The 135,573-nt window shown below is 40.7% G+C and overlaps 5 protein-coding genes across 18 annotated transcripts; 4 read left to right on the top strand and 1 right to left on the bottom strand.

Annotated features, from left to right (window-relative positions):
- The first annotated feature begins 32,234 nt into the window (after positions 1-32,234).
- TEX30 (testis expressed 30) lies at positions 32,235-40,569 on the top strand. 2 transcript variants are annotated; one of them, XM_054082756.1, is made up of 5 exons: positions 32,235-32,298; positions 33,862-34,092; positions 35,559-35,610; positions 36,805-37,010; positions 38,091-40,569. In XM_054082756.1, exons 1-5 carry the CDS (start codon positions 32,281-32,283, stop codon positions 38,256-38,258), a joined length of 675 nt encoding a protein of 224 aa, XP_053938731.1. In that variant the 5' UTR covers positions 32,235-32,280; the 3' UTR covers positions 38,259-40,569. The 2 variants fall into 2 exon arrangements, with proteins under 2 accessions (XP_053938731.1, XP_053938722.1); XM_054082747.1 differs by lacking the exon at positions 32,235-32,298 and adding an exon at positions 32,722-32,885.
- A 139-nt stretch (positions 40,570-40,708) lies between these two features.
- POGLUT2 (protein O-glucosyltransferase 2) lies at positions 40,709-55,274 on the bottom strand. The gene is made up of 10 exons (XM_054082736.1): positions 54,975-55,274; positions 50,150-50,355; positions 49,594-49,799; positions 48,808-48,885; positions 44,211-44,383; positions 42,988-43,225; positions 42,220-42,429; positions 41,781-41,870; positions 41,134-41,238; positions 40,709-40,954 (listed from the first exon to the last, which is right to left on the bottom strand). Exons 1-10 carry the CDS (start codon positions 55,133-55,135, stop codon positions 40,937-40,939), a joined length of 1,485 nt encoding a protein of 494 aa, XP_053938711.1. The 5' UTR covers positions 55,136-55,274; the 3' UTR covers positions 40,709-40,936.
- Positions 55,275-62,204: 6,930 nt separating this feature from the next.
- On the top strand, positions 62,205-78,545 carry BIVM (basic, immunoglobulin-like variable motif containing). Of its 5 annotated transcripts, none has more exons than XM_054056953.1 (11): positions 62,205-62,342; positions 64,801-65,405; positions 66,864-66,990; positions 67,741-67,836; positions 67,920-68,024; positions 69,540-69,634; positions 70,902-71,034; positions 73,240-73,311; positions 74,174-74,257; positions 76,044-76,140; positions 77,060-78,544. In XM_054056953.1, the coding sequence occupies exons 2-11, from the start codon at positions 64,916-64,918 to the stop codon at positions 77,348-77,350; spliced, it is 1,590 nt and encodes a 529-aa protein (XP_053912928.1). In that variant the 5' UTR covers positions 62,205-62,342; positions 64,801-64,915; the 3' UTR covers positions 77,351-78,544. The 5 variants fall into 5 exon arrangements, with proteins under 5 accessions (XP_053912928.1, XP_053912925.1, XP_053912929.1 ...); XM_054056950.1 differs by having other exon boundaries at positions 62,327-62,461; XM_054056952.1 differs by lacking the exon at positions 62,205-62,342 and adding an exon at positions 62,543-62,652.
- A 1,917-nt stretch (positions 78,546-80,462) lies between these two features.
- ERCC5 (ERCC excision repair 5, endonuclease) lies at positions 80,463-95,289 on the top strand. Its single transcript, XM_054056949.1, has 16 exons — positions 80,463-80,533; positions 80,907-81,015; positions 81,653-81,828; positions 82,334-82,449; positions 82,552-82,641; positions 83,468-83,528; positions 84,887-85,030; positions 85,976-86,183; positions 86,456-87,409; positions 87,825-88,057; positions 88,435-88,554; positions 89,267-89,480; positions 91,165-91,309; positions 92,127-92,329; positions 93,222-93,304; positions 94,598-95,289. Exons 2-16 carry the CDS (start codon positions 80,928-80,930, stop codon positions 95,147-95,149), a joined length of 3,387 nt encoding a protein of 1,128 aa, XP_053912924.1. The 5' UTR covers positions 80,463-80,533; positions 80,907-80,927; the 3' UTR covers positions 95,150-95,289.
- Positions 95,290-97,242: 1,953 nt separating this feature from the next.
- LOC104062974 (protein-lysine methyltransferase METTL21E) lies at positions 97,243-118,310 on the top strand. 9 transcript variants are annotated; one of them, XM_054056957.1, is made up of 8 exons: positions 97,243-97,423; positions 97,839-97,883; positions 99,090-99,174; positions 102,928-103,019; positions 103,813-103,871; positions 111,084-111,238; positions 113,727-113,844; positions 114,715-118,310. In XM_054056957.1, the coding sequence occupies exons 4-8, from the start codon at positions 102,952-102,954 to the stop codon at positions 115,137-115,139; spliced, it is 825 nt and encodes a 274-aa protein (XP_053912932.1). In that variant the 5' UTR covers positions 97,243-97,423; positions 97,839-97,883; positions 99,090-99,174; positions 102,928-102,951; the 3' UTR covers positions 115,140-118,310. The 9 variants fall into 9 exon arrangements, with proteins under 9 accessions (XP_053912932.1, XP_053912931.1, XP_053912937.1 ...); XM_054056956.1 differs by having other exon boundaries at positions 97,245-97,423; positions 111,081-111,238; XM_054056962.1 differs by lacking the exons at positions 102,928-103,019; positions 103,813-103,871 and adding an exon at positions 108,207-108,325 and having other exon boundaries at positions 97,267-97,423; positions 111,081-111,238.
- The last annotated feature ends 17,263 nt before the right edge of the window (positions 118,311-135,573 follow it).

Below are 135,573 nucleotides of genomic sequence, written 5' to 3'. Positions count from 1 at the left end.
CTTCTGCCATCTGTGCGTACGTGAAATATGAAATGGTGTCCAAAACAACAGGACAAGAAGTTGTCATTTCACCTTCAATTTATTTGAAGTTGCATGTTAAGTTAATCAGGCTTAACCTTATTTGCACATACAATGAGATGACACACATCTGCCTTCCCTGGCAGTGCAAGTGCTGCAGCTTTGTAGCAAGACTGTGGGGGAAAACAGTGCTGCATCACTTGGGCTCACTGCAAGAACCAAGATGGTGAGGAATGGGACTAAATTGAGTGTTTATTTCCATCACCAAACCATCCTTTGTGATTTGGGCTGTTCTGGATTAGGCTAAAGAGCAGCATTTATGTGAGAGCAGATGTGTTCTATACTTCATGTGTCCATGTGTGTGATCTGTGGAGGAAGCGCTCTTCCTGCCTTACAGGAAAAGCAAGAAGAAAAGTAAGTCTAATTTCAGCTTTGGGTGGTATGAGTAGGACCTCCCTTCACTTGTTTTTAAGTGAAGGGTCCTGAAGTTTTGTTTAAACACACACTCTGTAATAACAGAAGTAATAGTTTCTTCCTGCCTTGTCCCTAGTAATTTCCTTGTTGTTGAGGGGTTTTTGCAGTTGTTTTGACTCCTGTTTTATTATAAAGCCACACGCTTTTGCTCTCCTGAGCGATGAGTCTTGGGGATGTCTCCAAGCCTCCTGTAGTTTAATTTTTCAAAACCTGAAGCTATTTGCCTTCAAGGGATTGTTTTAGTTGGAATTTCCTTGCTAATCTTAGTTCTACTCTGTATTTGGGCGGGCAGCGCTATTCTTAATAGAAACCGTTTATTCACTTGGTGCCACCTCTTTTTCGTCTGCTTATTCACTGTTTGGAGATCCACTGCTCCCTGGGGAAAAAAAGTTATTAAAGCTGAACTCTCTCAAAGCTTGGGAAGAGTTTTACCTCTTTGCTAAGGAGCCCTCTGTCCTGCCACAGGGTGTTGTCTTACCTCCCATGTTCCCTCTGTCATTTCTCAATCCGTTGCTCAGCGAAGGACTCAATGCCATCTTCTATTTTTTCCTAATGGCAAGGAAAGAGATCTTGAACTATTTCCATGGGGCTTTTTATAGAGCAGAGATTGTGATGGTCTTAATTTACCTACCTGGGAGTTTTACAGCCGGGCAGCCCCTGTTCAGGCCGGTTACATTACACACCGATGAGGGACTGACCAACTTAAGTGTCCTGTGCTAAAGATGAACATTCCACTCTCAGTGCTGCAACTTTGGTTGACAACAGTTACCACCATACAGGGATAAAACTGGCAGGGCTTTTTTAACAGCCTTTTTATTTTTTGGTGAGGCACACGTAGTTATCTCCTGTTGTAATAGTATTTGCCTAGGATTAAATTCTGCTGAAGGCAGGGAGAGTTTTGTTGTGACGAGAGATGATTAAATGGCTGAATAACAAGAATGCAAGATCTGATTAATTTTAGGCCACTGAAGAGTCTCCTTACCTCTCTTTTACATTTGTGAAAAATCTGGTGGTTTTCTAGAAGGTAGGTAAAATGGATTTAAAGTAATTTCAAGTGACTGACTAATGAGTAGCTCAAGCGACATTTACAACTAAGCAAATCAGTTTTGCAATGGGACTTATTTAGAAATTACTCTTTGCAGACTATTATTAAAAGCAGTTTGACCTTATGAAACCACATTTTATGGGAAAGTCTCCATTGACTTGGCAGCCACCTTAATGCAAAGGTTTTTAATAAACTTGAGCTTCCATGAGCTTAACTGTACAAATACAAAGGGCAATAGAAAATCTATTTCGTTAAGTATTGGGCATGCAGATCAAAAATCTAATGCAAATCGAATCAGCTCTGTGCCTGAATTAATCCTCAGGCTTGATGACAATATTGAAACCATAGTTAAAATGTCAGATTGTGACCATAAGGTAAGTTCCTATGTTATTAGAGTCAGCGGGATTTTTGCCTTGGACTTCTGAAAATAAAATATTTCATCGTTTCCTCAGGTTTAGCTGTAAGAGAGCTCTTGCATGGCCTGAAGCTCTGCCAGGGGAGGATCAGGCTGGACATCAGAAAAATTTTTTTCACAGAAAGGGTCATTGGGCACTGGCAGAGGCTGCCCAGGGAGGTGGTGGAGTCACCATCCTTGGAGCTATTTAAAAGATGGGTGGATGAGATACTCAAGGGCATGTTTTAGCGGCTGATAGGAATGGTTGGACTCGATGATCCAGGAGGTCTTTTCCAACCTAGTGATTCTGTGATTCTTGTGCATTTGGTATTTTGCTCCCCATCCCTTGCACTCGCAGAATGAGTTTGGGTGCAAAAGGGATAGTTTGAAGGCTCCAGTTTCACTTGGATTAAATCAAAATTTGCATGCTGCAGTATGTGATGTGTCTGAAAGCTCAGCAGGCTTGTCTAAGCAAGAAGTGCAGAACTTAATCCTGAGTCACTGCTGATATTTATTTTTAAAATAATCTGTTGAGCTCCTAGATTTATCATCGCATCTTTGTAACTGCTTTCCAAAATTATAAATGGGCTATAAATTCAGGATTCACTTATCTGCTGTATCTTACCATGCATGTGTTTCACAGGCAAACCTGTGCTGGCTGTCAATCTTAAGTAGGAATAGGATGCTGACCTTGCTCTATGGAAACAATTATAATCTGCATATTTTAGAAATGTCTTTTTTCATGCAGCAGTCAGAAGTCATCATTAAGTCCTTCCTAGCTCGCTACAGAGGGAGCTGTTAGCAATGTACCCCTCCTGATTTCTTTAGGACATCAAAACCAGTTTCTGGGTTTGGTCGGCAGAAGGACAAGCAAGGGTTTTGCTGCGTTTTGGGGATATAAAGCAAAGTTTGACTGTTTGAAGAAACAGGTGGGTTTTTTTATCATAGAATCATAGAATGGTTTGAGTTGGAAGGGACCTTAAAGATCATCCAATTCTAACCCCCCTGCCATGGGCAGGGAAACCCCCGTCAGAAGGACTCTTGGGTATCTTGGCATGTTTCCTTAGCTTCACCTACTGTATCGGTGTGGAGGTGAGAGGCGAGAAGTCCCAGGAGTTCAGCTCCAGGGAGGTTATGGGTCTTGGCAAACCTTTTGTTGTCCTGCTGCCTCTGCAGTCATGCAGTCTGTGTGTAATATGTTAGGAATGGCGCAGAGAAAGCAGAAGGACATTATCTGGAAAGTACCAGTAATACTTAAAGCTATGAAAGATTTGGCTGGCGGCTTTTGTAAAGCTGTTCAGAAAAGATATTTTGGGATGACTATTACAGCAACGTGAAAAGTATTCAGCACCACCAAAAAGACGAGGGGTCTCTTCATGCATTTTAAGCCAGTGATGGGCCCTGCAAACACTCTGTTGGCCCTCCAAGGATGCCATCCTAGGTGAAGAGCCGGGGGTCTCAGTATTCCAGCCTACTCGGGAAAAAGACAATATTTTTCAAAGCTGTTTAAGGACCATGATTTCAGTGCAGACACAACCTCGAAGGAGGGTTGGCCATGTTGTGTAGGAAATTATCGTCAAGTGAAATGTATGTCATGAGTAACAGTATCCTGCAACAGAGCATGGGCTAATCCAGTGCTACTGCGGTAGCAATCCCAGGCAATTACATCTGGTGTTACAAACCTGTTTCTGTGTCTCTTACTCATTCTCTCCTCTGTCCCAGAGCTCTAATGTGCCTGGCTGCAAGCTTGTTGTCGCTGGCAGGAGTGCAGCCTTTCTGGCCCTGTGAACATGAGTGGTGGAAAGTGATGTTCACTCCTGCATGAATGGAGGTGACCTCTTCTTCTGTCACTGCATTTTCTGCAGGGAAATTACTACTCACATATCTTCAAGAGAACACTGTACCATTCTACGATGCTTTTATGTTAATTCTTGTTCTGGTTGAGCACTGAAATGTATTGCTAAGATTGCAGGGAGCCTTCTCTAGCTGTTTCATATGGAAACAGTTACTGTGGGTGCTATATAATAAATGTTTTACTATGCAGTTATCATGGATAGAGTTATTAAAGTCATTTAGAAGTATAATGGTCTTATTTTGATTTTTAACCATCACCCGTTCTGCAATGTAGCTATTCTAAAGAATGTAGTTTGTGGTAGTACCGGGTCGGCTGAGCAGTTTTTCCCTGCAACAGCTGTCAGCTACGAAGAGTTTCGAAAATAAATAAACAAGAACATTATTAGACTCATTATTAGGCTCATTTATAACAACATGTCTTTTTTTGGTCCAGGTCCTTGACCTGACATTTCAGTGACTCCAGAAAATCATCTTGGTTCAGTGGGTAGCAGCTCAATCTTCAGCAAAGTCTGTCTAAAACAGGATCTAACCAAAAGGAAAAGGCAGGAACAGACACGAGTAGGAGCAGAGACAAGAGATATTGTCTTCTATGACCTAGACTTGTTGTTGTTATCATTATGGCTCAACTTTTTCCAAAATGTGTAACTGTAAATTGCATTACCTCTGTATGGTAGAACCGGCTTTTAAATACATTATTTCTGTGATATGAATTACTCAGCATCTGAATGAGTTAAGGCAGCTGTACCCTCTTTGACCACAGTCTCCTGTTGTTCCCATGCTGAGTGTGATGTCTGCAGGCATTGCTGATTTATCACTCAGTGCTGGATTCTGCATGTCCCCATCAGCCAAGTTCTTCCACTGCTGGAAGCTGAGGCTTCGTCCTGCATCTGTGTCTTTTGGGAGGTGATGAGCAGCTTGATGTACCTGCCCGTTGCTGGGTGTAGTTCTCACCCAGATGTTGGTTCTCCTGCCGAGCGTTTGCAGAGGTATCTATTGCAAAGGCACTTGTGACTTTTTTAAAATTTTTTTTGGTCCTTGCTGACCAGAACCTGTGATGTCACGCAGAAGCTAAGGAGGACATGAGACATTCACATCTTGCTGATTTTGTGCCATATTCACAGGTTGGTGACAGGAGTTGGTCATGCCCCCCTCTCCTCCCTGCCCCAGCAGAAGCTTTTTTAGACATTTGTTGGTAACTCAAAATGACAGCAGGAACTGGATGCTCTTCAGGGACCACCCCAGTTGGCCTCAGGACAACACACGCTGCTCTCATTTCTTAAATCTATATTTAAGTACTACCAACAAATCATAAAATAGTTAGTGTTGGAAGGGACCTTAAAGATCATCTAGTTCCAACCCTCCTGCCATGGGCAGGGACATCCCATGAAATCAGGCTGCCCAAGGCCCCATGCAACCTGGCCTTACACAGCTCCAGGGATGGGGCAGCCACAAATTCCCTGGGCAACCTGTGCCAGTGCCTCACCACCCTCATAGTGAAGAAATTCTTTGTAATGTCTAGCCTAACTCTGCCCCTCTCCAGTTTATACCCGTTCCCCCTGGTCCTATCCACACAAGCCTTTCTGAACAGTCCCTCTCCAGCTTTCCTGTAGGCCCTCTTCAGGTACTGGAAGGTCACTATAAGATCTCCTTGGAGCCTTCTCTTCTCCAGACTGAACAAGCCCAACTCTCTCAGCCTATCCTCGTAGGGAAGGTGCTCCAGCCCTCTGATCATCTTTGTAGCCCTCCTCTGGACCCGTTCCAAGAGCTCCATATCCTTCTTAAGTTGAGGATTCCAGAACTGGACACAGTATTCCAGATGAGGTCTCAAAAGAGAGGAATAGAGGGGCTGAATCACTTCCCTCGCCCTGCTGGCCACGCTTCTTTTGATGCAGCCCAGGAAAGAAATTCAGTGTCTTAAAACTGAGCAAACTCATCCTGGTGGAAGTCAAGTATGTGCTGAATATGGATAGTTTGGTGTTGGAGAGCAGCTGAGAGAGCCAGGGAATAAGTATTGTCCAGACTCGTGTCTGGGGCTCTGGAGGCATCTCTACCTTTTATACCATGCGCATATAAACTCTTCTGTCCCCATCTCCTGTCTACAAACTGAAGGGGAAGGGAGACATTTACAAGGACGTCGATACAGCTATAGAATTTTCTGAAACACAAAATGAAGGATTTTTGTTTTGTTTTCTTTTGTCTAAAGGAGTTGCAATTTCTTTCTGCCCAAACGGTGTTAACTTGTGAATTGGTTCAACTGAATCCAAGTCCCAGGCAAAAACATTTCACTATCCTGGAAAGCTTGCAGGTATGCAGGGTGTTTCTGTGCTTTTAGCCTCCTGGTTGCACTAAAACTGCTATTTGTTTTAAAAAAAATGATGCTTCTGACTTTTGATGCCAGGGATTCTACACAGTGAGTTGAGTTTGAAAACTAGGCTAAAGGGGAGAAGAATTTATCCCCTTAAGTTAAATGATTATTTTAGTGAGAGAGAAAATAAGTTCACATTAATCAGTAAATATAAAAAAGCTCTGGATGTCTATAGCATGTTCAAATTGTTAATTTAAAGCTTCCATTTTTGAAACAGCTGGGATGGGGTTCAGGGATCTCTAATAACAGGTTTACCCAAACCCATTTGAGTTTAGGTGCTGTCTTTGCTCTCCTGTACTGCTCACGTACTTGTGTTTGGAGTGGACAATGGAAATCTTTCGTCATCTTGGCACAAGGATTCCTTGTATCCCTGCTACTCCTCATTTCACACAAAACGGCAATATGGCATTAGGGATTTGTTGGAAAGGAGTTTGTCATCCTCATACCTGCTGACTGAGATAAAATAAGAGATCGGAACTCTGTGAATTGCTGTCTCAGAGACATGCTCACAAGCAAGAGTATTTAAGTGTACTTAAATGCAAAGACAACTTTGTTTATTTGCCAAATGAATCTCTCTGTGAAGTCAGAGGAGAACCATAAACAATTAAGTACAACGAGACACTCATATTTTCTCTTCTCCTGCAGAGATATCAGTGTCCCCTGTGGTGATCATCCTAATTGTGTCCTCCCAGTCATCTTCAAAACACTATGGGCAGGTTTCAGTGGCCTAACTACAGGTGCCCAAAGCCCTCTGAGATACCTCGACATGTCCAGAGTAGTTTTGTGGGGTTGATGGAGAAGATGTGGCCCTGCTGGGAGACCCTCACGCTCCAGCAGCAGTGGCTGGAGTCTGGGTGAGGTACCTAGAATTGTAGTACATACCCATATTTAGGCCACTTAATCCTTCTGGAGGAGCAGGTTTGATTCCAGGTGAGAGCACCTAAGTGCAAGCGTCAACACGGGAGTTTGGTTCATTCCTACACATGGAGATATATTCTGTATGATTGATGAATCTAGAAGTAATTAATCTCTCTAAAACCAGGATTCAGTCACCCAAAAGCAGGTGTCTAATGCTATTTTAAGTGGTGTGGAGTATCCCGGTTGGCATCCTGTTGCTGCACCAAAAAGAACATGGGCTTCCTCCGTCTTGCATCATGTCTGCCAGCCCCACGTGGATGTCTCATCTGTCCTGGAGTATCAAATAGCATGAGGAGCCAATGTTAAGGGAACTGAAGACCAACTGTGCTGGTAGGGCATTTAAATCATCCTCCAGGCTCCTTTGACTGTATAAACCATATCTCTGATGATTATAGTAGAAGCCAAGATACTAAATTTTAAGAGAAGAAATAAACCTAATGCCCCAAAATAAAGCCATATCACTGAAAAAGCTATAAAAAGCTATATCAGCCTCACCTCTGTGCCTGGGAAGATCATAGAACGGATCCTCCTAGAAGCTATGCTAAAGCACATGGAGGACAGGGATGTGATTAATGGCAGCCAGCATGGCTTCACCAGGGGCAAGTCCTGTATGACCAACTTAGTTGTTTTCTATGATGGGGTAACCGCAGCAGTGGACATGAGTGGAGCAATGGATGTGATCTGCCTGGACTTCTGTAAAGCCTTTGACAGAGTCCTCCACAACATCCTTTTCTCTAAATTGAAGACAGATGGATTTGATGGATTGACGGTAAGGTGGATAAGAAACTGGTTGAATGGTCGTATTCAAAGAGTAGTGGTCAATGGCTCAAAGTCCAGATGGAGATCCGTGATGAGTGGTGTCCCTCAGGGGTCCGTACTGAGACCGGTGCTGTTTAATATCTTTATTAATGATATTGACAGCGAGATTGAGTGCACCCTCAGCAAGTTTGCAGGTGACACCAAGCTGAGTGGTGTAGTTGCCACACTGGAAGGATGGAATGTCATTCAGAGGGACCTGGACAGGCTGGAGAAGTGAGCCTCCGAGAAGTTCATGAGGTTCAACAGAGCCAAGTGTAAGGTTCTGCACCTGGGTCTTCCAGTATGAAGAGGCTTGAGCACTCCTTGTTACCCAGAGAAGGGTGCCATAGCATGCATTCAACCAGGCAGTCGGCAGCAAAGTATTACATGAGGCAAAGGGTAGACTTAAACTTAGGTCTTCCCCTTGCAAGGTGAAATAGGTGGGAAAGTGTCTCTTTTGGAAATATACCAGGTCTTTCGTTTGGATCAAAGCATTTCGATTTGACTAATTATAACCATGGCCAGCAGCTGATGAGATGGACATTTTACCATGGAAAACAGAGAGCCACAGGGCTGATTTATTTTGCCAGAGTGGCAGCTTATGGTGGAATTCATAGGATGTACATTTTGGACCTAGCTGCCCAAATGGGCTTATGATTGCTGTTTGTGATTTACACTTTTCTTTGTCTGCGTCAACCCTTGGGACAAATAGCAGGTAAAATGAGATGCAAAGTATGTCCTCTCAATCAATAAGCTGAAAATAATTCTCTTCCCAACAGGAAAACATTCTCTTTCCTCCAATCTTCTCTTCCTACCTACGTAAACTTAGAAAGTTTTAAGAGCTACAGATGAATCTGTATAATGAATTTTGTTGTTTTTAAGTTTGACTACTAGCTAGAAGCTGTACTTGCCATCCACGTAATAGTCGTGGATGTAGCATATTTTATAAAAGTCTCAGAAAATTGCATTGCAATTGCATGTAGAAGGCCATTCTTCCAACCCAAGGAAGGACTATACCTAAACCATTCTTGGCAGATGTTTTTTTGCTCTTCAAGACCACCAAACAGACATAGTCTTAGAATCATAGAATGTTCTGAGTTGGAAGTGACCCACAAGGATCATGGAGTCCGACTCCTGCCCCTGCACAGGACAACCCTGATATTCACACCGTGTCTGAGGGCATTGTCCAAATGCTTCTTGAATATTGTTAGTCTTAGCAACATTACTACTTCCTGGGGAGCCTGTTTCAGTGCTCACCATCTGAGTGAAGAACATTTTCCTTCCAGCCTAAACCTCCTCTGGCACGCCTTCCTACTATTCCCTTGGGTCCTATTGTTGGTCTCCAGAGACAAGAGATCAATGCCTGCTCCTCCTCCTTCCCTTGTAAGGAAGCAGTAAGCTATGATGAGGTCTTCTCAGTGTCCTCTTCTCCAGGCTGAACAGACCAAGTGACTTCAGCTGCTCCTCATATGGCTTCCCCTCTAAGCCCTTCACTAACTTTGTGGCCTCCTCTGGACGCCCTCCAGTAGCTTTATCTCCTTTTTATACTATGGCGGCCAAGCTGCACACAGTACTCGCAGTAGGGCTGCACCAGTGCAGAGCAGAGTGGGACCACCACCTCACTCAATCAGCTAGCAATGCCGTGCTTGATGCAGTCCAGGACACGGCTGGCCCTCTTGGCTGCCAGGGCACCCTGGCTCATGTTCTGCTTGCAGTCAACCAGAGCCCCTCATATCGCTTTCTGCAGGGATGCTCTGCAGCTTCTCTCTCCCCAGTCTGTATGCATAGCCAGGGTTGCCATGTTCCAGGTGCAAAATCCAGCACCTGCCCTTGTTATACTTCACAGAGTTGGTGATTGCTCAGGTCTCCAATTTGTCCAGATGCCTCTGCAGGGCATCTTTGCCCTCAAGAGTGTCAACAGCTCCCCTCAATTTTGTGTCATCCACAAACTTAGTTATTAAACCTTCAGGTCGCTCATCCAAGTTATTTATGAAGATGTTAAAGAGTACTGTGCCTAAGACAGATTCCCGCGGAACCCCACTAGTAACTGGTGGGCAGCGCGATGTAACCCCTTCATTTTACTGAGGCCTGTGTTGAGCAGCAGATTGCAGATGCAGAGCCTGGATGCAAAGGTGAGAGCAGGTTTGCAGTTTGCTTTTGTACAGTCATTAAGGACATTCCAAACCCCATTAAATCCAATAAGATTCATTGAAAAATATAGGTAGACACTTTGCTGAATGACAACTGCAAATGCTTTTGAGCATGAGCTGGGATTGCTTGCCACCTTACTATATCACTTGGTGCCTCTTTAGGCTGAGACTTACATGGCAAGAAGTCACTCCAGTCCTTACGAGCCAACAAGTCTCATGGGGAATAATAAGTGGTGAGCATGTTCTGAGTTAAACTGTGCTTCTTAGCAAGATCGCAGGGAAAAGCCTCGTTTAAAGAGAATTAACAGCATAGATAGATACATTACTCTACTCCCAACCCCACTAAATTTCAAAACTACTTTTAAACTGAGAAGCTGGTATGTCACCCATGGGTGCAGACGTCTCCTGACAGAGGACCACATGGATGGAAAATTTGCTTTGACGTGGTTTTTTTTTTTGCCCAACTGCACAAGTCTGAAGACTGGACAAGAATGTACTCCCTCCTCAAACCTGGAATGAGATCCTGCAAACAGAGCTATATCCAGCAAAGTTCTACAACTCAGAATTATCTCCAGCATCTGTGCAGGAAACATGAGAAAGGACATTCTCTCTCTGTGGTTTACCATCTTGCTAATGAGGGTAAGGTTGCCTCCACTCCCTCTTGTCAACTCCCCCCTGCACACTCAAGCTATTTCATCATTTCAAGCTCTCCCCTTCAACACCAAACTGCTAAGCCCTTTTTTTTCCTAAAGGCTACCATCTAACAGGTTGGATGTGCGCGAGTACAATTCCAAATGCAAGAAGATTTAAGAGCACTCTCTATGGCATTTGCCACACTTCTGCATAAAGCCGTATCACTGATTAGTGTGTTTGTCTGAATGTAAAAACATTTCTTAAACTTTTCTCTGACGCTCTACTGATGGGAGGATCTGGGACCAGTTAGTCATTGCCTCAGTTCTTGGTGATAAAATGCATCTTCAAAGAGCAATAGTTGCACGAGTATTTTGAGCGCCGTAGCACGGCTCTTTTCAGTCAGCTGTTACCCAGGACCAGGACAGCAATAGTCAAAGCCACCAGTCAACTGGAAGTAGCCAAAGCAGAATAAAATCCCTTAAAATATTAGCAATTTCAGGGTTTTTTTTAATTATTGATAAAACTAATGCAGACCCAGTTGACGGGAACAATTTCTGCAAGCATACTACTTAATTCACAATGTTTTAAAGGTTTACTTCTGCACTTCTAATTTAACATCTGGCTATGCTACTCTGAATAGGAGAAAACCTGTTTCTAAGCTTGGAAGCTCCTTTAATGAGGATCTCTGATATGTTTGTTTTAAATTACAGCTCACGAGAGATTGAAATTCTTATCTGCTACTAAAAAATATGTAATAACAGAAGAAAAATATGCATATAGTTAAGCTTGTTGTGTGCAATATTTATGTTTTCATTAAATTCATCAGGGAATAAAGGCGATCTGTGAGATCTGACACAAAAAAACAAGACTAACTCTATAGCCTGGGAACCAAGAGTGGGAGAAGGGAGACAAAAAGATGGTTATAGAACATGTTCTAACCTCTCGCAGTGAAACAAGGATCAATCAGTATGATTGGACATGTGCTCAAATAGAGATGTTTTCTTACCCTTGGTTGGAAAATGTCAGTGTGCACCAGCCCACAATGTCTGTGAAGAAGTTTTTAGCTAATAACAATATCACTGTGCTTGAGCACCCACCCTATTCATCAGACCTGTCTCTCTCTTCCTAAAGATCAAGTCAGTGCTCAAAGTTGGTAGAAGTGAAAGCAAAAGCGATGGAAATCCTCAATGGCCTTTCAGAAAGTGTTCTGTAGAATTGCTTTGAATGTTGGCAGCATCGTATGCAGCTGTGTGTCAGCTCAGAAGGGAACTGTTTTGAAGGTGATCATCGTTGATTTTCTTAATTTGTTAAATAAAATGAGTGACAGGCACAGTCTCAGGGTTTTTTTGTGTCAGACCTTGTATTATTTAGGAGAATGCCTTCCCAGTGCTTGCTAATCACTCTTCCTAAGAGTGACAGATATCCTGCATGGTCCAACAAACTGTAAGTCAATCTTCAGGTTCACTGCAAGGCAATATCCTGAAAGAAAAATTACTTTGGCTGTTTGTGATCAGCAACTTGAATTACAGTCTTGGAACTCTGAGATTCATACCATTTCCTTTAAGGAGCATGACCACATGTTTGCGGAGTGAGGACTGGTTTTTTATTTCATTGCAGAAGCCAACTTAGAAATCATAAAGACAGCATGATAGCAACAGCCTGCCTCATCAAGAGGAGGAAAAAATCAGAAACTAACTGTTAAGTATGGAAGGAAATAATGTTCTATAATATATATATAATGTTTTATATAATATAATAATATATTATATAAATATAATATAATATATTATATTATATATATTATATATATATATAATATACACAATATCAGTTACAACATTGGGCTGATAAGAGAGCTTCTGTGCTTGTTCCATTGCTCCGATCTCTGAATACAAATGTGGTATTCATTTTTTCCACTGTGCATACCAGTTCTTACCAATTTATCAGAAACATTTAAAAGATTCATGTCCCCTGTCTCCAGACAGGTTGTTTTGATGTAATTTGGGCTCTTCAGCATTGCTGTAAAGGCCAGGGGCTGCCTCAGTTTGCGTTCCTGTTGGTGGTATGAAGGACAAGGCTATGACCCTGCAGGCTGTGTGTTAGCAGCCAGAGCTGACCTTGGCTGAGAGTGTAGGGTTAACCTAGACGGTGCCTAGCACATGCAAGGAGACTCTGCTCCAGTTATTAATCCAGAGGGAAAATGATAGGCTCCAAATGCAAAGCAACAGGCCTTTTGGCAGAGCCAACGTAAATCAGGAAAAAGCATTGAGGAAATCCTTCCTCCGTCGCCCCTCAGCAGACAAGGCAGGGTTGGGCAGGGGGACACCTGGGCAGGGTTTGAGCCAGCTAACACAAGCCTCGCGATGTCTGCCAAGTGAGGAGCTACCCAGGTGCAGCAGTGGGGAAACTGAGCTTTCCTGGTCCTGGTCTCCCATCGTGTGACCCACAGCCAGACAGGATATGTCTGATCTGCTGTCTTCAAGGCCTAATTAGCTCAGGCTGAGTTTCCAACGAGGCCCGAGCCTCTCCTGAGTCCAAGCATCACATCATCAGTCACTTAGATCTAGATCTGACCTACTCAGCCCTCTGCAGGGTGAGAGGCAGTAGCCTGCACGGACACCTGAGCTGGTTGTCCAGGAGGGAGGGCCACCAGCAAGCCAGGGCTCACAGGGAGCTTGGCAGTCCAGCAACCCCTTGCTTACCCACCTCCTCACCATAGAATCATAGAATAGTTAGAGTTGGAAGGGACCTTAAAGATCATTTAGTTCCAACCCCTCTGCCATGGGCAGGGACATCCCATGAAATCAGGCTGCCCAAGGCCCCATCCAACCTGGCCTTGAACACCTCCAGAGTTGGGGCAGCCACAAATTCCCTTGGCAACCTGTTCCAGTGCCTCACCACTCTCACGGTGAAGAAATTCTTCCTTATGTCTAGTCTAAATTTGCCCCCCTCCAGTTTATAGCTGTTCCCCCAGTCCCATCCCCACAAGCCTTTATGAATAGCCTCTCCCCAGCTTTTCTGTAGGGCCCCTTCAGGTTCTGGTAGGTCGCTATAAGATCTCCTCTGAGCCTTCTCTTCTCCAGGCTGAACAAGCCCACCTCTCTCAGCCTGTCCTTGTAGGGAAGGTGCTCGAGCCCTCTGATCGTCTTTGTAGCCCTCCTCTGGACCCATTCCAACAGTTTCATATCCTTCTTAAGTTGAGGATTTCAGAACTGGACACAGTATTCCAGATAAGGTCTCACAAGAGGAATAGAGACTGAATCACTTCCCTCGCCCTGCTGGCCACGCTTCTTTTGATGCAGCCCAGGATACGGTTGGCCTTCTGGGCTGCAAACGCACATTGCCGGCTCATGTCGAGCTTCTCATCGACCAGCACTCCCAAGTCCTTCTCTGCAGGGCAGCTCTCAATCACGTCATTTCCCATCAGGTACGGAAAACAGGGATTGCCCCAACCAAGTGCAGGACCTTACACTTGGCCTTGCTGAACATCATGAGGTTCTCACAGGCTCACTTCTCCAGCCTATCCAGGTCCCTCTGGATGACATCTCGTCCTTCCAGTGTGGCAACTACACCACTCAGCTTGGTGTCATCTGCAAACCTGCTGAGGGTGCACTCAGTCTCACTGTCAATATCATTGATAGAGATATTAAACAGCACTGGTCCCAGTAAGGACCCCTGAGGGACACCACTCATCACGGATCTCTATCTGGACTTTGAGCCACTGACCACTACTCTTTGAATACGATCATCCAATCAGTTTCTTATCCACCTTACCGACCACCTATCAAATCCTTCTGTCTCCAATTTAGAGAGAAGGATGTTGTTGGGGACCGTGTCAAAGGTGGTTACCCCATCATAGAAAGCCACTAAGTTGGTCATACAGGATTTGCCCCTGGTGAAGCCATGCTGGCTGCCATTAATCACCTTCCTGTCCTACATGTGCTTTAGCATAGCTTCTAGGAGGATCTGTTCCATGATGTTCCCAGGCACAGAGGTGAGACTGACAGGTTGGTAGTTCTCAGGGTCGTCTTTTCTACCCTTTCTAAAAATGGGCACAACATTACCCTTCTTCCAGTCACCAGGGACTTCGATAGCCACACTCCAGTCACGGGATTCATCCCACCACGTTTCCATGATGGCAACTAGATCATAGCTTTCTAATAGCACGGTAGCTTCCAGCTCCTCCTGCTTGTTACCCAAGCTTCGTGCATTAGTGTAAAAGCACTTCAGCTGGGCTGCCCGTTGCATCCCTTCCCAGTGGACCCTTTATTACCTATAAGGTGTTTTGGAGAAGTATCCTCCCTAACACCTGACCCCTGACACCTGTCTTTCCACCCCTTGTTAAGGGCTAGCTTGATGTTATCCCCCTCCCTCTTCATATCTAGTTTAACACCCTATCTACAAGCCCTGCAAGCTCCTGGGCAAAGACCCTCCTCCCTCTTTGAGAAAGGTGGCTCCCACCTGAAGCCTGTAATCCTGGTGCCATATAGGCCATCCCATTAACAAAAAACCCCAAAATTATTGTGATGACACCAGCCACAGAGCCATGTATTAATAGACTGGGTCTGTCTGAGCTGTTCTATGTCACCACTTCTGACATATACCACATCAAGCTGTAGACACCCTTAGTGCAGACAGCCAGCAGCTCCTTCTCACTGGAAGCAGGACATTTTGTGGCAAAGGAGGAAGAACCGTGTTCTCACATCCATGCACTATCCTATGCTGGCATAGATGTTCCCACCTTGCCAAAAGTCCTGCAGCTGACTCATTTAAATTGATTCAAGAGTGTACTTGTACTCGAGGAATGTAGCCTTTTTTTTTTGAGGGCTTGTCCTCTGCAGGAATGCTGCAACTGCCCCTTCTCCAGCCACATTCAGGAGTACCCAGATCCAGCACATTTGCATTGTACAGGGACAGCAACAGAGATGTTGAGAAGTAACCTCTTGTGCCAATTTTTTTCTTCCTACCCTGCTGTGTTTCCAGGACACTCTACTCACTTCTTGGCTAGAAAAGTCACTGATTTTTCCTTGAGCAAAGTCTCCTTTCACAGAAATAGGAGCTTTTCTAATTCTTTCTGATTTCTAATTTTCTGATTCTTTCACAGAAACACAAACTTCTCCTCTTCCTTTTTAAAGACCTGCATTTAGACCTCTGACCAGGTGCTTAGCTAGTTGTCATGGCTATTACAGCATTCCTAGGTCAAGAGGACGGTGAGTGACTCAGGCTGCCTTTTCTGCTGAGCTGGTGGACCAGAGAGAGAGGCAGTCACACCACTTCACCCAGGCACCTCCGGCAAGTGGTTGAGAATCCAGACACTAGGATTATTGGTTTCCAATGAAAAGGGAACTGTGGTTCCCTGTTGGAAAGCTATGAACAAGAACTAGTCAAATGTAACTTGACACACTCAAGAAGTGCCCAAGTGCACTACTTACTTTACCTACAACGTAACGTGGCCACAGCAGATCAGAGACTTGAGCCCTTCCAAGCCTGCTGAACTTGCACCTAAGCAATTGTACTGTTTATTTTCACTTTTCTACTGTCAGTTACCGTCTCTTTTTGACTCAAGCAGTGTTGAGTTTTCCAGAATGGAGGCCATGGCTGTGTGCCTGTAAAGCACTCAGCATAGTGAGATTTCCATAGCCAAGTGTCTTTTCATCCCATGGAGTTGCAGATGTTGCATTTGGACAGGGGTTTCACCTTCTACTTCAGGCACAGGGAAGGAGAATAGGAAGTTGATGAATACTTTGAATTACTACACACACTGTAAAATATATGATTCAAAGCTGCCTGTTGCAATGGGACACATTTGTGCTGAAATGGAAACACAATCGTGTTTTTCAGAATAAAGTTCACTATACAAACAAGGCCTCCTAATTAAATGATTTTATTTCACTCAGCCAGCATCCCAATTCTAATTCAATAAAGTTCACAGCGGCACAGACCTGGCTTATCACCCAGGCACGTGTAGCTCAAAGCATCTTGTAATGCATGGCATGGTTAATAAATGGATGTGCTTAAGATTTTATTTGACCTTGGTACCCACCAGCAAACTTCTGGATTTGATGGGGATGTGATGTAGTTGTAAGTAATCCATTCTTCAGTTAAATATGGCCTGCCTGGAAAGCGGCTGTTTAATAAGCTGCAGATGCATTAGGGGTCCTTGTATTTAAGATTACTTCTTATTTTAAAAGAACTGGTACTGTTCATTTCTCTCAGAGGGTGCAACTCTTCACAAGTAATTATTCTTGTTTCCTGGAGCTTTCCAGACTCCCTCAGCAACTTTTCTGTATAGAAGGATCCTGAAAGTGTTTGGAATAATATCTTCCCTTATTTCAGTGTACCTGAGATTTATACTACACAAACACCTCAGAGAAATTAAGTTTAGGTAGAATACGTAATATCTTTAACTCTGCAGACGGATCCCTGCGGCACCAGGAAATACACTGAAGCTGGACGCCTGACATGTCAGGCACCATCCAGCCATCCGTCTTTCTATTCTGCTCCCTACACCTCTGTAGAAAGAGGAAATAACCTGGCATGGTCCTTCCCTGAGAAACTGAAACCTGAAGTCAGAAGCACACGTTACAGCCCTGCCGTTGCCACAACTACCGATCTGCCGTGCCAGAGCGTCGCCTCTGATATCTGTCATAATGTCAGAGGTGTTAACATCCAGTTACAGGAAAAAATGAGCTCTGCAACCAAGGGAATAACTAGTGCTGCCTTTCTGTTGTCCTGGGAGATTTCTGTTCCTGGGAACTTGTTTTGTCAAGTAGGAAATAAATAAAATTTCTGAGCAATGTGTTCCCATTAAATTAAAAACTTCTAATGTGTAGATATTCCTCCCGAGTACAAGGGACATTACACACAGAAAGGTTTGAGAACAGGGAAATTAAACTGTCTGGCAATATCAAAACCTAAAGTCATTTTGATTGCCATCTGAGGCCTCACTAAGTTTTCAAAACAATTTATTTTTCTCCATTCTTATTCTGTTCATTCTACGTGTCCATTGGCATGAGTTTTTATGCTTGCCATTTTCAGGTCTGTTATGAACAGTTAAAAAGGTTGATGCGAAGAATGGCGCCAGACATTTCCCTCTGCACATCATTACTTAGGATCCCCCTGTGTTTGTGAGGGTAAGGTTACTGGCGAGTGAGAAGATGGTCAAAGATACCCTGGGGACAGTTCACTTCCCAGCTTTCCATAATAAGCAGCAATGAAAGAAAATCTGCCACGTGTACCCACAGATATAGCTTCTCTCTTCAGTCTCTCACGCAGGTTTGTGGTGTTTCTGCCTCAGCGAGCTGCGGTTTCTCCCTTCTCTCAACCCAGGAGCAACCAGGAGATGCTCTGTCTTGAGATGGGCTCCTGTGTGCCACCCAAGAATGATGGAAGGTGTACTGTCCCTTTGCAGCCACAGAAACAAGACAGCAAAGTGTCACCTGCAGGGCCAGGCTGCTCCCACTGCTCCTGTCCCCCCACAGTGAGCTGGTGCAAAAAACAGAGTGGGAAGGAAACCAACCCTACAGGGGCAAAAGAGGGAGTAATTTTCTTCAGCTTTTTGCCCATTCAATTCCCTGCATGCAGCAAGACCTTCTACAGAAGCATTGTAAGGAACTTCTTTGAAGGAATACAGAAAAGAGGAGGAGGAGGGCCAGGCAGACATTGACAGGGGAAGGAGAGAAGTTAAAGGGACCTTGCGTGTCCACCCTCCAATTACCATCTTGTCTCATAGCAGGGGCTGAAACACGTTTGTGACTTCTGGTAGTCAGAAGAAAATGGAAAGAAGGTGATTTATATGCTTATGAATATCTAAAGGGCAGGTGTCAAGAAGATGGGGCTAGATTCCTTCCAGTGGTGCACAGCAACAGGACAAGGGGCAACAGGCACAAAATGGAACACAGGAAGTTCCAGCTGAACATGAGGAAAATGTTCTTTACTGTGAGGGTCACAGAGCACTGGAACAGCTGCCCAGAGCCGTTCTGGAATCTTTTCTCTGGAGATATTCAAAACCCGCCTGGACATGTTCCTGTGAAACCTGCTGTAGGTGAACCTGCATTAGCAAGGGAGTTCAACAAGATGATCTCCAGAGATCCCTTCCAACCCTGACCATTCTCCAAACCTTCAATGACTTGCTTCTGCAGTGGAAAGTCAGCCCTCCTCACCACCCCTCTTTAATCTCACTGCCCAGTCCCCAGGAAGGTGCAGGCAGACTGTTCTTTCTCTCCAGCAGCTTAAACAAAGAGAAACCCAACCACCACTTCTTCCTCCACAGCCCATCCTGGAGGCCTCTCGGCACACTAGGGCTGACTTATGCCACCAAGAGGTTTCCCATCTCTCCTGACCAAATGGTACTTCGAGGGGATGACAACAAGGGAGTGATGCTCACTTGCTCAGTAAAGGAGACTCCAGCTAGGAAACATGAGCCGTGGGCTCCAGGCAGGCTTTTGTGGGTATCCTTCCACTACCTGGAGGGACACCTGGACATAGATGTGATGGAGATCACCTCACCCCTCCTCCACAACCATTCCTAGCACTGCTTTCCTTGCCCTTCCTGCAGGCACATGGCAATTTATTGATCATATTCTGGCATCACTTCAAATGCTACCACTCTCCTGGTCTGGGCAGCTCAAACTACTCTGTGGGACATGGAGGCAGTAGGGTAGAAGGTTCCTCCAGAGCTAAACATTGCAAGCATTTAGGGAAGTAGGCCGTAAGATGAGCTCTGTGCTACACCCAGACCATTCCTGTCTCAAATACAGCCTTAGATATGGTTTCATATCAGCAGAGTAAAGTCTCTGACCTTCCTACCTCCAGGCTGCCTCATGGGCCACCTACTAATGCTACATATATCAAGCATAGCTTGAGGATAATACCTAAAAATTTGTGTTCCCTAGGGGATATTGATCTTGGAGCATCTGAAAGCTGAAAGTGAGGACTCTGCTGTTGACATATGCAGTCCTGCCCAGATGGAGGCATTTTCCAAGGTTACTCACAAGCCTCATAGTGCAAGGATGTACTGCCCTGACCTCCATGACATTAGCGATGCACATTCTGCCTAAGCCATACACCAGATGCCTTTCATAAACATGATGTTCCTTGCACAAAGACTCACTTATTTATATATTGCTGACTGACTGATCCCAAAGGATATTGGGAGATACTCAATACATGTTTCTGCCCTGTGCATGGGCCTTCAAGACCATTACCCTAAACACTGATGGCTAGCTACACACAGACAGCAGCATGGAGTTCAGTCTAAGCTTCAAACCCTACCTGACAAATGAACAAAACAGCTCAGATGAGATTCATGCTGCAACATTTTACTAGTTTAATGCTACCAACCTAGAAGTGTTTTTGACAGGTACTGTCAAATGAGTGCCTGTCAATGAAATGAGGGCACTACAGACTACAGCCACACCTCAGGCACCACTGCTCTTTCCCTTCTGATGGATGTTTTGATGGAGATTTATACTGTTCAGGGAATAACTGGAGAAGGATTTTCTGAAGGGGGCAGCTGATCAACAAGGGATCCAGCCGCCCTCAGTGCTGTCATGTGAGATTTTTCACAGGATGCCAGAGAGGGCACCAAAATCAGCAAGACCACAGGTTTAACAGGCATGGATTTCCAGTCACCCTACCTGTAACTATTAACACAAGCATTACTTCACAGTGAATGAACTCTACCCACTCCCCATGGATGTGGCATGAGGCTCCTGCAACATTTAATACTATTTAACCTTTCAAAACAGGGGTTTATGAGGCTTAAATGCTGAGTTTGTGCAAGAACTTCAGAGGGAAGGAGGGAGGAAGGGAGGGAGGGAGGAAATTGAGAAAAGTCTTCTTGGAAAGGTAAAGAAAGCACTGTAACTGCTAGAGGAGAAAAAGCAACACTTGACATATTTGAGGTATTATCAGCCTCAAACAATGAACTAGAAAATTTGTAAAAGCTGGCCAAAACAAAAACCCATAAGCACAGGAACTTAAAGTTATCAGTCTTCATGAAACTATGAAGTCTCCATCTTCAGGTTCTGTAGAGTCTCACAGTGTTTGGCCTGTGGGCTGATGATGAGAGCTCTCAGCAAGGTCTGCAGGTCACCACTCAGTTATGCATGTATCCCACAGAAGGTTGTCAGAAGAGACACTCAGCTGCTGATTGTTTGACTACCAGCTATTCAGTTTCACCACCTTGGTGAAAACCAACTTTGGCCTATCAGCTTCCTTGGGATGTATCCCACGGATGACAATGTGGCATTTCTGACCACTCTGCTACCCTAAAATGTGGAGGTGGGTCTGCAAGAGCTGAAGAATGGTAGAGTTGTAGAAAATAAACTCTCCTCAGATAAAAAGAAGATAGAGAAAAGGACAGACAGAGGTTAGTTCAGGAAGGATAAGGCCCCGAAATGGCATGTAACATCCTTCAACTTCTTCACCTGTAGTTACCTGAGAGCCCTGCCTGGTCACAAGCCAGTACGATCTGCTCTGGACAAGCCACTTGGGATGCTCACAAACTGCCAGTCTGCAGAAAATTTGTCCACCCCACCAAAAGAAAGGAAAACATCCTTGAGAGTAGTTGAATAAACACAGTACAAAATTGTAAGTGCGGTTCAATATTAAACATTAGGAGACAGTATTCAATATTTTACAGGTAAGCCCTGGGGTGGAGGCTTTGTACGTAAATGTTTTGTCATATGAACATTAATACAAACACACGTTAACCTGTGCTGCAAACAGAAAACAAATAATCTACTTCAAAGAAGATATGTGGTTGGTTACACAGCTCCGCTAGGCAGAGGGGGAGAGGACAAACATCTGATGTTAATGAGACTCTTTAATATAGGTATAAGCTTACTGGGAGTGAGAGGCTTGAAGGGACTGAACAGATTACCTAGTGTGTTTGTACTGGCACAGCCTCTTCCTTTCCCTGTTTGGGGCCGTGTCACTGCAAACACAATGAATGCTGCCCTGATGTGGTCTTAAAAGTTCTTGACAGCTACCACAGAGAACAACATCGATTATTGCACTGGTGGGGATACAACCAGATGACATCTCTGGCTTCCAGTTCTCTCATTTCTCTGTTCCTAGGACAATGCCCTATCCCTTACATGAGTTTTAACTGCAGTGATGTCAAAGCATCTACTGAGATACATTTCTGCTTATTCTCCTTCCTTCCACAGGACCCCACTAATATACATCAAAAGAAAGATTTTAAGAATTTTAGTAGATTGATGCACTGATGCAAAACTGATGCAAAACCATTATTTTCTTCAAACTCTTATGTGACAAATCAAACGATGACCAATCAGCTGAACTGACCTCCTTCTGTGCCAATACAACATTCAGACATGACTTTTGGTTTAGACAAGGTACAGACCACATGAGGGCCTATAACCTTAGCCCAACATTTAGACAAGGCTAAGAGTTCAAAGCGAACCGAGCAGTCAAGAGAATAACAAGTTAATAAACATCGTTAGCTTCCTAGGACTGATTTGGCCACAGTACAACACTTGGCTAAATCTGATCTTGATCCAAACTGAGGCATAACAGATATCCCTTAATCTGTAAGTGATTAATTTTCTTAAGGGTCAAAATCCTAAACTCACTTCGCAGAAGGTGTGCAGTCATTCCCTTTGGAAAATGGGGAAATAAAAAGCCAACCCACAAAACCAAAACCAAAAAACCCCACAGGGAGCAAATATTTCTATAGAGTATACAAAATCGCAGCTTTTCATCCTTCCAATTAAACCACAAAACAAATAGCACCACAAATTCCATCCTGCAGATGATCTTTCCCTACGTCCCACTTTCACCACCCGTTCATTAACTCTGCCCCTGTCTACCACGCTATAGGGCCAAACACCACCGCGTGTACCACTGCAAACTGGCATAGGCATAAAGCAGCTTGCCAAGCCTGCCTCCTTCTGACTTTATGACCAACTTGCCTCTTGACTCCAGAGACAGCATGCCTGATGTCACTGCTCAGACATTCTCATTCTGATTTGCTGCCCCTGGCAAAGACCTATGAATTCCCTATGGAATTGAGTCCTCCAGCTTGTGAGTGTAATGTTACTATCATTAGCATTTTCGCAGAAGGCTAAAGTGCAATGAACTTTTTTTTCTTGGTGGCTGTTTTTCAGCTAATGGAACTAATTGCGAAACAGACATGTGAGCGACCTGTGATCTTAGATCTAATCTCAAAGTAAATGATTGGGCTTTCTTTGCTGAAGTAACCTGGTGATCGAGGCAAAGCTGCACATCCCAAAGTTCAGACTGGGATGACCAGTCCCACACAAATAAAAATCATGTGATGTTACAAGATCTTTGAAATACTCACCATGAATGAAGTCCTGTGCTTCATCTTTCTTCTAAACCTAATGGTGTCAGATAATCTATTGAGTGACAACTGCTGAGGAAAATAAATGCCAAACATGTTTGGGGCTAAAAGCTGTCTTGTAGACTCCAGTAATTTGTTCCTCCTGCAGCACCTCATGGAAGATTTTCCACTCAGCTGGCACTAAGTGACTTCTTGTAAAACGAAGGCAGATTTTGTGACACGCAACCTGTAACTTCAAGTGGAGGTCAGGGTACCTGACATGGTTAACTTCCCCCAGCAAGAAGTTCCGAGAAGAAGCAGGTCAGGACACATTTAACAGTGTATGGCATGAGATTTTTATGAGGCTTGGCTTTATCAAAATCTGTGTTTTAAATGAGACAAACCATATGTGCCATATGGGTTAGTACCTGCACATTCTCAGATCTTCCCTTCCAACCTATCAAAGTCTTTTCAATAGCCGTAAGAGCCATTCCTGTGCAATTTCATAACAGCTTTGATCTATTAACTTCAGCCGAGTTCCAGCTGACTGACCCAGCATGAGGAAAAACCCAGTATAGCCAGACCAGGTCTTTCAGCTTTATTCAGAAAGCATTCTTGGTTTAGTCACTATATAATATTTAATCTTCTATGCATATCTTCCACAAATTTTGCAACCCAAACTACAGAGCATATACAGGTGGGATAGAGATCACTGGCACCATATTTAACCTTTGCGTTTCAGGTAGCTATAAAACATCTGAAGCACATTTGTGAGAACGGAGGTGACGGTGCAGCTGATGGCTGTAAGAACCATTCCTGAACAATATTGTTTCTGCCTGGCTTTTCCTTGGGAGGGAGATTGTGGAAAAGAAAGGATGGTGACGGTAGGACAGCTGAGATAGAAAAAATATAGTAAAGACAAACAGAAAGTGAGGAGCTTCTGCTCAGTTGAGAGATGATGGATACAAGGACCGAGGAAAAAGGTAAGGGAAAGGTTTTTCAACTAGTGTTACACCTGGGAACACAGAAGGACTCTCTATAATTTATTTCTCCTGCGCTCAGAAGAGCAGGTCTTGTAAATAAAGAGATTTCCATCAAACATACTTGACTCAAAGACAAATGTCATCTTATCAGATATGCTCAGAACAGTTTTAGATATGGCACTAAATGCAAGACTTCAAGGATGCCCACCTACTTGGATTACCAAGTGCCGCAAGATAGTAACTCCTGAGAGCACTGAGGCACGGAGCACATGCCCTGAGATGAACTCACCAGTTCGCTGAGCACAGACCATAGCTTTTCATGATACCAAGAACATTTGAAACAGCTAGGAATAGCCATGTGTAAGGATCAGTTTCTTTATTTGTCTTAAATGATACGTTTGTATGTCTTAAATACTAAACTTAATGCGAAACTGTGTGTGCTTGAGGCTTTGGGCAGCTTAACATCTTGCTGCCCCTGTGTTTGGAAGGTGTGGTTAGAGAAGGGAGGGGGCTCTGTGCCTCGTGAAGGGACAAAAACCTGCTGAATCACTCTGACTGGGCTGGAAAGGCAAAACCACCCCTGACTGCACCTGCAAAGAAACTGAGTTCCACGTGCTCCTTTCTGGTCCCCACTATGATTAGAAATATCTTGGATTACAGAGGAGATACTGTACTTCTTAAATGTATAGGTAATGTGAGGCCGAGAGGGATTGCTGGTATGCTTTGGAGGATGGGGTTAGAAGGCAAATACCTGCATAAATTAAAGAAATAACTGCAGTGCTACAGACTGGGGGAAGAATGGCTGGAGAGCTGCATGGAGGAGAAGGACCTGGGGGTAATGGTTGACAGCCGACTGAACATCAGCCAGCAGTGTGCCCAGGTGGCCAAGAAGGCCAATGGCATCTTGGCTTGTATCAGAAACGGTGTGACCAGCAGGTCCAGGGAGGTTATTCTCCCTCTGTATTTGGCACTGGTGAGACTGCACCTCGAATACCGTGTTCAGTTCTGGGCCCCTCACCACAAGAAGGATGCTGAGGCTCTGGAGCGTGTCCAGAGAAGAGCAACGAAGCTGGTGAGGGGGCTGGAGAACAAGTCTTACGAGGAGCGGCTGAGAGAGCTGGGGTTGTTTAGCCTGGAGAAGAGGAGGCTGAGGGGAGACCTTATTACTCTCTACAACTACCTGAAAGGAGGTTGTGGAGAGGAGGGAGCTGGCCTCTTCTCCCAGGTGACAGAGGACAGGACAAGGGGGAATGGCCTGAAGCTCCGCCAGGGGAGGTTCAGGCTGGATATCAGAAAAAAATTCTTCACAGAAAGAGTCATCGGGCACTGGCAAAGGCTGCCCAGGGAGGTGGTCGAATCACCTTCTCTGGAGGTGGTTGGAACGGGTTGATGAAGTGCTTAGGGACATGGTTTAAGGGAGTGTTAGGAATGGTTGGACTTGATGATCCAGTGGGTCCTTTCCAACCCGGTGATTCTATGATTCTATGAAATTACCTGGCAAAATGATAACTGAGGAAGGTACGACAGACACTTGCAAAGCCTCAGGGTTAGTTTGCAGTTGCCCATGCTCTGACAACTTATGGGTAAACAAAGGGCTTAATTTTCTGATTTGTGTGAATCTGTGTGAGTTAAAGTAAAGAGAGGTCCAATGACATTTTCTGCATCTTAGAATAAATCAATTTATTTAATGGAAGTGAAAATGGCCTAGGGGCTTGCAACAAGATGCAAAATGCACCGAGTTCTCATATTTAGGGGCTGTAACACGGTGTTTACAATTATAATCAGCAATAATCTCCAGATAAGTAACTGACTTGGATGACCAATGACATGACTGCAGAGGGCATAACTTTTTTGGACTGAGAATGAACCAATAAAGAGTCTCATATCGTAACACAATGTTCAGAATGAAGGTAATCCTAGCAGTGGCAATAACGCTCTTTATCATCCTTAATCATGCTAATCTTTTGAAGAAGCAACAGATGGAAACAATGAAACTTCAGAGCAAAAACATACATGGAATTGAGTTCAGCATTCAAAGATTGTATAAACATGCCAAAACTATCAATTTTTCCCTTGCAACAGTGGGAGTAGAAAGGCTTGTTCCACTAGTTCCTGGCCAGGCCAGTTCACTGCCAGCCAAGCAGAGAGAATAGCCAGAGCCACCTCCTGCCAGCAGTCCCTTGCACAGTCTCAGCACACGAACAAATTGCAACAGCTGCCACCGAAAAACAACGTGGTTGCTTTTATGAAGAACACGGGATAATAAAAGGGAATACAGAATTCCTAATAAAGACCTTGAAAAATGTATAGCATCCAGAAGCTGCCATCCAGAAGCATGTGTTATGATGACACCTGCCTTAATTAAAGTAAGAACCTTCCATTTATCACCGCAATTACAAAGCCAGAAATGCTCCCAAAGAGTCTTGTGCAGTTGGAAAGCTTTTATGCACTGCACATTTGCTACCTGACATTATCGGTGCTTCCAGAGTATGTGAACAATGCAATGCTACAAGACAGCAGCTCTCTGTACATGTCATAGTTTCATAAAAATTGGTATCTAACAAATACACAGTATAGTAAGTGTGTTACTGATATATTGAAGTATGAATAGGCTAATTAATGATGGATGGACGCAACAAGAAAAAGCTAGAGGAGAAACTAGAATAAAAAAAATTATATTGGTACCAATGGCAAATGAACAAATCACCTAATAAATATATTTTTTCAGCCTGAATACAGCATTACCACTCATAGAAATTGTTTCAGTTTGGTTTTGGCAATTCACCTTCTAACTAGCCTGAGGTCCAAAGAGAAGTTACACCCAAGACAGTGTCTGACATCTACATCTGTAGAATGCAAGCACGTGACTTGCACCTTCACCCTTCCTGAGAAATTCATCCAATATAAACAGCTAAGTTCTCCAGCTCATTACAAAGACACATGAATCTACACACATCACACTAAAATTCTGTATTTTTCTGCACGTTATAGAGGTTCTGCTTGTCACCTGCTCATCACTTCCTCTTTCACAGAGGACCTCAAAATCTCCGACTCTCAAGATGTATGATATAATAGTAAAAAATTAGTCAATATTACAAATATCACTACTTTTCAACTGAGGAAACTGTACTGGCTAATCAAATAAAAGCTTGCTGATCTGAGAAAAATAAGCTGAGGTATTTTTGACACCTGTGCACACAGCATGTGCATGTGTTGCTGTGTCTACGCTTCCACAGGAGAAGTAAAAATGAAGGGTCTTGGTTAAAAATAAAATTTCTAATTTATAGTGAGAGTTGAACTTTTGAAACAAATAAGTATGTCTCTAGTCTAAAACAGAAAAAAAAATTAATGGTCTTTTGTTAAGAAGTTTGAGAAAAAAGATGGTCTGTTTCTGATGCCCAAATGCCCTTCAGCTATTAGTTATTTTGCACTGAAATACAACAAAACCTGTATTATTTTATACTTTTATAATTATTTTTATACATTTTTTGAAACAAATCTATTTCAATACAAGATTAGTGGGAAAGGTCATCTATGTTGTTCCTATTGTGTATAAATCTGTCTTTGATGTAAAAAGATACATTTATAATCCAATATAAGGAAAAGAACAGGGATTGTCTGATGTGCTACCAAAAATTAACAGGTACCAAATTTAGATTGGGGACAATGTCATTCTCTGATATCAAACCCCCGCTGTTTCTTCAAACTCAGCTGTCTTTGGCATATTAAGCCTGTCAGAGGTGCTTAGAGCAATGTACGAGTTACAATAACACACAGCATCCATTCTCATTGAGACACGTCAGATCACATACCTTTCATAATTTTCATATTTGATGATAAATTTAGATGATTATGCATGATATATTGTTTTCAGAATAAACTTCTATTTCCAGGAGTGATGCAAGGTTGAAGTCATAAAATGATGACATGCACCTAAGAAATCATGTTTTCTTAGATGTTTAATTAAAAACATTAATTCAGAAGTTCAGAAAATATTTATAATCAGCATTTTCAAAGGTGGGAGCTTAAACTTAGACTCTTAATTCATATCTAAGCATGTAAAGAAAAACATTACAATTTTCAAAGACTCCTGGCAGTGAGTACTTCTGTATTTCAGAAGTTACTCAGCACACTTGAAGATCAGGCAGAATCTACTTAAAACTCCTCCTAAAACCACAGAAAGCTAATTTTGAGTAGCTAGGTATGAGAGTTCCCTTATGTCGCAAAACTAAAAAAAAAATCCTTCACATTTAAATCACCAGATTTCATTACATATGCAGAAATTAATAAAAACATAATTTATCCAACACAAAAAATATACCCATGAGTTAGAATCTAATATATATATTTATATAAAAACTCCCAGGCTTTGACACATTAGCAATACTTGGGCCACAATAAAGGACCTTTACCTTCCAGTAGGAAAGCTGTTGCAGAAAAAGTGTAGCAAAAATATACTGGTCCAGCCCCCAGAGGATTAAAGAACAGCAGCCTCTCCTTCCTCCATACACTGACATGGTCATTTGCATTGCTCAGGACTCCACTGCATAGTAGCTATCCTACCTTGAACACTATGCTTATGCAGAGAAGAGTTTTAAGTATTAAAAGAGATATCAGGATGAAGAAAAGTAATGGAAAAAATAGGAAGTAAACTGGTAGCAGCTTACTGTACGTAGAAAGCCTAAAAGAGTAGTTTTCCAGTGGTAATGGGTTAGAAATGGATAGATTTAACATGTTCTACAAGGCCCGCTCTGGAAACAGCATGTGAACAATCGAAAGAAGGAGAAATACAGCTGGTGGACTGAAGGGCGAGCAAAAATAGAGAATGCAAAAATAACCAAGAAAGAAGAAAACAACGTCAAAAACATAACTATAGCAGAGCACATAAGTATCCATTAGGTAAAGGAAAGAAAGTAATGAAGAAGAAAAAAAATAGAAAATTAATATGAAGTTTTCCTTAGCTCTCTTTCTTGCTTTTCTTTGCTCTGGATTGAGATTGTGGTTAAGATTGAGGTTGTGGTTAAGGCTGAGGTTGTAACTGCTTCAGAACAACAAATCCTCTCAGTTGTAATAAGTGTCTTATTTATAAAGGCTTAATTGGTTTTAAGTATTAATCAGAATAGTGTGATCTCCACCCACGATAAGTTAATATGCCATTACTCTGAAGCATTGTCTTTCTCCTACACTGCTGGACTCCCCAAATGTGAGCTATGGCTCGAGGAGCCACTGCCTCAACGCCATCTGCAGTTCAGCTCCCAGTGAAAGGCATACAACTCACACAGGCTGCTGGTGCCTTTCACTCAGCGTTACACTTCCACATCTCGCTTTAGCTTGACATTTTTTAGACAAGGTGGAAATTTAGACAAATTCAGCTCCATGTCTTTTTCTGCTTGATTACAGCTGAACTTCTTCACTTCTGCCCTCATCATATTTTACAATGTCTGCGCTGGGAATTTGCCTATGAGTCTGGCAGTGCTCAGATGCCAGAGGTGGGCATGGAGACAGCAGGCACGTTCAAGCTGCCCTGCCTGGTCATTTCTCAGAGGGCTGCAATATTTGGATCCCAGTGTTTGACAATATCCAGCTAGCAAGAAACTCCGTGTATAAACCAGAGGAAGTTTATTTTCCAGCAGGTGAACACATGGAAAAAAAGTTCCACTTGGTGATGATATCTTCAATCAGCTAAGTAAGGGTATCTTAATTTATGAGTTTTATACACTGGTTGCTGAAGAAAACATGACCTCTGACTAAATACTTCACAATAAGGGATATTAGAAAAAAAAAATTTAAATATTTGTGAAATACCCAATCCATAAACATCTCAAGCATTGCTGTAGAATATTTGTGCTGTCTTCCATCAATTTAAGGTTGTTTTTAACACACTATAGAAGAGGCTCTTTTTTTTATTGCACCATAAAGCACAGCCTGGGAGACAGCTGTTATGTCGGTACCTCGAACGCTAGCCATGCAGTCTGCCTCTCCTGTTTGTGAACGCCATGTAGATCCAGTGGGCCAACAGGTGCCAGAAAAAATGCCCGATGTCACTGCAGACACTCAAGTCATAGTAAGGATTGTATCTATAGTCCTTGAAGCCAGTGTGAACCAGATTTTCAAGCAGTTCCTAAGTAATTGTCTTTATTTCTTCTGAATTATCACTAACAGTCCATGTTTTCCATGCATAGGTGAATAAAAATTGTTTTGTGAGGAATGGTGTGAACTCTCCAAACAGCGTAACTCACACCTAATTAATTCAGCAACTAAATAACCATTATTTTCTTAAATTCTCTCTGGTTGCTATGATTACTACAACATTTTGCTTCTTGACGTCAACAGCTTTTAAAAACACAGTTACTTATAAGGAGCGGCTGAGGGAACAGGGATGGTTTAGCCAGCAGAAGAGGAGGCTGAAGGGAGACTTTACCACTGTCTACAATTACTGGAAAGAAGGTTGTAGCAAGGTGGTTGCTGGTCTCTTCTACAAAGTAACAAGTGGTAGGATGAGAGGAAATGGCCTCAAGTTGCACCAGCGGAGGTTTAGGCTGGATATTAGAAAAAAATCTCTACCGAAAGAGTGGCTAAGCATTGGCACAGGCTGCCCAGGAAAGTGGTGGAGTCTCCACCCCTAGAGGTGTTAAAAAAATCAGGTAGATGTGGCATTTTAGGACATGGTTTAGTGGGCATGTTGGTGTTGGTCTGGCGGTTGGACTGGATGATCTTAGGGTTCTTTTCCAACGTTAATGATTCTGTGATACTTGCGTCCTATGCCCAAAGAGTGGGCACTCAGCCACGTTGGTGGCGATAAGCGGGCAACTCAGGCACTGCTGATAACCCTCAGCTACCAGGTGCTCACTAGAAGAGCCCCAAGTGCTCTGGCTTCTCTCAAAGGCCAGTTTACAGGTGCCTCCCTGCCAAGTACCTCTGCCACCTCCCCACGTGCCTCAACCCCATCCCTGATACCAAAAATGCCAGCAAATAAAACCTTCTAAGACTCATTTTGGAGTTTCATAAAGCAAGTATCCTTTATCAGGCCTGGGCAACACGAGGGAGTGATCTCCATCCATCGCGTACAGCGAGACAAGAGCTGGGAACAGAACATATTTCCAACTTACATAAATAGGTATAAATTTTCCCAGAAATCTTATATATATTCTATTACTTTCCAATGAATAATTGTAATGTTATGAAACTTTGCAGCAGTGAAAACTCTTGCCAATTTGGAGCTGGCTCCAGCTTTCTGCTTGACCTTGGCTTCAAGACAGATGGAAACTCCAAACAGAGGTGATTCCAGAAGAAGAGACACCCGTTTAGCACAGATCATACTGAACACAATATGTTATCATTATTAAAGAAAGAACAGTGTCTGAAAAGCACCATTCCAAAGAAAACATGCTATCAGAGGGACACTGTCTAACTTTTGAAAACGACAACTGCTTAGATGAAACTTAACTATACTTAAGGTTAAATAAAAATATTCTACTTTGAAATAGTGCACATACTGTATCACTGAGGAGCTACTGTTTACAAAGGTTGTAGTGATAGGACTAGGGACAGTGGGTATGTGAGAACTGATTGATAAGCTTTGCTGCAGCTGGTTTTTATGTTTAATTACCTTGTCATATAAACCTGTCTTGTATCAAGAGATAATGTGCAGACAATCTCCAGACATCGATAAGTAACCTGAAAGAATAAACACCCTCGTACAGTTTCAAGAATTTATTGATATGCTTAGTTGTCTTGCAAGATATAACTGTTTTAGGTCAGGACATAACTGGAAGGAATGGTTGGATAACCTAAAAAAAATGAACACTCTTTGAAGACTTATGTGGTCCTTTGTCTAAAACCAGTCTATATACCCACCGCTTTTGTTAAGACAGGATGCCTTTTTCAGAAGGGCATCCAATTCAGCGCTGAATTGTAACATAAAGATATTATTGCCTTTGCTTCAAAGATTTTGTCCTTTTCAATGTTACCAGTGAATGAGTGTTTCTCACAGGTATAAACTGGAGAAGGGCAGATTTAAACTAGGTATAAGGAGGAATTTCTCCACTATGAGGGCGGTGAGGCACTGGCACAGGTTGCCCAGGGAAGCTGTGGCTGCCCCATCCCTGGGGTGTCCAAGGCCAGGTTGGATGGGGCCTCGAGCAACCTGATCTGGTGAGAGATGTTCTGTATCTCTCCCCACCTTCCCTCCCACTGCCCCCATCCCCTAAGCCTGCCGCGTCCTTAGCCACGCCCCTTTTTGGGCGGAGCCACGCCCCGCGGGCCAATCGCCCGCCGCGGCGCCTAGCCCCGCCCCCTCAGCCGTCAGTCACGTGACGTCCCGGAGTCCGGGAGCGGGATGAGCGGGCAGGCGGAGGTCGGGGGGGGGTCTGGGGGCGGTGGCGCCGGGACACGATGGGGAGGGGGCGGGTCTAAAGATGGCGAGAGGCGTTTGTGGGGGCTCCGGGCGAGGGTTAGCGGTCCCCGGGGTTCAGACCGGCGGAGGGGCTGCTCTGGGGCTAGATGGTTAACCTCAACGCACCTGGGTCGGGGCAATCCCAAATTTCAGTACAGAATGGGGGATGATGGGATTGAGAGCAGCCCTGCAGAGAAGGACTTAGGGGTGCTGGTGGGTGAGAAGCTGGATATGAGCCGGCAGTGTGCGCTCGCAGCCCAGAAGGCCAAACGTATCCTGGGCTGCATCAAAAGAAGCGTGGCTAGCAGGGCGAGGGAGGGGATGTTGCCCCTGTATTCCTCTCTTGTGAGACCCCATCTGGAATACTGTGTCCAGTTCTGGAATCCTCAACGTAAGAAGGATATGGAGCAGTTGGAATGGGTCCAGAGGAGGGCTACAAAGATGACTGGAGGGCTGGAGCAGCTTCCATACGAGGACAGGCTGAGAGAGTTGGGCTTGTGCAACCTGGAGAAGGGAAGGCTCCAAGGAGATCTTATAGCGACCTTCTGGTACCTGAAGGGGGTGTACAAGAAAGCTGGGAAGGGACTTTTTACAAGGGTATGTAGTGATAGGATGGGAAGGAACGGGTATAAACTGGAGAGGGGCAGATTTAGGCTAGACATGAGGAAAAATTTCTTCACCATGAGGGTGGTGAGGCACTGGCACAGGTTGCCCAGGGAAGTTGTGGCTGCCCCATCCCTGGAGCTGTGTAAGGCCAGGTTGGATGGGGCCTTGGGCAGCCTGATTTCATGGGATGTCCCTGCCCATGGCAGGGGCGTTGGAACTAGATGATCTTTAAGGTTCCTTCTAACCCAGACTATTCTATGATTCTGTGATGCTATGATTGGATGCAGCAGGTCCTACCACCTGGGGACACTGAAAATGCTGGCAAATAAACTCCCTATGACTTGTTTTGGAGTTTTAGAGAGCAAGCATCCTTTATCAGGCCTGGCCAATGTGGGGGAGTGATCTACATCCATGGCATGCAGCCAGACAAGAGCTGGAGACAGAACATATTTCCCACTCACGTGCATGTGGATAAATTCTCCCAGAAATTTACGCATATTCTGTTACTTTCCAGCGTTTAATCTTAATGTTATTATGAATGTCCCAACAGTCAAAACTCTTGTTAATTTGGAGCTTTGGAGCCAGCTCTGTGTGACCTTGCATTTGAGATAGCGATACAAGAAATTGTTACTATTACAAAAAGTGGAATATCTTTGATTTAAGCTAAAGTGAAGTTTCATCTAAGTAATTGGATTTTTTGGAAGTTAGACAGAACGTTCCTCAGATAGCATGTTTTCTTTCTAACAGTGTTTTAGAAAGATTTGGAGATGATAATGTCTTGTGTGAAGTATGATATCTTTTTACTCATTTAGTACTCTTAAACAGGAGAAATAAAAGTGGATGGTTTTCATCATAATGTGTAGACTGGGAACATGCTTCCTTTTCTTGTAATTATATTGGGTTTTGTTTCATTTCTAGGTTAAAGTGAAGATACCTTTTGGAAATAAATACCTCGATGCTATCTTTTCTGTCCCTGAGAAGAAATCAACATGTGGAGTGATTCTTACCCATGGAGCTGGAGGAGATATGAATTTCCCCCACTTAGTGTCTTTGGCAGCTTATCTTGCATCCCATGGAGTTCTGTGCCTGCGGTTTACTTGCAAAGGCCTTAATATTGCTTATAGGACTAAGGCCTTCAAAGCAGTTGTGGTAAGAAGTGACCAAATTATGCCGAAGCTTAGATACGTGGGTGCACAGAACTGAAAAACGAACAAAAAAGACCCAAATCCTGTCTGCTCCTGGCTTTCTTAAATCAACACGAGCTTTTAGTCAAACAGTAATGGGAAAATTAGAAATTATGATTAGCTGAGTGGAACTGCCCATAAGCCGAACAGCACAAGCAATTTTTATACATGCAGTAGCTAGAAAAGCTGCAGCAAATACATATTTTTGGGGTTGAGCTCAGGGAGAGAAAGAAAAAAGGATGTGAAGAAAGCAAGGACATTTTGTGGAACAACAGCTAGGAAAAAAAATGAAGTATTTAGGATGGAAACAAGAGGTAGGTGCTCTGGGAAGACTTGGTGAAGGGGAAGAGGATTAAGGAATGCAGCTTTGGGAGCTGTTTTGAGAAGCAGCTGGCCTGGGAATTGTCTGTTCCTCTGAGAGTTGGCAGCTGAGAAAAAAAGACTTTGGGGAAAATACTCTGGATCACAGGAGCAGTTGAAGCAGAAGGGATTGGGAGTAGCATATGGGAGCCCTAGAACCCAAGTAGTCTTTGATTTACAAATCAATTTTAACTGTCTAATATGTATTTATCTCTTTCACCTGCTGCTGCGTCATTTGAGATGTTCTTATATAACTAGGTTTTGTTAAAATGACCGACCTTTTGTTAGAATGGTATCAGCTTAAGAGTATCTTCCTGCTCTGCAGTGTATGAGAAAGAGTGGAAACGGTCTCTTGATAAGCTACTTTTACTGAGTCAGAAGAAGGTAGCTTGAGTGCTTTGCATTGAGCATCGGACATTTTTGTAGGGGTACTAAGTCCAGTTCTTAAGGAATTCATTTGTATGATGTCATTATGATTAAATGTACATTAAGTTTAAACTTTGTGGGCTTTAATGGCCATCTGTTCTCCATTCTTCTTTGAAGAAACATAACGTTAGTGAGTTTATATTAATCCGCTGCTGTGTGAAGGTAATTTAAAGGCCTCTGATAAGAAAGCATCTGATTAGTTGTCCCCTGAAAACTGAAAAATTTGCTTCTGAATATTCTGTCAGACAGAACTGATTTTCCAATGAAATGTTTGTAACAAACGTGACCTCAGTGTCACTGAAGTGCATTTTTGCTAACTTATTTTGCCTTTTGATGGGCGAAGTATGTACATGGGTCTTTTTGTAGAACTAAGTGGATACGCAGTAACCATTTATGTTTTGGTAACTTAATAGGGCATCTGAAATTTTAGACTTGCTGAGAAGTAATGACAAGTTTATTATGTTGTTACTGCAAAATGTTATGAAATTGTTTGTGTGAACAAACAAGATAGCAACTTGTATGTATCTTTTCTTTGTGTAACCTGCAGTGCTGAGTTTCCCATTTTGTGTTTAGTAGTTGCAAACAAAAATCCTTGCCTCTCAACTGCCTTAATTCTAACTCATGATGTTTATCTTATTTCTTTAGGAATACTTAAAGCTTTCTGATGATTATAAACTTTCGGGTGTCTTCCTTGCAGGTATTGTTCTTATTATCTATAATTTTCTCTCTTGTACTGCTTCTAATCATAGCAATCTGTAATTACTGTGGTTTTGAAGTCTGGCCCACTTTGGTGAATTTTCAATTGAATGACAGGTTTCAGTTTGAAGTGGGCAATAAAAGCTTGCTGTCTGATGTGGGAACAAGCTGGGTAAACTCCAGCCACTGGTCTTTATTGTATGGATACAGCAAGTTACCTGTCTGCTGACAGTTGAATAGTCTATAACCTTCATTAACTGATTAGCAGTCCACTGACTGCCATGAGAACATAGGTGCAAAGCCTAGTTAGAGGTCTGCATTTGTTTGTCTTAACCTGGAGCTGAATGCTAACAGCTCTGGAGCTGGCGGCTGCATGGGGTGGGTATGCAGCACGTCTCTCTTGCAACTGGTTTGATCAGCACTGCTTCTCAGGTCGCAGATGGGAGCATTCAGCCTAGGTGTGACTAGGAATAACTTGATATGAGAAACTCTGAATGTTCTCTGACTTAGTGAAACCAAATCTGCGCTGATGCAAGTTAATCCCATTGGAGGCAGCAACTTGTAACACTCAGTTACAGTGCATTGTCAGCTCCTGTGCCTCCTCTTTGAGGAGATCTTTTGGTATCCCCTTGGTGTTAATGACTGACCTCAAGGTACAAGTTCACACTTTGTTATTTTGGGGTTTTGCCCCTTCTGCTTCTACTTTTAGGCTGAAGTTTGAGTTGTGCATAAACACCTACTGGGTTTGTTTTGGGAATAAGGCACATAAAACTTCTTTTAATTTGAGCAGATTAAGGTTGCATGAAAATAGTTATACAAGATTATAGCATTGCTATCTGAAATCTCAAGAACTGAAGCATCAGACATCCCTATCTTCCCTCTGCCCCTGGGTTGGACTCTTGTTCCTTCCAATATTGCAAAAGATCCCTCTCCATTTCTTTTCTTCTTCTCCCTTTCTTTTTTAAATTGGGATGTGTAATTGTAATATAACCAGACAAATATTTCAGCAGAAAATGTTGAAATTAAGATTAATATTTTTCATGGATAGATGACTAAAAGCATTCCTAGCATTTTGTACTGCTGGTACACTGAAATGCACTCAGTTGGATTAGTTTTAGGAGTTGTTTACTCAAGCAGAATGTAGATGAAGTGACAGCAGATATGCTTTTTTCCTTTATTTTAACATGGGAGAAAGGCCGTTCCATGGGCTCACGAGCTGCTGCCTCTGTGATACGTCAGCTTAGCCAGGATGATGATGATGACTTCATTCAAGGTCTAGTATGTTTATCGTACCCATTGCATCGACCAAAACTTCAGTCCAAGCTCCGAGATGAAGATTTATTATTTATCAGGTGTCCAGTGCTGTTTGTCTCAGGTTCAGCAGATGAGATGTGTGAAAAAGTGAGTACTATTGTAAATCTTGCTAAGGGGCAGTATGAAGGAACAGAAATGAGTGTGAGTGACATATACACTGGTATACACAGCTGTGACTTTGATGAACAGCTTTCTCTAAATATATTTATGTTCTGAAGGAAGCCTTGGGTAGGAAACTTCATCAGACATGAGGAAGCCTGGGGGTGCTTTATTTTTGCAGCTTAAACTTCTGGATTGTTCTTGATTATCCACTTTACGCCACTAAAATACTGCCAATTTAAATTGTTTTTTTCTTTTTTGATGGGATAAGATTGTACAAATTAAAAGTGGCCTATGGGAGGAGCAAGTTTTTGCTGTTCTATTTTAACCATTTCAGGTTATAAAACATAAACACTGTTCTGCACTACTGATTTCACATTCATCACATTTTCACGACAAATTATTTGGCAAAGCGGTTCTGCCTACAAGCAGACATCTGTGGTAAAAAGCTACAATTTTGTACAGATGAACAGGTGTGTAGAGATGAGAATAGTGGTTTTCTGCCTTGTTTTCTTGCAAATAGGTGTTTGTTGTCCTTGAACAATTCAGCCTGAATTTGGGAGTGTGTGTAATTGGCATTTTCCATGCTTGGACAGTTTCTAAGAAGTCATAATGCTTTCATGAGGAATTGTCACCAAAATAATTCAGGCTAGCAACCAGCAGATCCTTGGAGTGTCCTCTTAATGGGAAAATCTTTAAGACTTTTTGAGCTGTTTCTTAGATCTGTTTGCTGAGAAAGATGAACAAAGTCAGTCTGACATAAGAAATCCTGCTATTTTATTGCTAGTACTTTCCTCTGGCAGTAAGGAGCCTGCACAGGGTTGCGACCTTTGCAGTTAAAAAGTTCTAATTTTCTATTCTGTGTTTGAGTGATGTCTAACCTTGGAGCAAATTTTGTTACTGAACACATTTATCATCACATCTTTTCTACCAACATGTTTTTAATGTGCACACAGATCTGCTTTAAGAGCTGCCTATTATGTGTTACACAAGCAAAGCAAGAGACATCTATGAGTTGCAGTTTGTAGCAGCTGATTTCTAACTTTTCCATTCTTATTTTCTCCATAGCAATTGCTAGAAGATGTGGCAAGAAAAATGAAAGCCCCTAAAAAAATCCATTGGATTGATAAAGCAAACCATGGTATGGCAGTCAAAGGAAGAACAACAGACGATGTCATGGAAGAAATAAATGCACAAGTTTTTTCTTGGCTTAGGGAGAATATTGAACTGGAGTAGAAGTTATTTGCAGTGTTTAAGCCATTTAGCTTTTCCTAAATGTAGCAAATTAGAGCTTGTTATTTCTGACATATTTTTTTAAAACATATTTTTCAGAGGTCTGAGTGTAAATGCAAACAGAACATTTTTGTGTGAATGAAAAAAATTACGCGAAATAAAGAACTTTTTAAAGGAAAGACAGGAAACTTACCAAATATTTAATAATGTGGCAGCATTGTTTTCTATGTTTCTATGCAAATAACTGTATACAACACTTAGGGCTCTGCATTAAAAAGTAAATGCTTTTGACTGATATTTCAAGTAATATAGAATTATCGAATAGTTTGGGTTGGAAGGGACCTTAAAAGATCATCCAGTTCCAACCCCTCTGCGTTGGGCAGGGACACTTCCCACTGGATCAGGCTACTCAAAGCCTCATCCAACCTGGCCTTGAATACCTCCAGGGATGGGGCATCTACAGCTTCCCTGGGCAATCTCTGCCAGGGCCTCACCACTCTCATCGTGAAGAAATTCCTCCTTATGTCTAGTCTAAATCTGGAATACATACATATACACACTGCACAGAATCTATTTGAAAGCAAATTTTTAGATGCATTTAATTTCTGAGTATATTACTGATTTTATACTTGTTTGAAATGAAAAGCTACTGATCTGTAGAATTCCGTGAGCATGGTTCCCGAGGCTGGCCAGGCTGGGTTGTGCTATTCTGCTTTGATGCTGTATCCTGGACCTCTATTATACTTCAAAACCAGTGACTCAGGTAGTGGAATCTTTCATCATTATGGTGTCACCACCCCAAGGAGCCAGATGCTCAGCACGTGCAGGGTTGGGAAAGAAGGAGGTAATGCAGGCACTGTTGTACATGACAAAGAACATGGATCAGTTCTGAAGTCACCCTTCAGCAACTTCTTTTGCCTAAGGGACTGATGATAGTGGCCCTTTGGAGGGATGGGCGTGGAAGAATAAAACCTCATAAAAGACAAATTATGTTTATACTGGCTGAGGAAGTCCTGGAGAAGGAAGCAGGTATGACATGTTGCAGTAGACTTCTGTCAGGAGGGCTCAGCAGAGGCAGGTGGGGGTCTGGGTGTCATTACCCATTGAACCTCAGGTCTTCAACTGCGCTTCAATGCAGCAGAGTGGATAAAACACACTTGTGTGCACTTGCAGCTGCAGACTTCCCTGTTATGGGCTGTGAGTAACCTATTGGTATCACTAAAGGTTATGGAAATATATTAATTGCTTTCAGCCAAGTCATCAGCGTCAGCTGAATGGTGATTCCCCGAGATGAAATAGCTGGTTGGTCCTGTGAGAGTATCTGGATTTTGCTCCCTGAGATGGTGGTCTCGTGCTCTCCAAAACCTGCGCTAATCGTTCCGCATCTTGATGGCTTGCAGCTTGCTCCTGCAGGGTGACGAATTGAGCGCCAACAGGCAGCTTTAACCTAGAGGTTGTTCCTGGGAGGTGTGTGTGACAGTGCAGAGCTGCTTCAAGGTATGCCGAGTCAGCCCTGGTGAGCCAAGAGGATTTCAGTGATGTTGTGGTCAGGTACTTAGTTTTTTTATACAATACACCACCTAAGTAAAGCAATCTGATCTATTTAAGACTCTAGGTTAGTATAATTAAATTATAACATACATTGTTTACCACACGATCAAACAATCTATTCTTCTACTTGCTTTTACTACAGTAAAAATAATAGGCAGGTGAAAGTTAAAAATCAGATGCAATTTTCTTCCTGTTGTTTTTCACAAGAAGCCTTAAGAATGCTTGTAATGTTCAATAAGCATAGCACTTGTAATGTTCAATAAGCATTTAAATGTTTGCAAAGAGAGTAACCATGTGGTTTTTAAATTGACTGTCTGTGTTGCAAAGAAAAATCCTCATTTTGCACTTGGAAACATAGGCACCAACTATAGAATCTGATGAATTTAGACTTGACTTTAAATCTACCTATTTATCATTTTCAGATGATGTTGGTAAGCTCAGAATGGTTGAATTACTTCATATCAGTGGAAAGCAAGTATTTTAAAAATAGACCAGACTGCTTAAACAGTGATGGGTTTAGTTTCAGTAATCACTGCTCAATGATACTTAATTCTTTTCACACTACCAAAGAGACCAATGTTCACAGACAAAGCATCTGTGAAAAATCATATGGAACTTAAAACTTTGATCTAATAAATATTCTTGAAGTGTCCAACAGCACCAAGTTTCTCCTTCATGTTAAAAAGATATGTTATAGACCCACATCATTGTCTCTGAGAATACAGATTCTCTCAGAAGGTACAAAGTCATGGTCTGAAAAAGAACTTTGCATAGTTACATGGAGTGGTGGAGTACATTTACAATTCTTATCTGCCCTTTTTCGCAGAACATGCTATGAATAGACTTTGCGTGAGTAAAAGGTATCTGCATTTCCAAGGTATCTCAGGACAGTAACACATGACTGATACAAATATGGCTTTTATTTAAAAAATTATAAAAATGCTTTTGAACAAGGTTCTGCAACCACTGCATGATAAAAAGGAAATGGGGGCACTTGGTTTTCTTCCATATGTAGATCACGATACAGCAAACTTCATAATATACGTTGGCATATTAATCCAAATTTCTCTTCTTTCCTTAAGAAGGCATTCTGAATGTAGGTAAATATTAAAACATTTTATTTCCTTCTGTCAGAGTTCATCTCTGGCCTGCGGTCAAGAAAGAAGAAATGTTTTTCAGTTAACTGGAAACTCAATTTTTAACTGTCTAGTCCTGCAAATACATTGAGAAATGTTTCTAAGTTCAATAGGCATAACCAATGGCTGTTCCAATTTGTTTGAATATGAACTAAAGACACCCAGCACTTCACATTTAACAGGTACTGTACCTTTTTTCTATGGCAAGTACATGGAAAAAGGTCGTCATCGGGCTGCTGCACTTTCTCCATCCCATCTCTGATTTTTGGCTCGCTCACTTGCAAGCTGGCATATTCCTAGATTTAAAAAAAGTAAAGTATTGTTAATTCATAAACTTGATAGATTGTACATCTCGTTGTAAATACTGCACTGTTTTGGCTGAGTAATTCTGTAAAAAAAATGTGGGACTACACAATCTGTTATGCCAGACTGTGTGTCACAGACAGGGTAAGCAGATACTTCACTGCAGACAGGAGCCCCTTCGGGTGCCTCACTGGAATTTTGGTATCTGGGTGCTAATGCACAGATATTTTCAGCTGTGGTTCACAGGGTGTGCATCTGATGTGGAATTCTTTGATCACTGTGGGCAACATATTCTTGCAGATTAGATCAAGATCCGTGGGATCTGAGTGCTTGTCTCAAAGTGCCAGGCTAATCTTAAGGGGTTTCATAGGAAATAACTGCATGCAATGTTTTTAAACCAAAGGAAGTTCTTAGCTGCTGCTGCTTGCTTTGTGGCTCCAAGTACTGGACTAGCCAATTTCCAGCAGTTCCAGTGCCCTGAATTCATTCTGGTATTTCTGTTTTTTGTGGTAGTAGCCATTAAAAATATACTGACCTGAAAAAGTTTGAAATAATAACAAAAAATGTGGTCTCCCATGAGATTGTTTCTTGCAAATTCTTGTCCAGATTTTGCAATGTTTTTTGCCTGTCAAAGAAAATATTACATTTTTTAACATTCTCAAAGAACAGTAGTTATTTCAGGATGCCAGCACTGAGTCTAGAATTAAGTAGTGTTGACAGTTTACGATTATTTTTACTTAAGCATTCTTAATTTTAAAAGGCATTACAAAAATACTTGTTAAATTTTTCCAAAGTTCAACTTATTTTCAAACTAAGGGCAGTAATTATGTATTTTTAAAGAAGTTTTTCTTATTTGTAGAGTTGATTACAATAATTTTTAAGCCTTCTGATAGGTTTTTTTCATTTTAAAGAAATGCACTTTCTGCTCTATTTTGTCTAGAAGCATTGCTGAGTACTTCTATATGTTTATTTACCTCTTCATCATGCTCTTTTGCCCACTGTATTTTTTCCAGAAGATCGCTCAGGTCGTTTTTAAATGGAATATAGTGTTTCCATGGCTGCAGTTCATTATAAAAATGCTCATAGTAGATGGAGTCTTGCTTTAGCACCACACTGTTTCCTGCTAGTAGATAAGGCAGTCGGTATGCTGCCACTGTGCCATCAATATTAATTTGATATTTATACTGGAAAGAAAATGACGATAACTAATTAACAAACAGAAGATCCAAGTAGCTTGGTTAGGTTATATTATTCTGAGGGCAATGGTATTACTGACTTGCCGATACTGAAAAATGTAGGATTGGCAAGCATCAATGTTTAAGTAGCTTTTATTATTTAGTTTGGAATTCATCACAGTGCAGGGTACACAGAGATGCCCTCTTCATCAATTAAGTTCTCCGGAAATTCTTTAAGACGCTCATCTTTGGATGTGAGGGTAGATGTGCCACTTCATCCACTGATTTTCCCACTATGTTAGTTATGTTAGTAGTCCTGATAGCTGAATCAGGAAAAAGAAATAAAAAGGAATTTGGAGTTATATAGATCACACAAGGTTCCACAGAACCTTTAGATGTAAATCAAACATTGTTATCAATGTAAGAGCTATATGGCAGTTAGTCCCACTGAGGGATGCTTTCATGCTTGTTACTGGTGTGCTGAAAAACTAAAAATCACTTTATTATCAATAATATATACAAAGTTATTTGACAGTGGGAAACAATGAGAACTGGTTAGTGGCTTACCTTAAAAAAATCAAAAAACGAAATGTGCTTAACAATGGGGCCGTAGAGGCTTTCATCATGTTTGAAAAAAAAGAAGTTGGTGAAAGCAGCATCTATGATCTCTGGATATTTCCTGCTAAGTTTTACAAGTTCCAGCCTCTCTTTGCGGCTGTCACGTCCTCTCCAGAATGCTGTGGTATTCTTGTCTTCCCACGATGGACCGGTATTTGCTTGAACTGACATCATATCCAGACTGACTCTGGAGGAGAGAGAAGTGATTTAACAGTGAAGCCTACTGGAAAGTTTTTTAAGTGCAATCACTTAAAAGAGTTTACAGTACCAACAGGCAAATACCAAGGATGAAGGTTAAGTCATGAGCACACTCGTATATGTATATGTACTTGTACCAGTATTTTTGCAATAACAGCAGTAGGTAAGGAATGCCAAGTTCATAGGCCTGTGGCAAGACAGCATTGGTTCGACGACAACATGGTGTGTATGAGTACCTGCCAGTTGTTACAGAACAAAGTACCTAAAAAGAGGATATGGTTGCCAGACAGATGAAGGTGATGCAGGGTAATGAAACTAGCTTAATACAACATATTTAACTTCTGTAAAAACTACACTAAATTCAAACAAATAAATTGGGGGAGTAAGAGGAAGTAAATTTAGGAAGAGTCTTGGTAATAAAGACAAGGAACCTGAACTAAACACAGTGAAACTATAAACAGATTCAAAATGGATTACGAAGATCTCTTAGAAGCTGCTTTTGTACTATTTCAAGACAGCAACAGAGCAGTTACCGAGACCAGTTATGATAAGTAATCAAAATGGGAGATGGTAGGGAGATGGTAAAGCTACAGAAAAGAGACTCTAGGAAGATCAGGAAAAAAAAAGAGACCAGGCCAACTGTCAATACATTCGGGGAGTGAAATAAAGCAAACTAACAAAACACCTACCCGTGAAACATTCTCTTTAAGTGCCGTTTTCAGTGTCTTGACCATGTTTAGATTAATTTTGACTTTTCAAATAAAACAGCGAAGTATTTTAATACATGTAATTTGTGTTATGTAATACATAATAACTTGGTTAGTGGGAACATAGTGATTACACAGTTATTGCCTACCTGCAGAGTGCCAATGACTCAATGAATAAATAAAACTAGTTAATACACTGTTAATACAGATATCTTTTTGGAAAATCATTCACTGTGAATTTTATGAAAATTTTAAGCAATTTCTTACCGTCCCATAGTCTCCAAAACTGAGTCTGTTAAGTCATATGTTGGCATGACAATGTCTTTTGATTCACTGGACCCACACCATGAGAAGATAGGGTGCAGGTTCTGTGGGGACTTCCTTTTCTCCAGAGGCCAGTCCCCCAAATTAACAAAAAACTCTACATCTGGCATTTTCACCTAAACAGAAGCACATGCACAAATGCATTTTAATACAGAGCGGTATTCTTCTGCTGACATCTTGTGTTTTGACAAAACCACCTCATTTAGAGAAAAAAAAGCCAGGCTTCTAAAATACTTAGTATACCTGGAATAAATTGTTAAGAGTTTAGAAACGTTAGAAATACTGAGACCACAGGGTAAAGTCTACAAAATAATATATTTTTTAAAAATAGATCTGCACAGTCACATAAATGTGTGGGGTTTTTTTAAGGGACAGGAACACCCCAGTTTAAAGGATGGTTTCTTGCTATACTTCACATGATTGGCCACACAATCTTTGTACCAGGCTAGGACTGGGATATACTAAGTAATCGCACAGTTCCAAAGTAGTTTGAACCACCTTATTAACTGCACAGAAAATTGCTTTTGGGGGCACATTTGTTTTCTGTTACATCAGTGAACTGATTTGTCCTGTGTCCCAGAGAAGAGAAGCAACAGAAATGAACAGTCATGGTGGGAAGACCACATTTAGTCAGTGCTGGGTTTAATTACATATTCACTTATTTAAAGTAATAAGTAGAACAGAGCCATATCTGAAATCACTGTTGCAGTCAAAAAGCAAGCAAAATGCTATTGATGGCCAGGAAATGTTCTAACAACAGGACAGAACACATAACTTTGCTGCTCAAATGCACCCTCAACTTGTTGTGTGTGGTTCTGGTATTCGCAAACAAAGGAAGAGACAGTACAAAGAAAAGTAGCTATAATGACAGGGATGGATGAGCTGCCTTGTGAGAAACTGAAAATAGTGGGACACTTCAATTTGGTGAGCAGAAGACTGAAGATGACATCACTGAGTTTTACAGAAACCTGAAGGAATGTGTAATGTCAGTGCAGAACTGTGTGTATCTACACTTAGTTCACTCTCTTCATGACATTATTTTCTTTTAAATATAAATCTTCACTGCATCCCCCTCAGTTGTATCTTTCAAAGTAAAAGAATCCTAGTTAATTAGTGTGTCTTTTGCATGACTGAACAGCCTTCTAGCTGTGTAGCTTCAAGAAAGTGAAATGAGAACTGCACTGTTTTCACAAGACAGGTCTGTCACAGGATTTATACTGTGACATAATCTTTTCCTCTTCTGGTTTTGCCTTCTGCCTTATTAAGTCTTAATTAGGTATTTGACTATTACAAACATCTGATTATTGTACTGGCATTTTTAGAAAACTCTTGAAATACTCCAAGTTATCTGCTAGCAGTCAGGACAGAGAACTCAGAAATCATGATTCTATGTGTGTGATCAAGACATTTTGTTCAAGTGTTATCATCAACTCTCTTAATATTTACATGAGAAAATACCTCCTCTGAAGAAAGAACAGTTACAAACGTTAATGATTCTCAAATTCAATATACAGATACATGTAAAAATGAAGCGTTTAAAGCTATTGCTGACTCCTCACCATATACATGCATTAAAGCACTTCTCTCAAATCCTTTTATTTTTCAGATCAGAATGGTCATCCATAGGCTAATATTTCAGAATTCTTCTGTGGTCTGAATAGGTTTCCTGAAGTTTCTCATTTAATTTAGCTTAATTGAGAGAGGAATAAATGATTTGCCAAATATCAAACACCCTCCTAAACGATTGAAGATGTTCTTCTCTCACTTGACACCATGGGAAAACCGTTAGCAGAGACAGCCAGAAATTATAAGGACAGAGACCCAAAGTAGTACTTTTTGTCTTCAGTATACAGCCCAACAGAAAAGGTTTTATTGTGTACCTTCATTTCAAAGGGAATTTGGCTACATGTTCTGAGCTTCAGCACTAAATTTTGTTAGTACAGTGCCATCTAATGGATACAATGAACATCAAAACACTACAACAATATTTTGTCTACATGCCAAATGGCAAAATCATTCAACAGGTTAAATTTCTTCTCCAACGCAGCAGATCTATTGTCTTTCAGTGACACTGTCTTAATAGAAATTCTGGCTGTACTTAATGGAGATGAGACAAATTAATTGTGTTTTCTAGGTCTGTAAACAATTTCTGTCTTTGTAATTAGCAAATATTTTCCAACATTTTGCCTAAATACCTTTGCAATTTAATTCCATTATTTCTTGTCCAACTGCTGACACAGAGAATAGCTTACTTCCATCTTCCACAAGCAATCTTTTAGACAATTAAAAGCTACATTCATGTCTCCTCTTAGACTGTTAGATGAAACGTGCCCAAATTAAATGAATCTTCATTTGCTTGTCTAGTCACTCTAACCATTTTCCTGTGCGACATCAGTAATTGAACAATCTTTCTTGAAGCATGACATCTGAAGGCAGACACAGGAGCATAACTGATCCATTACTAATCCTGAATACAGTGGAAAGGCTACTTCACATTTCTTTCACGTTTGTTCCATTAATGTGTGTGTTTAGCTTTTCACAACAGCATGCCACTGTTGACTCATGTTAAATTTGTGATACTGTAACGACACACTCCCTCAACAGGTGCCATAACTATATGACTTATCCAGCCCTTGTGTAGTATTCTGCCCTTGTCACTTTGTCTGTCTTTCCATATAATCTCTCTCACTTGTTAAGAAAATTCTTAATTATGATGCTGTACCATGAGGTACCTGCAAGTTCTTTCATTTTTGTTATCTAACAATTCAATAAGCATATCCTCTAGTCCATCATTCAGTCATGTCCTGGTTTTGGCTGGGATAGTCAATTCTTTTCTAAGTAACCATAGCGTTTTGAGTTCAGCGTGAGAACAGTGTTGATAACACCTATCATTTATAGTTGTTGCCTTGGTAATGTTTATGCTCAGCTGGGACAGAATTTCTTTCCTCAGCAACTGCTGTTTTCTCTAGATTTTGGCATTAGTAGAATGCTGGGATATAACTGCTGGTTTGGATTATTGCTAAGGAAACAAAGGATTTTTATCACTTTCCCATGTTTTACAAGTAAGCAGGTGGATAAAGCTGGGAGGAGCGGAGCTAGGATAGCTGCCATAAGCTGGCCAACAGAAGTATTCCACACCATGAACATCATGCTCCATATATAAAAAGGAATTTTGCTGTGCTGGCAGTGCTTGCCATCTGGCGTTCACTGCTGGCAGCGCACAGTTCACGATGACTACACAGGCTGAGTATCACTTTCTATATTGCTTTATTATTATATAATTTTTTTACTGTTTTATTAAAACTGCTTCTATTTCAACCCAAGTGTCTTCCTTTCTTTTCCAGATTCCCCTTCTCGAGTGGGGAGCAGTCCCTGGGTGACAGAGCTGCTGCCTATTGTTTAGCCCTTCGATATGGGCTAAACCTGGACAAGTCAAAATATAACAAAGTTATTGAACGGGGACTGAACCTACCAGAAATCTCTGAAGAATACATTTGTGGCACCTTTTACCTCTCTGGAAACACTAGCAACTACTAATAAAGTGCGGTTTTCCAAGCAGGTTACAGTAGTTTTTTAGGCAATGTTTCCCTCTCTCATTTATGAGAAACTCGATAGACTTACCCTCAAGAGCCCAACTAAAATGAAGATACTTGACATCCACACAGGAAACTCATTATCTTGTTATTGAAAGAAATTACATAGTTATGACCTATTTAATATTATAAATCCATGTTGTTTCATACCAATTACCTTATCTTTAATCTGCTTATAAATCACATAATGGTGTGTTTATTTTTTATTAGGTTTGTATGGAATTTTTTTAGGTGAACAACTCCATACTTCAGTTGCTCCTCTCTCTTCTTCCTCTCCTTTTTAAAAAGACAAAACACTTTGTCTTTCTACAGTTAAAAAAGATATTAACTTGGATATCTTTGTATTTCCCTTACTACTCTCTTTACGTAATCATCACAGATTTGCGTGCTGACACTTCATCTCTGCTATATTCTGTCACCATGTACATAACATCAGTTTCTTTCCAGAGTTTCCCTAGGAAAGAGTCTGTGTGATGCTTTTCAGTTGTACATCAAGGGACGTGCCACCTCTTGTGCTTTTGGTACTCTTCTCAACCATTCCTGTCTTGCTTTCAGCATTTGGATTTTAATGGAAAATGATATACATTCCCTATTTTTCTCTCAGTCATCCTGTAAAATACACTAGCAGAGACAAAATTTTCTATTAGATGCTGCATAATGATTTATTGAGTCTGTAGAAAATAACCCACGCTCTGTCCAAATCTATCAAACTCTCCTATAAAAGCCTGCTATTCAATTAACATTTGTGATACTCCATACACTAATCAAACACCATTCTAGAACCTGCCACCCTCAAACACAGAAAATCCATCTGACCTTTCCATTATTAATCAAAGAACAAGAAAAGCTTTTTAACAGAAATAGCAACAAATATACTGAAGTATTGAAGTACATTTGTTAAGTCCAGGCTCCTATAAATTATGACACGGCTGTAAAGATGTACTCACTTTTCTTGTCAAAGAAAGCAGTATGGCATCCATGAAAATTCTGAAGCCAACATGTTCCCCATATGTTTTTATATAAACCTGAAAATAAACAAAGCTTTTACTGGTCTGGTGTTTTCATATCAGAGAACGGCTGGCACAATTTAGAGCTCTTTTAATCACTTAGTAACCAGTTGGACAGACTGCATGGTAGTATAGGCTTATTATGAATCAACTGGGAAGCTTTAAAAGTCTCATCTCTCTCACTCATCACAGCAAAGCAACCAAAAAAAGGACAAGCACTCCTTGCTTTTGCAGACGTTTTAGGTCTGTCTCATGGAAACAGAAACTGGTTGCGTATTTCTCTTGTGCTCCATTGTTCTCATTTCCCTATGAAACCCTACTGAAGTCAGTACAGTTTTGTTAAAAAGAATGGTAGCTCTGATCCTAAGAGGAGTGAAACATGGTATTTCTTTACCTCGGAATTATGCGCATGTAACTGACTTATTGATGCATGCCAAATTAGATGATTGTGACACTCCACAGCAATATTACTCAGAGAACGGGAAACTGAATTAGCATTTAGAAGACTTGGGTCTGTGCCCAGTACTCACACTGATTGCTTGGAAAGTAATTTGCCTTCACAAATTTGCTTCAGTTTCTCCAGTAGTAAAGGGGACAAAAAGCACTTTACAAAGTAGGATGGATATTATTGAGCTCATATACAAACTGCAAAGTATTCAAGGACAGAGAAGCAAACAGTCTTGCAACCAAATCCTCATGTGGACTTAAGATCAACCCATTCCATACCTCGTTATCTTTGACGGTGTAATGACACAAACTCTGCCTTTGTCCAAACCTTTGTGGAATTTCTTTTGCAATCTTATCTGGATCAACAATGGGAAAATTTGCTAGGTCTCTCTGAATCTGTGGAATGGTTTGAGGGCAGTTCATCTCTTCCAGCCATGCACTGCTTTCCTCTTGAGGGCAGTCACAGTTTTCATGGTAAACGGGTCCTATCAGGAACACAATTATTATTTTCTTTTTAGTAAGTCACACTATTGAGATCACAAAAAGAGGGTCAGGCAGAGCATTCACTGCTTTGGGCCAAACCTTCAGCAACTCTAAACGGACATATTTGAACTTTTTTTAGTCCAATGGAGTCATGCCAAGCTTCTGTGTGAGCTCTCTACATGTATTTGCTAGGCAAGAGCTTCTTTTTATTATTTTGAATAGTATGCACAGGACACTTACAATGAATCCATAAGAGGTTCTGCAGAAACCTGTGTTAATCCTAGAAGACATTCTAGGACAGTTTGTGAGAAAAAGCCTTGACAGGAAATGTGTGTGTAGTGCTGCTTCTTACCTTTTAAGATATATGGAGACTTCGCAACATGTTTATCTCCAATTTTGACTTCTATCTTCAGGCTTTTGTAGCTTGCATACATCCTGTATCTCACAAGGAAGGAACCATCTTTCCTGTCTAACACCTGCACACCAACCCGAGTGAACTGTTCATCAGGAGCAGTGATCTTCACTTGGAATGTATTTTCACCTGGTGACGAAGTGAACCTACCCAGAGAATAAGTGGGTACTTAATAAAAAAGAAAAACACAACAGCTTTCTTAGTCTGATCCATTTCTTTTTTCCAAGTTGACAGAATTCCAGTGCTTTCACTGAGCAATGCTAGGTCTTTATGAGCACATCCTAATGTTCACAAGGAAGGCATGATTTTTCCAAAGAGGATTTTTTTAGGCTACCTAAACCCCTTCATACTGTTAGAAGCATTGTGTATTAAGAAGGTTCCACTCAGATACTCATGAACACACCTGCAAAATCACTTGGTGCCCTACGTGTTGAACAACGTTGGAAACACGGTCTTTGATTATATGGGAACACAGCACCTTTAAAAATTCAGCACAGCTCTTGATTAATAGCAGCTCAAGCGTAAAATGATGGGAAGGTAGAAACATGCAGATAAATGGATCTTGGGAGATATATCTTGGTATCCTGTCCTGCAGAGGAGAATGGCTTTAAGCTGAAAGACGGGAAATTTAGATCGGATGTAAGGAAGAAATTCTTTACAATGAGGGTGGTGAGGCACCAAAACAGGCTGCTCAGAGAAGTTGTGGATGCCTCATCACTGGAAGGATTCAAGGTCAGTCTGGATGGGCCTTTGAGCAACCTGATCTAGTGAAAGATGGCCCTATCCATGGCAGACTAGATGATCTTTAAAAGTCTTTTCCAATACAAATCATTATATGATTCTATTAAAAGAAAAGTACTACAAGCAGCTTCACTTTAACAGCTTAATAAGTCTGTTATTTTACACACATGTTTCTAGTTTACTTTATTTTCCAGGTATTATTCAAGGAACTAGAGAACAAAGTTAAACTTATTAATCATTATGGTAGCTCATACATGGAAGAAAAGATATTAAAATGCCAGTGTCTTGTTAGGAATAAAAAAGTTATAGTGGGATCATGTAATTCAATGTGTATTTACAACATTTTGGTAAAATTCACTGTACACTGATCACAGAAAAATCTCCATAAACTCAAATAAAATAATTTGAAAACTCTTGAAGTTATCACATATTACTGAGGTAAATGCTGCATCTGCCAATGTTCTTCCATGTCTTTAATCATGGTCCCAAATACGAAGGGAGGACTTAGGATAAAGAGAGAGGTGGCATCAGTGGCTGGACTAGGGAACTACAGCCCAACAGTCTGGTCACCTTTCTTTAAACTTGTCCAGATACACTAGAGAGCTGCCAGTTCAATTAAACGCAGGAAATATGTACTGTCCAAAATAAACTGAACTGGCAGTTTCCAGACTTCCACATGCCATGATGTCCAGATCTGGACAACCCAAATGGACTACTCCAAGCTCCCACCTAACTAGTCAGAGTTTCTTTCCTGTAGAAAAGAAAAGCCATCAGTGTCCTCTGAAAACTAAGCTTACCTATTCCATTCCTATGAAGTTTACCTTGTGGCCTATAAAGTAATTTCTAAATGATTCTATTGCACCTGTATGTTTAGGAAAATACTCATGTTCCTAACAGAGGAAAGAAGCAGGCACTTGAGCAGGTATACAATAAATTAAATATATTAGTTAAGGTTTTGATGAAGCAAAATAAATCATAAATTGTTGGTTGGACTAATACGTGTGTTTTGCTGTTGATCATTTTCATTGTCTTTTCTTGTCTCATCCCCTTGTACAGCTATTTGGAATCACAGAACAGTTTGGGTTGGAAGGGACCTTAAAGGTCATCAAGTTCCAACCCCACTGCCATGGGCAGGGGCACCTTCCTCTAGATGAGGTTGCTCAAAGCCTCATCCAACCTGGCCCTGAACACCTCCAGGCATGGGGCACCCATGAATTCTCTGGGCAACCTATTCCTGTGCATCACCACCCTCACAGTAAAATATTTCTTCCTAATATCTGATCTAAATCTCCGCTTTTTTATCTTAAAACTGTTACCACTCATCCTGTCACTGTATTCCCTCACAAAATAACCCCTCCCCAATTTTCCTGTAGGTCCCCTTTAAGACTGGAGGGCCACTATAAAGTCTCCCCAGAGCCTTGCCTTCTCTAGGCTAAACAAGCACAACTTTCTCAGCCTAGGACACTTCTAAAAAGATTATTTAGCTTTTTCTAAGTGATACACAGGAAGTGTCATGTAGGGAGTCTTCAGCCTTCCCTTTCTACAAGGAAATCCAGAGTAAATTCCTGCCTAAAAGGTGAAATTGGTTCAGCCAGAACTTGGGCAGGCAAGGTCACCCTCACCAGGATAGGGCACTGCTGCTATTCAAAGAGAAGGAGGAGCACGATGCTTTGCTCCATTACAAGAAATCCAGCAATTATGATTCAGACCCAAGGCCCACAAAAATTTTATAGTATCACAGGATCATAGAACATCCTGAGTTGGAAGAGACACACAAGAATCATAGAATGGTCTGGGTTGGAAGGGAGCTTAAAGATCATCAAGTTCCAAACCCCTTGCCATAGGCAGGCACACCTTCCACTAGATGAGGTTGTTCAAAGCCTCATCCAACCTGGCCTTGAACACCTCTAGGCATAGGGCATCTGACCTCTCTGGACAGCGTATTCCAGTGCCTCATCATCCCCACAGTAAAATATTTCTTCCTAATATCTGATCTAAACCTACTCTCATTCAGCTTAAAACCATTACCTCTTGTCCTATCACTGCACTTCCCGATAAAGAGCCTTAAGGGCTCCTTTTAAGTACTGGAAGGCTGCTATAATGTCTGCCCAGAGCCATTCTCTATGCTGAACAATCCCAACTCATTCAGTCTGTCTTGATATAGGAGGTGCTCCAGCCCTCAGATCATCTTTGTGGCCCTTCTCTGGACTTGCTGTCATGGAGCCCAGCTCCTGTCCCTGCACTGGACAACCCCAAAATTCATACCATGTATCTGGAGGGATTGTCCAAATGCCTCCTGAAGCACATTTAAGCGGCTGCCCAGCATGGGCATTTCATAGTATCACGGGATCATAAAACATCCTGAGTTGGAAGAGACAAACAAGAATCATAGAATGGTCTGGGTTGGAAGGGAGCTTAAAGATCATCAAGTTCCAAACCCCCTGCCATAGGCAGGAACACCTTCCGCTAGATGAGGTTGTTCAAAGCCTCATCCAACCTGGTCGCACGCTAGCACCGGCGTAGGGGGCAGTGATGCCTGGGGAAGGGTGTCGGGGAAGCTCTGCCACTACCTGCTTAATTGGCTTCACCCTCCTAAGAGGGAGGGTGGAAGTGGGCAGGGAGTGTGACTTTTTAATTGATTGTTTTCTGCCTCACAACTGAAGTAAAGCTTTTGATGCAGTCCCTCACACACCCTTCCCTCTAAATTGGAGAGATATGGATTTGATGGGTAGACCATCCGGTGGATAAGGAATTGGTTGGATGGTCACATTGAGAGAATAGTGGTCAACAGCTCAATGTCCAGATGGAGATCCGTGACAAGTGGTATCCCTCAGGGGTCCATACCACGACCAGTGCTGTTTATCATCTTCATCAATTATACAGACAGCGAGATCAAGAGCACCCTCAACAAGTTTGCAGATGACACCAAGCTGAGTGGTTGCAGTTGTTATACCAGAAGGATGGTACGTCATCCAGAGGGACCTGGACAAGTTTGAAAAGCGGACCTGTGAGAACCTCATGAGGTTCAACAAGTCCAAATGCAAGGCAATTCACACTCGTAGCCCAGAAGGCCAACCATATCCTGGGCTGCATCAAAAGAAGCGTGGCCAGCAGGTTGAGGGAAGTGATTCTGCCCCTCTATTCTGCTTTTGTGAGACACCACCTGCAGTATTGTGTCCAGTTCTAGAATCCCCAACATAGGAAGGATACACAACTGTTGGAAAAGGTCCAGTAGAGGCCATGAGCTGGAGAACTGGGCCTGTGTGAACCTCATGAGGTTCAACAAGGCCAAGTGCAAGGTACTACACCTGGGTCGGGGCAATCCCTCATTTCAATACAGGATGGAGGATTATGTGATCAAAGCAGCCCTGCAGAGAAGGACTTCGGGGTGCCGGTCAATGAGAAGCTTGACATGAGCCGGCAATGTGTGCTCACAGCCCAGAAGACCAATCGTATCCTGGGCTGCATCAGAAGAAGCGTGGCCAGCAGCAGGTCGAGGGAGGTGATTGCACCCCTCTATTCCTGTCTTGTGAGACCTTATCTGGAATATTGTGTCCAGTTCTGGAATCCTCAACATAAGAAGGATATGGAACTGAGGAGGGCTATAAAGATCATCGGAGGGCTGGAGCACCTCCCCTATGAGGACAGGCTGAGAGATTTGGGCTTGTTCAGCCTGGAGAAGAGAAGGCTCAAAGAAGACCTTGTAGCGACCTTCCAGCACCTGAAGGGGCTACAGGAAAGCTGAGGAGGTTCTTTTACAAGGGCATGTAGTAATAGGACGAGGGGGAATGGCTTTAAATTGGAGGAGAGGAATATGTAGGCTAGACATTAGAAAGAACTTCTTCACGGTGAGAGTGGTGAGGCCCTGGCACAGGTTGCCCAGGGAAGCTGTGGCTGCCCCATCCCTGGAGATGTTCAAGGCAGGGGGTTGGAACCGGATAGGCTTTATCGTCCCTTCCAACTCAAACCATTCCACGATTCTACGACTCCAGGACCTCCCCCCGAAAGCGGCCGCCGCGCTTACCTCCGCCCTTCGGCGCCCACGGCTTGGATGTGGAAGTACCGGGCGGGGAGCGCGGCCCCTGCCCGCAGCCCGGGCCCCCAGACGGGGCTGAGCCGGGGGCTCGGCGCGCCGCCCGCCGCCACGGCGCCCAGGGCGAGGCAGAGCGGCCACAGGGCGCGCATGGGCAGCGCTTCGGGACCGTCCCGCACCGCGCAGCCCCCGGCTTCACCGCGGCCGCACGGGGCGGGGGCACCGCGGGCAGCTGCCTACCCTCCCGCTGCAGCTCCGGGCAGCGACCCCGCGGGCGGGAGGAGGGGCCATGGCCCGGCACGCCCAGCTGCTTCCCGGGCGGGGCGGGCTGGGAGGACGCTGGGCTATTAATCTAGAGCTGCTCCATCCAGCCCACCGGCTCCAAGGGGTTGGCTGGGACCGGCACGCGGCATTCTCTTAGAGCAGTTCTGCCCGCGTCTCTGACCCACGCGTCTTTGTGTCGTTGTTCCCCCCGTGTGGTTGATACCGAAAACGCCGGCAAATCGAGCCTCTAAGACTCGTTTTGGAGTTTCAGAGAGCGAGCATCCTTTATCAGGCCTGGGCAACGCGACGGAGCCATCTCCATCCATCGCGGGCAGCCAGACAAGAGCTGGGGGCAGGATGTATTTCCCACTCACGTGCGTATAGATAAATTCTCCCAGAAATCTTATGCACATTCTGTTTATTCCCAAGGACTAATTTTAATGTCATTAGGAACTTTCCAACAGTCAAACTCTTGCTAATTTGGAGCTTTGGAGCCAGCTCTGCCTGACCTTGCATTTGGGATAGGGAAAGGCTGCAAATGGAGGAGATTCCAGAAGACATCAGTTCAGCACAGATCACACTGAACACAAGAAGTTAATACCTCCAAAGAATGAACAGTGTCTGCAAAAACAGTTTGAAAGAAAACTTGCTGTCAGAGGGACATTCTGTCCAACTTCCAAAACATACAATTACTTAGATAAAACAACTCTATTTTAGCTTATATCAAAAATATTACATTTTCTGTAACAGTAATGACTTCTTGTATCTCCATCAATTGTGTGCAGCCAGACAAGAGCTGGGGACAGAACTTATTTTGCGCTTACATGCATATGGATAAATTTTCCCAGAAATCTTATGCATTGGAAAGTAGCAGAATATAAACAACCCCAATTTCCTCAGCCAGTTTCTTCTCCTAGTAAGACTTGTTCTCCCGCCCCTTCACCAGCTTTCTTGCTCCAGAGCCTCATGCTCCATGAGCCTCAACATCCTTCTTATAGCGAGGGGCCCAGAACTGAACACAGTATTTGAGGTGCGGGTCTCACCAGTGCCGAGTACAGGGGCAGAATAACCTCCTCGGACCTGCGGGATAAACAGTGTTTGGGGAAACGCTGTTTGAAAGAAAAAATGCTATCAGTGGGGCATTCTGTCTACCTTAAAAAAAAATACAATTACTTACATGAACATTTACTTTAGCTTAAATCAAAATTATTCCACTTTCTGTAATAGTAACTACTTCTTGTATCATCATGAGCTGAACTTCCCTCTGCCTTCACTCCATTTCCATAAACTTTCCATAGAAATAAAGAGCTTACAATGGGTAAAGTAGGTTTTCAAATTTCTCCCCAGAGCAGCAGAAGTGGGTGCATGAGGATGCTGGTAGATGAGAAGCTCAACATTAGCCGGCAGTGTGTGCCAGCAGCCCAGAAAGCCAACCGTATTCTGGGCTGGATCAAAAGAAGTGAGACCAGCAGGATGAGGGAGGTGATTCTGCCTCTCTGCTCTGCTCTGCTGAGACCTCACCTAGAGTAGTCTGTTCAGTTCTGGAGTCCTCAGCAAAGGGGGGACAAGGATCAGTTGGAGCAAATCCAGAGGAGGCCATGAAGACAAATCAGAGGGCTGGAGCACCTCCCATAGGGAACAGGCTGAGAGAGTTGGGCTTCTTTAGCCTGGAGAAGAGAAGGCTGTAGGAAGACCTTATAGTAGCCTTGCAGGGCCTATGAGAAAGCTGGGGAGGGGCTCTTTATCAGGAAGTGCAGTGATAGGACAAGGGGTAATGGTTTTAAGCTGAAAGAGGGTAGATTTAGATCAGAAGAAACATTTTACTGTGAGGGTGGTGATGCACAGGAATAGGTTGCTCAGAGAGGTCATGGATGCTCCGTGCCTTGAGATGTTCAAGGCCAGGTTGGATGAGGCTTTGAACAACCTCATCTAGTGGAAGGTGTCCCTGCCCATGGCTGAGGGGTTGGAACTGGATGATCTTTAAAGTCCCTTCCAACCCAAACCATTCTATGATTCTATGATCTGGATGCTTAGGGCACCATCTTGGTGCCACTAGCCCAGCTGCCACAGGGGCAGTGTCCCAGCACATGCCTTGGACAACCCAAGAGCCCTTCTTCCATCAAATGGTCCAACCTCAAACTGCAGAAAGGTAGCATGAAACACTGATGCTGTTCTATACATATGTACACACACATACTCAAATGCTTTTCTCCATGAATTACCTACAGAAACCTCATTTCACAATTAAGGCTTCTTTATGGGAAAACATCGATCCCAAAAGAGACTTTAAATTTTGCTTTTCACTGCTTTTCTCTTCCTAAGGGTAACAATGTGGAAAATTAAGCCTTATCATCAAGGAGTCATGAATTTTGAACAGATTTTGTATTTAACATTTTTAAATACTGCAAATATGTTTATAGAAAAGCACACAGAAATTCACTCACATTGAGAGAATTGCAAATTGAGAAAGGACCACTTGGGTCAATGAGCGTAGTCTTTTCAACAAGCAATTTAATCCCCGAATGCCTTAAATAGTTATCAAGCTCCAAATTTTAAAGACATAGTTTTTGTCTCCTGCTATTCCCATTGGCATGTCTTTTCAGGACATTCAGCAGTTAGAAGATTTGCAATTTCCAGTCTAAAAATCCATGCAGGCCCTATTTTATATCCATGACTCCGTAGCTCCGCTTCCTTCTCTATCTTCACTTTCTTGATGTATTTTACAGGCTGAAATTACACTCCTCAGCTTATGTTTTGTTGTATGAGGCAAGCCAGTCTCCTTTAGTGGAACTTTAAAGATGCTTTTATTTTAACAGAAATTTCATAACTATATAATTCACAGAACATCCTTCCTTTTCCCAGCTGGGTGGCATTGGTACGTTAAAAAAAGCGCAGCAGCAATGAACTAAAGGGGACATACTCCCGCCCTCCTACCTCCTCAGCTTTTCTTCCCCCACATAAGCACAGCTCGGGGAATCTGTTTGCAGATCTAGCACTATTTATCAGCACCCAAACAAGCTGTAAAATAAATCATGCAACCTAATTTTAATCCTGGCTGGCAAAGGCAACATTGCTGCTATCCCAATGCCTATAATTTGGCTCAGAGAAAAATGCTTCGCAGGCATAATTGTTTAATTACTTCAAAGGCTGTTGGCCAACAAAGGCTCAACAGGCTTCCAGCTGGCAAAGGCATAAGGGACACTCTCCATTACAAGAGGCATGTTGCCTGGGGATGAAGCCACTCCCAATTCTGAAACTGATCTAGGTCTCCTGTCGAGGGGATGGCAAACTTGGCTGTGTCAACAAGTGATAGAGGACTTGTGCCCCTTTGCTCTGCCTGACCACTAAAAACTATCAAAAACCTTTTAAAATTTGAGGAGAAATTGAATTCTTCTTTCCATTATTTGCAGCACCTCTCAGAAATGATTGCCTTGAGTAGGGGCTCCGTGGGCTGTGATCACTACCACTGAATCCTCTGTCAGCTGGCCACTATGTAAATTTTTATCTCTCTGTTTTGTTTTTTATTGTAAATTTTATAACTATGTTGTTACAAAAGCAATCACTTAATAATATAAATCTGAGTGTTTACAAATAAATAAACTTCAAATAATTGTGGCACTACTGAAAGTGATTCACTCACGTCTTCAGCATCCTTATGTTTCTTCATGTTGAAAATATGCTGACTGCAGTGAATATGAGAAGGGAAATAACTGTCAGCTGTTCCAGACACTGTTATCAGAAATAATCTTTTGTCCTTTTACACAGATTTCTTGAAGCACTTTTGTTACACACTGTTATGGATGTGTTCCACCTTTTAGCCAAACCAGCAGCAGCTTAGTTCACTAATAAGGAGCCTCATGCATAGCTCTGTTGTATGCAATTTGACTGAGTCAAACACTTTTATCCCATAAACGTGACAGCCCAAGTGGGCCTTCTATGAGGTCTCCCTGCTGGGCAGTGTGGCTGCATGGTGATAATCTCATCTTGCGCTGGGACTCCTCTCGAGTGCTTCTCGAAGCAGTGAGATCTTTCACCAGTGACAGTTTGCTGTTGAGCCCCATTTGGATCCTCCCTGGACAGCATCTGGACTGCACACCTGACAATTCCCCTCTTTAGCAGAAATTAGTTGTTTAACTTATGTAAGTAACATTTTAAATAGAATAAATAATTTCGAGTTAAAACATCGTGTGATTTAGTATGTTGTTTGCTGATCTTTCTTACCATGAGTATCCAGGCTTGCTCTGAAGCACTAGACTACAAGTTAGAGATTTCCAGTTAAAAACTTTCCCAGTGCATACAACCTGTTCAGGCAAAACACGACCTCCATAATCAACGAAAACCAGGAAAATACAGAGGCTTCAAGTATACAGACCATCAACACCAGCTGCACTGAGACAAGATAAGCACCTGTCTGAAAGACAGCAAAGGAATGCAAGGAGGAACCAGAAGACCCCAAACCCAAAATTACTGCTGGACTGAACAAATGCATGAGAGGTGGGTAAATAGTGTGTAAGGGTATCAATGCCCAGGGATTTCTTGGTTCATGTTGGCCTCTCTCCCCAGAGTAAACTGTGTTGCTGTATCCCTTTATTAAATTATTTATTTTATAAAATCCAGTGCCTGAGAATCTACTTTGTGAAACCTCAGATTCTAACTTCAGTGTGAACTAATACCGGACATCTAGATGGAAAGATCCGATGCCTGCAAGTCTGCTTAACGAAACCTCGGATTTGAACTCTGAAGCAAACTCACATTGTATGCCCAGATGGGAATCTAAGTAAATTGAGAATAAGCACTATGAAACTTTGAAATCTTAGCTAAGTGATGTAGGAAATTGGGTGCACACATATAATCCTTTTGCTATAAACATATATACAGACGCACACTCCATGCAGTAAGTAACAATGTGATCTTACCATTGAATTCTATTAAGTTGCACTTTTATTTAAATACAAGTTTTGTCTAAAAAAACTCATTTGCAGCACATGTATTCTTACTATGGGCAGAAGGAAACTCAGAGAAACCTGGTGCAAACAGAAGGTCCAGATGTCTGTCCCTCATTCCCAGGGGAATCCACTTTTCACTGTTACACTCCTTCACCTTCCCTACCCTGAACAAGAGAGGTACCTGTGTCACAGGTGAGCCAGACCTGCTGTCAGCCCAGCCAAGCTCACTTCAGTCAGATGGCAACAGGACAGCAGAGCCAGGCGCCTCCATCACACAGGGCAGCAGGCATAGAAGAGTGGGCTCTGTCTTCACCCCCAGCCTGCAACACACACACTGGTTTTGTTGTCAGCTGTTGTGAAGCTAGGCAGCTTCACTCAGCACCTGCAAAGCGCTGCAGGTGGCCATAGGTGCTGGGCAATTTCCACTGTGATTTTCTGCAGCTATGCATCTGTTAGTCAACACAGCTTCACATTTCCAAAGGCATTTGGAGCTTCCTGCCCAGAGCAGGCAGGGACCTAGCAGGCAATGCAACCTGTCTCGTTCCACTCACCCATGCAGCATAAAATCATAGAATGGTTTGGGCTGGAAGAGATCTTAAATATCATCTAGTTCCACCCCCCCCCCCGCCATGGGCAGGGACACCTCCCACTAGATCAGGCTGCCCAAGGCCCCATCCAGCCTGGCCTTGAACACTTACAGGGATGGGGCATCCACAGCTTCCCTGGGGAACTTGTGCCAGTGTCCCACCACTCTCATCGTCAAGAATTTCTTCCTAATGTCTAGTCTAAATCTTTCCCCGTCCTATTTAAAGACATTCCCCCTTGTCCTATCATTACATGTCCCTGGAAGAACTCCCTCCCCAGCTTTCATGTAGGCCCCCTTCAGGTACTGCTCTAAGGTCTCCTCGGTGCCTTTTTTTTCCCAGGGTGAACAAACCCAAGTCTTCTAGCCTGCCTGCATAGCAGAGGTACTACAGCTCTGTGATCATCTTCATGTCCTACTCTGGACCCATTCCAACAGTCCCATATGCTTCTTATGTAGAGGATTCCAGAACTGGACGCAATACTCTGGGTGGGGCCTCACAAGAGGGGAAGAGAGGGGTAGAATCACCTCCCTCGACCTGCTGGCCACACTTCTTTTGATGCAACCCAGAATACGCTTGGCTTTCTGGGCTGTGAACAAGCATTTCCCACTTGCTCTCCCATCTCCATCTTGCTTTTCCAGACACTCCCATGCTGCACCCACAGCTGCACCTTGCCTGCCCTGCTCAGGCCAGGGACAAGTGCAGCCGCCAGCTGGGATGTGCACAGCAGCTCCCTACAGTGAGGCCCACCATGCATGATACAAGAAGTCATTACTATTACAGAAAGTGGAATATTTTTGATTTAAGCTAATGTAAAGTTTCATCTAAGTTGTTGTATCTTTTGGAAGTTAGAATGTCCCTCAGACAGCAAGTTTTCTTTCAGTGTTTTAGCAGACATTGTTCATTCTTTGGAGATGTTAACTTCTTGTGTTCAGTGTGATCTGTGCTAAACTGATGTCTCTTCTTCTGGAATCCCCTCCGTTTGCAGCCTTTCCCTATCCCAAATGCAAGGTCAGGCAGAGCTGGCTCCAAAGTTCCTAATTTGCAAGAGTTTTGACCGTTAGGAAGTTCCTAATAACATTAAAATTAGTCCTTGGGAAGTAAAAGAATATGTATAAGATTTGTGGGAGAATTCATCCATATGCGTGTGAGTGGGAAATACGTTTCGTCCTCAGCTCTTTTCTCGCTGCACCGGATAGATGGAGATGGCTCCCTTGCGTTGCCCAGGCCTGATAAAGGATGCTCGTTCTCCAAAACTCCAAAACGAGTCGTAAAGAATCGATTTGCCGGCGTTTTCGGTGCCGCGCGGAGGGATCCGCCTCCCGCTCCGCCATCTCCCAGCTCCTCCTCCTCCCCCGCTCGCGGGGACGAGACCACAGGGGGCGGGGGGGGTGGGACACGACACGATTTTAGCGGTGCCTCTTACAGTGAGACGCGCAGCCGCTTCCTCTGATACACCACGGGGGGAGGCTGAAAACACGGTCGCCTCCTGAGCCGCTCTTCCCTCCCCCCCCCGCGGGAGTTGGTACGGTCCGGCGGCGGCTCGGGGGGCGGTGTGGGCGCAGGTGAGCGCGCGGCGCTCCCCCTCCCCCCGCGCGCGCCGTGTCTGCTTCCGGCGCGCCGCCGCCCCCCCACCCCGAGCTTCGCCGCGGCCGCGGGAGGCGACGCAGGCGGCGCCGCGCAGGTAACGGGGCGGGAGTGCGGGCCGCGGCGCCCGGGCAGGCAGGCGCCTTTACCCCTTCTCCCAACACGCCGCTGTTGCCCCTCGCAGGCGCTGTGAAGCGGGAGAACCCTCCCGGCGAGCCCTGCCCCCAGCCCGGAGCGGTTCTCTCTGAAGCCGAGTGGCGGCGCCCCAGCCCCTCCCCGGTGCTGAGGGTGGGTGCCCCCTCCAAACCCAAACCGCTTACAACCCAAACCCTCCCCCGAAACCACCCCTCGCTCCAACCCCAACCCACCCCCCCACACACAACCTAAGCCCAAACTCCTCAACCCCACCAGCCCAAAACCAACCGCCCAACCCATATCCCCCCACCCTAAACCTACCCCAGCCCAAATCCAACCCCCTAACCCAAACCCCCCTAACCTAAACCCACCCCCCTCCAGCCCAAACCCATACCCCCCTAACCTAACCCAACCACCCCAACCTAACCCAACCCTCCTAACCCAGCCTTTCCCAACCCTAACCCAAACCCTCAAACCAAACCCAACTCCTCCTCCCCCACCCCAAACGTCCCATCCCCTGGGACAATTGTGCGGGCATCCCCGGTGGTTGAGTCCTCAAGTTGCTGGTGGGAGGGGCTGCTAGGTAAAATTGAGGCATGTTCCTTGCTGGCAGGTGCGGAGTATATGCGTGTGTTTTGATATTTGCTTGTAACCCATCAAGTGGAGCCCTGGTTGTGTTTGGTTGAAAGACGCTTCTGGCAGAGGAAGAATCGTCCAATAGTTTGGGTTGGAAGGGACCTTAAAGATCATCTAGTTCCAACCCCCCTGCCATGGGCAGGGACACCTCCCACTAGATCAGGCTGCCTGAGGCCTCGTCCGACCTGGCCTTGAACACCTCCAGGAATGGGGCATCCACAGCTTCCCTGGGCAACCTGTGCCAGTGCCTCACCACCCTCATAGTGAAGAAATTCTTCCTTATGTCTAGTCTAAAGAAGAATTGTGCTGGTTCAGTTCAGTTCAGTGACCAGAAATCGCTGTTGCCGGAGGCTGCTCTGGAGTGAAACTCCCGCGTCCTGCGTGCCAGAGTTTCCATCTGCAGAATCTGTGTTTGCATCACAGACGTGCAAGCTGCTGAGATGACAGATGACGTGTGCTATCAGTTTGCTTCTTAAAAAAGATCATTAAAACCAAGCCAGCCTTCTAAATTTGTTTTTGGTAATTCTGAGCTACTATAAATAAAATCTGACAGTTTTCTTTCTCACATGTTGAAGAATAGGAGATGCAAAAAATTAGAGAGAACCCTTAAGAGCCGTGCAAGTGAAGCAGTGGAGCAGACTGAGGGTAGTGTTGTCAATTCACAGTCAGTAGAGGTAATAGTTACTGTAATTTTCTGTAAGCTTGAACTTCACAGCAAAAGTATGCAGGATTTTTCAGAATTAAGTGTTCTTAAGTTGCTGCCTCTCTGATTTATTATTTTGCATAAATTGTTTTGTGATCCATATATTGTTTTGTGGACCATTTGTGAGACCTGATCTGGAATACTGTGTCCATTTCTGGAATCCTCAACGTAAGAAGGATATAGAGCTGTTGGAATGGGTCCAGAGGAGGGCCACCAAAGGTGATCGGTGGACTGGAGCACCTTCCCTACGAGGACAGGCTGAGGGAGTTGGGCTTGTTCAGCCTGGAGAAGGCTCAGAGGAGATCTTATAGCAACCTTCCAGGACCTGACGGGGGCCTACAGGAAAGCTGGAGAGGGACTATTCATAAAGGCTTGTGGGGATAGGATGAGGGGGAACGGGTATAAACTGGAGAGGGGCAGATTTAGACTAGACATTAGGAAGAATTTCCTCACTATGAGAGTGGTGAGGCACAGGAACAGGTTGCCCAGGGAATTTGTAGCTGTCCCTACCCTGGAGCTGTGTAAGGCCAGGTTGGATGGGGCCTTGGGCAGCCTGATTTCGTGGGATGTCCCTGCCCATGGCAGTGGGGTTGGAACTAGATGATCTTTAAGGTCCCTTCCAACACTAATTGTTCTATGATTCTATGATATGCAAGGTATTGGGATTTCAAAGAAATAGAAGTGATCAGCCACAGCTTTGCAAATGTAGGGAGGTGTGTGGTTTAGTTTATTCTGTTTTTTTTAACTCCTGTCCTTGTTTATAAGCGTAATTGCTCAGTGTCTCCATCATGGTGTCACTGTGATGTGTGCTGTTGGCACCTCATAAATAATAGAAAGTGCTGTTTGTAGAATTCTAGAGGACTTAGGGAAAGACACGATGGATCTTGTGAATTAAAAAAAAATAATCTTTGTATGCCTGATATTAATTGAGACACTTGTGCTAACAACTTGTTTTCTTTCAGGTACCTTGTCAGTAGCTTTGCAGAGGCAATGGAGGCAATGATGCAAACTCTGTTATAATTAAAACATAAAGAAAAAAATATTCTTAGCAGTTCCATACTCTTTCACGATCATTCAATGCCTAACGTTTCAGAAGATGAAAAGGAGAATGGTTCTGGAAATAATGGAAACACTGAAAACAAACCTGGGAGAAAATCCCCAGAAGCTTCTCTTCATAATCCCATGAAATCATACTGCGTATCTGATGCCTCCACTGTGTCCTTAGTGTCTAGGGAAGATGGGCATTATCCATGGGGATGTCCTGTGACTCATACACGAGAGAAATTTTATACCATCTGCTCAGACTATGCTTTTTTAAACAGAGTAACATCTATTTGTAAAAGCCCAAGTGCTTCAGTTAGTGCCTGTCTGTCAGGCAGTGCTGCCTTAAATGCTGGAAATAACTCACCTAGCTTACTCAGCGTTCAGACTGGTGCTTCAGAGATAATCTACAATGAAGATGGTAACTTGGACAGCTTGCCTGGCAGTCTGGGAAAGCTCCCTCTGGCATGGGAAATCGACAAATCAGAGTTCAATGGCATGACCACAAATCTGAAGAACAAAGCAGGTGAGGGGTTTATCTTGTGCTATTAAAAGGCTTCATATTTACCCCTTGCTTGTAGGGGGGTGTCTGGTCAGCACAAGTATCTCTTGAGGAAGTGCTGTAGAAAAGCCTGTATGTCATGGCAAACAACCTTCTCATTGGGAAAAGAGAGAAAGAGGAGGCGTGTAAGTCAAGTGTAGCTGCCTTGGGAACTGGCTCTAAAACAAGTTAAGCTTCTGCTTTACTACATGTGGGGTTTTTTTTTGTGTGTGGTGCTTGTGGTGGCTTCTGGTTTGGTATGTTTGTTTTTCCTTGGGTTTTTGGGGTGTTTTTTCTGTTCTTTTAGTAGAGCCTAGTGTATTGTGCAGTGATTAATTTTACCTGTTAAATATGTTTGTCACTTGCGGAAATGATTCAGAGTACCTAAGAGACGTATTTTGAAATTAAAGAGGTGGTTTATTTATGACAAGAAATAACTTAAATCATTACATTTACCAAGGAAAGCAGTTTTCTGTAACAGAATTGTATTTTCATTTGCTATGTCCATACAGTGTTAGGGAGCCCATTTCTTTAAAACTGGCTTCTTTGCTGCCTCCTGTGCTCTTTACCTACCTCTTCACAGATTGCATCTGTGAATCAAGCACTTGCATACACACTTAGTTTTCTTTATCCTGTAATCTCTTTGGTAATCTAGAGCTGGATGTAGATTTCCTCATTGATGGATTGGCTAGCTAGTCCAGTTCCTGTTTCATCTATTAGTGTATCTATTAGCAAAACTTGGATACTGTTAGCAAATTATTGTTGCCTTTTTATATGTATATGTAGTACCTGTAAAAATATGGAACAAATGTTAGTATCTTACAGGATGGTGAATTTTGCTAAAATATATGTGGTATATTTAATTTGGATATGATGGCTTCAGAATGGGACAGAAATATTCCTGCTCTAGCAGGTGACCCAACTCTATTAATTTTCAAGGTGGCTTTTAATTTAAGATGGCTTACGAATAGGAAAAGATGTTCAGGGTGTTTTCTTCTGACTGGATTTGCATGTAAGTTTTCATCAGAAAGCATAGCTGTTTACAGAGCTTGGCTGTGAAAAGGTGTTTAGTTTTATTTACCTGTACATCTAGTGTTAGGAGATGGAAGTCCATGCTGGTTTGAAAGTCTGTTTATGGGATGGTTGATTTAACGCATTACGATAATCTGATTGACTGCTCTCGCTAAACAGTTGGTCAGGTCATCTTTAATCCTTTTCAGAAAAAAAACCTTGTTGTTTACCGATCTAATGGCTGCTTTACTAAACTTTGGAAAATCTTGATTATGCATTTGAGCATTTTCCTTCAATTATTGTTTAGTCCAAGTTTGCACTTATTGGTGCAACCACCGTTTCTATTTGAGGTGCATGCTGTTACTAAAAAAGTTTAAGAAAGATATAAAAGGTAAACTAGACATTCATTGGTTTCTTTAATATATTTTACAGGCAATATGAAGAAACAAGCGACAAAGAAAAAGTCTCTAGAAAAAAAAAGCAAACAATGCAGAGAGTGTCCTCAGCGTTCTGCTCTTGAAGATGTAAAGGAGAGGAAAGTGCTGGACCTCCGGAGATGGTAGTATTTATGAATTGTATTTAAGATTATCCCCGTGCAGTTTGTTGGTAAATGCTGTTACTGTGCATCCGATTTCAAACTTAATAATGTCTTCATACTTTTTTTGATTAGAAATAGAGATACGTTAAGCATTCAGAAATTAAATCATACTTTCTACAAGAAGAATGAGAGCTTCCCTCTCATCTCTTGAAATTCAAAATACATTTTTCTTTCTAAACATTTTTTTTTCTTTTAATAAGGAAAAAAATACGTGGAGATTCATTGGCTAAAAAAACCTATGCAAATGCATTATTGTGTTCAGGCAAAAAGTAACATTAAGCATAGTGGTGATATGTCTTAGTCCTGATTTTTCTTTCGGCTCAGAAATACCTGATCAGAACTGTCAGTTCTGTACCACTTGTATCAGATGTAGCTTACTACAGGTTCACGTTTTGGAAGAGACTGGGTCAAACTGTACATAATATTAGTACAGAACCATTTTTTCAGACAGGAGTATTTGTACAGAACTCCCATTGGGCTTTTAGAAATTTCACTGGTTTGTATGAAGTGGGGTAGTATTATCAGACAAACTTAAAGAAATTGGTTAACGTATTTGCTCCAGTCTTTTTTTTTTTTTTTAAGCGAATACTTTTCTTTTTCTTACAGATGACATAAAAACATTTAGCATGGCACACAGAAAAGTAGTTCAGGTTACTCCTGTAGCTAAATAAGAAATGCTGACTGTTGTGTTTCGGTTCTTGTTTGATTCAGGTACTGTGTTAGCCGACCTCAATACAAGACTTCCTGTGGAATTTCATCCTTAGTGTCTTGCTGGAATTTCTTATATAGTACACTGGGAGCTGGAAGGTAAGTCAAACGTAGACTGCTTTGCTTCTAGAGAGTCTCAAATATGTTGCTACTTTATTAAACACTATTTTTTTTTTTTTAAGTTTACCACCTATTACTCAAGAAGAAGCTTTGAATATACTGGGCTTTCAGCCCCCATTTGAGGAGATTAGATTTGGTCCCTTCACTGGAAATACAACTTTAATGAGGTATGCTTGGTTCTTTTGATGCAGCTAAATTGTTAATATATGCAAACATAACATAAAACTAAGAGAGAGAACCTTCAAAACTGCAGTAGTTAGTTCTCTTAAGTTTTAGAATAATGAAGCATACGTGGGTGCTCTGACAGTGCCCAAAGAAACTTTTGCTCTGTTTCATATAGTGCAATGTTGCTACACAGATCAGGTGAACATGAAACTTTATTTGATTTTTTTTTTGTTCAGAATGTTTAACGGTTGTGTGATACTCTAATGAATATGGTCTCCTGGTTGGCAAGATTTTTCTTTGCCCTCAGTTTCCTCGTTTTGAAAATGTGTGTTAAATGATTCTTATACAGCCTAAAAAGGTAATTGACTTGACTGTTGGGCATCTTGATGGAGCTTTGGTGTGTAACCCTTCTGTGAGATTTACAAACTCTGCAGTGTTCTTGCAACTTGTGAAACAGGGATTTGACCTAGTTAGTATTTTTTTGAAGGCAATATATACGGTTTGGCACAGAATGTAGGTACTGGATTTGAAAAAATGTGGCAGCCATCTGTTCTTTAAGGATAGCATACTGGCTGGATCATTGAACAGCGTCATGAAAACTTCCTTCTCTGCCTTAGGAGTCTTTGGTCCAGAATTTCTGTATCTTCATGAGTGTGTCGGGCTACAGCAACCCCTACAGACCAAGCTGATAAAATGCTCTGTCTCGTTATGTCAACAGCCTATAGAAACAAAAGTTAAAATTGTCATTCTTCTTCCTTTCCCACCCTGAGTGCCCTGTGCACTGCAGAAAAGTTACCCTTATTAGGTTTTTTTTTCCTGGCTGGTCCAGTAATTTTTAAGTAATTAGTAGACTGGAAAACAGGAGGTCTGGGAGCCAACTCCATCACCCAACATAGCTTTCTGATTTTATGAAGTATTATCTTCAGAGATGTGAATTTGAATCTTCCAGTGTGAAAAAGTGAATATCTGAGACAAAATCTTCTTTGCAGACCTGTTCTCACTTAACTGCTGCTGTGAGGATTTGGGACTCCTGTAATGCTTGAGCATTGTAAAGCTGATTTGACAGAAGCATACATGATATGCACAAAGTCCTGCCTTCTAGTGTCTTATAAGATTCCCTTTGTGTAGCTTGCAAATTGTGGTTGAAGCCTTGCATTTCAGAATTCAAATGCCTTTCTAAAGGTTGAATAACTGAAAGTTAGAAGTGACTGGACTGAACGCAATAGGACCAATGTTTCAAATCCAGCCCTTAGTTATTGTGGGTCTGTGTTGGGTCTGAAAAAGCAAAACAAAGGAAAAGGTTTTGAATATTTGTTTATGTCTCCAGGATATATTAAGTTTTTTCTTTGTATTAAGGTACCACGGTCATCTACAAACTGTATTGTAGTATGGTAGGTATTTAGTGGCACACCAAGACTTTTTTTTTCCTAAACTGTCAGGCAGAGGAAAAGTGGGAGGAGAGACAATTGCATTTGATAAGTCTTGAGTTACTACAATCTTTAAGCTTGTTGTTTCAGATGGTTTAGGCAAATAAATGATCACTTCCATATCAAGGGATGCTCATATGTTCTGTATAAACCTCATGGGAAGAACAAGACTGCTGGAGAAACTGGTACGTAGCCAATTGTAAAGCATTCACTTTGCAGTATATAAACTGAAAAATCTTGCCATGTGTAGTACTTGACAGGACAAATTATATAAGTAGTACTTCCAGTTTGAGATGAGCTATCAAATAGCTCCAAGCTGCCTTGTTTTTCTGGTTTTACTTTTTCTCTTATTTTGCTAAAATTTTCGTTTGTACTTTTGTTTTGATAAAATGTATTGTGAGCTAGATATTCTGCACTCATAAAACTGGAATATTGGAAGTATGCAGGAAGACACTGCACTTCTGGTTCTGTGTTGGTGTCCTGGAAGATATTGCTATAATACACTGGAAGAGCAACAGATTTTTATTTCAGCATTTTAGAAATCTGTGTTGTATAAAAATTTAGAATGGACAGCTCAAAAATATCAATATCTTTTAATAAATGTTTTATATTTACTTTAAAATTGCATTTTTTTTTTTTAGTGAACTCATCCATTCTGCCTGACTTCAGGCAACATCTGTCTCTGAAAGTTAGGTGGTTAGTCTCAATTAGCTTATGAAGCTGCATTCTTATATCTACTTTTAAGTGTGCTACTTAAAAAATATATTTTCACATACGGTTTATTAGCCTTCAGTGTAGTCTGAGTAATTATCTTCTAACTGCAGTGTTCTTTAAAAGAATAAAACCAATCTGAAAAGTTTAGGGAGAGATCATTAAAGTGGAAATAGTTTTTTTTGTTCTTGGTGTCCCATTTGAGAATTCTGTCACGTTTCAGTGCCTTTTCTAGTCTTCCTGAAACTGAGACTGCAGTCACAAACTATTGTACACCCAAATGTGTGCTTGAGATTAGGAACCTCCAAGAAGCTCGTGACACCAAAACATTCAAAAGCTTTCAAGGATTTTTGTAGTGTCGTTGGTGTGCTACAACTGACTTGGGGCACCGGCGTGCATTGTGTTGCAGTGTGTATTTCCCAGATTAAGAGATACTTTTGATCCTTTTTTTTTTTTTTTCTGTTCAGAACAAATAATATTTAATATGAATTTGATCTGATTACTTTATATTGCATATCCCTGGTACACACTGTGTGGCAGATGTTATCTTTTTGTACCAGACAGGAAGTTAAATGATACGAAGTTTGAAATCAAAACTGTGTTTTGTGCATACCTGTCAGGTTATGTCCTCTAATTTAAAAAGCAGTGTAACTATTTTATGTTATCAAATAGGTCTTTTCTGCTGAATATGTTATGCAGGTTCCAAAGCACTCTGGACTGTAACCTGATCTTTCTTTGTAGCTGCAGGGGCCCTTGCAAAGCTAACACGTGGCCTGAAAGATGAATCAATGGCTTACATCTACCATTGCCAAAACCATTATTTTTGCCCTATTGGATTTGAAGCAACCCCAGTAAAAGCTAGTAAAGCCTATAGGTAAGATACTGTGTTCATACTTATTTTAGTGGAGGAAACATACAGAAAAAATTTCTGCAGGTTGATAACATTTTTATCCCTAAGTAACGTTTCAGTCTATGTTGTAAAGGCATTTGTATCTGAAGTAGCAAAAAGTGCTGTGTGATCTGAAAGGATTGACTTAAAGTTAAATGCTACTAAGCAGACTAGATTGAGAATACTTAAACAGAAAACTAATAAATTGTTTAAAGCCAGATATATAGAGAGTAATTATTTACTTGAAGGACAAGTGAATATAGCTGTTCTGAAATATAAAACCATATGAGCTGAAAAAAGCCAGGTGTTTAAAGAAAAACAAAAAGCCAGGAAATTATGTGGAAAGTCTGTTCTCAGACAATCTGAGGGGAAAGAAAAAAAGGAAGTGCATATGTGTGTGTTGGGATTTTTCTTTATAAATTAGAAGCAAAAAGCCTACAGTGATACTAATGCATTATGAAGAGGACTTGATAAAATCTTCACTTACAGAACCTGGTGTTTGTGTATCGTGAGAACAGGAGATGTATAGGTATTGCAGGATAGTGACTATGTACTTTTTTCGTAGTGTTGGCTAGTAGTGATGTTAAACTGCAACTACTGGAGTGTAAAGCTCAGAAAAGTAAAGATATCTGGAAAATTTGTGACCAAGAATTGGTGGTGGTCGTAGGGAAGGGGGAATAGAAGCTAGTCTCTGGAATATCACAGTATGTTTGGCTTTTTTAAAAAACACTTGGAATGCTTTTCAAAGACCAGAAGAAATTTAATATGCCCGTTCTTTTAGAAGAAAAATAATTCACATATCACCTGAATAACTTCAGATTTGTCAGGGTGACATTACTTAGGATAAAATAATGGAATAGTTTATACAGTTTCAGTTAGGTAGAGTTTTAAAAGAGGATAATAATATTGATATTCATACTGAGTTTAGGGTAAACCTTTCATTAAACCCACAAATTTTAAGTCTGAAAAATTTCATAATTTTGAGGCAATTTATCTTAGCTTTTGTAAGGCAAAAGTATGCATTTGCTGCTGTAGGATATGCTGAGAGTAGTTTGTTTTACCTCATTGACGGAATCCTATTAAACTGGATTTCCTCTCAAAGTAGTTGTGAACACAGGTTGTATTGAAGGTTTCTGTTATACTTTCTCAAGGTTCAACTGTTCCTCAGTATTTATTAAGAAGACAATCCCTGACAAAACTGGCAGATAGCAATAGTGGGGAATGCTGAATAATGCAAAGAGTGGGTCACAGGTTTAAGGTGAGCCTCAGCCTCGAGCTTTGCTTATCAAGTAGTTTACCTTTGACTGTCTTGAAGGTGTAGAGTCTCATCAAGGAATGGAGAATGCTAGCTCTGCCCTTAAGAGTTCAAAATGGTAATTGTTTGGAGGAAACAAGGCATAATTGTCTCAATCTAATTTGTTCCGTGTGTGAATCTGACCATAGGGTTAATGAAAGATTTTAGTATATGAACAAAAGAATACAGAATTTTTTTAAGACCATATTTACTGACATGCCATGCAAGTTAGAAGAGTATGGAAAATACACCCCGAATAGAAGTCTAACGCACCAGTCTGCTGAAGTTTACTAAAAGGTTAATGGCTTGCTTACTTGATCAGTTACTGAGAATCTACATTGGAAGAGCAAAGTAAAAAAAAAATAATTGTTTACTACATAAAAAATGCAGTCTGAGAAATAATGTGGTGCATTGTATGGAAACTTAACATGCCTTGTAACTAGTTTGAATTTATTTTGTTTAGTAATGAGTGAGAACAACAATTAATACTTCACACATTGTTGAAGTGTATTTCCGGTCACTGGTGATGTTATTTTTAAGTAAATATTAGATTTTCTTCCTAGGAACAGGTCACTTCTAGCAATGTGATGTGAAGAAATAAGTTCAGGGAGCTTTCATAGCCTTATTTTAGGCTGGAAGTCAGACCAGAAGAGCATCCTGTTCATATCTTCTAATATCTCACTGGGTAAAAATATGTTTAGATTCCGGAAGTACTATCCATAGATTTTATGGCAGTTCTTGTTTACCTAGTTTTGCATTCTAATTACAAAGAAAAGCTTTTCTTTAAAAATCAAGCTAAGAAAGGTTTAAGTTCCAAAATAAATGGGTAGGTAGATTGCTAGGCTGAGCTTAGGCGACACTTTTTAGGTCACCCACAACTTCCTGTATGATCTTAGGTTGCTGGATTTGGACTCGGGAGACCTGGGTTCACTTCCCAGTTCAACCACAGGCTTCCAGTGTGACTTTAGGTAAGTCAATCTATCGTGTGTCTTGGTTTCCCGTCTCTACAATGATGGCATACATTGTTATTTTACAGGGAATTTGTTATAAGTAAACAAATAATTGCAAGCAGTAAGGCTGTATGCTGTCTAACACCCTAGTCAGAAAAATCTCAAGTTTTGTTACAGTCAAAACTGGTGTAGTTTAGCACGGAGTAGTTCTACGTGGGAAGTCACAGAACAATCCTCAGTATCTCATCAGTCAGTCTGCCCTTGTCTATCACAAATTTTCCCTGACGAAGTTACTGCAGGCTTTGAGTTTCTTGGAAATTGCTCACAAACTTGACTAGTATTGCTCAAGGGTTTTATTTTTCCGTACGTGGTATTGGATGCTTAGGAGGAAGCAGTTGAAGTCACCAGTCTTTTGGAATTCCATACAGGTTGCCTTACGGATGTTAGGAGCAACTCTCACCTGAGGTGTAGTTTAAAAAGAGTGGAAGGGGCTCTTTCGTGGCTGTGTTAGACATCACTGATAGAGAGAAGGATGTTTGTTCCACCTTTGTGTGGCTTTCCACAAGTCTTATTTCCATTGTTGTGTATATATTTGTATTTGCATCTTATACTAGACTGCCTTTCATCAGAGCAACGCTTTATTTTTTATGAAGATCTGTCTTCTTCCCAAATAATAAGCAGTAGCCTCAGTCTTGCTTCCAGGCCTTGTGGAACAAAAAATTTCCCTATGTGGAATTGCACACACTACTTATGGCACTGGTTTCTCATTTGGCTGAGGAAACAATTGTGTATGTTAGAAAATCCTAAAAAGAAGAAAAGAATGTTAATCTTTTTAGTATGCACAATAAATCTTAGAAGGGTTGTGTCTTCTGTTGAACAGAGCCCGTGTCTTGCAGCAGGAGGTAGAATATTGGATCTTAATTGGAGAGCCGAGCAGAAAGCATCCAACAATACACTGTAAAAGGTACATTACTTGGCAAGAATATAAAATAATACATTTTCTTTCAAAACAATTTGTATTTCTTTACTAAGTGTCAAAAAGTAACTTTTTTATTCTTACAAATGAGTATAATGTAATTCTAACAGAAATGTGCGGTAGCAAGAGACTTCATGTTTTGACTTCAAGGCTGGCCCTGCAGTTTGATATCACATGGTAGGACATATGTGAGCTGCTGAAAGCCAGAGCCTGTTTCTCTTGCTTGAGTGTGACACAAGTTGCATTAGAGGTGCAGGTACAGCCTGTACTCTGTTGCGTTATTAGCTTATCTCTGGATTAAAATAATACATTCCTGATGAGGTCTGGCTCATACAAAGTTGGTGTCTGAACTAGACATACAGACTAAGAGAGCTAGAGAGCTATGTAGAAATTCAATCAATTAGTTTTGTCATGATAAATGACTGTAACAGCTATCTTGGTTTTACTTGACATGCTAGTTCATGATGCTTAATATTAATATCTAAAATGATGGAACAGTGCAAAAGAATAGTATTTCTTAGCAAACCACTTCCTTGGCCAAAACATAAGTTTCAGCATACAGCTTCTCTGCCACCCCACTGATTGATTATGGAGTGATTTTCCTTGAGACATTAAGAAAAAATAGTCATGATAATTTAAAAAAAAAAAAAAAAGAAAAAGCAACCTTGATTTCCCCCCTCCCCTTCTGTATTCTCTAACAATTTTGAAAAATTATTTGAAGTGCTTATCTGGTGTTTTCATGGCCAGTCAGATTTATGCCAGTACCTAAAACCCTCACAGCTTTATTTTGTGTGTATTTTGTCAGCGATACGGCTGTGTCAGTAACTTAAGTAGCTGGGTCTTTTGGGCTAATGAAATCAAGTGCAACAACAACAAAAAAAAATTACATTATGCACATGGTTGCTGTGCTGCGAAATGGCATGCTGTACATCCTGCTGACAGGATTTTTCTCTGTCATATATAAGCTAATAATGGCACAGGAGAATGTTTATGAATAGAGAATACACAGCTTTGTAATAGTATTTTTGATTGTGAAGACATTCTTCCTCCTGCTACAGTCCCAATGAGAGCTAGCAGAAAGCTCTGTGCTTAGGGTAGGAGGGCAGAAGTTTGGCATAGAAATGGATTTTCTGAACTAGGAGGGTAGCATTAGAGTTAGACACTGAAAGAACAGGAAAGGTGATGTGGAGACTTAAAGGGGTCTGGAGCAAGGATTTTTGTTTCAGTTGGGCTAGAAGGGGCTGTGAAACTCTGAAGAGCTGAGTGAATGAAGAATGACTGAATTATTTGTTTATTACAGGTGGGAGTTAAATAGAATGGTGGAGTGACTTATAGTGAGTGCTGTTGGGTAAGAACAGATTTAGTGGGTGATAAAAACATACAGGAGTTCAAACGAAATAATTTAAAAGGATACGAGAAGGTTAAATAAAGTACAAACTAATGTTTCTCCTTGTCTAAGCTGTGTTTTGCTTCTTCCTTTTACCAATTGGTGAATTGGTAAGGATATGCAACACAACTAATTACTCATTTTGGAAGCTGTTTCCCAAGAGCAGGAATAATCACTGTGAATGCTCAGATTAAAAGTGATGCTTTTATATCTAGCTTGATGCCTCTTATACTGAGTTTTTTATGTCTTTACACGTTCATTTATGTTTAAATCACTGGTAAGGCTATTTAAAGCTGCAGATTTGTATTTGCATGCATATGTACATGAGTCTTAGTAGTGCTGAGGTTTCATAAATGCCATCTGAGTATTAATAACCTTATTCCATAGGTGGGCAGATATTGTCACTGACCTAAACACACAAAATCCAGAATATCTTGATATTCGACACCTAGAGAGAGGATTGCAGCATCGAAAAACAAAGAAGGTAAAGTTACTAATATGGGAAGAAAGTCATGGTAGATTTTTTGTCGAACGTATTTGTACTTCAGCACAGATAACCTCATAGGTAAGATAACCTCACTAAAAGAATTTATTATGAAGTATTTGAATGAAGTACATTCAAAGTATTACTGAAGACAGAAGTCAAATATGGGTACTTACATGCAGAGTTTACTTGCAGGCCAAGATGCTGTAAAATATTAGCCTGGCATATGCTAGGATAAACCAGGTTATCTGTATATAATATAAGTGGTCACAATATTTGACCTTGTTGGCTTAAATGTACTTGCAGCAAGTATAAAATTACTCTGTGTCAAATTACAGACATATCCTTTGGTGCATAACCTCCTGCCTTTGTGTAAGCAGGAAAGAAATTAGTTGTGTAGGGTCAAAAATAAATAATCTGTGTATAAATCCTGTGTGGATTTACTGTCAATACATACAGCTTTCTTCCTGTAGATAGGGCTATATCTCGTGATTTGCAGATTAAAAGTCTATGAGAAATAATAGGCTTAAGAGATTATTTCAGATGTGGAGACGCTATGGAAGACTGTGTCAATAAGATGAGAAGGGACCAGAAGAGATAATTTGTGTAGAAGTGGCTGGAGACTAAAAAGACTAGCAGAACCTAAGTTTTACTATCCCATTACAGCTAAAGAATAACTCAAAGTGATGAGAAAGGCAGCAGTAATTGAATGTGGGAAACCGTTAAAATTGATTGAGCCGAGTCATTTGTTTGTGGATATGGTTTTGTGTATTTTTTTATTTGTTTGTGTGTGGTTGTGGGTTTTTTGTTTTCTCTTTTAAAGAATTCTGTTACCTGCCAGGATGTTAATTTCGAATATCTGTGTATGCTAGAAATGTGCCTGTATGCGTTTAACAAAGAACCTTTTTGCTTTGATTAGGTTGGAGGAAATCTTCATTGCATCATTGCCTTTCAGAGACTTAACTGGCAAAGATTTGGTCCTTGGAATTTTCCATTTGGAAACATTAGACAGGATAAACAATCCCAAACACAAGGACCAGGAATTTCCAAATCTGAGAGTGAAGACAATATCTCTAAGAAACAGCATGGACGGCTGGGTCGGTCATTCAGTGCCGGTTTTCATCAGGAATCTACATGGAAGAAATCTAATCTTCGTGAGAGGAGGAACAGTGGGTATCAGAGTTACAATGATTATGATGGAAATGATTAAAATTAACTTTAGATAATGGAGTTGATATATTAAAGTTAGTTTTAATCGAGGCATATTAGGGATCTTTAGTCCTAGAATACATATGAATTGAAATATATAAGATACAGCTTCGTAATTATTAAATAAATCTGATCATACAGTTGCAGTGAGTGAGATCTGATGTATAAACTGACAGATAAGCACAGATTATTGTACTTTTGCAATCGAAAGTAAATGTGACAGCAAAATCAATTTTTTTTAAATAATTGTATGATGTCCTGATCCATGAAAACAAAAGAGCAGATTGAAATTAGTCAATGTAATAAACAGACTTCATGGAAAATACTTACTATTCAAAAGCATGAAAATTTATTATATGACTTTATAAGAAGGGTTATTCTGCAAATGATGTATGGGTAAAAATAAACATTGCCTTTCTTTTCTTTCCATTTTATTAAGGCTGCCCATATCGACTTAAAAAAAGAATAAATGCATAGGTTAGAAAACCCTGTGAGATTTACAGATTGAATGTACATTCTCCATTTAGTTCCCGGTAGACTTCTGTGGATCGGATAATCATGTTTTGTCAAGTAAGTCTTGGTTACTTTTCCGTCAGCTTGAATGCCTGTTTTAGACTGAGAGGAATTGCTTGTGGCAGGGAAAGTTCAAGGACGGACCTTCCTTATTGTTTTTGTGGATACAGTGGCTGAATTCTTATCCTGGAGCCTCTTGAGAGCGTGGACTGACTTAACACAAGCTTCTGAAATTCAGTATTAAAAAGCTGCATTTGCCATTAGCCAAATGAGCTAGCTGAACAATCTTTTTGGTTGACAGTTCCTTTCCTTGTTCAGTCTTAAAACCTCTGTCATTTTTCTGCTGCTCTTTTAATTTTGTGTGAAAGTGATGCAAGTGCCGAAAACTGCTGGCAGCCCTGATGATAGATATACCTCTCAGCCAGCAAACAAGTCAAGGCTTTTTGGGTGTCCGTGTGCAGTCTTCTATTATTTTTGTTTTCTAATTTGAAATTTATCAGAGTTGTTTGCTGAAACACACCTCAACAGTTGTAACTTCTGTGTACAAATGTTCATACCTGCTCAAGGATTCATTTTTTTGACATAAACAGATTTGCCATGAAATACAGGGGTTTTGTAGGTTGCTGCTTTTGTTAACCAAAAACGGGAGACTTTTAAACTTTTGTTCATCCAATAAAACTTGTTTTCTATTTTGTTGTTTGCTTTTTATTTGTCTCAGGAGTGGTGACTCTATGTTTAGCTAAGTTTTTCAGGTAAGCAGGTAGACAAAGGATCATGATTGTGACCAATGCTTAGTAAAGTAATCCTAGAAGTAGGATCTCTTTGGTCATACGCCTGTGCAGCCTGTGACTTAACCTTTCATCCCTAACTTCCCAAATTCTGCAGGCTGATGGCTGACCAAAATCCATAGGTTTTGAAAATGGAACTATTTTGCAAGCAGGATTTGGGCTGAGGACTGTATTCTTCAGGGTACTTCAGGCTTAAATGAGTTCTATAAATATCTTTAAGGTTTGCCTAGTAATGATAGTTGCACTGAGGAACAGGGAGTCACCTCTTGGAGAATCACAGAATAGTAGGGGTTGGAAGGCACCTTTGGAGATCATCTAATCCAACTCCCCCTGCTAAGGCAGGTTCTCCTACAGCAGTTGTACAGCAATGCATTGAGGTGGGTGCTGAATATCTCCAGAGAAGGAGAATCCCTAACTTCTCTGGGCAGTCTGTTCCAGTGCTCTGCCACTCTCGAAGAATACAGGGAATGTTCAGATGGGGCTTCCTGTGCTCCAGTTTGCATCCGTTGCCCCTTGTCCTATCACCGGGCTTCATTAAGAAGAGTCTGGCTCCATCTTCTTGACAGTTACCCCTTAGATATTTTATAAGCACTGATGAGATCACCTCTCAGTCTTCTCTTTTCCACGGTGAACAGACCCAGGTCTTTCAGCCTTTCCTTGTAAGAGAGATGCTCCAGTCCCTACTCATCTTTGTGGCCCTCCACTGGACTCTCTCCAGTATTAGCTTGTTGCTATCATTAAATAGGCGCGTTGTGAGGGACTTCATTTTTACAATCACTTTGGTTTTGTTCCTGATTTGGAGACTGTCGCACCTCATCAGAAAGTAGGTGGCATCTTTAATTCTCCCGGCGTTAGCAAAAGAAGGAAGATGCTTGTCTTCAGGGACCTGCTGCTGGGAACCAGCAAAGAGTGCCAGCAGCTTTCCCTATGGATTTCCCTGGTGGGATAAGTGGGTTGAAGCGAGGCGCACTGGGGACGTGATGGGAGTGCAGCAGGGGCTGCAGGGCAAATCATGGTTGAGGATCTGTGTGACCTGGTTTGGGCAGCCTTCTGGCCTGTTCTCTGAGAAATCAGGGAGACGTCTATGCAGCCACGGGTTGCTGAGAGAAAAAAAGAAATGGAAGAAAAAAAAGAGAAATGGAAAGAAAAGGAAGAAAAAAAAATGGAAGAAAAAAGAAATGGAAAAGAAAAAGAAATGCACAAAAAGGATGGAAAAAAATTTAAAAAGATGGAAAAAAACAAGTGAAAAAAGAAATGAAAAAATGGAAGAAAAAAATGGAAGAAAAAAGAAAATTAAAAAAGCAAATGGAAGAAATAAAAAGAAATGGAAGAAAAAAAAGGAAGAAAAAAATTGAAAATTTTAAAAAAACAAATGGGAGAGATAAAAAGAAATGGAAGAAAGGAATGGAAATAAAAAAAAGAAATGGAAGAAAATAAATGAAAGAAAAAATAAATGAAAAAAACAGAAATGGAAGGAGAAAAAAAAGAAATGGGAGAAAAAAAAGAAATGGAAGGAAAAAAAATGTGTTTTTCTTTCTTTGCGATGTTGTGTTCGGTACTTCAGCCCCGGGGGGCGCTGCGGCTCCTCGCTGTGGCCGCGGGGGAAAACAGGGGGTACCGCACGCCCACCGCCCGCGGAAGGGACGCCGGAGCGCGCGAGGCGCAGGGGGCTCCGCCCCGCGAACTACATTTCCCGGCGTGCATCGGTGCGGGACTCCCGAGCACAGTGGGGCTTACGGCCCCACGAACTACATTTCCCGGCGTGCAACGGGAGGAATATAGACCACAGCGGCTCCGCCCCTCGAACTACGCTTCCCGTCGTGCAGTGCGTGCTCCCGGGGCTGCCGGGAGGCTGCGGTGACGCGTCTGTGTCCCCGGCGCAGGTGAGCCCCGGTGCGATGGGCATCTCCGCCTTCCCCTGCTCTGCCTGCGACCCTCTCCTTCTTCTCCTCTCCCTCGTGCCTTCCCCGGCCTCGCCTCAGGCCGGCGGCGGGGAGCGGGGCTCCCCTAGAGCTGCCCGTATCCGCCCGGCCCATAGCTCTCACGCTCCGCTCGGCCGGATTCGTTGAAGGTTTTTCCAGTGCTAAAAGCTGAAGGAATTACCCGGAACCGGCGCCGTGGGGCTGTCGGGGCAGCGGGCGACCTCCCCTCCCCGGCCCGCCTCGTCGATGCTGTTCGCAGCGCTAATGCCTCATCGTTAATAAAGCGTCAGTGCCTCGCGGAATTACTGGGTTTTCCATCTTTTTTTCCTTACAGATTTTTTTCCTTCGAAGGACAATGGGAGTTCAAGGACTTTGGAAACTGCTTGAATGCGCTGGGAGACCTATAAACCCAGAAATGCTAGAAGGAAAAATTCTGGCTGTTGGTATCCTTTAAAAGTAAAGATGAAGAGCCATATTGGTGTGAGAGGTTATTTTAACGATTTCAGGCATTTCTATGTGATCTATTGTGTTTAGCTTTTTAAAATTATTATTATTTTAAATTGTGACTATTTTGATAAGTAGATACTATGCTTTATAATAGAAGGAATACTAAGCTCTTAATTATTTTTTGTGATCTTTCAAGAAAGAGACTTATTTAATAGGTTCCATACGCCAGTGTTGGGCTATAGGATTTTCTGCTTTATAAATAAATGTGCTGCTTCTGGTAGGACTATAAGATGAAGTTTAAATACTTTTGGTTCAACTTTCATGTCGTATATACATGGTTAAATGATGGAAAGATGTGGAAAGAGGATACCTTTCATTTATTTGTAAAAATAACTGGGAAGGTACTACCTGCTGCACGGTTGTTTCAATTCTGCTTTTTTGTCTAGGGCGATAAGGGCAAGAATTTATTATTCTCCAAGGTTCTCAAGTTTTTGAATAACTATGGCTTTAATGAGCCAAGCCTAGAACAGTGGGCCAAAGCCATTCAAGTCAAATATGTGCATTTTATAGAAACTATTAATATGGTGTATGTGTAAGACAACACATTTTTTTTCTCTTAACGGCTCTTTTAAGATATCAGTATTTGGTTGAACCAAGCAATAAAGGGAGCTAGAGATCGTGGTGGTAAATCCATACAAAATGCTCACCTCCTCACTCTGTTTCATCGTCTCTGCAAATTACTGTTTTTCCGAATTCGGCCTGTCTTTGTTTTTGATGGAGAGGCACCGCTTTTGAAGAGACAAACCTTGGTATGTACCTTTGCTGAGTCACTGCAACGCAAAATAGGGTGTATGTCTGCTGGTACTAAGTAGCCCATTTCCAATTCCCTTCTTATTCTGCTTATGCTTCTGAATGGTGAGGATGGAGGTTTCAAGTGTACTGCTGTGCAGGTGTTCTTTGCAATCCCAGTCATGGTTAGTTGCTGGAACGTGCGGTAGCTGCCTTTTGATATATTCAATTTTGATTTGCTTAAAAACTGGATTGCAGGGAGGTCAATGATGGCGTAAGCGTGGGTCTTGCTCCAGAGTGAACACGCTCCTGAATGCAGCTCTTGCAAGCATTTGTACCCAGAAGCTGAAAACTGTTGCTGATTTGAACAGAGGAAACCAACAGAGAGAGATTTAGTGGATCTGAAGGTTATGTCTCCTTTGATGTAGGATGAGTTAGGAGTTGCTCATACACTTATCATGCAGAATTATAACAATTAATTGAATACATATATTCAGCATCCAGCAAAATCTCTTATTTTCATAGGCTAAGCGAAGACAAAGAAGGGAAAGTGCCATGAGTGATTCCAGGAAAACCACAGAGAAGCTCTTGAAAACATTTTTGAAGAGACAAGTTATCAAAACTGCACTTACAGGCAAAAGGCAAGAATAAAAATTGTTTTCCCTTTGTTATAAGTAGCAGAAAAGTTTTTAATGTAGCTTCTAATTACTATTGTGTTTTGTTTCTTTTTTAATTTCCTTAAGCAATGAAGCTTTGCCCAGTCTGACAGAAGTTCGAAGAGAAGGAATTGATATGTATGCATTGCCTTCTTTAGAGGATGAAGAGAAGAACAGGTAGGTAGAATTAAGCGAAATAGTTTAGATGGCTATAATAAAATCAGATAAAAGTCTAAACCACATTTTTTTGATGCTGCTAAAAGGCCTTTAACCCATGAAACTCCATAATATAAAAAGTATATTTCTTTATTTTATTTCAATTTCTTTTTGGAGAGTTTGGTTTATAGCTCTGGATAAATAAGCCTTCTAGTTACTTATGGGAATGTAACAGAAGAAGCTTTCAGCTTGCAAATGAAATTCTACACTGGATTCACATTTAAGGATGAAAGTACTGCCTCGACCTCTGTGGCCTTATCTATATGACTAAATGGAACTGATTGTTCAAGCTTGGGTAGTTGGTGTGTGGCACCTTGATTCCCATTTGTGTCCCCTCGTTCATTAGTGTAGATGGTATTCAGCAGGTTTTGTCTGCACTTGTCAAACTTACGACATGATCTTAAATAACACTAAGTGGGAATGGGGAGCTGTCCACTAGTTTACTCTTTGCATTTTGCATTTTATGTACTTTAAATGCTGACCAAATAAGAATCAGGTAATTATTTAAACAGCAACAGTTGTTCCAATCTAGTTTTAATTGAGATAAGTCTGCCTTTTAATTGAGATAAGTCTGCCTTATTGCTTTCTGTTCAGATCTTTTTGACTTGTGTATCTATTTACATGTGTGTTTGTATGTATATGCATGTATATAGGTGCATGCTTTGATGTAGTGTATGAATTTTTGTACTTACTGGTGAGGGGTGATTGATGTCCTTTTGCTTAAAATAGGAACTTTATTGTCCTAGGTAAATATCTGCATCTTTTTTTTTCTCTTTGTGATTTTTAGCTCAGAAGAGGAAGACGAAAAAGAATGGAAAGAGAGAATAAGCCATAAAAATATGTTGATGGTAAGTGCATCCTAATTGCATTGCTGCTGTGAACAATCCTCCCGTTCATGTGCTATGCTTGAAAGACAAACAAAAAGGTTAAAAAAAAAAAGTGTTTGGAAGGTATAGGTATTACTGTAGCATCACTTGTCAAGCAAAGAAGTAAATTTTAAATACTTTGTGAATTCCTACTGATGAAATACAAATGTAATTTTCTCCACTATAATACAGCAGAATAGGAGTTTCTTACAGTATCTTTTTTTTCTTTTGACTACATTCTCTGGACATGTGTTGAAGAAATTGTTTTTTGTAATGATATAAGTAAAATGTATGTATTTGTGCACACGTGTATGCACGTATAAGAGAGCATATTTAACAAAATTCCCATGCTGCTTCAAGCAGGAACTGAAGTTGAAGTACTTCGGTCCTTGAGTTTTCACAGATAAATTCTGTATTCTCTTCTGATGTGTTGGTTTCGTGGGATGAGGAGAAAAGAAATGTATAACCTAAGAAGAAGGCATAATGAGTAATAAAATTGTCTCTGCTTTCATCAGTGTAGAAAAAACAAACAAACAAAACACAAAACCAAAACAAACCAAAAAATTTCTTGGAAATACTGTTTGTATTTATCGTAGTTCACAGCGAGAGGAACTTCTTTTGAAGATGTGCTGGTTTTGGCTGGGATAGAGTTAATTTTCTTCCTAATAAGGTGGGAAGTGCACAAGAAGGTGGAAGGGAGCATGACAGGAATAGATGATCCAAATTGGCCAAAGGAGTATATAATACCATATGACGTCATGCTCAGTATTTTAATTAGGGGAGCTAGCCGGGGGGAGGGATCACTGCTTGTGAGCAGGGTGGATGTTGGTTTTCTGGGTGGTAAGCCATTATGCTCTGTGTCATTTCTGATATATTCTTTCAGTTTTATTGTTATTGTTGTTATTTTTCTCTTCCTTTGCTGTTTACTAAACTGTCTTTATCTCAGCCTGTGGGGTTTACATTTTCGTTTTGATTCACCTGCTCATCCCACTGAGGTGGGAGCAGGAGTGATCAAGATGCCATGTGGTGCTTTGTTGCTGTTTGGGGCTAAACCATGACAGAAGGAAAAAATGAGACTAACTAAGGCTATAGGACCTGCTTCTGTGATTTATACTAAATATCTTCTTGTAGAAATAATAATAATAATAAAAGTTTCTCTCTGTAGTGAAGGTCAATGATTATCTACTTAATTTTATTAGATAGTAGTTACCATTTTGTTTTAACTGTTTTCTTCACAGTATAGGAAGTAGCACCAATGATTTTGTGTTTTTTTTTGTTTTTATTGTTCTTGCTGTTCTGTAGTGTAAAATACATATTTATGTTGTTTTCCATTTTTGTAGGAAGAGTTATGTGAAAATCCTTGTTCTATAGATGTTGAATCAGATGATTTCAACAAGCTGCCTCCAGAAATAAAACACGAGATCTTGACTGACATGAAAGAAATCACGAAGCGAAGAAGAACATTATTTGAAGCAATGCCAGAGGTAATATTTAAACTAGTTTTCAAGCCATTGGAATGGAGCTATTGTCATTAATGCAGATGAAGACTACGTAAGAGTATCACATCTGGGAAGTTTTAGCCCCAGGCCTATTTAGTAAGAGATCTTATGTTGAGAGGAAAAAAGCTTAATGAGATAATGACTCTAAACAGAGCCTTTCCACGTGTCAGAGACTAATTCTGCAGTGGAAATGTTATGTCTTTTCAGTTCCCTGTGTCTTGATTCCCACTGAAATTGGTGGAGCTAATTCAGTTTGGCAAGAATGGGAAAAAATTACTCTATCTTGTGCCTCATCAGCGTTATGCCCAAGTTTTCAGTTGCAAGAAAGTACTACTGGTATGGATAAACCAGCCAGAATGAAGGCAGCTTGGATTCCAAATCCTCAGCTTGTTAGAGCAGCTGGCAGCTGGGAAAGGGCTTTTATAGCTTGGGCAGATGCGTTACTGAAGCTATTCAGAGACAAGCGGAGAATCCTATAGCACCACTTGTACAATAGCTTTTCAGAGCATGGTTAGATTCCAGAAGTACAATATGTGTCAGATCAAATGGTAGCTTGTGCCCCAGTGTAAGCTAAGAACCACTGTCTTAAAACCATCCACGTGTGGATTCTGTAATAATTGCATTGTTTCTAAGATGGGGGCCAGCTCTGTTAGACAGCTAAGTTTTGTTGGTCACTTCATTGAAATCGTGTTGCCTTTAGCGAACATTCAGAAATACTTAATGGTACCTTTTAGAGTTGTTGTATGTTACTAGTGTTGCAGTTGCTTGGGAGCGTGGCAGTCAGTGAAAGACAAATGTTACCTGTTTAAAGAAAACCCTTAAAAGTCTCTCCAGAATGTCATAAATGAACTTGCTTAAAAGGTGCAGCTAGTGGTTTATTTAAATTGACTTGGTCGGTTGTTTTGTTGTGTTCTTTTTTTTCTTTTTAAGGGGTCCGATGACTTTTCCCAGTACCAGCTTAGGGGTTTGCTTAAGAAAAGCAGCCTCAATCGGTGCATAGAAAATGTAGAAAAAGAATTGAATCAACAGCACTCGGGTGAAATCCAAACACAATATGAAAATGAAGGTGGTTTTGTGAAAGAAGTGGAATCTAGGAGGGTAGTCTCTGAAGATACTTCTCACTATATCCTAATAAAGGGTATGTCAGATCTTAGTTTTGTAGAACCTCTTGTTTGGTGTGTGCAGTCTGCAGCTGTCAGTTATAAGAAAAACTTAAATTTGTTTACAGGTGCATGTAGCCAATTCTTTGTATGAAACCTGCATTATTGTTAGACGTAATTGTGATCTTTAAAAGTGTGGAAAACTTATTTATTGATCTTTATATAATGGTGTCCATTGTATAACACAGAAAGTTAGTATAAAGCTGTTTTTTACTACAATAAAAAACAAACTCCCAAAACTTTCTTTCAGGCATTCAAGCAAAAGAAACTACAAGTGGAGACTTGGAAACTACTGCAGGGCCTTCATCAAAAATGCTCGAGTTGATTAAATCAAATAAAATCAATGAATCTCCTGCTAATGCAAAGCCAGTTACATCTGACAAGTTGCAGACAGAGAAAGATAACAGTGTGGTGACAGCACCACCCTCTCCTCGGACTCTGCTTGCTATCCAGGCAGCTATGATAGAAAGCAGCTCAGAAGACGAACTGGGGGTTGAAGATACTGGAAAATTGAACATAGACCAATCTGTAACGGAGAAAGGCAGTGTGTCTCCAAGAACACTACTGGCAATTCAGCAAGTTCTGAGTGATGATGATAAAAAGGAAGAAGGTGTTACTGTTAGAACCGATGGAGCATTACGAGAAAGATCAGAAGTAAAAGATGTTCTGCTTAGTAGCTCAGATGAGGAAGATTGGATTCCTAAAGTTAAGGAGGGAAAAAAACCACCTACAATTCATTCGTCAAACCAAGTGATTATGCAAGGCGCTGAATGTGAACAAAAGAATCAGGAGTTGGAAGAAAATCATGTTATACTCAAGAACACCAGTGTATCTAGAACTGAAAATTATTCTTGTATTGACAATACTGGGAAAGGCAAAGAAGATGTAGGCAAAGAAGTTGTAGACAAAGAAGAAAATGGTTCCAAAATGGGCTTAAGTTCTTTGAGAGATAAGGATTTGTGCTTACAGAAGCCAAGCTGTTCCCCTGTACAAACTAGTGTAGAAGCTGTAATTCATGCTGAAACAACAGAACTTTCTAAAAATGAAGAAAATGTGAAAATTTCTGAAAAAATAGAGGAAGTAATTTTGCAAACAGAAGAGAATGTTTCTGAGGTACGAAAGGATATTGGATCTTTTCCAGAAACAAAAGGTCCTGACGAAGAAAGAGAAGGGATATCACAATCTGAAGACAGTGATTCTGATGGTTTGTGCTTTTTGATTGTGTAAAAAGATAAGAAAGCAGGACTTTATTGTATTTGTAGTCAGTTGAAGTTAACCTTTTCTCCTAGTAAGAAATGCTTTAAAATACATCTTTTCCTACATATGTAGGAGGTGGGGAAAAAAATCTGAGCTATATTTTTCCCTTTGGTGTTATGTTTTGTCACTGAAATCTGAGTATACAAGACAGAGTCAGGCAAATGTGCTGTTGTGTTCATTGAGCTTAACTGGTATATTAATGATCAACCACTTGGTTTGTGTAATGTAGCAATCCTTATATCTATTTACCACATATAGCAAAAAAAAAAAAAAGGAATAAATCACTGCCCACGTTAAAAATGCATACAAATACCTCTGCTTAAACAAGCATCAGGAAGTTGAAATCTTTATTTTACTTGAAGGGAGCTTCATTGAAGTGGATACTGCAATCAGTAATGAAGTTCAGTTTCTTCCTAAATATGATGAAAAACTGGTTGGTGAAACAGCATTTCCAGAAATGGAGACAGACAGACAAGATATTGTCACACAGGATTTGCTGAAGGAGTCTGATCAAGTGCAGCTGGCAACCAATCAGAATGCTGAAAGAGAAGATGATGGTAAAGATGCAGCGGATGAGTGGCAAAATATCAGTTTGGTAACTCCTTGTTATATGTTTTGAGCTAGTAATGAAGTGCTGTGTCCTTAAGTAGTTTTTAAGGAAAACTACTGGACAGCTTCTTACTGTTTCATTGCTTTCTTGTATACATATTTAATTCAGTGGGAACTGATTTCTCTTTAAAGCTGATAGTTAACCATATCTCTGAAATCAGAGGAAAACTTTAAGATTTTAGCACTCTGAACAGACCTATCTCTGGTCTTATAATTTACTGCATTAGAGAAGCTATGACAACTTCCAAGGCTGAATTAATGGAGCATATACTACTAGAATAATTGTAGTTGGAGACTGAGTGCTTTACTCAACTAATTATACCTGAGTTGTTGAAATAGTGAAAATCTTGTTTCGTTTTTCAGGAAGAATTAGAAGAATTAGAAAATGATCTTTCTGCTGAGCAGAATATGCTTCAGACTCAAAAACAGAAGCAGGAACGCGTTGCTGCTTCTGTAACAGGACAGATGTTTTTGGAAAGCCAGGTAGTATTTGTTGAATCACTTCAATTTGATATAGGATGATGTGGTCGCTGCCTCTCATCACCCCAGTCAAACATTTTCTCAAAAGCTGTTAGTAATTTTGCTTAATTATAGGTGGGGATATTTATCTAAGGTTAAATAATGTATTGCATAAAAGCAAATTGTGTTTATCTAAGGTTAAATAATGTATTGCATAAAAGCAAATTGTGTAACATGCATGAAAATACATGTATATCAGAACATGTTCCAAAGGGTGCCCACTGTTTCCTGCTTGATATGAATGTTTCTTATATGCTTTCATGCTCTTTTCTGAGCTAAGATGATAACTGATTTTATTTGGTTGGTTTGTTTTTAACCTACAACTTTATTTTATGGAGCCTACATAATTGTAATGCGTGGACTTTTCTCTGTGTTAAAGTAGCAGTTATGGAAAGCACAATACTTATGTGCACTTATGTAATTAAGATAGCAGATTATCAAACTGCATAGTAATAATGCACTCAAGTAGTACTTGACTTACGTGGCACTGTATGCTTTGAATTTAGTAGGTAGGATTTCGCCCTTGGCTTAACTGTGCTTGGCGCTTTTGAATGGAAATTAAGATTTGCTCTGAAATATTAAATCTCAGTTGTGAATCTAGCAGTTCCAAGTAAAGCAGAAGTATAATTGAAGTTCATTTTTCAATTGAAATATGAAGTGATTTCTCTTCTTCCAGGAACTTCTCCGTCTGTTTGGCATTCCATATATTGAAGCTCCAATGGAGGCAGAGGCACAGTGTGCTTTATTGGACCTTACTGATCAGACCTCTGGGACGATCACTGATGATAGTGATGTTTGGTTATTTGGTGCACGACATGTTTATAAAAATTTCTTTAGCCAGAACAAATACGTGGAATATTATCAGTATGTTGATTTTCAAAACCAGCTGGGTAAGCCTCAGATATTGATTTGTTAGACAATCTTTAATAAGGCAGTGCTACCACTTATCTTTTTGAAGTTGTAGTTCCTACAGAATTTTGTGTCTGTTACTGTAATGCCTGCTCTTCGGAGATGCTCTAAAGACATTCAGTTAGGTTGCTGTTTTTTAGTGCCAGATGGTCCCTCTGGATTTGCAGCTATAACTTACGCTTGCATTTAATATACTAAGTTAGTGTGATGTTCATCAAAGCTGGAGATATGGACTACAGTACCAGTTTCTGGGTAACTGTCAGCATGACTTTTCTGACATGGTGAGAAAATGATGTTCTGAAGTCATCAAATTTATAGTCTTCTGGAAATGGAAGTTAATTTTGGACGTATTGACACAATAATGTATTAGAGGGGGATCCAGAGTATGTATATATACTCTGTAAAAGGTTTTTTTTTCCAGTTAATTCTGACAGCTTCTTTTTTCCCTTCCTTCAGATTGCTCTTGTACCAATCTAATCAAATTGTTGCTAATTATGGTGAACTATTAAACTTCAGTGTCATGTGTTGTATTAGCAGAAACATGAGACAATTTAAACTTTTTCTTATGGCTTCCTTAAACAGAACTCTATTAAGACAGTTCTGACGTTTTCAAAGTTGAGAGGGGCTATAGTCTTTGAAATAATATCGTAATGCTTCAGCATATAAAATTTCACAAAGTTTTGATGTGGTGAAAAATACGTTTTGGTTTCATCTCCTAGTAAAGTGAATGCAATATTTCCCGCCTGTACTTATTCCTGCTTAGGTTTGCTGCTGTAACTTCCTTGGAAAAGATTGCTGTAAAAGCGTATGTGTGATTTTTAGCTATTATTAGTGTAATAAATGAGAGGGTTTGCTTATTTTTGGGGAGAAAAGAGTCACCCTTGGTCTTTGTCACATTCCTCTGTAGTCTTGTACTTCTGTTCCGTTTGCATGTGTTGTACAAGTCTTCTTTCTTGACAGCTGGATATCCTGACTATCATGCTGATGGTCTTGCTTTGTGTGCTTAGATACACATCTCTCCTTTTCTCTACTGTTTGGGTTTATTTTTTAATTATTATTTTTTGAATCTAAACTCCTGAGGCAATTCACTGAAGATCAGTCTGGTTGCCTGAGACCTGGTAGCGTACCAACTAGAAGCGTCCTGCTGAGTTCTTCCTTTTTGGCTGTGTCTTGCACAGAGCAAATACTTCCCAGTTTGGGAACACTTTTTTAGGGAGCAGAGGCACTGGTATTATGAACTAGCATTCAAAAGTGAGCAATTGAATGTTTTTATTTCTGATTTGTGAATTACTAAGCTCAAGTCAGCATTAGATGAAAACAGGACAGTAACTGGAGAAATATATATAAAATAATACCTCTTAGCTCTTAGAAACCCAGAATTTCTAAGTAGTCTTTACACTGTAACGGTTTAATTTTAGCAAGATGTGTTTACCAAGTTAGCCCAGTATAGCACAACTACTGGTGCTTTAGCTAGCAGTAGCATATTGACATTGCTCCTGATACAATTTAGCAACTTCTGATGTTAAATTAAATGTAAGTTGAGGGAGTTAATGCTTTTGTGTTCTTTTTTTTTTCCCCTTCAGATAATATACTCTTTTTTTAATTTGAAACAGAACAGATGCTGAAACCGCTGGATTTATTTGGTTTATGCACTTTCTTTTACAGGATTGGATCGAAGCAAGCTAATTAATTTGGCATACTTGCTTGGAAGTGACTACACTGAGGGCATCCCAAATGTTGGCTTTGTAACAGCAATGGAGATTTTAAATGAATTTCCTGGACATGGATTGGAACCTCTCTTAAAATTCGCGTATGCTTTGTCATATTTTGATTTTTCTGTCTCTCTGTAATGTGAATATTAGTGAATATGCTCTTCTGCTGCTTTAAGTACACAGACTATCTTTAAGGAGACTAAATGAACTGTAAAATATGTGACTCCATTATATCACTATTTGAAATGGCAGGTAAATAAGGTGACGTGTTGATGCAACAATTGCAGTGAGACTGATGAAGACAATAGAACAGCTGTAGAACTGTGCGACTGCCTGTGAGTTCATTGCAGAGCTGGATCCCTAGTGGAGTGGAGGTTGTTTCTCCCTGAGATTGTGAGAAGGTGCTGTAGTTTGCTTATAGAGAAAAAGAGACTTGATGACTTGATGAGTGAGGCATGGATGACCTGGAGAGAGACAGACAGGTAGGCTGTGGAGAACAACAAGGCTTGAAGATTTCAAGTCAGTTGTATTGGCAGTGCGAGGATGGTTAGAAACTTTTTAGTTTTGTTTTGTTTTGTTTTTTTAACCAAAAATCCTCTAAAAATGTGCATTATGTGTAGAACGTCTTTCCCAAGTGAGACTCAATTTAGAGACTTCCGAATTTAGGGCTTCTGGGGAATCCAGGTGATGTTTGCTACTGTGGCTTACAATGGCTGTGCTTACTGTATGTGTTTTATCTTTTCTACTTTCAGATTATATGCCCCCTGGCCCTTTTTATTTGGAAATTTCCTACCTCCTCTCATCCAGTAACTGAAAGAGGGAGACCAATTAAGGCAATTGAAATTAGCATGGTGACTCTTGATATTCCAAATTATATTTTATGGAGGCAAATGAACACTTTCCTTTGTTTTTCAGTGAGTGGTGGAATGAGGCTCAGAAGAATAAGAAATTGAGACCTAATCCACATGATACCAAAGTCAAGAAGAAGCTGCGAGACCTGCAGCTTTCTTCAGGTTTCCCAAATCCTGCAGTGGCAGAAGCATACCTGAAACCTGTGGTGGACGAAACAAGGGGTTTGTTCACCTGGGGGAAACCTGATGTAGAACAGATCAGAGAATATCCTTTTACTATATGGCAGGACTTGCTAGCTAAAAGTACTCAGACTGAGCCTCATAGGGCTAATTGGTGAGTCAGTAATGGAGTGTCAAATTCTTAACATCTCATTGGTATGAGGGGGGCACCCCTCCTCATCTGCACGTGCTCCCCTACTATGATACCAGCTCTAGAATGGAATGCAGCCATGCATGTGTGGCACTCGGGGATGCTTCCTTTTGCATGCAAGGAGAGTTGTAGCTGGACTGACTCATTTGTTGTAGTGTTTTGCTTCTGTAACTGTGCTGTGCCTATTTCTAAGCTTAGCGTGGGGTTGTGTGCATGCTCTTGATGTATGTTTGCAATTTTTCACAAATAGGTTCCAAAACCTAGTCAGAAATGGTGATTCAGTCTGCTTTGTCCCTAGGTACTCACTGCACTTCTTGCAGTTACCTCTATTTCTTGCACCTGTTGCAGCTTGAGCCCCAGTTTATTGTTGAAAAGTAGTGACAACGCATGCAGAGCAAATAGTGTTTTAAAAAGTAAATAAAACTTGCAGTGTGTGCAAGTGTGAAAATTAAGGTTTATTTATAGGTATTTTATCTGGCAGCAGTACTATATAGCCAAAATGAGCTCTGCCTTCACTGAGATATGCTTTTGGAAATGATGGTAGAAGTTCTGTAACTAATAGAGGTGTAACGGTGTGATTGAGATACATACTATGGTGCTGGAACCATCCACATTAAGTGAGGTGTAATAACTTAAAAGAGTATTTTCTTTGTTTTTTGTAGTAGAAAAAACTTTGAAGTAGAGTAGCTTTCCTTCAGACATTGTTTATTTGCAGAATTTTCATTTGATGTGTTCACAAAATACTAGTAGGCATAGCCATTTTGTAAAGTTCCTTAACTTTCTGCACATTCTGTCAGAATCACTTTGGCTGGACTAGGACAAAGATAGATGAAATCCTTTTGCCTGTGATGAAACAGCTGAACTTGCAGCAGGTAAAGTATAAAACTGGTTTAAGGGTTAAGGGAAATTAAGAAGCATCTTAAAATGAACTGCAAGGCTTTAATCTAAAATACTTTTCTCAGAAACTGGATTTTGGACATACTTTTTTAAAGTAGTTAAATTTGCTTCTCTAGGCTTAATTTCTATGTGATTTGGGTGTGCTCTAAGGCACTGTACATAATTTCAGTTGTTGGTTTTGAATTTTGTTATCTGTTAGGTACCTCTCAATTCCAGGTTACTCTTTATTCTGGAGGTAACTGAAACTACAGGTACCGCAAGCACCTTCAGGACTTCTAAAAGACAGTGTGCTGTCTCTAAAAATGATTTATAAAAATGCCCCAGATTTCAATGAAGTGAGACTGACCACTGTGTACCATCTATATCCTTAGAGGTGGAGTGCTTGATCAAGCATCCATTAATAATATTACTCTTAATTTCCAAATAAATGTGCTGTCAACTTTAATAAAACTTAAAAGGGAATAGTGGTGCATGCTATGGTACTGCGAAAGTCAGTTGTAAAATGGATCACCGAAGGTCAGATTCTTTTCTCATTTTGCTGTAAGCGAGATAGAGACATAGTCTATCTTCTAGGCTCTCTCTATCACTGAAATAAGTGAATGGTACCAAAACCTGTAGTTAAGTCCATATACTTTCACTTTGACTGGAAAATCCTTTGGAAGCATCTGTGTTTCTGAGACAGTTTTAGGGAGAATATAGAGGATTAACATACCCTGTTCAGCAAGCCTAGCTGTGGTTGAGTAGCACAGACCCCTTATGTGTGACTACTACTAGTTCTACTCTTAAATCTTTACAATGTAGCAGCATGTGAGGATGAACTTGAGTCAAATGACCGCATTTTGTTGCACTAGCATATGCAGTTGTAGAATGCATTTTCTGCATTTACTTACTAAACATTCTGTTTTAACAGAATGAAACCCAAAGCTAAGGATGTGTTCATAAGCACACACTTAGGAGTTCTACTGACATTTTCTGTATTAGGGCTGCAAATGGCAATGTATATCTAATCATCATCAGCACAATGTTTATAAAATTTCACTGGAGTTTGCTTGTTATTTAGTTTCTGTAAAGGTTCTTGATACATAATTTATGATAAAGGATAGGTAGCACTATAATAACGCATCTTATTTTTCACACCTATTTCCATGCAATATTAATTTCATTAGTTCTTTGTCCTGCTTTAGTTCAGCGTGTTTTGTAATGTAACTGATAGCAATTGAATTCCCATCACAAAGCGTAAAGATGTTTCGCTGTTTTATTTTTTATAGACTCAGCTCCGAATTGATTCATTCTTCAGACTAGCACAGCATGAAAAACAAACTATTAAAAGTCAGAGACTGCGCAGAGCTGTGACCTGTCTGAAGAGAAAGGAAAAAGAAGAAGCTGATGAAATTCGAGAGGCCACTGCTATTATGGAAATAGAACTTAAACATCATGAGGAAAGGAAAGGGGAAAGTACTGCAGGCTGCGCAAATCAAGCTGTGGCAACAGAAGTTCGAAGTGGAAAGAGAAGAAAACATTCAAATTCTAGCAAAGAACATTTATATGCAGGTGGTTTTATTGGGAATCTGCATCTTTCAGAAACTTCTAGTGACTCCTCATTTGAGGAATCAGAAAGCAGAGATTCAGGCAAAAGCAAAAGGAGGAAAAATATGTCTGCAAGGGAGACAGCAGGCCATAAAGAGAAAACAGGGTGCAGTAGCTCAAGTGATGAGGATGGAGAACATAGAAACGTAGTCATGGTAACTGCCAAACCTGTGTTTGAGGGCAGAAAAAAGAGATTACAGAGGAAGAGAGGAAGAAAAAAGAAAAATTTTTAGAGAAAAAGTCTTAAAGAAATACATGTGTGTGTTTTCTATGACATAAGCTTTGTAAATATTCTAATGAATTTTTGCTTAAAGAAAATAAATAATACCTATTTGTCTTGTATTTGTCATGCATTTTGTGTCCACAACTTAACAGTAAAGAAAAATATTTAGACTCATAAAGACCCAGATTGGATTTGTTTTCTGTTTTGAGATTCAAAATTGAGCCAAAACATGATGTGCATTCATTAGCATTCTAACTGGGGTGAGATAGCTGTTAAATTCCCATGCAATCTGTTGCTTCCTTAACTTCAAAACCAAATGAAATTTTGAAAACTGCTTGGTTTTTTTCCTAGGCAGTGAGAGAAGGAAAATCAGTTCAGTTAGCGTTCCTTATTCCTTTCACTATGCCTGTAACAAAAGTTTCGTGTTCAAAGTAAAGTTATTGAACCATTTGTGAGACAGTGTAAGGCCTTGTAAAATCTCATGGAAAATCATACAGTAGAATAAGCCCTTATATAATCTGAACCACGGTAATTGTTTGTGTTCTGAATGTCAGTGTCATGTTTCTAGACTTGGAGTTACAGGACCATGTCCAAAGATAGACTATGTCTGCAAAAGTGACATTTAGGAGTAACCACTGCTCGCAGCACTTACAGGGGGTTAATTTGTGAGAGCAACAATGTGTAAGGTTCAAACTTCACTCCTCCCTCCCCTCACAGCCCTGACTCATCTCTGAACAGTTACAGGATTTATTTGTAGCTCCTGTTAAAACTGAAAAGCACCGAAGTCTTATTTCTGCTCTCACATTACACGTTAGTCCTCCTCCTTGCTTCTTTTAGCTTCTGTTTTAATATTTTTTGCTTCATTTCCCATTGTTCCATTGTTTGAAAGTCCAAGTCTGTACAATTAAGTTTTGAATGAAACATTAGCCTCCCCTAAAAGGACGAAGGGCTGGGGTAAACCGGGTAGTATTTGGCCCTTACAGTTGCCGTGAGACTAATACTTAAAGTGCAATGTTTACTGAGCTAAAATTGTCACTTTTGATATTACTTTTATAAAAGATTATCATGTTTTAGGGAAGTTATTAGCTCAGACAGCCAGTTTACAGCAGTTTTGTAGATCACTTGTTAGTATTACTGAATTTTGCTTTAAAAGTGTAGGTTGGGTCTTGGTGATTTGTTTTATAGTTTCTAAGAGTAGAAGAGTGCCTATTAATTTCTCCAGCCAAATACGTTAAAGCACAGAGACATTCATTTCTCTACAGGACTTGTTTAGTATTCTACAATAATTTACTATTTTTCAATAGCACCTACAAAGCCCTGTTGAGGTCAGAGTCTAATTTTGTTAAAAATTGGATAAAGTAAGTGGCAGTTCCTGCCCTGAATTGATTTACAGTCCTAATAAGAGAAAAAGATACTTGTATTTGTTTCTCCAGAAGGAAGTGGTTGTGATCTGCTGAATGAATATATATCTAGAATCATAGAATAGTTAGGGTTGGAAGGGACCTTAAAGATCATCTAGTTCCAACCCCCCTACCGTGGGCGGGTACACCTCCTACTAGGTTAGGCTGCCCAAGGCTCCATCCAACCCGGCCTTGAACACCTCCAGGGATGGGGCATCCACAGTGTCCCTGGGCAACCTGTGCCAGCGCCTCACCACTCTCATGGTGAAGAAATTCTTCCTTATGTCTGTATGTGTTGTCTATGTACAAAAGAGGAGTGGTGTGTGTATATTTATGCGTGTTGGCAGCTGTATCATGAATATTTGACTAAAGTGGGCTGGGATTTTGGAGGTTGTCTACTTTGTTACAGTGCTGCATTTCAACACTGAACACACATTTATTTGCCTCTGCTGCAAATGCACCCCTGCCTCACCGTAAATTGTCTTCTGTGCATGGAAGACCCCTTTGACCCTGTAGAATGACTTTTTTGCACTTTGCTTACTTTTTATTAGCAGTGAGTGGTTACCAACACTCTGCCACTATCTTATTTTTGTAAAAAATACTCCAAAGTTGGTTACTTTTGTTGACTGGAGCTCTCTTGACTGGATGCCTACTGCTGTTATGAAATGTGCTCCCTTACGTAAGGGACCCCGTGTGCGGTGCCCACTTTGTGTTTGTGCTGCAGCTGTCAGGATTTATTATTGCTACTGGTGTGGAGGTGTTGGCAATGTGTGACACACGCTTCAGAGCATGCTTCTGCCTCGGACTGCCAGGGAGGGAAACAACCAAGTAGATAAGGACTTCTCTCTTTGAGTACCATCTTCGGAAAGCTGTGAGAGATTCAGGTAATGTTGGCTGAAACGCAGTGGAAGTCAGTGGTATTTCACTCCTCTGTGTCTTTTGTTCTAAATTACTTTGTATTGCTTACTTTAAACAGTGTAACTCAGTGACTGAGCTGTTCTGTGTCCCGAATTCATACGTTAAAGTCAGGTTGTTGTGTAATTCAGTGTAATTCAAAGGCAAAAAAATTAGAGCACCACAAATTACAAGGGTTTTCCATTTTAGGGTGATTTTATGGTACAACATTGCTTTTCCTTTGGAATGTATAAGGAGTGTTTATTAAGCTGTTGTTTTTATTTTCTTGTAAGAAGAAAATTTGTCATCTTTTATGCTTCTGAGATAGGTGACAGACTGCTGGATGTGTGTTGCATTTCCTGCTTAATGTCCCAGTGGCTCTAACGCTATTTGTTATTCTGACAGTGCATACAGACTTTGAATCCAACTGAATTTCTCCCTGCTCCCCAGGTAAAGACATTACTGTTACTAAGTTCATAGATAGACCTAAATATAATAGCAGTATTTTTCTTCTATAGGTTACAGTGATGTGTAGAAGCCCCTTTAAATACAGTAATGGCTGCTGGCACTCTGGTAGTAAAGTTAGACTTTAAATCTGTATGTCTTTTGTTGGGTGAAGTCTGGAAAGTATGGTGCTCCCTCTCTAACAAGACAGGGCTGTTCTATACTGTCCTCTTTTCTGTGAAGTCTCAAGAGGAAAACCTGCCTAAGGCTTTACACTATGAGGAAGTTTTCTCGATAGTCTATGCAGGATTACACTTTGATTCTTTAACATTATTTTTTTTTTCTTTAAATGGAGATGATCCTTTACCCATTGGTGATTTAACTGCATCCCTGTTGGGTCTTTTCATGTCTGTAAATTATTAGCTGTATGCTGCCTGTAACCATTCCCAAAAAAAACCAAACCAAAACCAAAGAAACCCTGTCAATTTTTCATATAACAGTGCAAGAGCTTTAGAGACTATCAGGATATCAGGACACTATTTTTTTTTCCTGTGAACTCAATTTTTTTTTTTTCTGTGTGTAAAAATATCGAGAATTGGAGAGTATTGGTTGCCTGCTTTTCTGCAAATGGCTGAAAATTGTATTATCCTCTGCCATACATTTCCTATTCCTTTTTTCTCCCAACTCTACATGTTTTGTCTTTCTGTAGGCACACATGTTCTGTTCTGTATGTTGTCTATAGATTTAGCCTCCTACTTATTCTCATGTGCAACTTTTACTAATTGGTTTCTTCCCTGCCCTTCTGAGCCAATTAATTAGAACAAGATTAGGTCCTTTTGGTGCAGCTTTTTTTTCTCTTTCAGACATTTGTTGCAACCTTTCCTTTCAATCATTTATAAGCCTACTAACAGTGATTAGAATTGGTTCTACTTTTAAAGCTTAATAAAATAGTTTTAAACATTTATCAAAGCCCTTTTTTAAAAAAGAAAAATATCTACTTAATTTCTTTGAGAATAGAACAGTTGAATTAGTTTGCTGCTTCTAGTGGTTTTATGCTTTGAATACTAATGTTTGTGTGTCTACATGTCTTTATTATCAATAGAAGTGACCGATAGCATAATACATTTAATTATTTCAATTTTTTGAAGTGAAGCATTACACAAGGAAAAGGGAATGCAGTCATTCAGGCAGCCTTGTATTTCTCTGTCACAGGTTTTGTGGCATAGTATGGATTTGAAATCATCGCATAATAATCATCTACAAAATGAACTTGGAAGAGAACAGGAAAGACAAGAAGGTAAAATGTTCCTTATTTCACTATGCTTTCTTGTACCTCTTCAGAATATTATTAAATAGCAGAAACAAACTGTCTTGCTGACAATAAGAGGTCTTCCCACTATTTTTTTCTCAAGAATTGTGTTTATGACATTTGTACACAAAATACAACAGTTAGTGCTGTTCTGGTATTCTAGCTACGCAATAAGTATCTGCTATGCCGGCATACTCTGGTCCCAGCAGTTTCCTATCATTGCCTGGCATCTTGCCTGTGACTAGTTCCAGGGAATGAAGCCATGACTATGATCAAGCTGTTTGGGAGAGATTTGATTGTGGACTGTCAGCTAGGGTGAACTATTTCTTACAAGCTTGGTTTCTGTCTGTAGACGGCCTTAAATCTAATCTTCAAATACCTTCAGAAGCTATTGGCAGCTTTTTCTCTTACACAAATTCATAGCTGCACACCTTTCAAGATCCTAAAGCATGACAAACAATCTCCCTTTTAGGGGTCATCTCCCTTTTACTAGGGGTCACCAGAACAATACAAGGTTTGAGGGCAAATGTATGCGTTATTTTGGGATGGAGTCTAGTTACTTTCTGGAGCTGAATGGGAAAGAAAAAGAGTTTTTTAAAACATTTTCTTTTTCATAATATTTCAGTTTAAAATCTCAGCTAAGTCTTGGTCCCAGGCTTTTGGGCCTCTTCTTTTTCAAGAGAGCTCAGCATCTGATTTTGCTTTGCTACCTGTTCAGCGAGGTGAGGTGGAACTTTGGGCATAACTGCAATACTTAAAAATAATTTGCTTACTGAAATTAATGTTTGTTTTTTTGCTTTTGAATGCTTTTTTTTTAAAGTACCCCAAATTGATGGCTTTCCCTGGAATGCTGACATTGAACAAGAGGATGACTGATAAGGATTGGTATAGGTTGCTATTCCACAGAGCGCTGTTCAAGTGCCTTAATCTGGAGATTTTCTTTAATGCAATTCCCTTTCCTTTTGTGCAATTCAAACGTGAACAAAGAGCTCAAGTTGATCCTATGTAATGAAGTATTATTGCTGGGGGGAAATTTTCTGGAAGCACAAATATTAAAGATAAAACTATTAAAGATTGAAGTATTGATGACTCATTATGTATTCTATGCGCACAAGGGCTGAGGTAAAGTTGCACAGGTATTTCCATACTTCTGCAAGCTTGACGCTCTAATATTGATATTCTCTTCATGCAGGATTCAGGGTGGGGAAAAGTGAGTCTGCATGTAATTTTTTTAGCTTTTGAATTATGAAAATAAATTGAGTTCTCAGACATTAGGTCAATGTATGCAAAATTAGTCGTTAGGGTAGAATCTTTAGATTAAACGCAAAAGTAGATTTCACTTAGATAACAGAGTAACTGTGTTGATAGCAGCAGCAGGTGGCTCTCTTCCATGTCTAGAAACATTGGCATAAGATGATGAGGTGACATGAATGGAAAATAGGATATCTTTACAGTTTCAACTGACACCAGGCTTAGGCATATTAAATTGCATGCCAGGTTCTGGAGGTGAAGGGTGCTGAACCAGCTGCAGGGAGGCTTACCTACTTGGTCACCCTGAGCCCGTGCTTTCCTTGTTTTCATCCTTTTCCTCTACTGCCTTCCCCATTTCATTAACTTCACCAACACGGTTTCAATCTCTGTTTCTCAGGGTTCTTATCTCTGTTCAGTTTCTTTGCAAATTCCAGTCTGAGCTCTTTATATTGAATACCTTCCACTTCCCTTCTTAATTGGCTTGTCACAAGCTCTGCAGGATAAAGCTCCTTATTCTTGTTCATGATTCTCATTACTACTGCTTCTCAGATAACAGGTAGGCCCTCACCCAGTCTGATCTTTCCTCTGGTGTCTTTATCTAATCAGTTCTTCACCACATTTGTATTGTTAGAGGTCTCTCTTCTTTCCTTTCATTTCTCTTGGTCATTAGTCTTAACTCTCCTTGTCTAAACTTCCCTGAGATCAGATTCTGCCACTCCTGTATTCATTTCTTGGGATACTAAATTACTTTACCACACTTGCATCGTTTAATTCCATTCCAGAATAATTTTATCTCTGAGGCAAAAGGAGGAGAGCAGGTTTTCAAGGCATACTTGTCCTTGACACTCAGTCATCTCGCTTCATTTGGCCAGGGCTCAGTTTTTAATCCATAAATATCTGAGAAAATGCTGACCTGGTAACCTTCACATATCTCCCTGCATTTTAGAAAGGACACACTCCTCCTTCTCACCCTGCTTGACAGATGTCCTAATTGACGGCAATTCATGCAGTCATTTCAAGTCTCTGTGTGGAGTCCAGAAAGGTGCCTTAAATGGGACATAGTTGGAATGGAGGCAAATGAGAAGCAGTCTAACTCTTTAACTTAGAAGTTAAGATATTCAGCTGGGAAGAGGGAGCGACTTAGTGTCTCATACCTATTTCCTGGGTTACTTCTGAAGACACTTCTTACTTTTCTCAACCTGTTCCCCACTGACACAGTAAAGTCTTTGAAATTAATAGAAAAAATTTGAAAAATATCCCAGGACCAGATTGTGGAGCTCAAGTCTGCATCTCCACAACCGAGTGCCAAATTCATTGCTGGGTTTTTCATTGTTTGGTATCCTTCTAACACGATTCTTGCAGTCCTAGTTTTCCTGATGGCTTGCCCATCTCTCTAGTTACATATTTTTTCTTTCTTCACTGCAAGATTGACCTGAAGTACTAGAACTCAAACTCTACTCCTCTTTGGCAACAAGCTGTCTTCAAATAAAAAGAAAAGACTAAAAGAAGTAGAGAGGAATAAGACTTGAGTATATCCCAGCTAAGAAGTGACTAGAGCTAAACTGCACCTTCACAGCAAATCAGAATAGTCTAAAAATACCTCTTCTGTCTCCTTCTGAATTTACCTCTTGTCTATCTTACAGTAATTTATCTCTAAGCTCTTTTGTTTGAAAGTGACAGCATAGTATAGCAGATATCAAGTGTGCTAACTTGAATTAACACTTCTCTGTTCTTTTTCACTCTCCCCTGCAAGTAGAACTGTTTTTGCTGAAGACTTTACTAAACTCTAATGGAAACTTCTTGTGTATGGATAGAACATTTTAACTCTTTAGAGAAGTCTGTGACATGTTCTTTCCTCTCAGCCATGTGCCTGCGTTTCCTGTCTTCACATCTTTTCCCTTTGCAGTAGCTGCATTTCAATGATAAAATAAATGTCTCTCAAGTGCCACACAAGAAAGGTGGTGTGTTTGCATGGATTGGTGTTGCTAGGTTGCCTTCAAGTCCTTCAAAGAAATACTTCAGAAATCCAGAATTACTGGTAGGGGGAAAATTCACAATCATTTTGTTGAGTCCCTTCTGTTCCACCGGCTGTGGTACCTGGCACGTTCTGGCACGTCGTTACAAGGAATTAAGAGATTTCAATGGCAGAAAACTCTCTTGAGCAGGCAAAGTAAGAGATGTGAAAGATTAGACTAGACAATGGTTTGCAGTGTCTAAATTACTCATCCAGAGCCTTCCTGTCCATCAGAAATTTGGCTGTTGGCCTTATGTAATATATATTTGTGCATCTAATTTAAGAACATAATCTGCTTTTACAGTCTGAGGTAAGTAATTTAGTTATCTCTGGAGATTAAATAACTTCTGAGCCTAGTCCTGAAGATGTTTTCAATGACAAGACAAACACAATGAATTAAGAAGGGGAAGTACTTGGCACTTCTGTACTCATTCTGTGTCCATGAGATAATCTGACTACAATACTTCTGTTTTCAGCCTTCTAGCGGTTTTGGATGACCCATGACTTGGATGGGGCTGGGATATCAGTGGTGTGAATTTCAAATTGAAAATGCATCTCGCAAGCCTGGGTAAATACATAAAATGGATATTGTGAGCAAACCCCTCTCCTGTTGTCTCCTCATGCTCTGAACTAAATGCATCTTGTCTCTTGGCTGAGAAGAGGCTGCCTGTGGGCGGCAGGTTTTTATTTCTGCATATCGAAGCATAAAGTTTCAAGCATTATATTACCCTGACGTAGTAGCTCAGATTAATCAATATAATATACCTCATCATTGTCATCACTTTAGCAGGCTGAGTTTGTAATGAATATACTGGAATGCCTACACGTGATCACACGTGATCATTTCCCTCTTCATAAGTATGTTTGAAGTAAGAAAAAAATTAACTGTGTAGTCTGGATAAGTACTGGAACAGTACTTTGCTTTATATTCTTAGAAAGGTGTAGGTTACATCTGCCTTCTGGAAAGTCAAGGACATGATTAGATTTCCCTCCTAAACTCTTCCTTTAGGGGTCCTTAATCTGTAGTGGAATGAAATATAAATAAATGAAATGAAATGAAGATATGAAAGTGATACTACCTGGAATCTGGGGACTATTCTGTGATTCAGGATTGTGTACGTTTCCATGGAGCCACCTGTAATACTTGCAAGACCAAGGTTCTGATCCTGAGATGTCTGTAGCTCAGTTAAAATTGTAAGACTCCAGAGTCCCTTAGAACTGAGACCTAATGTAGATTTGGGACCTAATGTAGATTTGGGACAAAATTGTAAGTCATTGGAAATACCTTGATGAATTCACAAGGCTACCTTCTGACAATTCCTATCAGTGTAGTAATGTGTAGTAATGTAATTCTTCTCCAGTCATCTCTTACAGCTACAGAACTGGCTGCAGATCTGTTACCTTACTGATCTTTCTGCAGGTATCTTCTTGACTTTGGGATATATTGATAGCTTTTTTTTTTTTTAATTAAAGGTACATATAATATATGTAATATATGTTATGTAGTATATACATAAAACACATCTTGAATCTTTTGTTTGGATGACTCCAGTTCCATATGTCCACAGTGAGGAGATCTGAAGAGTCTTGGCTATCATGAATTCTTGGAACATGCTCTTGTGCATTACTCAATCAGTAATGCCAGCACAGGTAGTACTCCTGTGTTCATCAAACTTGGAGGCAATTGCTGACAAGTCTTAGAGAAACCATGCATGTCTTCCCAACTGTTGATATACGGTTCTAAAATACTTGTAATTACAAATCTAAATGGTAAATTTTAAATCTACACTGTACAGGTAAGAGTACACTGTTTCTGAAGAAGGGAGAATATGTTGCTGTAGGGCTGAACTTTGTCAAGTTCATGCTGAGGGCTTGGATTTCATTCCTTTTGCCAGCTGGAGAAGTTCCTTCAAAGCGGGAGAGAGAAGCAGAAGATGGCTGGGTCTTATTTCCTTATGACCTTGTGCTGTGACACCATTTGACCTCAAGAGATTAAGTAAGGTCAGGTCAGCACTTGAAAGAGACTGATCTGTATTTTTATCCCTGTAGGTTGTTTTGATGAATCATTGGGTGAAGTAGTTGTTTCTGAATTAATACTGTCCTAATCCATTAGCAAAGTACTTGGAGGATGTTTTGTTTCTCTGTGTACTATTTGTGAATGAGTCTAAAAATGGTGATATTGACTGCTAGCATATTCTTCTCAGTTTTTACGTGAAAAGGTGATTTTACTTCCCTTTTTAGCCACATTTTAATTCAGGGATCTAGATGGTGGTAATGATTTTTTAAAAAGTATCATTTAAATTCAGCCCTTTTGTCTTCGCTTTTCTTGCATTCTACGTGTTTAGTGTCTGTCTCTGTTCCCTTTTTATGCTGTGTAGAATGGACTCATATAGACGGTATCATTAGTTATGCTGTGAGAGACTTAACTTATGCCATTAATTGACTAAAGAAACCAAACTGAATTTTAATGTTGCTGTTTCCTGCTGGGGCTGTATACTCCTATGCATGATTTTATGTGACAGTTGTAAAGGGAGCAGCTAATCACGTACCATGTTTCTAAATCCCTGTGCACCAAAAAATGAGCTGGTGGGGAAGAAAACCATCTTGGCTGAGCAGAGAGCTCTGGGTGGATCTCAGAAAAAAAAGGAAAGTATATGAGCTTTGGAAAAAGGGGCAGGCATCTCAGGAGGACTACAAGGATGAAGTGAGATCATAGAGAGTGGAAATCAGAAGGGCTAAAGCCCAATTAGAACTCAGATTAGCCAATTCTGTGAAAGATAATAAAAATTCTTTCTACAAATCTATCAACAACAAAAGGAGGGTCAAAGAGAATCTCCATCCTTTACTGGACACAAGGCAGACATTAATGACAAAGGATGAGGATAAGCCTGAGGTACCTAATGCCTTCTTTGCCTCAGTCTTTAATAGAAAGATAAGATGTTCTCTGGGTGCTCAGCCTCCTGAGCCAGAAGACAGGGAAGGAGAGCATAACAAAACTCCCATGATCCAAGAGTAAATGGTTAGAGACCTGCTCAGCCAATTAGACATTCACAAGTTTATGGGGCCAGATTGGATCCACCCAAAGATATTAAGGGAGCTGGCGGAGGTGCCTGCCAAACCACTTTCCATCATCTACCAGCAGTCCTGTCTGTCTGTGTAAGTTCCACATGACCGGAGGTTGACAGAGGTTACACCCATTTACATTGGTCAGAAGGAGGATCCAGGGAGGTACAGGCCTGTCAGTCTGACCTTGGTGCCAGGGAAGGTCATGGAACAGGCATATACTGAGTGCTGTCACACAACATATGCAAGACAATCAGGTGATTAGGCCCAGTCAGTGTGGTCTCCTTCTGTGACAAGGTGACCTGCTCGATGGATGAGAGAAAGGCTGTGCGTGTAGTATATTTGTGTTTCAGTAAAGGCTTTGACACAGTTTCACACACCATTCTGCTCAAGAAACTGGTTGCCTCTGGCCTGGAGAGGCACACCCTCTGCTGGGTTAAAAACTAGCTGAATGGCCAGGCAAAAAGGTGGTAGTAAATAGAATTAAATCCAGCTGGAGGCCAGTCACAAGTGGTGTCCCCCAGGTCTCGGTGCTGGGTCCAGTTCTGTTCAATATCTTCGTCAATGATCTGCATGAAGGGATTGAATGTACCCTTAGTGAGTTTGCAGATGACACTAAGCTGGGAGGAAGTGTTATTCTGCTTGAGAGTAGGGAGGGATCTGAACAGGCTGGACCGCTGGGCTGAGACCAATGGTATGGGGTTCAACAAAACCAAGTGCTGGGTCCTGCACTTGGGGCAAAACAACCCTGTGCAGCACTACAGGCCTGGCAAAGAGCAGCTAGAAAGGTGCCTGGCAGAGAAGGACCTGGAGGTGCTCCTTGAGAGCCTGCTGAATATGAGCCAGCAGTGGCCCAGGTGTCCAAGAAGGCCAATAGCATCTTGGCTTGTATCAGAAATGACGTGGCCAGCTGGACCAGGAAAGTGATTGTGCCCCTGTCCGTACCTTGAACACTGTGTTCAGTTTTGAGCCCCTCATTACAAGAAAGACATTGAGGTCCTGGAGCATGACCAGAAATGAAGCTGATGAAGGGGCTGGAGAACAAGTCTTATGACGAGCAGTTGAGGAAACTGGAGTTGATTAGCCTGGAGAAAAGGAGGCTGAGGTCTCTACAGCTATCCTAAAGGAGGTTGTAGCAAGGGCTCTTTTCCCGAGTGATAGGACAAGAAGGTATGGCTTCATGTTACACCAGGGGAGGTTCAGATTGAACATTAGGAAAAATTTCCTCACAGAAAAGGTGTGGGGTATTGGTGCTAGATGGGAGGTACTGGTGTGAGTAGAGGTGCTGATGCAGCAGCTTCTGCTGCCCCCAGCCCCTTGCTATCCCTGGAACTGACTGCGCAGGAAGGTGGTTGAGTCACCACCCCTGGAGGTATTTAAAAGGTGGTTAGATGAAGTGCTTAGGGATATGATTTAGTAGTGGACAGGTATGGTTGGACTTGATTGTCTCAAAGGTCTTTTCCAACCTAGGGATTCTATGAAATATGTACTCTTTATACTCAGTCCAAGCGAAAATACAAAATGACGCTGCAGTTTGCAAATTGTTTCTATCTGACCTGGTCTATGTTCTGTTATTTTGCTTCTGCCTTCCCTTTCCCACTCAAAGGACTTCTCCAGCTGTCTCAGCAGAACTCATGTCCTTTTCTTTTTTTAGGTTTTGTTCTAATATAAAACTTTTCATGTGACATTTAAATGTGTCAGCAAAATTCTCTGGTTCCCTACACGAGATTTCACAGCTTGACACTTATTTCTCTAACTAACCCGTCACTGACTTCACAACTCCAGTCTTCCACATGATTTAGTATGTCTCTTTGGAAAACTATGTTCACATTTCAGTTGTAAAATGGTGATTGCTTTGCCTTTGAGAATGATGTTTAAAGTGTTTTTTTAATGATGTGGTTGACATAGTGAAGATGTGTCAGCAGTATATGAATTTTCTCCCTCAGCCCTGATATTAACTTAAAATCAAGGGAGTTCAAAGAACATGCTCCAAAGGTGTTGGACTTTTATGATAAACAATACTTTACCTGAAATATTGCAAAGAACATTATAAGAAATTGCCCCATTGAGCAGAAAGTCTTAAGAAACTCAAACATTCAAATTGTATTTCAAGAAGAATTTGGGGCATCTATACACGTGTATTTCTTTGTCAACACAAATTCAAGACCAAAGGAGCTCTCTCTAAAAAGAAGTTTTAGTTTCACTAAAAAAAATATTTCTCATTCTATATGTTACCTGAACAGGATCTGACTGTTTCATCTTATTGTAAATAAGAGCCTACCACCTGAAACTCCAGTGGTTTCTGCGTATACATGCTCATGTGATGAGTTGAATAGAATGAAGGAAGTAATATTATTAGTAATTTTATAAATATTTAACTAACTTCCATGCCTCTCCAAATCGCAAGGAGGAGTGAGGGCAAATCGACCTGGTCAAACCCACCTGGTGAAACCCAGGCAAATGAAGAAGGGAGAAACTGGTCCTAGCAGACCTTCAAGTTCTAACAGTTTAGTACAGATGCTTGAGTAATATTGCTGGAAATGCCTATTATGCACTTCCATTCTTTCAGGAATCGAGACCCAGGCCAGTCAAACCTCCTCTTCTCGTCTGACTATTCCACTACTGAGTCAGCTCTTGTTGTCTCGAAATGTGGTTAAAATCATTAAAACTCATTCATTTCTTCCTGAACCAGAGAATGTGGACTAACAGAGATAAATGCTTCCAGGAGAATAACTTCCTATCAGCTTTTTCTGTCTGTCATCAAGAAACCGTGATTTGGTCCAAGTACCAGAACTTTCTTGATGTTTACAGGTATTGAGATTTCATCTCACTTGGATTTTGCTTACTCTGATAGCAATTTTCTTGTTGCTTGAAAGATTTCCCACTTCATTATATTTCTATTCTGACTGCTCTGAAAGCCTTTTGCTGTATCAAGGGGAACTTGTGTTGTAAGTAAGCAAAACTGACTGAAAGTCTACATTCCTTGTTTTGTCAACACTCTCTTAGTCAGAATCATTAGCATCCTGGTCCTGATAAAATTTCTCCTTAGGGTTTAGAGGCCTGTCTACCATATTTTATCTCTGATGAAACAAATACTCTTTTTAATTATCCTCAATAATAAGAACTGAAGAGGAAGTAAAAAAAGTGCAAAAGTTTGGTAAACTTCTCCAGGTAACCCACCTGAGGGGTTACCAAAGGAATAAGATGGCCAAAGATTTAAGTGCTGTTATTAATCAGCAGATTTGGGATTCTTCTTTCATGTATGCGGACAGTTTAGCTTAGGTAAGGAGCAGTGCCCTACAAACTCTGACAGTCTAGGTGCTACGCAAGCCTTAAGTAGAAAGATTGCTGATAATATAGGGAATAGGTGGGAAATGTTTATTGAGCACTAGAGGAGTAGCTGTAATACTGCTGAAGTTTTACAGATCTTCTGGCAGGAGCTTTATAAGTTAAGACTTAATAAGTTATGGTTTCTCAACAAAATTGGATCCAAAACAGGTATCAAAGGAGGAAGGATCAAGAAAAATGGTTGTAATTGAGAGGTAACAGGAGGAATAGCTTTTTACTTCCACAGCCAGTACTGACTGTAGAACAAGATCAGACTGCTCTAAGCAATCAGAGAAGATTAAAAGCAGGCTATATCTGGAAACAGGATGACATATTAAATATGGTCATGATATTTGTAATAAGATAGCTTCATATTAATTCTTTCATAAGAAAAGATTAATTTTTTCCTTGGAGCAGTATTTCTCTGGCACTTAACTCATGTTTGTACAGAGTTCCCTGCTTGCAAGCACAATGACACATGTGTTTTCTCTCAACTTAAAGGTAGAGGCTGGTAGAAGATGTAATGGACTGCCACATAATAACACCTGAAGATGTCATAGTTTTCATGTTAAGGCTATTTATTTTATGTTATCTTTATAAACTTTTACACTGTTTCTATTTATTTCCAGTGATATATGCATAACGCTTTTTTTAACTTTGCTGAGTCCCATGATACTACTCTTTTCACCCCAGTCAACTCTTGGAGTATTGTGGGTTGGTTGATTGGTTTGGTGTGTTATTTTGTTTTGGGGTTTTGTTGCTGTTGTTGATTTTTTTTTTTAATTTCCACATTATGTGTTCATGTCAACACACTAAGATTGAACATGAATGTTTTTGCTTATTCTTCCTTCTGTTTGTTGCTTTTCTCTAGCTTCATCTGATACTTGAAGTAAGTTCAGTTACAAGCTTAAAGCACTGGCAAATGAGTCTGAGCATCTTCCTGATGTGGTTTTGTTTGCTATCATCTCTTTCTTTGTTCACCCCAGAACCTCTTGGTCCCTCTGTCACATGGAAGGGAGAGAGACTTTGTTAACAGGTTATGGCAATAAAAATACTGAGGCACATGGCAGAGCAAATGACAACACCTGAGGTCATCATGTCCTGTGACTGCAGTGATTTGAGGGGGAAGAAAATGTGAAGAATCTTTGGTAGACCAATGTGTTTCATGCTGATGAAACCATAAATATTTTGATTTTTAATAGCCATTCGGCCTGCAGGTTCTGTGCAGATCCCAGTCTTGATATCGGTGGTTTTAGTGGTGACTGAAGGCTTGATACAGAAACTCTGCTTTGGACAAGATCATAACCCAGTTATTCAAATCTCTAGCCTGCTTTCTAGGAGCTGTAGCTTGTAAACATGTTTGGCTTTGGCTAATTTGCCAAGAGATCATAGTTGGCTCTGAAAGCAAATTTCCTGTGAAAATGTAGAATGTTTCTAGACTTTGCTAAGAATGTGCTCAGGGCAGTTTCACTTACACATTTTTTTAGTAAATTTGAGGTGAAGCTTTGTGTGATGGTGGCGAAACTGAAACTGGCTTGGTATTCTGCTAAAAAAGAATGAATCCTCTCCTGTTAGAAGAGCTATCCGGGTTTATGTTAGCTATCATAAATACCCTTTGCTTAGCAACAAGGATGGCATTCAGGATATCAAGCCAACTGGAAAGAATCCCTCTGACAGGGCTCTGCTGGGGTGGGTGAATAAGCTTTCCTGACAATACTAGTGCTTTCATTCCTGTCTGTCATAATTTGTGTTGGTAGGATCTGTTTCACAAGTTTTGTCACAGACTTATAAATGATACTGTGGCTCCTTTTGTTTACTGTCAGAAAGAATCATAATGTGGGGAAACTGAGCAGTAAAAAGGATATGGGAAATAATGAAAAATCTGTGCACATAAGACTGAGTGCCTATACCAGGGCAGCTGTTCTTGAAGGGAAAAAGAAGTTAAAAATTTTCCTCTGGGCTGCTGAAATGGAAGACAATATATGGTAACTTTCCACTTATTTTCTTTACTTTTTATAAACTTGGCTTCTTCAGCAAAACAGGAAAGAAATTTAGTCTGAAAACTTCAATTAGAATTCAGGAGACTTCCCATATATCATGCTACACATTAGTGGTAAAATGCATTTTTATTCTCAGATATGGTTCACATTCTTCCTTCTAAATCAGCTTTTCAATATAAATTGATAGTTTCTTTATCAGCCCATTCAGCCTGTTTGACCTTTTATACTTTCGCTTCCAGAAGAAAAAGAAGATGAACAGATAGTTGCAGAAATCATGAGAAGGCGTTTTTTTCCTGCTCTTATAACTCATAAGGCCTGGGAAGGCTTTCACTTTGCTGGCCATGAGATAAGAATAACAGAAGCCACTGATTGTTATGGAGCAGTCGTCTGGCCATCGGTACAATATTTATGCAGTATTCTTATTTTTCAATTTCAGAGTCTTATGGCACTTTTAATCTGTTTTGCATGATAAATATGTTTTTTTTGTATGTTGTAAACCAAATAAAAACACTCTATGCTTCTCCGTCTTCACTCTGCAAATCCTAAACCTGAATTTAGCCTGTTTTATATGGATTCGTGGTTCTCAAAGCTTAAATGGTATCTCGTATTTGTGCTCTTGTCACACAAGATGTATGATTTTGTTTCCCCTCCTTTTACCTACCACTAACTTTTGTTCCTATCAGCCAAATACAAGCGTGTTTTGAAGACAATATGGCAATCTTATGATGACTACATTTCTGTACATTTTATAAATACAGATAGATGTATAGCATGCCAATTGATGTTGTGGAAGTGGCTGTGATATGAGATCACCAGGTATTAACACTCACAGAAGCTACTCAGCCTACTCATGTGAGAAACAAATTCACCTGGTAGAAATGCAGACACGGGAAAAAGTTCCATTGGAGCTTTCAGTTTCTCAGCCAGAAATCTAGTGGGAGAGTACACTTGTCCTTGGCTCTTGATATAAGGACCGTCAGCATACACACCATACAAAGAGCCTTCTTCAATTTTTGAGCAATGCAGCTAACTGACTGTTTTGAAATAATTAAGAATGAAAGAAACCACTCTGATGAGAGGTGTCATGATATACAATTGACACTTGTGGTTTTCAGAAAACATTGCTGAAACAGGATCATCTCCAGGAGCCCCTACAGCAGGGAAAGGACTAAAACCCTAAAGGCTCCATTTCTGTCCCAGCAGTATCACCCTCCTAGCACTGTATTATTTTTAAGTAGTATGGCCATAGTTTAGCTGAGGAGAGTTAGCCTGCTCTGCTGTTTCAAACTCCAATTTTCCTTGTCTTAGCACACCTGGACAAGTAATTTATACTATATCTCTTGGTGGCCTCTATCTATGTCTTTGAGGAAAGACTGGCTGACTGCCAATTATTCTCATGAAGTCACGGACTGTACCGAAAAGCATATTATTTTCTTGAAGATTTTAGTCAATTTTGCTGTGGAAGGAAGGCAACCCCTCTGTCTATGTAGTTTCATTCTCCTGTCCTCTTCTATCGAGCAGTATCAGAACTCTTCTGAAAAATGCAAGACAAATTTCTCAAGAGGATGCTTTAGGGAAAATAAAGTTTCTGCACATTTCACAGAAGAGAAGCCCAAACTTCTCTAATTTAACTCATGGAAGTTTTGATCCTGCGAACCAGTTTCCACAGCAGAATATGGCAAAGCTCTGAAGGAAGAAATTTTAGGCATATATGGAACTAACAAGAAATCTTAGTATACTATGTTTTTAAATGTCAGTTAATCATCAGACACCATCATTAGGAGCCTGGACTTAATTAGTCCTGGTGCTCACAGACTTATTTCTGTATCAAAGCTTTGATTATGGGATATACGTAAGTTCATGTAAAAGACCCTACTCTTTTTGCTCTGAGTTAAGAAGCTGAAAGCCAAAACTTTGTTTGAGTACCTAGCATGTCAACACTGAGTCGACATTCCTCCTTCTTTCTTTCTACTTCTTAATTGACTAAAAGTAAAATTAAGGGGATAATTTTGCTGTGCCAGACTGGGCCTTGAATAATTGCCTTTCCAGATAACAATCTGTGTTGCAAGAGGATGTGGCAACCACCCTATGTATTCATCAATGGGGACTACATAATTTTAAGTCTGGGAAAAAGCATGAGAGACAAGCTGGAATCTGCCTTTGTCAGAGAAATAAAAGCAGCAATTTCTATTTCAACAGTGACCTAAAACCCACTGGTCAGTGTGAGACAGGACAGAAAAGCTGGAGAATCCTCTTAATTACACTTTATATACGCATTTATAAGGAGTCTGTTGTAGAGGGGTCTGTGGCTTTGTTTGCAATAAAGGTTTGGTATGCTTAACAAAGTAAGCACACAGATACTGAAAACAAACTGAATGGGCAGAAAAGGGCTAAATCTATTAGTCCCTTTTGAATCGTTACAGTAATTAATTACTGTTAGAAATAAATAACTATTGGAAGAGTTTAACAACCATGGCTGTGGATTTTCTCTCGTAAGTAGTCCTTATATCAAGATGTCTTCATGAAGGACACATAATTCAACCAGAAGTTAGTGCACCTATAAACAGGAATTGCTGACTGGAATTTTATAGCTCATGTTATGCAGTGTGACAAATTAGATAATTGCAGTTGTTTCTTCTGCCTGTAATGCTTTGCAAGCCTATATTGAGGCATGTTGTGGCATTTATCGTGTCAGCCTGTAGAACTCAAAGATCATAGTAAGCTTTAATCCTTTAGGGAGAGCGCTTGAAGGAATATTGTTCATCTGAACAGACATGACATTACAAAAGAATTTTTTTGCATGCTTTTAAATGACAATGCATATTTAGTGAGGTGGTTTATTTCATTTATTTGTTCAGTATGTTCATGGATTCCCTCCCCTACAGGCTCTTGTTCTGTGTTATTTTTTGGAAACTAATTCTAAACAATACAATTTGGTTGACAAAAATGTGATTGAAATTGGAGCGGGAACTGGGCTGGTCTCCATTGTAGCCAGTTTACTGGGTGAGTATATGCCATTACTCTTACGCTATTGGAAACATCTCTCAGAGGACGTGGCCTAAGTTCTCTAAAACACTGTTATTTGAAAGCTTCCAAGAGCAAGAATAAAAAAACCCACTTGTTTGGAAACCTGTTTTGTTTTTTTTTCTGAGTGTATTTATGCAATAAATAGGTGGTGATGTTAACACTAACAGTGTTAAACAGGGGACCAATGTAAGAAACTGGTGGCTTACAGGATGTTAGTGGCAACCAAATGAAGACAACTGAAGGTATGAGTAATATTGCCCTTCCATTGACAAAAGAGCTCTTGGATATCTGGTCAATATCTTTCTAGTTATCTTCATAGTTTTCTTTCAGCAATAGGTCCTTCATTTTTCTGCTATAAACACTGTTGTACTTTCCATTGTGGTAGCCTGTTCTTCCTCAAGAGTAATCCAAATCAGTAACTTTTGCATTTTTAACAGAATCTCAGCTTTCTGTAGTCTAAGAAACCTTCTTATTATGTGACAAGAAAAGAACCTGAGGCAATGCTAAATTTTGTGCTTTTCATGGAGTCCGTAGCTGGTAGTCTTCAATCTCTAACTGCTCGTTGTACTCCTAACCAAAATTATACCAAGACACAGTAAGTATCTGATTTTTCCCCACTCATGCTCATCTGCATTTAGATAGCAATCTGTAGAGTAAAACTATCAGGAACTAAATATTTATTTTAAGTGCAATGGCTAAGAGCTATTAGGAGCAATTACATTCTTCTGTTCTCCTCAATGAGAGCTATCTGGTAAAATCAGTTCCTTGTGCAGTGGCTTTTGTGAATGGGCTTTTACTTGTCTTGAAGTATATTCAAAGATTATGTTTGTTTTCTCCCTGTCACAGGTGCACTGGTCACTGCCACTGATTTGCCAGAACTGCTGGGAAACCTTAAGCACAATGTTCTCCAAAATACAAAGCTGAAATGCAAGCATCAGCCTCGTGTTAAGGAATTGTCTTGGGGAGTTGACCTGGAAAAGAATTTTCCTAGGTCTTCCTGTCAGTTTGACTACATTATGGCTGCTGATGTGGTTTACCACCATCCCTTCCTGGATGAACTCCTCCTAACTTTTGATCACTTGTGCAAGAATGACACCATTATTCTGTGGGCTATGAAATTTAGGTTGGACAAAGAGAACCAATTTGTGGGCAGATTTCAGACAATATTTGACTTGGAAGTGATTTCTAATTTCCCCAGTTTGAACATAACCTTGTATAAGGCAATGAGGAAAGGTAGAATGAAAGTCAGACCTTCCAAACCAATGATCTGAAAAAGAGATACAGGGGCATGACAGTTTCAGCTATTCTGCGGCTTGTTCTCTTTTTAATAATTTCTATGTTAGTAGCTGTTAACACCTGTATGAATGACATCGTTAGAGACAACTGGAACAAACCATCAGATTCCTAGTGCATCCCTAATGAATTCCTAAATTCAATTTTCTATTAGTGTTATTCACAGAAAAAATATATCTTTGACGTTTTCTTGACTTCTATGTGCTAAGCTGACAACACTAATAATTTTCACAAGTCTTACCATTATTGTGCTAATATTTCCAATAGATTTCAGTTGCAGATTTGAATAGTGTCTTATAAGACCATCCACTTATTTGAAACTTCAGACTATGATAAATCTTTGCATTTTGAAGTTGTGGTGCTAAATATGATGTTTCCCTATTCCTATTGTTGTGTAAATCCTTCTGAATAGCCTCTATAGGACCTTAAATTGGCTGACACCTCCTCCCTTCTTCCCCCCACGCCCCCCAGAAATCTACTATCGTAATAAAGGGACAAAATATATCAGTTATATTAGTTAATGGTTAGATTTAATGGTTACAGTTTTTTCCACTTTCCATTGTTTATTTGATCTCACAAATTCTTCAACAGACAGCTGCACACATGAGGCAAAGGGAGTTAAATATTTTGTTGCTTGAACAAAGGTCTTTAATAAGAATAGCACAACATATCACTAGCTGCCCTTTGCCAAGACCTTAAATTCTTGGAGCTCTGCCCCTCCAAAATTCAACAGTTATCTGAACCTCAGGGAACAACAATGGAAAAATGACAGTGGCCATCAATAAAAGCATTTTGCACAGCTGACTAGTGGTGGCTCTAGGTAGAAAACTAAATCAACCTGACATAGTGTGGCTGAGGCATGGATAGGTTTTGTTTTTTTGGTTTTGTTTCTGTACGGGCAAATAAAATAATATTCTCCTAGCCACTCAGTCCTCCGTGTTCCTGTTTTCAGTGGTCAGATTAATGTGTTTGAAAGCCTATTGGAGCACTGTCTTTTGAGAAAAGTAATAAAAAGATTCTGTGGACACTCATTTTTTTTTATTCTGTTTGTAATTGTGTGTGAGAGGACTTCAAGTTCCTTGTGGGCTGGAAAAGAGCTGTGAAAAAGTCAGCTCATGCTTATGGTAGGCAGGGCTTTATCACCTCTGCTGTAGCAGGCAATTGGTCTGGTAATATGAGGGCTCTGGGGGCTGTCATTCTTTATCTTTTTAGCTCCTCTTTGTAGTTCTTCCAGGAGTTTTTTATGTATTGTCAAGTTTGAGCTCTTTTTTTTAATGATAACTTGGAGAACATACTAGTGTCCATATATCTTTTTGTGGCAGATGCTTGTTACTTTTTTACTTTGTAAAAATATGGGGCTGAACTATGACAAATGACTGACATAACTGGAATGTACTCTTACTCCTAAGTGAACGTTTGGCGTCCTGGGGCAAAGGTTTCCAGCGTTAGAGATGAAGTGGTGCAGAGTCTGAGTTGCCAATGTATTCCAGTGGGAGCTGCGGATCCTATGTGTGGAAGTAGGTTGTAAATTTTGGAGGATGCGACAGGAAGGATCTGAAGGTGGTGGGAGAACTGTGGAGAAAAGGTAGTGGTAGGGAGAAGGTGAGATGGAGAAAGAAGAAGAGGTGGTAACACTGAGACTGACCTACAAAAGGGCTAGGAACCATAATATAACAGTAGATCTTCTTTCTGGCTGTTGACTGTAAGGCAGACATCCTTGGTGAGCCACAGAGGATGACCTTGTGATAATACTAAAGGAATCAGTATGTCTTAGCCCAGGACACCAAAATGAGACAAAAGGAAGGTGATGTTGACGCTGCTTCCTGGCTGTGCTGCTGGGAGGTCACATGTGAATTTTTGGCGTGAAGGTTATCAATGAAAATTTTCCAATCCTCATCAGTTAGTTTCCTGTAACAAGTTTTGTAGGTAGAGGTGGTATCTTTTATTTAATTGACTAATATAGCTAGAAAATTAGACTTTTCCAGGTGGTAGGGAGTATTACCTCTACTTACAGATGTTACTGTGCTTGATGTCCTTAGATCATTACTGTAGAAAAACTGTAGAAAAACATAACTACAGAATGGAAATATTTTTTCCACACTGTGTAATGGAAGTAGTTCAGTTTCAGTGAATAAAGAAACAAACATGGCTGTCTGCTGTTTCTAGATTCGCTCTCCCTGCTTCTTTCTCCTAACTCACTCGCAACCATCAAATCCACTGCAATTGAAACTCTAATCCTCACATCCGAAAGGGCATGTCTGTTTACAAATGTGTCATGGATAACTTGATTGGCACTGTGATTAATGAGTAACAGCAAAAATATCTTGTGAACTCCAAAGTGATGAAGGCTAAAGAGGAAAAGCGAGGCTACATTGATGCAGCTGTGCGATCACTTTTAAATAGCTGTTCTAGCCCTCCTGTTTGGGCTGCAGCCTGTTCTCTGCTGAGCTTCTGCTGAAGCCAACAGGAGACGTGTTTGTAGAATGGGTTCATTATTGGGGCTTTTAGGTTCAACAGCTTGTTAATATTTACTGTGATGAAACATGAGCCCTCTTTCTCATAAGTCTGTCTAGCACCACTGTGTGAAGCTTCCTGGGAAAACTCTAGGGACTGGCTGCTCTATTGTACAGCTCCCTTTTGTCTTCTGGTACGATGGGCAGGTTATTAGCCATGACCAATGGAGGGTGGACGTTGTATGTGGCATTTGCCCAGGGAGCATATTTCTGCTCTTTGAGAACAAGTCTCTCATGTGAATGAAAGTATTGCTGACTCCTAAAGTCAGTCATAATTTTAATAATCACTTATTCTTTGTTTTGATGTTTCAAATAAAGAATCAAGTTGTCGTTCGGTGCATTATGTTGTTAATACATGTGGCATTTGGGTCTATAGTTTGTGAAAGGTGGAGAGAAGATAGGTTAGTTAAATTTGTAGGTGAGAAGGCTCCTTCTATGAAGAGTGCCAGAGTGGCTGCCTTGGGATGGCAGGCTTTTACAATGTTGTATAGAGTGTTATGATAATCACACTAATTGAAAAGATAAATTGGGATGTATGTAATGGGTTTTGTCAATTCCTTAGATTTTCTGTACTCCGACCTAAGAATGATTTACTGAGAGACAAAAAATTTGAGAAACTTGACAGTTTTTGTTAGATTTTCCACAAAAAATAAACTTTTCAAATGCTAATATTTTCACAAAGTTTTTTTTTTTTTGTGTAGGGTATATATAAAATCATTATAGTGATTTACTTTACTACTTATTATATAACATCTCCATCAAAGCCTTTTACAAATCATTGCCTTTCCCTTCTCAACATTAAAGTAACAAACACTTTCAACACTGTATTGTTGGCATATGGTCATATTGAGTTTTTGGCTCTGTCTTGTTGAATGTTGCAGTTCTGAGTGATTGGATTGAATTTGCATTATTATATCCACTGATTTGGGCTTTTGCCTCCTCTAACAGCTGCAAGAAAAAGCTGTAGCTGCTGAACAGTTAGAAAAAGCATTTAAATTGTAGTACGGCACTACTGTGCAAGCCCTGTTTACGTTTTGAAGCAGTAATAGAGGCCCTGCCTAAGAAATGCTACTGCCAAAAAACTCCTTAAATAAATGCCCGTGGCACAAATGGCAGTTGTCTGATGAAAAACTTATATTAGCTATTGTACGAGCAGTAGTCAGTGTTAGGTGAGCGAAGACTAGTTGTCACATGCATCCTGATCATTGACATTACAGAACCACTGAGTATGTCAGCACACGGGACACAATCATCTAAAGAAATATTACATTTATCAAACAACAGAGGATCATGAAACCTGAATGGATTTAGAAGATATGTATTCAGCTAACATCCTTTGAACACCCGAGACTTGAAAGGTGTAAGATTTTTGCTCATTTATAACCACTGATACAACACTAGTAACCATGAGGTGATCTCAAATAAGTTCAGTGAGAAAGAAAGCTAGATGTAATCTGTTGAGATGTCACTGCTCCATGGATGCATTTTGGAAACTGATATGTTCTTTCTTATAATAGCTCCGTGACATCAGGGAAATATTGTTACCAGTTGTAAAGCAAAGAGGCAACTGAGCTAAGAGTCAAGAGATTTAACATCAGTCATGGTGGAGAGTCCAGTATGAAAGTTCTTTCACAGTGAATATAATATTTCCTGTGCTCTATCTTGTTAGAATTTACTCACACTGAGGAAAAATTTAAATTACTTTTAGTATTTCATAAAAAATATTTTTCCATGCCACTCTGTAAGTAAATTATCAACCCCCTCAGAGCATAAGTGCTCAGAAATAGGCAAGAATAAAGTCTGAAATTTCCCTTTTGCATAGTAACGCCAATCAGCAACATAATACACAGATTGTGCTGGATACTGCAGAATTTCAGTATCATTCAAGTTGGAAGGTACATCTGAAGGTTATCTAATCCCACCTACTGCTCAGATCTGTGACAGATTCAAAGTCTGAACAAGTTCTCCAGCTGGTATATGAAAACATCCAAAGAGGAAATTCCTCAATGTATCTGAGCAACCTGTTAATTTCATTCTTCTCCCCAGCCATGTCCAAATGGAATTTCTTTGGCTGCAAATTTATCATATCGCAGTGCACCTCTGACTTCATCTTCTCTATGATCCTCTCACCAGGTAGCAGAGGACAGCCATTAGATCCACCTCTAATCTTTCCCTCAGGCTGAACAAAGCCAGTACTCTCAACCTCTGCTTCCTCCAGACCCTTAACTATTTCAGTTCTCCTCCTCTGAATTCTCTCTGTGTTGTTAAGATCTCTTTCACTAGTAGTTACACAACCAGACACAGTACTGCAGAGGAGGCATCCTGATGCCATGTTGAGGGGTAATAATCACTTTGAATGATCTGCTGGCTTCACTCTTGCCAGTGCAGGTAGCTCACATCATCTGCAAGGTCACACCGCTGTCTTTATTCCTGTTCTGTCAGAATCTCCCAAGTACTCTTCTGCAGAGGTGCTTTTTAGCCAGTCATCTCCTGGTCTGTGCTGTTGCTTGGTGTTATTCTGTTGGTCTTTGCGAGGATTTTGTCAGCCTATTCCTTCAGCCTGCCAAAGTCCATCTGAGCAGCAGCTTTGCCCTACCTCAATTTGGTGCCTTAACAGTGTTTCATTTCGAGGTATTTAATCCTTTTTCCAAGTCACTAATGGAAATGATGATGACAGTTCTTGTCCTGACCTCATCTGCATCAATCACAGAGGCTGCTAGCTGGGCTTTGAACTTTTGCTCAGTACCTTTTGAGTCTAATGGCACACTTTGATTTTTAACTGCTTTGTAGTCTGTTTGTCCAGTACGCAACTTTACACTTGAGCTACAATCACTCTACAGGAAAAAAATGTGATAAACTTTATCAAAGAAAAAGCAAAATATACCCATTATGCTCTGCTTATCCACAGGACCAGTCATAGACAGCAATTATGTTGTTGAGGTCCTTAGCAAGTTTGTATTCTTTGTCTGCAAACATATGTGCTTGGAAAAGTCTTTCAGGGGGCTTTTGTTGCATAGTCTTCCTGGACACTGAGAGAAACACAATGGACTGTAGTCCCTCTCTCTAGTTCTGTTTGAATGTGGGCTCACCTTTGCCTTTTCCAGCAACTGGGAACTGTCTCTGCTTGCCACCTCTCAGAGTTGATAGCAATCTTACAGTAGCATCAGCCAGCAACTTTAGCACTCTCAGAAGTATTCTGAGTGTGGAACGGGCAGTTCCACAGGCTTCTATATACTCTTATATATTCTTATATACTCTTATATACTCTTATATACTTATACACTTAAGTGGACTTGATTGTTCTACCTTACTGCTGTCTGTCACTAAGCAAAGGGAATGGAAATCCTGAGACATGACTTTGTTGGTAAAAAGCAAGGCAAAAGAGGAAGGGAGGGATTAGCTTAGACCTTTTTACGTTTTTTGTCATTCAATTTTCTGACACATTCAGCAGTGAAGTCACATTTTCAACTGTCTTCCTTTTGCTGCTAATGTGCCTATAAAATTCTACACATCTGTATCTTCCAATCTAGCTGAGCCTTGGCTTCTCTAAGTCTACAACTGCATGTTTGAGAAATGGCTCTGTATTCCTCCTGGATAGCCCATCCCCTCTTGCACTTTCTGGGTACTTCCATTTTTTCTATCTGAGCTCAGGACTTTTCATACCTGCTAGCTTTCTGCAGAGCTTGCTTGACTTTCTACATGATGGCATAGACTAATCTTCTTTGAGGAATTAGTTCCTGAAGATCAGTCAGCCTCTTGGTGTCTTTGTTCTTCAGGGCAGTCAATCATGAGATCCCATCTGCTGCTTCCTTGAGCAGACTGATATCTGCTCTCCTGAAATCTAATGTCTTAATTCTGGTGCTTGCTTTCCTCACTATTCTCAGAATCTTCAACCACCATCCTATAGTTGTTATGGTCAATGCAACCACAGGCTATCATACTCCTGGATATTGTTTATGAGTAGCAGATTCAGCAGAGGACTTTCTTTATCTGGCCTGCCCAGCACCTGCATCAAAAAAATGACCCCAAACAACTCAGGAAACCTCTAGAATTGCTCTCAGTGTTGCAACTTTCCTTTAAAACATGCATTAACACTGATTAAAGTCCTTCATGTGAACCAGAGTCCATGATGCTGATGTTTCCTCAGACTTTTCAAAGAAGGCTTTTTCTACTACCTTGTTTCTACCAGATGATCTGTAGCAGATGTCCCTGTTGGTCTCCCCTCTCATCTTCCTCATAAGCTCTTGGTTAGCCTATTGCCTCATAGAGAGGAGAGTGCCATGCATTTGAACCTCTTCCTCACAAAGAGTACTAATCCTGCCCTGTTTTCTCCTCTCATCATACCTTTCTTAAAGACCTGTGGACCACAGCACTGCAGTTGTGCTATTTATCTGAAAGACAAGGCTCTAAAATATGTATGTGATTATTACTATCTCTGAGGAAGAATGGCAGATGGAAATCGAGAGAGAAGTAAATCAGGACTACTTAAGAGATGCTGCAGACTCTCAGGAACTATCCTGACATAAAGTCTGAATGCACTGAAATCCTGAGTGCTTGTGTTCTATGAGATCCATAATTAGATGAGTTTTCACAAGAACATGATTAATCGATTGTTAGATATGATTAATCTCCAGTATCAGATTATTGCATTATTGGATTATCCAGATTACATATTATTACATTATTATTATTGCAAATTAAATATAGGCCATCTGTCTTCTGTGTTATTAACTCTACTAGCATTCCTTTCAGGCTTGAAAGCTGTTCGTGAAAACAGAAAATGTTGTTGCTCTCATGATGCCTGTGATTATTGCACTCATGTTTGCATCGATGACTGCTGCACTCTGAGTTGCTCAGCCTTGACAGCAGAGTAAAAGGGTCATTAGATATTGGCTGTGTTACTGCCAGCCGTCCATCAACTTACAGTAGCATTAGCATGCCTGTACTAATTGATAGAAATGTAGGGCACTCTGGGTAGCTCAATGGACTTCTTGATCGTGGAGACCATCTTTGTTTGAAACACATGATTTCTCGTGATTTCTTCTACTGCTCTCTCAAAATAAAGTTCTTAACAATGTTCCCCAAGTGGCCTGAGCAATGAAAGAACCTGGTCCTGATACTTTGACAGAGAAACTATGGGAGGTTCTGTTATCATGTTGCTGTGAAAGGTAAGAAATCCATGTGGTTCCATTATTGAATCTTGGACAATGTTGTTTTGATTTACAATGGGAAGACACAGGCAGATGGTAAGGCTGATTTAGAGGATCAGAAAGTACAAGCAGATAGAATATTTTCTTGCCCATTTCTGTCTGGTATGGATGACAGTTAAAATATTCTAAAGTGCATTCCATAAGCACAGGCTATCTCTTTCCAGACTGGAGTCTGACAAAGAAAGGAAGCTTTTGAGAACTATTTTAGTCTGAACTAAGATGAAAAGCCCCACAGCTTCACAGAACCATCTGGGATTTGGGTGGTGACAGTGAATGTCTGAGGAGCCCTATTACTGCCCTATCTCCCAGATGGGTTCTACCCAATGCTTTAGCACAGGTGCCTGAAAGACTTTGGCTCAGAGTACTTGCTGGATAGATACTATCTAACTTTGGAAGTGTATTTCCTAGTAGAACAGTAGGCGAATAAATAATTTCAGTCAAAGTGTGCCCACTGAAAGTAATGTGTTCTGCAAAACTGGTGTTCTGTACTATAACCCAGCTTTGTCAGAAGACACACAGCTAATTCTGATTAGGAAAATAGAATGGGAAGAAATCTGTTGAACAAGCTGTGCAGAAGGTTTCAGAGATAAAAATCATACAGAAATCATCACTGAGCTGGTAAAAGCTTTACTAAGTACTTGTTTTCAGTCTAGTGTCCATTTTTTCAGTAAACTTGTAGCAGATAGTCCATATAGTAGCCATAAGCAACTGAAAAGGCAGGAAAAAGTTCGTATCAGAAAAATTGTCTGGAATGGCCTGTGGAGACAAACCTGCCTTTTAGTAAGTTCATAAAGATACCCACTTTTAATCTTATCACTATCTATATGGAATGTTTAGAAGCTCTCTTGGGTGTAGTTGCAATTTAGTAAGGTCTAGTCAGGGAGAATAGAGATCTCTTTTGTGACTCTGTCATTGTTGGTCTTACATCAACATCAAATAGAAATTCTCTGTTTCTACCCTTTCTCTGTAAATGTACATAGTTTCCCATATTTTTTTCAATCACTTCCTCACAGGTTGTAATGGTTAAGAAAAAAAGGGATGACAGTATAGAAAGAGGAGGAAAAATGAGATTTTTTTTTTTCATGGTGGCATTTTTTTTTTTTTCAGGTGGCATTATTCATTTTCTTTTTCTAACTCTTAAAAGTTTGATACAAAATGGATATACATTCTAAAGAGTGGTCTGAATCATCCCTGCTGCGTCTTCCCAGATGAATGCTCTGTGGCATTCCTGCAGGGTTAAACTTACCCTTGGGTCTTTGGGGTCTGGCCCCATAACTCCTGCGATCCTGGATGCAGAGTGGTCCGGACTCAAAAACAAAGTGGATGTTCCCACATAGCTCAAAAATGAGAAGAAATCTTGAACTTCAGTCTTCATCTTCTCAAATAAATGCTGTAACTGCTTGACAATTACATAAAACAAAGTGGACTCAAAAACAAAGTGGATGTTCCCACATAGCTCAAAAATGAGAAGAAATCTTGAACTTCAGTCTTCATCTTCTCAAATAAATGCTGTAACTGCTTGACAATTACATAAAACAAAGTGGACTCAAAAACAAAGTGGATGTTCCCACATAGCTCAAAAATGAGAAGAAATCTTGAACTTCAGTCTTCATCTTCTCAAATAAATGCTGTAACTGCTTGACAATTACATAAAATTGTGTAACACCTCTTCTCAGCCTGTATCAAAAGACACCTTCCATTTCTTTCAGTGAGAGAGGAAGATGTCTAATTTAATCAGAGTAGATCTTTGCCAAGATGTCTAAGTTCTGTGTAATACAAATGGAGAAATGGAGACACTGATGTTAAATGCAATTGAAGACCCAGAAAATCTCTGGAGACATTACTTCTCTGCTAATTGTTTAGGGATCCTTGATAATAATACTGAGGGCAATGGATTTGTCCTCACACCTTCAGGCAAGTACCTAAATTTCAATGAGAAAGTGTCTAAATCAAGCATGTAAGTTAGGAAAACTTAATTTCACCTTTTTTAATTTATTAAATTTCTCTTAGTCCTTAAAAGAATTTACTCAACCAGTTCATTTGATAATTAGTCTTTTCTTCCCAGAGGATATTTTCACCAGGTAACACAGTACTTCAGAGATAAGCCCCCGATCTTAGAGAGACTTCAGTCAGATGTGGTCCATAAGGTAAATACCACATCACCACAGGATGTGCAGATTCCTTATTCATATAAAATAAATCCTCCCTTGAAATTATGGCTGTTCCAGGTAGATGCAGATACCAATAATTCTGTTGCTACAACATCTTTAAAACCTGACATTTGCTTGGCGGTTATTGTTTCTGATATCAACACAGTTCTGCTTTTCTTCCCTGCATACAGACATCAGAAGTTGTTCTGATAACTTAGTGACTTTGTGAGGCTTTTACTGCTCTACATATAGGCTTTGGATATATGGCAACTGCTGATTAACTAGTACTCCATGCAGTGCTGCAAGCTCCATTGGATGCAGCCAACAACTTCTTCAGTCTATGTATTTGCCCTTACTGTGACCTGTCACTGTGATTTGTCACTGTTTAAGCAACTTTACTGTATCCCTTTTGGACAGTTATGGGCTGCTACTTGGAGCTTTGTGATATTACCTGAATATCTTGGTTTGGTGCTGCCTCTGTTGTGTTTTTCCTTCAGTCCTTCATTCAACCAAGAACTCCCTCATGTCTCAGGGTTGTGTGCTGCTGGGAGTCACCTGCATGGTGAATGAACCTCTAGGCAAGCTCTTGAAGCAGAAAGAAGTAATATCTACCCCTTGTAAAGATGTAATCTCTGTAGGTACTCTCCTTCTTGTCCTATCAAGGCCTAAAGGATTTCCTGGAAATCTGGAGTTGGGACAATGAAGCAACACTTTTATGGCTGCAGGAACTTCTGTTGATGGACTGTGAGCCTGAGTATGTGCCTACAAATATTGCAGAGGAGAAAAAATTTGTGCTATCATTGCTTGTCACTACTTAGGAGAACACAATAGCACCACATTGAAAAGGATCTGTTGGAGTTGCTTATCCACAACTTGATCTTATCTTAATGGCTGTACCAATGTATGTGCTTGAAATCCTTTAGTCTGGTAGTATTTTAGCAGCTTGGAAACCATAATGAACTGTTCTATCTACAAAATCTACTGGTGGCTGACATTGTAGTTCCCATCCTGAGAGAAATCTGAGGCAGTCGAGCTCGCTGGCATGGCAATGTGTGTGCACATACATGGCAGGCAGGGGTTGTTAAGAGAATCAGATTTGTCATATTGTGGGCTTTGTAAGGGAGTACGTACATTTTATCCCTTCACCCATGGAAGTTCATCAGTCTAGCATGGGAAAGATTTATCACCTGAACAAAGCTGTTGCACTCATCAGAAGCAGAAATACATAAAATTTGTGGACTGTGGTACCAGAAGGTATTTAGCTGCTTAGTGTACATATTTCTGCTTTCTTCTTCTGCACACATTAACTGTTCATTCTTCTAACTTGAATTTTGCTTTTCTGTTTTTTTTTTTTTTTATAATATTAGAAGTTTTTTAATAACTTGAGATGTTTTTGGTGTTTGATTTAGGAGACGTGAAATTTGTCCCATTAAACTCTAAATGCAGAGATGTTGCTAGAAGGATTTATAGATAGAAAAATAAGCCTTGTTTAATTAAGGGCATACCAGGTAAAGAAATGGCTAGATGAATTCTTTAAATTTCTCCTTTGTTACTTAATTTGAGATAACTTAGTTAGCCTTCAGCTTTGATCCAGAAATACACGGATTCAATTTCTGTCTCCATTTACAGACCCACCTGTCACACATAGATAATAATCAGGGATAGTTTTACCTTGCCTAAAATAAGTTCAGAAGCGTGAAAGGCTCATGTTGGCCACTGGAGGTCACTGTGGCTCTACAAAAAAGCCAAGAGGGCCATTAATTAACTGACTAGGGAAAGGTTTAAGATTGAGTGTTCTGGGCCTTTTTGTGTTTGTGTTGTGAAAACTGTGGGATTAAAAAAAAACCCAAAAAACAACTGTTGCAAAATGTGACATATTTTGGCACATATTTTTTAAAATTGTGCACGTTTAGGATTTATTTTGAGCAAATACCGTAAGAGTCCACTTCCTATGGGCTCCTCTACATGCAGTGAAGATTTCAAGTACTCAATGTGAGAGAAGAGGTACCTGGCTAATATTCATCCTCTCATCTTTACGTAGGGAAAGGATTTTCCTATCAAGAAGTATTTCCTGCCTCATGTGACTGTTACTTGAAGCTTCTGCTTTCCTTAGCTGACCACGTCTTCAAAAGACATAAACCATGAGGATATAGGAAAAGGAGATCACTATCTTTTTGTGATTTCTTGAAATTTTGCCTGTGTCCTTATGGCTGGTCTTCAGGCACTAAAATGCAACATTTGCTTTCCAGCAGGTACTTGATAAGCTCAGCAACAGCCAGCCCTGCTGCATCCAGGCTCTTGAGGCAGGACCCAAAAGCAGCTCTTGTTACTTCTGGTCACTGATGCATAAGCAGGCATGGTAACTAGCTACAGCTGCTCTGTCACCAAAATGCCTTGACTTAAACTTCTTACCTGCCGCATGCATAGCAGTGATGCCAAGGAACCTCTTTGAAAAGGTGATGCAGCAAAGTACTTTAGCATATGCTCACGCTTAGATATAGCTATGTCCCTGACTTTAAATGGTGCACAAGAATGGTGTTGGAGAGTGTAAAAACCCTTTTAAAAGATGTAGAATTAGTTCAATTCTTCCACCCAGGTGCTTGTGAAGCTTCCTGTCTCATGTACTCTAGCAGCTGGTCCTTGGATAGCTCTCATGGGAAGACTGATCCTGCCTCAGGAATCCTTCAGCCAGAGACAAACAGCATATGAAATGTACAAGGGAGAGCAAACCTAGAGGAACTGAGATTCTAGTCCAGTAGATCTACATCTACTAAAAGCACTGAGGTCAAAGTTCATCCTACCTAAGGTACAAGCTTCTGTTTCCTTTTACAATTCAGCTCTAAGAGGATTCTCTGCCTCCTTTGAACTATAGAGAAGAAAGTATAGGTGTGAGTGAGGGTTGACACCTTCCTGGTATGGAAGTACCCACATCTAAGTGATAGTCACACACAGTGGTGAGTAAGATGTGACAGTCATGCCCAGTGGTAAGTAAGGTGACCTATGCTATCAGCAGAAAGAGAGAACTGGTTTAGAGCAATCCACCTATTTCATCAGGAAGAGGCTTGTTGTGAGTGAGGCAAGTCGGCAAACCAAATGGCAGAAAATGTTATGAATATGGTGCATTTCAGACAGAAGCTGTGGTCACTCACACCCCTCTGTCTCAGGGAGGTGTTAACAAGCCAATTTAACAGAAAATTCATGGATGCTTATATGTTAGTTGTTTATTATGTGTATTGATATCTGATGGCTTATGCAGATTACCCTGATGCATGTATTTGGACACTGATAATACAAGACGTGGCTGATAGGCTTGGAACAAAAATGTGGTGTGGATTAAGATAAAAGATAACCAAATAATGGAGTGGAAGCCTATAGATTAATCCTTTTGCATATATACTTGTACTGCATGCAGTCAACATGTCATGCTTGTAATGGACTCAAGCAGAGAACAACAGCCCTGCAAGTTAGGTACATGTCTGTTACTGAACTCCAGCTTCTAGATTTACATCTGTCTCTCAATAAAGAGGCAACACACTCAGAAAGAACTTGAGATTTTGATTTTTCCATTTCAGATCATGCGTTGCCTCATTTTCCTTAGTGACAGAATATCCAAAAAACCTCTTTGTTTCTTGTTACAGATGTTCAAATTTATTATAAACGGGGCCTTCATGAATCTCTATCAGCCCCCTTTGTGTTGCCACTTAGGTCACGTATTTTTAAAGCTGATGTTATCTGTTAAAGTTGTTCAGCATCTTCATGGACTTGCAGAGCGTCTCTCACTCACCTAAGGAGCTGTTAGGACATTAATATAGGAATATTTGAATTCACTATGTGCATAAACCCAATCTATATATCATTAAGATTGAGCCCGGAGCTCGACTTTGATGGAGAAGAGAGAACTGCTGTTCCAGGACAGTTCATTGCCCGTGACCCATGTGCAAAATATATCTCGTGTAAAAATGCCTATGAAGAGTTTTGGGGAAAATGCGAAAACAGGGGAACGGGCTCATGGCTGGATGCTGGGCATCGGTACTGTGAGACCCTCTCAACTCTCTGGTATAAAGGGGTTGCTAAATCCTTGCCTGTCACAAGACTTGTCTTGACAGGATTGTAGACAGAAGGGAGAGGCTGGTGCAAAGGACAACATGTGAGGGTCAAGGTGTGTGCTCTGCTGCTTCCAGCTGGCAGAAATCTGAGAGTTTTAAAGTGCTGACTTTGAAGTTTCATCTGATTTACTAGACTTCTGGGTTTGTTTCTTTGAAAGTCAAGTGTGGGGAGAGACCTTATTTGAGGGCTATAGTTTTCCTTCCATTGTGCGAGCTTACATTGGAGTCACTTTAGAGAAGAGAGGAGAGCAGTGGGAACAGGTTTGCTTGAGGGCTCAGTGAAGGCTGCCAGGAAAAGGAGTCTGGGCTGAATATGGAAGGTGGGCTGAATCTGGATGCTGTTCTGGTTTTTCCCGACAGACCTGGATAAAAAGGGACAAGGAAGCCTCCAGGTGCAGTGCTGAACCCTGGAGGGAGGAGAGTATGTGTGTGCATGGCCCTGCACAAAGCAGATTCCCAAGGGGTAGTGGGTGCTCGTCCCCCTGCTCATTATTGGGAAACCTCCTTCATTCCTTTTCAGAGAGAAAATGGAAGTCTTGCACTTAACAACTCAGCAGCTGACTTCTTTTTTTTTTAATATTTAGCGTTTGTATCTTTTTTCTACCATTCATTTTGAAGATCAGATGGGGAGAAGGATTTCAGAGGAAGAGAAGGTAGTTTCCAAGTGATTTGCCGCAAGGATTTCACCATACAACAACTTCTCAAAGGGGCAGTTTTTAGAAAAGTTACCATTTGATCCTGACCTCCAGTGTAATGCAGAAAATCAGCTCTGTAGCTCCTGATTAGAACATATAGCTGACAACTCTATAAAAAACCAGCCATGCTTTAACCAAAAGACGTGGCATCTGAAAGACATTATCAATCAGTCTGTTCTTAGCACCATATCAGCATCTCGGGGAGAAGCAGGACCAAACACAAAGCAGCGTACCTGGAGCTCAGCTTCACTAATTTTCTGTAACTGCCTGAGCAATTTTGGGCAAGCTGCTGAGTTCCTGCTTCTGCTTTCCTGTCAGTTTTCCTGCTGAGTGTTATGTTATCTGCCTTCTTTCAGACATTCCAGTATTTCCACTGTGTTTACCAGTTCCTCCATTTTTCCAGGATCATTGCTTGACCTGTTACCACACATTTGACAAGGATAGCTGACAGGTCTGGCACAAGCTGCCTTCCCTTCTCTAGATCTCCCTAAAGAGCCTATAATGCATCTCAGTCTTCATGAGGCTGAGTGGTACCTCCCATTTCACACGAACCCGTGTCCACCACAGTGGTACATCTGAGAACAATAACTAAAATCTGTTGGGTCTCTGATTCCAATCTGCTCATGGCCTCCCTACTCTTTCTGTAAGTATCAGTCCTAATGAAATGATAGATGTAACTTCTACCCAACCTCTAGCTGATGAAGGTGAGCAGACTAAAGCAAGTCACCTTTGTGTATGCTTGTGAGTCTGGTTCAGTGCAAGGCTTGTGCTATTATGGGTCATGGAACATAAGAGCAGGCGTTGATGGTGATAACTGGGTGTGTCAATCCAAGCCAACACTTTCACCAAGTTCTTTCTTGGCTCCTTCGTGGCAGGTTGCTTTTGGAGGAACAATTCAGTCTCCTTCTTTCTTTTCCCCTTTAGTAGGTTCAGTATTGCGTAACCTGTTCCGTTGTTTCCTTCTATTCCTCTGAACTTTCTGAGAGTACATTGTCTCCACCAGGATGATTTTGAAATGCATGCAGATTGTAGGGGTATCCCTGTCATCCAGGAGAATGTGTGGTCAGAGTTTTGCTCAGCTCCAGGGCTCAAGTCACATCTGTCACACAGGCTGCATGAACTCCTTTTCTTATCAAAAGAGGTGAGCCTTATCTGCTGCAGATGCTCAAAGCATTGCCAACAAAAGCAGGAATACTGTAATGATCTCTGCCAGCACACCTCTATGGTAAGACTGAACCTGTTTTTGCACATCATGCTCATGCAGAAGTGGAAGGATGGCCCTTCCTGTCTGTCAGAGCAGCTCTGTACAAGACAAGAGAAGGCAAAATGGCTTCTGCCCTCCAAACGTGGCACCCTTCCTGCTGGGAGAGACACACCAGGACAGACTTTCATCCTCCTTGTTGTCTCCTTTCTCTCTGTCTGCTGGGGCTTTCCTGAGGGTCTGGGCTTTTTCCTAGCCAGAAAATGCTCTACTGCATTTGGACCTTGCTCTGCTGGAACTTGTTTCTGCTGGAAGCTTGGAGATGTAGTCAACTTTTGCGGCAACTTGCACATTCCTATTTTTAACATTATAAATCAAAAAAACATCCACCCAGCCCCTAAATGAGCAGTTTGTCAGATCTGAGCTATCCATCAGTGAAGACACTTCATTCTTCCACCTCAGCTTCACTAGATTTGGCTGTGAGGCAGTGGATGTGAGAAAGACCCAGGAAGAGGATGCAGAAAAACATGTATATGCAATTATTCATGTGCTTATGTCATATGTACCATTGCTTTCGTAGCAGTTTATTTCCTTGTTTTACTTATCTTGCATGCACAATGGAGGCATTTTCTCTGCTTGTGGAATTGTGTGTTCTTAAGTCACTGAGGGTGGTAAATTAGCAAGGCTTGTTTCTAGCTGTTGGGATCTTGGTTGCAACATGCACAATTTTGGACATACTCTGGAAGTTCCTCTCTTGGAAAGAAAAGTTTACAAAGAAATCTAATCTTTTATTTTTATTCCTTCTAAAAAACAACAAACAAAAGACATCTTCCTGTGTTTTGTTAAAAAAATGATGAAGGCCATATCCTGGGCTGTCATTCTCACTTCTCCATGGTAAATACTACAGTAACACATGATTGTACATATCCAGCCCATCTTTCAATACACATTGTACACAGTGAACAATAATGTCTGACGGCGGGCCATAGTTTAGAGAACATAAAGTTGGGCAATTTGCAGTAAAATTTGGATTTAGACACATTACTGCTAGTCTCCATCATTCCCAGTAAAACAGACAGTGGAAAAAGGCATTAAAATAATAAATTGTCCACTGAAAAAGCTGTAAATCTAGATTCTGCTATGAATTTAGCACGGCAGAACTGCTTTAATGAGCCATGGGCTGCCACCTACTGACATGCTGTTCGGCAGGAGGCTGAAAGCAAGTAGGCTGTAATGTCAGAAATGTTACAGGATTCACTGGCAAGCTGCAGAGGTATGAAGAAATGGATAAGGAGGAAAATCATTAGTCTGTTCGCATTCAGAGTAGGAAATAACAGCTGTGAGATTTTCTCCATAGGATTTATTTGCCACTGCCCTTCACCTTGCAAAATGAACATGACATTCGGTCAATGCAGTCACACCAGAGGAATGAGTACTGCAAAGAAAGGTGGCAGGTAGACATTCATTTGGCCCAGTACAACTTGAAAGAGTTCAAGTCTGAGTCAGTAGCATCGAAAAGAGAAAACAAGAAGAACAGACACCTTTGCTTTTTAGACAAGTCTCAAGATTGCGAGGGCTTGATTTAGCACTGTGAAATCAATACTGTAACTATCAAAGCAATGTAGATGCAACCAAATTGTTGAAGAGCTGGAACGCAGTAATGTGTATATTATAGAATTGTTATTACTTAATATTATAGATATAATTACCCTAATAAAGAAATGATTATCAAATATACAATATCATTTTGCTATTAAGACGCATTTAGATTTTAATATTTAGATATTAAAAGAAATTAAAATTTCCCTTTTTGGATGGACGGTTTAAAGAACTATGCTGGTTATACCACCAGGATAAATCAGCTTCTGCATGAAAGTACCAAAGCTTTCAACAGCACAGCAAAGGGATTTAAAATGAGAGCAAAGGTAAATTATTTTTCACTTCTGTTTTGTGTCTGCTGTTATGGGAAGTACCGATGAACGTATATTTCCCAAAACATTTGCACAGTGAGTGCAGGAAAGATAAAGGAAAATCACTGTCTCTGGACTGGGATTTTTCTTGTGTAATTGCAGACACATTGTCACCTATGTTTTCCACTAGCACCTTAAAATAAATGCTTGAAAATGCAGTTCACTTATCCTGCTTTAAATATCTATGTAAGGAAGAGATGGGTTGCCTCCCTCTCTGCTGGTGGTGAAGAGAACTGACAAAGCAAACTCAGATGAGTCCACACCTTCTCTTGTCTGAGTCCTGAAAGCAGGCATGGTTGGAAGTAACAGCAGAAAATTTCTGAGGCACCCTACGACTTCCTCCTGCCCTTGATTTAGAAAAGCTACGCCGAGAGAAAGGAGATTCAGTTTCTCTAATCGGGTCTAGGCGATCTCTGACCAGTGGCTGAGAGAATATTTGCTAGTGTAAGGTGCCTGTTGATCTGCCCCAAAGCTTTGCCTACTCAGCTTTGGGCAAGCAGCCTGCAGGCAGCTCGTTGGGCTGGTGGGGATCTCATGGTCTGCTCTCCTCATGGGCTGCTCTTCCCTTGTACGCAGGCAGTGCTGGCAGCTCCTGCTTGTGCAGATTTTGGCACTTGGTTTATCATGGCAGTGGGCCAGCTCTCAAGTGCATATTTCTCCTTCTTTCAATTCTTGTCTTTTCTGTTGCCAGGAGAATCAAAAAAGACCAACTGGGGTGTTAGTTCTTTTCAGGAGGACATACAGTTACCAAGATCCCGACTGAACCAAGCAATTAGTTCCCAGGTGAGAACATTTCAATGACAAGCTGCCTTAGGATAAGAGAACAACAGGAGTGCACTGGGAATCACAGTCCCTCTAGATGAGAATATGCTTCAGAAACTTGCAGATTTCAATGAAAAACTAATGAAAATTTAGCTTTATTTTTTCCGCTATAACTGCCTCCTTCACATCTTACAGCAGATCAATAATTTGCTTTGACATCCGAGTTGCAAAAAGAAGGGGGAAAAAGGAAAACTCATGGCAATATGCCACCTAATTATATCCACGACACAAAATCACTGCTTCAGCTGTATCTGACAAACATCAGGGAAGCCTTAAACCTAACTATGCATGAAATTTCTAACAGACTTACCACATGTGTGAAAATTGTCTGCAAAACATTGAAAAGGATAAATTCTACACTTTGTTGTGTTCTAATTAAATAGACAATGAGGCACCGTATCTGTTTTTCTTTTTAAAGCCTTAGATTCTTGCACTTCTCATTATAATAATTAACAATACCACTGCAAGTGAAAAACAGTTTTGAGAGAGCTCATGCCCAAGTTGTCATGAAAGAGAATAGTGAGGAGAATTGCTTTCTACTTGGAGAAAAGCAAGCTGTGAGATTTCAAAAATAATTATCATGACTGTGAAAAATCTGCTTGGCAGCTCATTTCATTTGTGTCTCAGGGTTGCCATTCTTTCTGTTCAATGATTTCTTGCTAGGTCTAAATACAGACCTCCAGTCTGAAGTTAATTCCCCACTTCAACTTTTAAACTCACTTTTGAAGAGAACTGGGAAAGAATTATGTTTGGTGACTTCCATGATACTCGGTGTTCAACTGCACTTCATTTTTGCTCCTTGGATCTAGACTTCAAAGTCCCACAGAGCTATTAATTCATCCTCCAGTGTCTGCCATTTATTTCTACTGCAAGTTCTTATTTTGCTGTGGTTGTCATCAGAAAATGCAGACTAGTCTTAGCAAGGGCATTGGGACCATGTACTCAAGGATTTCAGGGACTTATGTCTTTTTTTTTTGTGACTGTTTGTGCAAATGCTTAGTTTTACTCTCCTTAGTAGTCTCAATGTATGTATTAAGGTATATTGTTTTTTAATAAAATGGAAAAAATGAGGACCCCTTATAAACAGTTTCAAATGTTAAGCCTTGTCATTAAGAATCTCTCAATGCTTTATGAAGTACTAACAGTGCTCTGTTGATCACATATAGTGCTTGCCTAATTTATTTTTACTGTTTTGTGGGAAGTGCCAAGGCTATTCCCATAAGGGAAACTGGAAAGAGAAGTGCTTATTAGGGGCTCCTGTTAGGACTACACACTTGAAACAAAATTAAACTACGCTTTATTAAATTTTGTCTTGGCTTTGCCCTTTGGAGGAAAAAAAAAGAACAAAAAGCTATGGAGGTTTATAAATCTCCCCAAAGAATGGGCTTGAATGGAGAATTTGCTGGTATTTTTCTAACCTAATTGAAAATGTGTTATTTTGTTAAAGACATGATATCAAGCAAATATTCTTTCTACCAAGTCACCTACTTGATTTGTGAAGATTACCTTTTAAGAGGTAATCCTTGATATCAAATCTCTCCAGAAAACACAGGTGCAAGTCTAGGAACATGGCAAAACACAGTCATAAGAAGCACAGGCAGATGGGAAAGAATGTCTCTTCACAGCAGGGAGGTAAAACATCTGGAAAGATGGGATTTGGAACAAAACTTGTCTCTTTCTAGGGCTCTGGTTGCAGAATATGTGGCTTCTCAAAAGCAGGCCCCACCTGCTACCTACCTTCTTTT

This window comes from Cuculus canorus, chromosome 1, assembly GCF_017976375.1.
Source record: "Cuculus canorus isolate bCucCan1 chromosome 1, bCucCan1.pri, whole genome shotgun sequence".
Taxonomy (NCBI): Eukaryota; Metazoa; Chordata; class Aves; order Cuculiformes; family Cuculidae; genus Cuculus; species Cuculus canorus.
The sequence above is the reverse complement of the archived record's forward strand: the minus strand, read 5'-3'. Positions and strand labels throughout refer to the sequence as shown.

What these genes read in the sequence shown, in the direction of transcription:
- LOC104062974 (XM_054056956.1), top strand. Translation starts at nt 102,952, where the DNA reads ATGACTTGGATGGGGCTGGGATATCAGTGGTGTGAATTTCAAATTGAA. An exon ending in AATGCATCTCGCAAGCCTGG is followed by an intron (nt 103,020 to 103,812) that starts GTAAATACATAA and finishes ATTCTTCTCCAG; the next exon opens with TCATCTCTTACAGCTACAGA. An exon ending in CCTTACTGATCTTTCTGCAG is followed by an intron (nt 103,872 to 111,080) that starts GTATCTTCTTGA and finishes TTTCGCTTCCAG; the next exon opens with AAGAAAAAGAAGATGAACAG.
- TEX30 (XM_054082747.1), top strand. Translation starts at nt 32,754, where the DNA reads ATGGGTCCAGAGGAGGGCTACAAAGATGACTGGAGGGCTGGAGCAGCT. An exon ending in GATCTTATAGCGACCTTCTG is followed by an intron (nt 32,886 to 33,861) that starts GTACCTGAAGGG and finishes TTTCATTTCTAG; the next exon opens with GTTAAAGTGAAGATACCTTT. An exon ending in AGGCCTTCAAAGCAGTTGTG is followed by an intron (nt 34,093 to 35,558) that starts GTAAGAAGTGAC and finishes TTATTTCTTTAG; the next exon opens with GAATACTTAAAGCTTTCTGA.
- ERCC5 (XM_054056949.1), top strand. Translation starts at nt 80,928, where the DNA reads ATGGGAGTTCAAGGACTTTGGAAACTGCTTGAATGCGCTGGGAGACCT. An exon ending in GAGGATGAAGAGAAGAACAG is followed by an intron (nt 82,642 to 83,467) that starts GTAGGTAGAATT and finishes TGTGATTTTTAG; the next exon opens with CTCAGAAGAGGAAGACGAAA. An exon ending in TATTTGAAGCAATGCCAGAG is followed by an intron (nt 85,031 to 85,975) that starts GTAATATTTAAA and finishes TTTCTTTTTAAG; the next exon opens with GGGTCCGATGACTTTTCCCA.
- POGLUT2 (XM_054082736.1), bottom strand. Translation starts at nt 55,135, where the DNA reads ATGCGCGCCCTGTGGCCGCTCTGCCTCGCCCTGGGCGCCGTGGCGGCG. An exon ending in GTTTTGGAGACTATGGGACG is followed by an intron (nt 43,226 to 44,210) that starts GTAAGAAATTGC and finishes TCTCTCCTCCAG; the next exon opens with AGTCAGTCTGGATATGATGT. An exon ending in ATTATTTCAAACTTTTTCAG is followed by an intron (nt 41,239 to 41,780) that starts GTCAGTATATTT and finishes TTTTAAATCTAG; the next exon opens with GAATATGCCAGCTTGCAAGT.
- BIVM (XM_054056953.1), top strand. Translation starts at nt 64,916, where the DNA reads ATGCCTAACGTTTCAGAAGATGAAAAGGAGAATGGTTCTGGAAATAAT. An exon ending in AAATCTGAAGAACAAAGCAG is followed by an intron (nt 65,406 to 66,863) that starts GTGAGGGGTTTA and finishes TATATTTTACAG; the next exon opens with GCAATATGAAGAAACAAGCG. An exon ending in AGCATCGAAAAACAAAGAAG is followed by an intron (nt 76,141 to 77,059) that starts GTAAAGTTACTA and finishes TGCTTTGATTAG; the next exon opens with GTTGGAGGAAATCTTCATTG.